Raw genomic sequence first — 144179 nt, forward strand, 5'->3', positions numbered from 1 at the left:
GAAGTCCAGATGATCCTTGAACTTCACACACTTAAAGAATTTCAAATAATTGGTTGTGAGTAAAAAAAAAATATGTAATCAATCATCAGGTAACCCAGAATCCCTTTGAGTGTTATTTTGGCATCATTTGAACCTACTGTTCTGCACATGACAGAAATTTGTCATGACAGAAGTTTGATTCAATAAAATGAAGAGTCTTCTTGTATTTATATTAAAACATAAATTTATATCTTTACAGAAGCTGAGAAATATGAAGGAATATTCATTTTTTAATAAATGCACAGGAGATCAGGCATGGTGGAACACTCCTGTAATCCCAGAGACTTTGGCAGCTGAGGCAGGATGATGGAATGTTTGAGGCCAGGCTCTGTAACTTAGATTCTGTCTCAAAATAATAAATAAATAGGATTGGGGATGTAGCACAGTGGTAAATCACCCCAGTATCAAAAATAAATATACTAAATGCATAGGAAGCTAGGGTTCAATCAGTGAACAATGAATACAGTGTCTCTTCTGCAGTCTTTTGCTGTAGATAGCCATTCATTAAATAACATAGTTGGGCTTTGAGATATAAAATAAAGCAAGGGAAAGGAATACAAAGAGGAGAACAGGAGGAAAATAAGGACAAAAAAGATGGGAAAGGAAATGGAGGAAGGAAATGAGAGAGGGAAGGAAAAGCAGGAAGCAAGGGAAGGGGAAAGGGAGAGGAGAGATGAGATGATAGCTTTCTGTCTAACATAAATTTGAGGCCAACACAAAAATAAAAAACTACCATTTGGAAGGGTTACCATATGACAAGAAAGATTTCTTCCCAAATAGCCTACACACAAAAAAAAAAAACAAAAAAAAAAAAACCAAAAAAACCTCCCTACCATCATTACCTCACAGAACCATCCCTCACTATTCTACACTCAGAGCATAAAGGTCTCTAGCTATTGGGCAGTGTATGACACAAATCAGTCCATATGTTTGGAGAGCCTCATATTTCCTAGAAGCTGGTCCTCTGTACCTACCAAATTACATCAGCTACTTTGCATACTTTTTGGAATGTCTGAAATAATTTAACAGCTGGATTCCGTGTGTGTGTGTGTGTGTGTGTGTGTGTGTGTGTGTGTGTTTAGGATTTAATATTAGTCCATGGAGAAGAAAGAGTTGGAAAGTGAAAAGAAAGATGAACTGGAGAGTAATAGACAAGGCTTTCTTATGATAACTGTATTCAAGTTGTCCCTGAAGACAAATGGGCATTTCCCCTGTCGCCCAGATCCTTTCAGAGATGACCAGCCAAGAGCTGTGAGATAAGACAAGTTATTCACCTTTACGAGCCCCAGGTCCTTTGTTTGTAGAATGAAGCAACTAAAACTAAATAGTCTACTTGAGATTTCTTCCAGGTCTATCCTTCTACGACTTTGATTCACCTTCCTGGGAACACTGTATTCCAACACCATGGGAATTGGCTTGACTTGCTCTGTGGAGGTCATCCAAACCTGATTTCCACTCAACTTGGTCTGTGGATTCTACTTTTAAATTGGCCTGGGAACTTTTCCTCTAAAATTTACAACTGGATGAAATAAATCCATCAAGGGCAGCTAATTAGCACAAGTATAGCTGCCAGCAGTAACTTATGAAGGAAGTTCTGTAAGGATAAAGGGAAATTATTCTCCCAGACCACAAGAAAATTTCCACTGATTTGGCACAGGATCAGGAATTGGGCACCAAAATAAAGGTCAGAGGGGTGATAACTGGGTCCTTTTCACTGAGAAAGGTATGCTTCTAAAATGGGAATGGACAAAAGTCCCCCTGTGCCCTTCATTCTATTTAGAACAAAGTTGGCTACCTCAGGCACAAGAGCTTCCATGGAACACATGACGACAGAACTATAGTCCAAGTTTTGTATTGGTCCCCATCAATGTTGCTGGCATATTATTGTTTGTAAGTTGACACCAAACTTGGTGAGCTGGGCAGAGCACATACACTGTCTTTAAGTTCTGACCTTCCCAGAGACAGTTCTGGAGTAGGAAGTAGGAAATTCAGGGAGAAGAAATGTCTAAGCCAGCTGACTTGCCAGAGTTTGTTGATAGAATCAACTTTGTTTGCTGCAATGGGGATTTCACATCACCACATTCCAGGCTGAAGTATAATTACTTTAAACACAGAGTGGCATTTAACGATGCCACTGTTTATATGCCCAAATCAGCCCTCAGAGAAAACTGCCTTTTAAGCCTTAACTTTTTGATGTAACCTCGACATTGCACATGACTTTGGCAGAGCAAAGAAGCCTGGTTATTTGTGCCTGATGGGATGACTCCAAGGTGCTGAGTGGTAGAGTTTCCAAGGGAGCTGTCTCAATGTCCTCTTGGGTCCAGCTTTCAATGGGGTGGAGGTTTTCTGCCTTACTGTCCTTTCAAAGTGATGTAGTAGTAATGAACTATTGTGACCCATTAAGGTCAAGTTATTGCCCACATAAACTTCCTTAGCTCCACCAACACATTCAGATGGCATGTTTCACCCAAAGGGGAAGGGCCTGGATGAGCTTTTTAACTGACCTGAATTTACTACTGCTCCACCCAATAGGTTGTTCAGGAAGATGGGTGGATCTTCATGAGAACATAACAGCAGGGACTAACTCTACTGGATTAGATGGTCCCATTTATAGATTCTTGGATTTCTAAATGAAAGAAGCTGTACATACCAATGACTGATTTGCTTATTTTCTTCTGGTTCTAGGAATTGAATGTAAGGCCTGATAAATATATCAGTAGGCAAGTTCTCTTCCATTGAGCTACATCCCCAACTCCCAGTGACTAATTTTTTAAAATTTATTTAATTCATATAATATCCAAACAACGCCTTTTAAGAAGATAGAAGAACACAAAAGAACCCTTTTCACAACCTATTATAAGTAGACAGTGTTTCCCCTACTTTAGGATTGGGAAACAGAGACTATTTCAGGCAAGCTGGGACAGAAAGCCAGTGAAAATACTAAAGTTAGAAGTGAGACCCTATCATCTGGGCCAAGCTTGTGTGGTCACAGAGGGGACCAACATAAATAAGCTGGCCATATCATTTCTCATGCAAAACAGGACTGTTTTTTAGATTGCAAAGGGAATTATTAAAATATAACCAAGAATTACAGGTTTAACCTGAGACTTTTATCCAAACCAGTCTCCTGCAGCCTTTACTAGTGGTACCACATCTGGGTGAACCCTGAAACCAATGAAGTGGAAGCTTCAGATTGCACAGGTTTCTGTGAATGCTGGGTGAGGCCAGCACTCCTAGAATGTTGTAGGTTTAGGACCAAAGCAATCAGGAAGTATTCCTTTGTAAAATTTTCTGGTACCTCATTTAAAGAGAGGTAAAGTCCCAAATCTCCAAGGCTTGTCATTTAGTTCCTTCTTCTAAATAATTATTCTGAATTGTCTTTATTTTACATACATATTTTTATTTTTCTCAAAGAGCACCCTCATATTCACTCCCTCACTGCCATCCAAATTGTATAAACTTCAAGCTTCACACCTGGTAGAAGGCCACCTGTTTAAATGGGATGGTCTGAGAGAGAAGTAGGAATCAGAGTCTGTCCAACAGGGTGCAAACCAGGCAATTTCTCACACTACCATATTTGATCAATGGAATCAGAATTAAAACCATCACTAAAAGTGTCTCTAGAGAAGCTAAAGCAAAGGGTCACAGGTGAAACAAAAAGGGTAGCAGTAGTCCTGATACCAATTCTCTGGGTGTAGAAAGAAATGTGAAATTAGTTCACTGAATGCTTATGAGCTTCAGAACCTTTTGTAGTGTCCTGTTTGAGTTACTTCCTTGTCCTAGAGCTTCACACCTAGGCAGTTCCTGACCACACCACAACTCCCCCACCTGGGAAAAACTCAATTGAGTTTCCACAGAATTTAATTATATTCACAGCACTACAAAGATACAGCCCAAATTAAGCTTTAGGAATCCTACAACTTAATTCCTTCTCTGCACAGACCATTTTGTGGTTTTGTAATTTGTCATCAGAAGATCCCATTTTCTTGAATGTGCAGTGAAAATAAATAATCCCTGATCCTCAAAAAAAAAAAAAAAGAGTTCCAATTTAAAAATCAACTGGTCTCTATTCTTATGAAGCAATGTCTTCAGTGTGGGGAATGTAAGATAGGAACATGTAGTTGTTAAAACAAAGCTAACAGCACAAAAAACCCAAACTAAAATAATCTTGGTGGTACTCATCATGTTTTAAAGAATAAATTGAGATTCTCACACTGCAGAATCTCTGCTTCAACAAGTTGTGCATTTTGAACCAATCCATCATCATTTTCCTGATCCTAAGGAATTGGCCTTTTAAATGGGCTCCTGGATTCTGCAGGTCCTAATGCTCAATTACAGTTGATGAAGAACATCAACCCCAGGTCAGTCACTCTGAATGCTGTAGTTCTGCACATCACTCAGTCCTCTCTCATCTCTGTGGCCTTTCAGATTTTTGCAAAGATCACACACATTTTCTCATGCTTCCCTACCTATTTACAGCTTTCAACATGGACTACTTCCCATCATTCTCCAGTTTTCCCACATACCACAGTTTCCTGGAAGACTGTCAGACCACTCACTGTTGCCCGCTTTCATCACTGGTAGCCTCTTGTTCCTGCTCACGCCCCAGCATGCTGAGCTGTGTTACGAGGTTTTGTTGACTAACCCATCTCCTTCACTAGATAAAGGCAATCTGAGTGTGAAGACTGTTTTGGCTATAGTTGTAGACATTCAAGGAGTGCTGGGTAAAGGACCCAAATGAATGAAAGCAAGAAGACATTGTATGGCACTGACATGGCAAGAGTTGTAGTTTGGTGGCTTTGGAGATAGATGTAGAGAATTTCTTATGAAACTTACTCTGCTGTTTCTCAACTTAGAATCTGCAGCATTTACTGGAAATATCATGTGGGTAATACTATTCAAAGACATATAAAAAGAAAATTCCAAGGTCTGAAAGATTCTGAATGATATATTAAAGGATAAATTAGACTCTCCAGTCTAGTTTCTGGACTTTCTTTCTTTCCTAGCTTATTATATTGTGGCCTTCCTAAAATTGAGATAAATTTGTAGAGTGAGTGTGAACAAATATATATCATTCCATTGTGGAATACATCTATCTATCCTGTTGGTCTTTTTGAAAGGGTTTCTGGAAGGCTCTGCTTAGCCAGTGGACCAGAGCATCTTCTGGAGCTGCTTCAGTGCAGTTCCAGGGGCCCTTTAGGGATGTTTTTCACTTGACCTTATAAACTGCAGCACTGAGATAGCTAAACATCACCATCAAATCTTTTATGCTCCACAGGTTAGTAAAATGAATTTTTAAAGTCAAAATTGGAGCTGGGGGAGTTTGGAAAGATTTGTCTGGAAATCTAACTTGCTATCTCAAAACTTACTAAAATAATTGTTCATCCCCGTCTTGTACTCATTTAAAATTGCATAAAAACACTGGAAATTTTTCAAATTGTCCAGGTAGAAGAAAAATTGTAATGACAATATAAGATTATATTGTATTGTTGGAAAGCCATAAAGACAGTTAACATGATCTCTCCTGTTATATTAATGGGCCAACATTATCATAATTTTAAAACATTACTTACTGCTTATTCTGTCTCCAGCATAATATGAGTTGGAAGGGGGCAAAACAAGGTGGTTGGAGGGAAACTTTGTAAGCAAAATCTATATTTGAACATTTGGTATCTGACTTCCAGACATCTGCATATTTAGAATGAGATGAATTTTTGTGTGGGGGAAGTAGTAGTAGAAGGTTGTATGTATTCATCTCCTAAAAACTAATTCAGAAGAGGTTTAATAATTTCTACTATTGCATTTTCAGACAACAAATGAAACCAAAAAATCTAAATAGAACCCAGAAATTTTAAGATTTCTAAGCCTTTATTTGTCCTATTTTCCTTCTGGAGTTTCCCTTATCTTTTCTTCTTTTTAAATGATGGTTGAAAAATAGACACATTTCTATCCATGGCAGGAAGCAGTACCTGGATAACTCTTCCTTGCACCCTTATTGGAATGGAATTTATTTAGTGTCACAATGAGCTGCAACACACACACACACACACACACACACACATCCACCATGCGGCCAGCGCAATGGTTTCATTAATGAGGTTCTTGGCATAAAATTTAGCTAAGAGATCGAAATAAAACACACAGACTCAGTTACCTTTTTCTATGACCAGGTCCGAGACAGCTCCCCTCTCTGGCTCCCACCTCGAACCACCCATAGGGCAGCAAGGATTACTCAGGGCTAGCAGGAGGGAGAGAGAGCGAGCACGCCAGGGAGTAGCCTTTTATTGGGGAACAAGAAATTCAGGGGAGAATTCCATCCAATGAAGGTTGGGGGGGCCGCACTCCAAGGTCAGGGTCAGTGATTGGGTCCCCGGGGTCGGTGGTCAGTCACACCCCCACACGGACGGGTTCTCTCATCAGGAGAGGGCCGGGAAAGCTCTGACACAGCCAGAACGCCTCAGACCCAAACCAGGAGTCGCCCAGTCACATGTGAGAATGGCTCTCCACACACACACACACACACACACACATTGCTGTAGCCTTCAAATCTTGTTAGCTGCCAAGAACAAACCCTATCATTCCAACCAGGTGGTTGTCCTCCTTGTTCTTTGATATGACATTCTCATTCCTAGCTCTAGGTCTTTGCAGAATGTTCTTTCCTTTCTTCTCTGCTTATCCACACTTGCTTCTATCAGGTCACAATACCAATGTGTCCCCCATTCTCTTCAGCTACTGTTAACTGTGCCCTTTTCTAAATTTCCCTAGTACTTACTGTCCAAATCTTTCTTTTTTTTTTTAGAACTTAATCTTATTTTCTCTTTACCAAATTATGAGAACCTAAAGTACAAGGTCTATGTCTTTTTTTTTTTTGGGGGGGGGTTGTCATATGCTGGGTTCATGCTTAGCATTAAAGGTACAAGATAAATATTTATCTAAGCAGACTAAAAAATCATCTAGGCTTGGGGTGGCACTCCAAGGTCTGGAGAGCAAGATAGCATGATGGAGAAAACAGGCATATGGATTTTGAGTCAGACAGAATATTTTAACCTCGCTTGCCCTGGTTTTTGTTGTTGTTTTGTTCTCTTATCCTAAAAATAGGAATAAGAATACCTACTTTGCCAAGTTATCAGTATTAGAAATCATAAAGGGGAAGGGACAGGTATAGGGCCTTCTGTATAAAGACTTTCAATAAGTAGACTTTCAATAAGGTTGTTTATGTACCTGGTAAATAATTATCCTATTTTGTATTAGTTTGTAAGTGTATCATAATCATCTGTGATATAGTGCTCTTTCAATTTCTTGATAATCTTAACTTGAGATACTGGGACTGAATAAAGTTGAAAGGAAATGTTATTAAATTATCAAGTCTTAAATTAGCCAGATTTAATTAATCCTTGATATTTTTGGTCACATTTGTTTTTGTCCATAACATAAATTGCAGATTAATAATCTTGGCTTCTTAGGTATATCTTTGTGAATGAGACCTAGAAAGACACTTCATGAGTGACTGAAAAATAATGATTGAAAGATAGGGTTTTCCTTGATTGAAATGGGGCATAAAAGAATCAAAAGAAGGTAATAGCCAGATAGTACAACCTGGTGCACAGGAGACTGAGACCAGCAGATGGAGGAGCATAGTCCAAAGCTCAAAAATCAAGACAAATCAGGAGATGGTAGAGCACAGAGTGGCTGCTGGGCCAAGATAGGAAGTGGCAGATGGACATGTTGGGTGCTAGTTCTCAAAAAAGCAGGCCGTGTCATTTCCATTGCTAATGTTGGAGGATAGAAGAAGTTTCTGGCCTGCTCATCTTCTCCCTGCCTCTGTGGATTTTGTATTTAATGGAATCACACAATATAATCTTTTTTGCAATATATCTTTTGCTTAGTATAATATTTTTGACATTCATCCATGATGTAGTGTTTATTCTGAAATGGTCCATGTCCATGCATCAACTGCCATTATTAATAAGGCTGCTATAAATATTCACATGCATGTCTCTGTGTGGATATATGTTTTCATTTCTCTTGGATAATTGCTAAGAGCAAAATTGTTGAGTGATATCATAGGTGTAATTTTTAAAGAAATGGCCAATTGTTCTCTAGGATGAAAAATATCTTACATTCCCCACTAGCTCCACATCCTTTCCAACACTTCTTATTGTCTGTCTTTTTAATAGTACCCATTTAGTGGATGTAGGCATTCTACCATGACAAATCTACTTATCAACTTAAACAGGCTCTTTGATATCTGAATAAGCAGAAATGGGATGTTAGTTCAGGAAAAAAACAGAATCAAGGAAGTTATTTATTCTTCATTTTATTCTCAAAATAATGGGACTGGGTGAGAAGACACACATGCAGAGGAAAAAGGAAAGCAAAAACCCAATGTTTACTAACTATCCATGTGCTAGATATGATAGGAGCATTTCTGTTTTTTAAATGCAAAATTTATAATCCTTGAGTTTTATAATTGCCATTTCACAGATGAAGCAGAACAGGCACAGAGATGTTAAGAAAATTAAAAGAGGTCACACAGATAATGAGTGAAACTGGGATTCAAGCCCATAGCATCCAGTTCCAAACTTGATTTTATTTCACTATGCTAAGATAAACAAAGAAGGAAAAAGTTTAATGATCAGGAGAATTGTAACAGGAAATAAATGTACCTGTCAATTAATGAGAAACTATGAGATTTTGCAATTGCCAATTATTATACCTAAATTACACGGTCAACAATATCTTGTGATACAGAACTTCTACTCATTTCCACACTTTGGTGCTGTATGTATATGCAAAGTTCAAACCCTGTGGTCTAAGAGTCCTAACTGAAAGCTTCAGGAAGAATGTGGAGGAGTGGGAGTCCTGCTTATTGAAAAGGCATTTTGACTTTCTCCCAGCTGAGAAAAGATTGTTCATTCTGAGTACTTGCCCAGTCAGTGCAGAGAAAATCCACAGAGACATTTTTACCATCCAAGGTGAGAAACTGAGACGTTCCAGAATTAAACTGGTACATTTTTTGAGTAATAGTTTTGCTTCTCTCGGGGAAGAGGAATCTTTGCTGATGTCATTGCCACCCACCACCACCTGGCATCTCTGCATGGTGGCTCCAGAGCAGTATATAGAAGGAATGGTGAATTTAGAAGCAGTTGCAGGGCCCTTGGAAGACATGCCTCTCCAAGAGACACGTTTACAGATTCCACAGTGAGCATCTTCTTAACCTTTCTGTTTAGAACATTGGACTTGTGGTCTCACCCTGTTTTTCCCCCATAAATGTTTATTTGGTTTTCATGAGAGGAAAAAGTGGTATGTTATCTTTAGGATATCTAGTTTCCTTGATTCCCCTGTTACTTATAGAATCAACTAAGGGGTGGCTTGTGCTTAGGTTGGGAACAGCATAAGAGGAACAGGGATAGGAGATGGGCATATTAGTAAAATACTATGAAGTTGCTTTTTCTCTTTAAAACAGCCAACAAAACTCTGGTTATTGGGGATTATTTGGATTCTTACCAATTACATCTTCAAATTTTAGGGCTTTAAAGTAAATCCTAATTCTGTCAGTAGTTTGTTAACTAGGCCTGTCTGTGTACTTAACAGCAATTATCTTCTAATGGGAATAAAAACACCAGTTAACAAACACAGCATCAAAGAGTGAGAGAAAAAAAAACCAGCAACATGGGAGTGGGAAAGATGGTGGAATGAGATGGCCATCATTACCCTAAGTACATGTATGAAGACACCAATGATGTGAATATACTTTGTTTTGTGCTCTATATGTATAATATGAACTGCAATTTTCTGCTGTCATATATTACAAATTAGAATACAAAATAAAATTAAAAAACAAGAAAAGGGGAAAAAACAGCAAGAGTGACAAGGCATTTTTCCAGAACAAATTCTCATTGGTGTACTTATAAAAGCAGTGGTAATATAGCACACAGGTCAATGTACTTCCCAAAGTACATTGTTCTAAGAAGTTGTTTTTTTTTTTTTTTTTTTTAAGCAGTGCTGGGAATCGAACTTAGGGTATGAGGTAGGCTAAGCAAATGCTCTACCACTGAGCTACATTCCCAGCCCTGTCCTAAGAGATATTAACAGGTAATCTATTGGGGGTGGGGGACCCCAACTCCATAATCAAATAAGTCTGGGAAATACTAGGTAAATTTTTTATTGAACATCAGAGTCTTTATTACATTAAATGTTCATTATGAATTGTGTAAAAGAATGTTCTGTGGGTATTTTCTGGGTTTCTTGAAGAGAAAAACTTTTAATCTCAGAATCATATGATAAAACATTTGGGGGGAAAAGATGGCACAAAAATGTACAAGAATGTAGTTTCTTATCTATGTAAAGTTCTCATATCCAGGCAACCCTTTTCATCTCACTTCCATCCCGTCTTTCTAAGAGCTTCAAAGAGGGTCCACTCTGGTAAACCCATGGAGCTTGGGAATATATTGAAAGAGGAATGATGCTTATGGCTCCTTCTATATCTGAATTGTCTTCCAGGAACCTAGAAAGCCAGGCTGATTGAGATACTCATTAATGATGATTTCATATACAAGGGGAATTCATTGTAAGACAAAACTAACTTATACAAACAGAACTATTATTACTGTTTGAACTTGGATTTACAAGCTGACTGTAGGAAGACAAGTTTAAGATCATGGGAAATTTGAATGGTAAGGAATTATTATTAATTTTGTTAGATCTGATAATGGTAGTTGGTTATATTTAAAAAAACACCATTTTTAAGAGACATACTCAAGCATTTAGTGTGGAATATTATGATGTCTAACATTTGCTTAAAATGCCTCAAAAATACACGAAGCAAATAAGGCAAATATTAATAACTTCAAACCTAAGTAATTTGACATATGGGAGCTTTATATTTTTCTGTAGGTTTGGACTTTTTTCATCATGAAGTTTCTTAAATGTGGATTTATCAGCACCAAATCAACCAAATCAAACTGTCATTACTTGTTGGATCCTGGGTTGCAAGTGTGCAAGTTGTTTCCCTCTTTCTCTCATGTCACATTACCAATGTTTGGGGCGTGTGGGAAGCCAAGATGATGGCTGCCTCTGGCCTTTTAGGGTCTTTAAACCTTAGCCAGTCATTATGGCCTGGTTCTTTATTTTCAAGAGCCCACAAAGCAGTGCTATAGGTGTGTGAGCTTGTAATGTAACAAAAACCTTACTTATTGCCCAGATATATATGGTGACACTACAGATGCTAGCTCAAAGATCAACTATTTCATTAAACAAGTAAGTATAACACGTCTTGTTATTACTGATTAGTTCTGATGTTTGCTGTCTGTAATACAAACACAGCTGCACATCTTTGAATTAAAACAGAGAAAGTGAATAATCATTTATCATAATTATAAGGTAACTATAAATTAAAATAAAAATCAATGATATGTTTTAAAAGGAAAAGAATTTAAATAATACAAATAACTCTAGTCAATTTATAAAATGTGTCTTAAAAATAAGTTCCTTGGGGACAAAAGAACTACTTAGGATTAGCATAACAAAGTTATGTATTATATTTCACATACTAAATGACTTATCAATCTTTAGAAGTTATATTTTAGTGTATCTTTCTAAATTTTATTTTTTCAAGTAGCTTTTAAATGAATGCTGCAATGGACAGAAAAATTAGATATGTGTAGAATCCATGCTATTAATCCATATCACCTGTACTTTGAATAATCCATATCATACTTTTTAAATGTTACTGCAGAAGGTTTACAGAACATGCTGAGTATCTGCCTGTAGTTTATATGGTCTACATAAAGTGGATTCCCAGAATGATCAGCCATGGCCTAAGGCATACAGCCATTAAATGTACATTTGTAAGCTGTTTTGGTTTTTCTACATTGAAACAAATATATAACTACATTTTCATGCACTGAAATAATATACAACTATTTTTTTTAAAGTGCTTGTCTGTTACCATCTAAAATCATGTGACACAACACAAAGAGTACTCTTAGTATACTTTGGAAGACATCAACCTAATTTAAGAGCAACATGAATAAATATATCAGAACCTTTGCTAGTAGAGAAGAAAGGGAGAATTATTCCTCAAAGGACAAACTATACTGTAATTATATTTGCATGACCTGTAGCTGGCAAAGTGTCTAAAACATCTTAAGCATGCAACAGATATCTGTTAGAATAACTGAATGAATGCTTATCATATCTCTGAATTATCTTTATCCCCTATTCCCAAAACCAATTAATTGTCAAGGTGAAGGATTTAATGAAAGCTCTTAGTCCATGAAAATTAAATTGCTGGGCTTGGCCCCTTTTGTAGAAAATGTAAAGCTCATAAGATGCAAATACTCTTGGGAAATCCAAACACATTTAATTTACAAATATCTATAAAAAATGCAAAAATATTTAGATAAATATTTAATAAAATACGTTGATATTAGCTTTTAACATTTTTTAAAACACAAGAATATGGAAGTTTCTCTCTCATGAATCTGGAAGCAGCGTAGTATAACTAAAAGAATGCAGTCAGAAAGACTAGGCTTGTATCCTGGCTCTGACACTAGTTAGCTATAGGTAATCTGGTAAACACACTTAATTGCTCTGAGCTTTGGCTTTTTCATCTATGAAATAAAAATGGTAAATTAACTATAAGTTACCTTCCAGCTCTAAAACAGAGTCCATTTTCTGATTATCCTTCTCCCACAGGATACTGAGTAGTGCTTGGTGTTAAGTTTTAACTTCTTTACTAGTATTGAGCAAGAGAGTCTGGCATGGCACTGTTCATGGACCCAATAAATTATCATTCTGAATTATGAACCTAACTCCTGGCAAACAAAAATCCTGGGCATATCAGTAAAGGGTCTTGGTTGTCCAGTTTTTTAAAAAGTTTATTTAGAAAAATTTAAAATGCTCTCATTTCCTTTAATATTTTAAATAAGTTTACTATGAAGCAGAACATTTTAGCTTTCAAGAACATATTCTCTGCAGTCAAACTGTGTTTGAATCTGGTTTTAAAACCTAGGACATGGAATTTTTTTGTGCCTCAGTCACTTCACCTTTTTTTTTTAAGTGATTATTAATTTGAAAAAATACTCTGCTTCTTGCATTTGTTGGGAGGCATAAGAATTAAATGAAAACATACATTGCACTTGGGTGTCTGATACGTAATAATCACTCAGTAAAACTGATACAAACTTTGTTGTATATCCTTTATCTAGAACAACAACAACAACAAAAACAACCTTTTTTCTGCTTAAACAAGTCTCTTGTGGGTGTGCCACTCTGACCTGTTTATGTTCTTGTTCTCAGAATAAAAGATGAGGCAAGTGAAGACCATCACCTGAGTGGTCCTTCCCATTCCTATCCTGGAGTCCTAGTCCTCTCTTCCATTGATAGAACTGCTTTGGTCAACTCAACTTTGCCCTCAGTTGGCTTTTTTTCTGTTTGGCTTTGTGCTGTTGCCCATGTGGAATACTATGTTGAAGATGGCTCAGGAAGTCCTTGTATTAGCTAGTATCCTTCTGTTTTTATGAGCCACATGAGATAACGTCTGTGGTTTAAGAACTATAAAATGCTACTTACTCTATGTAAGGTCCAATTTGAGGATAAAATCTACGGGGAAAAGGCTAGAATGTGCGCTATGACCCCTAGAAGGTCTCATTGTTACAAGGTAAAGTGCTCATGCAGCTGTTTATATGTTCCCATTTGTGTACCCTGAGAGGGATGATCTAAAGGAAAGTAGAAAGCCCTTTTCCAAGAGGTCTGAGAAACAAGCTAAGAAAATAAGCAACTACTGAGAAGAAAAAAAAATTCACTCATAAATATCATCTCACATTCACAAACATTTTAATAATATTTCACATTTAAAATTCTTCATTTTTAATTAAAATAATTGGTCATAAATTCTATTTGTTTGTCTATGTCCCATATTTAAGGGAAAGAATAAACATCTTAAATAAAAACTATTACATCAAATCCTTTAAGAGCTGATTGTACTTTGATGTTAATGAATATACTTCCTTTATTTTAGGAACAATTTTGTTTTATATATTTTTTAATTAAAAACCAATTTATATATATATATATATTTTTATTATTATTATTATTATTATTTTCTTTTTTTGAAGAGTAACAAGAGTGATACCATTGGCTAGAAATAGTGACTGAGGGGAAAAAAACTGACCTAAAGCAAATGGCATGTTATCAGCACAGAACAGTACAATTAGTAATAACGTGTTGCTGCTTTCACATACTTCCAATGCAATGTATCTAAAAGCAAATTAAAGGGAATGAAGAATAAGGAAAATATCCCCCCCTATTAATTACCATAAGTCACAAAATTAAAGGGATTGCATTTTGAAGGAGGAATTACAAGTAGTAAGAATAAAGTTTAAATTCGGAAGTTTATTTCTTTATATTCTCATGAATGTAATCCATAAATCTAAGTTTTTTTCAAATCCATTTCAATTTAGGTCATCTTTCCTCAAATCTCCCAAAAGATTTTAATGGTTGTCTTCTCTTGAAATTAGGATATATATTTATGAGTTCTCCAAAATGCTGAGTAATAACAATCTTTGATTTAAGGAAGTTTGCCAGTTTTTTTCTATAGGTAGTGAGTAGAGTGAGACAGGATAGCTTGGTGCCCAGTCCCCAAGAACAAGGGAACGGCAACTCATCCTTACTGTGTTGAAAATGGCTCAGGAAGTCCTTGTATTGGATCAGTCCTTATATTACCACTCCACTCAGACTGAGAGCTTCCAGCTAGGGGTGGTTCTGCATTGTTCACATTCCTACTGAAGAGTCTCACTGCTGTGCCACTTTGCTGAGAGTCACAGCTGACATAGGAGGTTCTAGTGACATGCTAGATTTTACAACCTGGCTTCAACAATGATCCACAAAAGCATAGGAACTAAAGACCAAGATGATTCCAGGGACTGCCAATTTCCCATTTGCAAGCTAAACTGTCAAACTTTCTCCTTTATACTATGTTGTATGGCTCAAATGAAGTAACTGGAAACTTGGAAGAGAAAAAGCTGAGTTGCAAATAGAATGCAGAGGGGTGTAGCAAATTACCTGAGAGCTTTGATAATTTTTGCTTGAAACTTATCAGTTTAAGACATGGGCAAGCTGAAGCTGTTGTAATGGAAGCAGTGTCACCAAGCACAGCCATATTGATTCTTTCTTGGCAAATGACTTCACATAATTCTTTATAATTATTTTAAAATAGTTCTACCCACTGGAAATGGGCTGAGAATTTTGTTCCTAGCCCTTTTTGTTCTATATACATATCTGGGTTTGAATCAATTTGAGTGGGCACATATCTTGAGTACCTCTTCCAGTTTGCTGAAACAGTTTGTTGTCTTAAAACCTGGTACACTATCAAAAAATTGTACACTCCAATTTCAGATTCTTTTTTTTTTTAAAAACACTTAAAACCAGGTCTGTCCTTCCTTCCTTCCTTCCTTCCTCCCTTCCTTCCTTCCTTCCTTCCTTCCTTCCTTCCCTCCCCCCGCCCCCCACAGGGCTTTTTTGCTTTTTAAAAATGATTTAGAAACTCAACTACTGATGAGTTATTTAACTTTGGGTAATTGTCTGTGCCCTGGCTTCCTTATTTATAAATAGGAATTATGGTGTTAACCTATCTCATAGGATTGCTTTTATGATAAAATGAGATAATAAACTTGGCACAGTACCTAAACACAGTAAATGATCAATAAATAATAAGCTATCATTTTTATTTTAAATGAATTACATTTCTGGAAACTACCCTTAAACTTTTCATTGCAAAATAGTTTGTATCCATGCCATCTTACATTTACCTATGGAGTGTCCCCTTCCTGAATGGACCAGCACAATGAGGATGAATTACATCTCTCTATATATCTAGATATACACACATTATATTATGTTTGTATGTGTGTGTGTGTGTGTGTGTGTATATATATATATATATACATATATACATACATACATATGAAATATTTAAATATTCATTAGACAGCATCAAAAGAACAAAATATGAAATGGGAAGTAGAAATTGGTTTTTGCAGTGCTGGGGATTGAACCCAAGGCCTCATGCATGCTGGGCAAGCACTCTACCACTGAGCCATGTCCCCACCCTGGGAAGTAGAAATTGGGATGCTTATAAATCTCAGTTTATATTCTATTTCCTCAACTCTGCCCTTTAGCATATTTATGGAAATGTTAATTAAGACTATGCTTCATTCATACACAATTAGTTTGATGTGGCAGTTTATGGTGACTAGATGCAATTATGTTATTCAAAAACTTCATCTTTAGTTGAATGGCTTCTTATTGACCAAATTAATAACCAGCTTTAGTTATTCCATTTACATCACAGGAAATTAAAAATAGACAACCTTTTCCCAATTTAAATTAGATGTTCTGACGTCAATGTCCTCACTGTGATAAAAAAGATTACTAATTGCGTCTTAACACATTCCCCCTCTTCACGTTTGCATTCATTGGAAGAGGGTGATACAGTATCTAAAACACTTGGAGCTGCAAATCAAACATTTCAAAATATGACCTCTTCATTTAAAACTTGCTTTAGCAACAGGGTGACTGCTCATATGGTCATGAATGGGTGTCAAAATCATTTGGAGTTTGTTGCTGTTATTTTAATTCAAGACCCTATCACCAGTTCTTAAATGGTATCCTCAAAATCACCCCATACTAGAAACAAAGACCATAAGGAAGACATAAAATGTGTATTGGCTGTTTCGGGGCTAAGGGAAAATCCAAATAATGTTAGAGGAAGGGTAGATGTAGACTCTAAGTCCAGATGCCTCACTCTATAAGTTCCAAAGACATGATCCTTCAGCTCCAGCTGCTTTTCAGCAGGCCCTTGGCATGTTCATCCAGTATCCCAAATGGAATCAATCCACTGACCACCTAACACACAGGGCACCTAAATGTTCCGGTCAAGTTTGTCTTTTAGATCAGCAGTTCTCAAGCAGAGGCAATAATCCTTCATTGTGGGGCTGTTCTCTGCCCAGAAGGCTGTTTAGCAGTATCCTAGCCTCTACCTACTAGGTGCCAGGAAGATTTCCCTTCTCCCATCCCCATGAGGTATTTGGATACCAAAATACCTCATCACTCTCTGCTTGAGCAGCACTGAAGTGGCAAAATATGGGTTGAAGATTCCTTTGCCTCACAAATACCTCCTGTCTTCAGATGCCACAATACCCTTAATAAAGTCATGTACTTTTCTTTCTACAACCATAGATTAAAAATCTTCAACTATAGGTACCAGTTTAAGGTAACTTTGGTGAGAATACATTTCAATTAATGCTTAACTAGTCAGTGCATAATGGAAAAGGGTTGGTTCTCAGTACCTACTCAGAATGGAAATAATAAGTGCTAGAGGTTTCTGGACACATGAAATGAGCAATTTTTAATTAAAAAGCCATTAATAAAGAAGAAACTTCTAAATCTTGACTGTGTTACCTGGAATTATTCCATCCATTTGTCAAACATGTACCAAGTGCCTTGTCAGGTGAGGTGCTAGGCATAGTATGAAATATATAGAGATCAGCATCTCTATAGGTGAGAAGGGTCTAAATGGTGGGATGTTGAGTATTTAAGAGAAATAATTTTTAATGTAAAGCTCCAGGACAGGAGGTTAGTTTATGTTTACTTCTGCATCCCTAACACCTAGTACAAAATGGTACTTAACAAGTATCTGCTAAATGAATCAATAACTGAATGATGGGAGAAGGCCTTGGAAGAAATAGAGGAGCTTAGGACACAGAGTTTGGGGAGGGGACTGAGGAATCAGGATAGAAAGGTACAGAGAGAGGTCTATAAACTATTTCAAAAGGAGGTAGAAGGGACTAAAATCCAGTAAGGAAACACATGACTAGTTCTGTAATGAGAGCATGACACTTTGGGTCAGGGTAAGAAATTAGCATAGAATTTCTTGGGTTCAGACTCAGGCACCACTATGTATTTTCTGTAAGACGTTGGGCCAGAAGTGGTATCTCCCTTAAAAAGCTGTTGTGAGGACTCAATAAAGTCATACTTATACATCTTATATGAGTGACCAGTAAGGATTGGTTGACTGATTAGAATGGTAGGATTTGGGATGAGAGACTTGAAGAGAGCCATGGGCATCTGAACAGTCATTGAAATAAGAAAGTCAGGCAAACAGGGATGAATAAAAAGGTGATGAAGCATCTGTGGCAACACTAATGGACTGTGGTCTTGGTGCTGTGCTTGACTAATCAGCTCGTTTATTCAGTTTTTGTTAGGCTTCCTTCATGATTTTAAAGCAAACTGCAAGAAAAGGGATGACTGAGTTGACCTGATTTTTGAGATTGTTAAGAAATTTGGATTAGAAGGTCAAGGGGATTGGGACACAAGACAACCCCAGGGATTAAACTGAAAAGAAAAGAAGCAAAACAAACAAAAGCAGCTAATAAATTGAGGGGCTTGGGGACAGTAAGACTGAAAGTCTGGAGAGACAGGTGGAAGGGCAGGATGTGGTGAACAGAGCAGCTTCCAGGAAGGGTTCAGAGGTACAGCCACTCCTGCTGACATGGAGTCCAGTCAAATTTCTAAGGAGAGTGGGCAGTAGAAGCAAGGCCACTCATTTACTCTTGTGGAACTTGAGCCACTCTGTTCCCAAGGCTATCTCATCAAAATTATTTGATGGCAAGGAATTAAATAATAAGTAATCACTCCAGAAAAAATCCTTTTAATGAACTTCTTATTATTGGAAAGATTGTAGGATAAACAGTTTTAAAAGCAGAAGTGAATGTGAAAACAAAAGCTACCATAAGGAACAGGGATTAATATAGAATGTTTATCATATAATTATATCTACTTGAAAAAAATAAACATTAATGAACTGGCTTATATAAGTAGTCCCATTCAAATCATCCAGAAGTCTTCTCAAGAGATAGATCCTTTCTCATAAGTCCCTGGGATATCTGCCAAGAAGCATCTCAAAAAATGTTAATCCTTTCCTGTTCTCATCTCAGTATGTCTCTCTTCTCTCCCTGCAAACCTTAACACACAAATGCACACATACACACATTCTTTCTCCCTCTCTACATATAATTTATGAAATTCACTCATTTAAAAATATGTGCCAGACACTGTTCTAGATACAAGGTCACAGAATGTAGAAATCAGCTCTGTGCTCATATGAGGCTTAACCTCTAAAAGAAGAGAGAATGGATAAATAAGTGAACACATTCATAAAAAATTTCAGAGTGAAGTGCTATAAAAAATAAGCACATGATAATACTTTATACTGATTTGTATATTGAGTCTGTATTATACATAAAATTAGCATAGATTAGGTATATATCTCCATTATTTTTTAAGAAACTGGGACAAAAGTAACAAAAATTATTGTCTAATATAGACTATCAGCAGAGTAGAAAACTACTAATTTGCTGATTGCTTTTCTGCTCAAGAAACCACACAGAATGTTTGGCTTCATTATGAATCACAAACATATACAAAGTTTTAACAAGGGAACATATTTAAGGAGTATCTACCCCACTAGAGTCTTCCCTTCAAAGCTACATCTAGTTTAGAGTGCTATTGCCCAGCACTTTTTTTTCTCTCCATGCTTATCAAAACTAAACATCTAGATCAGAGGTATTTTGAGAATAGTTTCCCAATCCATGGTTTCTAGTTCAAACTCCCTGGTCTAATTACCAGTAGTCTTTCCTTGAAGAACTAGAATATAAGAAGTCAGTCTAGGCTAAGAAAATGCTTGATTAGGTCACCTTGAAAAAGAAAAATCTAACCATTCCTTACCTGTAGAAGACTCGCCCCCACCCCCACTTCACATTTGGATTTATAGCCAAGCCAAAGAAGACTAAGGGAAGATTTTGTTTCTTAGACGAGAGGAAAATAGGAATCTAATTTAGGTATCTAATAACATTTTGTTGCTTTCATCCAACAAGCTAGTATAACAAGCAGATAAGAGCTTTATTTTATACCCTGTTTTATAACCAAAATATCAAAGGCAAAGATGTTTCTTGGAAGTCCCATCAACAGAATCCTTCAGTGTTAGTGAACTTCCTATGAAATTCCAGAGCAAGGGTATTTATCTATACTTTTATTCATCATTCATTTATAAGCAATGAAAAAAAATAGGGCATATATGTTATGCTTACAATTTCCTTAACGTAATTAAGTTAAAACAGAATGGTCAGATTTCAGAAACCCTCTTCAATTGGGCTACTGTTGATATTTTCTATAAAGCCAATACTGGCCAAGCTGGAAATGCATTTCTAAAAGATGGATGTTCCATATCCCACTGCTTTTGCTCAATAGGTCTTGGGCACAAATTGAGAAAATGTCATAAAAATACCAAAGAACCTTGCAGGGACCTATGACATCCATAATGTTATCATTTGTGTTTGAAAGTTAACTCCTCCAAGAATATTATCTCAGACACAGCCAGAGCATGCCTGAGGCATAGTTCAGAGTGACCAGGGTGTACCCAGATTCCTGCTTCCTTTTGTCTCACATCTATATCTCTCAGTGGGAGTAGAGGGAGTTGCCTCCCGACAGTGGAGTAGGTATGTTTTATTTTAGCTTCTCAGAGAGTAATCAAGAAACCAGAGCTAAAAAAGTACCCTGGAGGTTTGAAGACCCACTGTATAAACACACAAGTGATACATAGTACATTTTTATACCATAGGGAATCTACCCTTTTTCTCATACTTCTAGACATTTTTCTATACTAGAGCCCTTCTACTTGCCCTCAGTCTTAACCCTCATGCCTAAAGCAGCAGTCCTACTTTTTGCATGGAACTCCTCAACTCTATTTAAGTTTAGCAGCATCTCCCTTCAGCTAGTCCTGCCTCTGCTGCTATGCCTTTCAACCCTAAGCCTTCAATACAGTTCTCTATGCTACCTTGTACAACCAACAACTTCATAAGAACGAAGGACTGGGTCTGGCCTTCTTAGCCCTATCAAACTTTCCTTTTCCATCTGGAGTATTCAAGTGTTCAAGCCCTCTATGAATTGGAATGTGATTTAATGGTCAAACTGAAACTATAACAGAATAAAAACAACATAGCTCCTCAGCTCTGTTGTATATGTCTACTATATACTTTCATATGCGAAAACAAACCAAACTTTGTCCCTATGTATCAACTTATCCTTCTTTTAAATATTTTCTCAAAAGTTGATGAGCAAGAAAGCAGAGTTTAATGAATATAATTTTTTCAACTTTCTATCTCTAAATTGGGGAAGATAAATCATTCTGAGTTATCTTGCTATATAATATCAATCCCTATGCTGTTGTACCATTGTAAAACAATGACAAATGCACCTCATGGGGAAACAACCCCTAAACCCATTGCAACATGAAAATATTGTAAACTGAAAATGCATTTAATACACCTAACCTACTAAAAATCATAGCTGAGCCTACTTAGCCCACCTCAAATGTTCTCAGAACACTTACGTTAGCCTATAGTTAGGCCAAAAAAAAAAAAAATCTAACATGGATCCTATAATAAAGTGTTGAATATATAATTGATTGAATCAACTACATTGCAGAGTGTTGGTTGTTTACCTTTGTGTGGCTGATATCACAAGACAGTATTTACTGCATAATCACTAGACGAGGAAAAGATAAAAATTCAAAGTGTGCTTTCTACTGAATGTTTACCAATTTTGTACCATCATGTAATTAAGGAAAAAAAATCCAAATACAAACCATCATTAGTTAGGGACCATAAGTTGGGTACCATCTGTATTTGTATTCTTGGTTAGATGCTCCTGGAATATGATAATTAGATAGTTGGATTAAATGATGTCAATAAATTTTCCTGATTTGAGCACTAAAATCTTTTTTGCTGTTTTTACTTTACTGAACACAGTAAAATTTCAGCTGAGAATAGTAAGAAGGGCATTTTAAATGTTAGGCAATGGAAACCAGAACTATAGCACTACACTATTTAAGTTTCTATGTGTAATTATTCTATCTTTTATCAGCTACAGGGACTTTAAAACCCTACAAGAGGACTTAATTTTGTTTTTAAAGTGAATCTCCATAATTACAAATAAGAAAAATGAAACTAGTTTCTTTATTATGACCTTCAGTCAGAATGATGAGTAGTATTTAATTTCGGAAAAGTATTTTTTAAAAACCAGTATGTCAAATTACTGACTTCTCTTCTCAGATTAGAACTTATATTTCAGCATTAAAATATACTCTGAGGGGCTAGGGTTGTGGCTCAGTGGTAGAGCACTTGCGTAGCACATGTGAGGTGCTGGGTTAAATCCTCGGCATCACAAATAAATAAAGAATAAAGGTATTGTATCCACCTACAACTAAAAAAATATTTTTTAAAAAAACTTGTTCACAAATTTTAAAAAATATACACTCTGAATCCCAAAATCCTTGAATTAATTATATGAGATGAAAAATAATTTTTTCTCCTAATGCACTGAACTAAATTGCCAATATATTACCCTGGTATATAGAAAGTACTTGTAAAGAAATATAAATTACATGTATGAAGATGTGAGGAAAAAAAAGAACAGCATCATCTTAGATTGGGTAAAGAGAAGTGAGGGGAAGGGAGGGGAAGGGATGAGGGAAAGGGATGGGGGAAAGGAAGAATAATGGAATGAAACAGACATTATTATTGCTGTGTGTATATATGTGACTGCATGACCAATGTGATTCTGCAACCTGTACACTCAGAAAAATGAGAAAATTATATCCCATCTGATTCAAATGTAAAAAAAGAAGAAATGTAAATTATAAATTATATAAAAATTATAAATTATAGCAGTTACTATCTATTCATTTTCTACATAACTATGTTCCTTACACCAAAAAGTTTAAATATCACCTACCAAAGCTTAAGTCTTTTTAATTACAATGGTAGGCTATAAGGTCATTGTGCTTTAAAAGCATGCCTCTGTGCTTGCTAATTCTGTGACTTCTACCTATCTAAACTTAAAATAATCTGGGGATATTTAAAACAATCATGTCATATTCTGGAAAAATTAAATGGTGTGCCTGGGACACACACATTCATAGTTTTTGAAAATTCTCATATGATTCCAACATGCTGACCAGCTTGAGAGGCGCTGCATCAATGGACCTGTTTCCAAGCAAACTTCTGTTCATCTTTACTATCTCAAGAGATGTTTGATGCTGTCCCTGCAGGTCCTAGGCTTTCGTCTATTCCTCTTGCATCTCTCTACATTAGCAAGCTTTAAGGATGCTTTAACTATTCATGTGCATGCTAATTTCTCCAATCTGCTATAAGATTCCAGAATATTTTTGTTTTTGAACTCTGGGTCTAGCACTGTGCCTGTTTTATAGGTATACTCAATATACCCATGGGATGAATAACTTTTCCCTAAGAAAAACAAAAGATAAAATATAGAGTTGTGTTGATATTTAAGTGTGTCTCCTGTAAACTTTTACATGCTATATAGAACAAATTTTGTCCCTGGATAATCAAGTTGTGCTATTTTTAAATACATTTTTTGGAAAAAGTAATAATTTCAGATGTTCAGGATGATGTTTCACTGGTAGGCAATGTCCCATATTTAGGAAAACATTTAATTATATCAGTGAAAATCAGTGAAAATAAAACTATCTCCCAACATTAAAAAGAGTAATATAGCTGAATTATCCACAAAATTGAATTCATTCTTATGATAAGCACAAAAGAATACTTCCTGAGATAAGAAGTATCTAAAACCATCCATTCTTTCTTTGCTATTTTTCTATTATTAGTGGACTGTGTATTGCTTTCAGATTAATGCTTTCAAAATTATTTGATGTTGCACAGGCTTATGAAACTTATCTGAAAAGTATGTATGTATATATATGTATGTGTGTATTTATTTATTTAATTGCGGATTGAACCCAGGGATGCTCTACCATGAGCTACATTCTCCAGCCCATTTTTTTATTTTGAAACATGCTCTTGCTAAATTTCCCAGGCTGGCCTCCAACTTGTGATTCTCTTGCTTCAGCCTCTGGAGTCACTGGGATTACAGGACTGTGCCACCATGCATGGCCTGATTTAAAAGTTTAAAGTACATAGTTTACAAATGTATTATATAAGAGTCTATACTTATTGCGGCATTCAACACTGTTAAAATGATCATTACAATTCAAAAAATATTCATGTAGTAAATTTTGTTACAACCTAATCCTAGACAATAAACCCAATCTTAAACACATGTTTTTTAAAAAGCTGTTTAAAATATTTTGCTCTTTGGTTTGCCTAATTATTTTATATTAGCAGCAATGTTTCACAACCTAACAATATGTTGTTTTTTATCTACTAGGTTTCCATGCATGAAGCTTGAAAATAAATTAGATTTAGGAACTGTTCTCCAAAATAGTAATATATTTCTCATTTACCTCATTTATCATATACATAAAGTGCTGGATTATCTCATTAGACATCAAATTAAAGACCTTACCAAGTAGGTATTCAATATGCACATATTCTGAAGGCATATAAAAATAAAATTGAGAGAAAAAGTTTAATCTTCCACTTTAAGTGACTATATTGTGATCTACCACTGTTAACCAGTATTTTATTTTAGTATACTAATTAAGTACAACTAATTTTAAAAGGCAGGGATTGAAAACATACTTATTCTCCTTTCCATAAAGTTGTGACTTTACACCATAAATACAATCTCTCTAGAAACTGTCCAGTTTTACAAGAAATGAGTTCTGAAGATATTATCAATTGTGAAAAACTCGAAAGATCACAGCTCCTAATATGCAGTTTTAGTGTCAAGTTCTCAGAGCTGTGAATAAGACAACTATTCCAAGTGAGCTCCAGTTGTAAAGAACACAAAGATGAATTTCTTTTGCTATGCAAACAAGGCACAAGGGACAGGCACATTTTGAATCAATAATAGCTAGCTTTACACATTTGTTTGGATCAAAAGCAGAGGACAATTTTAAAGTTGGCTTTTGTCAGCCATCTATCAGATGTTGGCTGGTGTCCTTTCTCAAGTTCTCCTCTGCTTTCTGGTCAAAAACAGACACGTAGAACCCTCTGAATCATTCCTTTTGTGAAGGACCACTGGGGTATTTCTGCCACCACAGGCCAGGGGTCACAGGGTAAGCAAAGTCAAATGAAGACCTAGGTGATTGGAGTTTCTAGGGGCCAGGAGTTTGGGCCTCTTCCTCTGTCCCTAGAAACTCGCTCCTCCCTTAGACCTAACAACTAAAGGTGACAAAGAAACCCCCAAATCCTGGCTCCGTTCTTAGTGCTATAAAAGCATTGTCCACGGTCCCTTTCTATCACTCGCCACCCAGCCAGCCACCAAAGAGAGGGGGCAAGAATAACTTCTAGGGGTAACATACGCCCCCAAATAGCAGAAGCTGTGTCTACCTGGAAAACAGGAGAAGCAGAGAGAGCGGGGGAGGCCTGGCTTCCTTGGCAGAGCCCCCTCCATCCAGTATAAAACCTGAGGGCATGGTATCCCAAGAGGTGGGTGGGCAGGTGGGTGCGGGACTGAAAGGTTGGAGGGGAATCGAGGAGTCACGAAGCCTCCTCCGGTAGGGACCGCCTCCTTTCCGAGTGGCCTCCCCTCCGTTTGTTCTGAATTAGTAAGACGAAGCTCAGGCCAAACAGCCGCCCCCGCCAGCCGACTCTGCTTGGGAGGGAGCATCCCGGGGGAGCGGGGGGCTGAGCCGCGGAGAAGGCCATTTGGCCAGAAGGGGGAGTTCCGACAGTGTTCCCTCGCGCCTCGGTCTGCCTCGCACTAGGAAAAGCTTCCATCGCCATGGTCCACACCACGGCGTCCACCTGAGGTTCGTTTCGCTCCTCAGGGCCTGTGAGGGGCGGTTCCCACGGCTTTCTCCCCTTCCAGGCTCGCGGTACCCCTCCAGAGTACGCTTGGTTGGGTCCGAGGCGGGGCGGGCAGGGCGCTCCACGTGCGGTGGCGAGCCCTGCGCCGGGACTCCGGCGGCTTCTCAGCCTCCGCCACCACCTCGGGCGGGCTAGGGACTGAGCCTCGGGGGCGGGACGGGGCGGAGCCATGGGGGGCGGGCCGGGAGGCGAGGTGGGGCGGGGCGGGGCGGGCGCGCAGCGCTCGTCTAGCAGCCCGAGCCTAGGGGCCGAAAGGAGCGGGCAGGCTCGGCGCCGGCAGGAAGAAACCGAGAGCTGAGGAGGGTCCGACGCCTGGCGCTCGGGACTTTCTAGAGGTAAGAGTAGGAACCCAGAGCCTGGGGCCTCCTAGTCCAACCCCTCGCCTGGTCACCGCGCCCCGGCCGCCGGCTGAGTCCCGTGTCGGCCGGACCGTGGCCGCCGCGACTGGACGGGTTTCGGGAGGGTTTCTCGAAGTCACCAGTCCCGGCGAAGGCAGTGTCCCCCTCTCCGCGTCTTTCTTCTTCCTCTAGCTCCCTCGGGTCTAGGCGTCGGGCACCGGGCGAGCAGGTCGCGTCGGCGAGTCGGAGCTCGCCCACGCCGGGGCGGGAGGACGGGGCCCCGGGGCAGCAGAGCCTGGCAGCGGGGGAGGCGCGGAGCTCCCGGGCCGCCTCTGCGGAGGGCGGGAGGCCGGTCGCCACTGCGGGCTGCGTTCCTGGGCTCCGGGCTCCGTGCGCCGTGCCTCGTCCCCCGGATCACTGGGCTCCGGAGGTTGCAGGGCTCGGTGGTGTCTCCGACGCTCTGTTCTAGGGCTCTCTCCGTCGCTGTGAAGGGGACCAGCATCTGAGCCCGCATTCCTGGGGGCTGTGCGGTGCCGCCTGTTGTGTGCGCTTGGAGGCCGGGCAGCCCGGCTTCGGGAAAGGACCGGGGCGCAGCGTCTGCTCCGTTGACCCTGAAAGTGCCTAATTGGGGAAACCCAATTCCGGGATGGAGCTCTTGGGCGCCTGGAGGGGATCTCGGGGATATACGAGTTGGGGGCGCGGCCTGCAGAATTTGGGTTTCTGGGGGAGTTTGCGGCCCATAGGCCGGGCGTCAGGCAAAGAAGACCACCAGTTTACCCTCCGGGCTGGCCGGTCAGGCACTGTCAGGTATGGACACCCGGGGCCACCCGTGGGAGGTCCACAAGGATTAAAACAACACCTCGAGTCCCGGGATGGCATAGCCTAATAGTGGGGCATTTTCTAAGATGTGAATAGATGGAAAACTGTCAAACTAATATATTTTAAAGTTGAAATGAAAGCTTGCAAAATTTGGGGGCCGTACAGTTGTGTAGCTAGTGCCTAAAGAAATATTAGGTCATTGACTCCTTTCTACCCTTTTTTTTTTTTTTTTTTTTTTTTTTTTAGCAAAGAATCTGTTTTGCCAGTATTTTCCTCAGGAGTTGTGCATTACTCATAGCAGGGTAGAAAAACTTAATTCTCGGGTTGCTTTTGACTGAAAGTCTGTGCTCTCGCACTTCTAGATGTAGAGGAAAAAGTATTTCTTGCTGTATTTTCTATGCATGATTCCTTCTCTTCTCAAGGACCCGGTGATATTTGTTAATTGGTTTTATAAGCATCTATTTAAATGTAGTTTTTGTACGAAATACTCCCATTTGCCACAGGGTGTAGTTTGGGGATTAGAAAATGCTGTTGGAGAAAGCTGCTAGTGGCTTCATTTTCCAAGAATGTAAGTCATTTCCTTTCTGTGATTTCAGGGAGTTGATATTTCACAGCATCAGAACTTTGTGGGGAAAATTTTCCGTAATACATCTGTCATTAAAAAGGCTTTTGGGTTTCCTTCCTAAGAGCAGAGCATAAATTTAAGCCAAGCAATGTTAAAATATAAGAAGTTTTTCAGCATCTAGAGCATTATAAGACTACTGTAGAAATAAATTTTAACAACGGAGACCTACAAATGGTCTGCAGGATGTAGAGTGGGGGAGGGGAGAAGACCAGAAAAAGGCAGGAAAACAGATGCCTTTGCTTTTGTCCTCTGTAGTATAAAACTTGTAGCACCTAATCATTTTCCTTGTAGTTTTGGGAAATAAAAGGTTTATGTTAAAAAAGAAAATACTTCACAATATGAGACAACTGACATTTGAATGCCTTTTCAGTATGTTTGTAAACATATTGGATTCATATTTCATATTAAAGTGGACCTTTAGTAGGATTATTAGATATATAGGGTCCCTGAGGGGATATCTCATATCAGGTTATCTGCAGGATATCTTCTTCAGAAAGCAGACTGGCTGTAATATGAACTTACCCCACACCCCCCATATCCCCCTTTGAATTGCTTGTAAGAATCCCTGAGATCTGACATTAATGGGCCACAGTAATCAGCAGTTCTTGCAGTGCTCAAAACATTTTGGGGGACAGGAAATCTTTCTCTATATACCCTCCTTTTGGTGGGTATCAGGGGTAAGTACACAATTTGAACTTGCAGATTTAAGATGCCCCTGGTTCTACAGAAAAAAAGCCTGAAAATGACATGGGCTAGGATACAGACACTGCTTTTAAAAACAAATGCCACTGTGCCAGGTAACAGTTTTTAGCTACAAGTTCCTTAAAAACTATCATTAGACTGGGCTAGCTGAATTAGGGGTGTTATAGAGCTTTTTCTAGATTCTGGATCCTGTTTCCACCTTTAACTATGTTTATAAAGCTTTTGGATTTCAGAACTTATGACATAATAGACTGTGTACCCTTTTGTGGCAGATACTTGGAATGAGAGTTTCAAACAGAATTGTTTTTGACTGAGCTGTCAGTTTTAGAGTTTAGTGCAAATGAATCCTGTCTCACAACTAACTTTTTTTTGATAAAGGAATTCTTTGTAGTTTTCAACTTGGATATTGCACATTTTGATTTCTAAAGATGTGTTTTTTTAATAAAACCTGCAAACAATTATTTTATTACATGAAAGCCAGTACCAAGAAAAGATTAATTCAACCCAGATGTAAAAATGTATGTGAATTTTAAATTTGGATGATCTCAACAAGTTTTCTTTTTGTTGATGAGGCTGCCTGGATCCCAGATGGCATTCACAAATTATCCCTTAGGTTGTATTCTGAATTGAGTACAAATTTCATGGGCATTCTCTAAAAATAATTTTATCATGGTTTTAAGTCTTTAAAAGGTAGAAAGTGGAGATGCATTTTTTTTATTATTCTTTAATACGTACTTCATAATGCTCTAGTTTGGTATATGAAGCCTATTTCTCAAGTGGGAAAATGAGTTATTTGGTATTTTGTATCCTTATGGGCAAAGTATAGTGACTTTCTTTTTTATTTGTGCAATTTCAACTTTTTCCTTTTACAGGACAAAAAAAGTCTTAGTCTTCAATGGAATTCTGCTGCAGTATAGTTTGTGATTTCAGGTGAAGCAATTAGTTCTTGTATGAAGATCCTCAATCCTCTGTGGCCTTCTTACCTCTGACAACAAACAACAAACACAACTTATAAGGAAACTTCAGTGTATTTTTTAATCTGTATCCCTAACACTGGAATTTTAAATGGTATTTGTGCCATACTTACAATTATATATTTTTAGGAAGTCTTTGTATGATTATATATATAATTACACATTTTGAGAGTTTGCTACGTTGTGATTGTGTGTAAAACAGAAGGAGGAATAGGAAAAATTTAGGGAAGGAATTTATGATAAGTGAACTTTTAGTTAAAATATATCCTTCCTAAACCTAAGCAAGGAAAATGGTATTGTTGGCCTCTGTGGTTAAACTTCAATGTAGGGGGTAGTCTTTTTGAATTGTGCCTTATCCTGGGGTAGAGACTTTGTTGGGGGCTATAAAAATAAGTAAAAACAAAGCTAACAAGATAATTTGAGAGGAAGGAGGAAGTAGAATACTGGGCATTGAGTTGCAAGGAAAATTTAAACTTAGAAGGATAAGTATTTAAAACAAGGCTGAGGTAGGAAGAACTTTTAATTTAGATGTGGGAATTAAAGATTGAGATCTTTAGTTGAGGAAAAAGGACTAAATGATTGGAATTGAGCTGCCTATAAGCATGGAATAGGTCTTCTGGTTGATATTTGCCTTGGAAGCCTTGTCTCCCTTAGTGTTGTGTTGAATCACTAGTTTGATGTTAAATAATGTGCGGACTCTGGGTGCTTATTACTGTCCCCTACCTCCACCAAAAGCCAGTTCCTGTTTCAAAGATTGGGAACATATTTTGTCTAAGAGCTAATGATGAAACAAATACAAATATTTAATTAGTCCCCCAGCATTTGGGGAAGCTACCAATGCCTCCCTCCTATGCTGTGGGATCAAAGGGACTCTATAAGCAGTAATAGCTGAAGTTATTATAAAGTTTTGAGATTAGCAATCTGTATTTCTCATTATCTTATGTAATTTAGTGTATAATTACTTCTGATACAAGTTTGTATACTATCACTTTTTATATGAATCATATTGAGCAATCATGCAGTATACCATATTGATCAAAGAGGGATTACAGAATACTGAGAATGGCAAAGAATTCATTGATCTGAGAATTGGTCATATTACCTCATCAAGATAAAAATCTCATAAAAAAAATTCCCAGATGAACCCACTGTAGTCCTAAGGAGAAGGCAGTGCTTTTCTGAACGTTCTTTTGAGTTGTATAGCATTTTCTTGAATGTCTTTCCCCACCTGTGGCCTTATCAGGATAGTTCAATCTCTACAGCAGGACACTTGGTAGAGATTGGGTCATTACTGAGGTCCTTGCATTAATGTGGTGATAGTTTGGATGATTTTTAGACCCTTAGTATTCCAGGTATTTTCAGATGTTTTCCTGTTTTTTTTTTATTTTATATAAAGCAACACCTTATATTAATTGATAGCCATAGTTTTATGTGAGAGAAGAATTCATTGTAAGAATGAATTCTGGAAGAAGATTTTAGGAAATGCATTGAAGATGCACACTGAGCTTTCTAGGTGGTTCTCTTTCTGGTCACATTAAATGATACACTTGTGGTATATCATTTCAGTAGATGTTGTCGTTGTCGTCGTCGTCTTCTTCTTCTTCTTCTGTGGGGGTGGGTACTCCTTGTTTTATTTCTTAAAATTTGTTCTTGAATTATTACATATAGCCAGAAAAATACACAAATCAGAAGCATACAGCACAAAGTGATCACATTTGGGTAGCTAGCATCCAAGTCAAGGAACAAAAAACCTCACTGTATGGTCATAGTCCTTGTCCCAAGGTTAACTACTATTCTGACTGCTAATGTCATAGGTTAATCTGTTCTTGGACTGAATTTAAATTCAATCAAACATAAGATGTTGTTTTTTGTATCTTCTTTAGCTCAATATAATGCCATGTAATATGTCCAAATTGATAAAAATAGCAACAATTCTTTTTTTTATTTCTGTGGATGAATATACCCAATTTATTTATCCATTCAGCTGATGAACATTTGGGTAGTTTGGGGCTAATATTGTTGGGTAACCTTTTGATGGCTCTTAGGTTGGAAGGAGAGCACAGTCTTAAGATTAACAAAGTAACTTCCAAAATTTTTTTCAGAATAGTCTGTTCTTTAAAAAAAGAAAAAAGCTGCAAAGAAGATTCATTTTTTTGCATTCCTCCTGTGTTTATGCTTCTCCCCTCTACAAAGTTCTTTGCTTACTCTACACCACCCCCTCCCAATGAAGTTATCTTTTCTTAAATACTCATGGAAACATCCAGTCTTTACCCAAAATAGCAGTGAAATTCTGATGTTAAAGTCTGTGGTAGTCCCCAGAAAGCACTTAATATAAAACATAGGATTATGATTTCACTAAGAGATCTAATAGAGAAAACAAAGTGCTTGCAAAGGATGACTATTTGTACAGATATTTTATTTCATGTTTACCTAAAGAATAAAGGAGATTTCATTATTCAAGAAAAGGGTCAGCCTTTTAGCTTAGGATCGTTAAAAGGTGAAAAAAGTATAAAATTATAGATGTTTTATAAGTTTGTTGTAAATATATCCTGCTTGGATGAGATACTGCTTACAGCAGCAGAATTTAACATGTATAATGTTAGATTTTTTTTTCTTTTTTTTAAAAGAGAGAGATAATTTTTTAATATTTATTTTTCAGTTTTCGGTGGACACAACATCTTTATTTTATTTTTATGTGGTGCTGAGGATCAAACCCAGCGCCCCGCGCATGCCAGGTGAGCGCATTACTGCTTGAGCCACATCCCCAGCCCAGATTTTTTTCTTTTAAACATGCTGATCATAGATCCACTTGGATAGGTTGCTCAGTGAAGTATAAAGGTATATTACATCTTGAACATAGAAGAGAGGCAAGAAAGTAAAGAGATCTTTGAGATCAGTCTTCTGGGGTCTAAATCCAGTTCTTTTATTCTCCATTATTATATAACTTTGGGAAAGTTACTTCAACTCTCTGAACCTCTTTCTTAATCTGTAAAACCATGGGTAATAATAGTAACTACGCTACAGAGTTGTTTCGATTATTAACTGAAATGGTACACATAAAACAACTGGCCTGGTCTTTGCCACATAGTAAAAAGTCAATAAATATTGGCTATTATTATATAAGACAAAAAGAAATTATATATAGAAAGATTTGTGTATTTTTAGAAGTCTCTGAGCCTTTGTTTATCGGAAATTCATGGGGGTGTGTGTGTGTATGTGTGTGTGTATGTGTATGTGTTTGTGTGTGTATTTATTTATTCATGACATTAAGCAGAGGAAAAAACCCTAGTATTTCTCAGTTACATATGTTGGAAATCATTATATTGCTGTATAAGGAACATCTGGCCTGTCCCTCATCACTAATTGATCGAGTTATTTTTTTCCTAATTCCCAGCCATCTTGGTCCCCCTGGCTTCTGCCTGCTAGATAATTGTTTTTTTGCAGATGCCAACAAGCAAATCCAGAGATTTAAATTCTCTTTGTGGTGATTAATGTTGTGTAAAGTACTTTTAAACTTAAAGAGTACAGGTGACCCAGGTCTTCTGCTCATGTACTCTGTAGTTTCATGTGAGTCCTTTTAAAGAAAGCAGCTATGGGTGTGGGGCAGTTGTTTATTCCTCCCACTTCCCTGCCAATATTGACAGTTTATATAATGTGAGTCAGATCCTTTATGATTTTTGTTATGAGGCTCAGAGTTTAAGATTTTAAACCATTCATTCAAAGAAAATTAATAGTCGAAAGTTTCAAAGGGAGCATTTAAGAAAAAGGAACTTAAGCATGTTAGAAAGACACACATCTAAATAGCATAATTACAAGCTCAGCCAAATAGACATAGGATCCTCTAGATGAATCATGCTTTATCATTCTACTCTGTTCATTAAAGAGGGGACCGTCCCCATATAACCCTTTTCCACATCTGCATTGTTTGTGTAAAATCTTGAACTTAGTACTAACTTAACACTTTAAAAAGGTTCACTAAGTCCATCAAAACATAGGTTTTGTCTTTTTCAAGTATTCAAGACTATAATGAATACTTTCAGCAATGCCTGCCAAAGTATTTTATGTCTGGAGTTAGGGAACAAAATGTATGGAAAGGTATTAGACATTTCCAGGTAAGTGTTAAATTGACTCCTGGATTTTAGGTAACAAAGTCAATGATGGCCAAGCATAAAATGTCCCCAGCTTCCTTAGGGTTCTGGGTTTATTTAGGGTCATGAAGTCTGACTGAGATCTATCTTCAGGGAATTTTCTAGGAGCAACAAGAAAACCAAGAAATTGAAATTATTAAATGTTTAAATTACTTTGTTTATTTATTCAACATAACATATGCTCAGGATACGCCAGTCTATGTTCTAGGACCCAGAGACAGGGCAGTGAGTGAAAAAAAAGAAAAAAAAAACTGTGCCTCTGTGGATCTTATATTCTGAGACAGATAACAAACATAACAAAGTAAATTTTATTGTGTTTTAGAAGGTAATGCCTATGTATGGGGTGGAGTAGGCTAAGGGGCATTAACTGGCCTGGGGTAGGGGAGGTCTTTGCAATTTGGATTTCAGGTGCTCCTTTACTTAAGATGAGATTTTTGTCCCAATAATTTTGAGAATATTGTGAGTTTAAAATGCATTCAATACACTTAGTCTACTGAATATCATAGGTTAGCAACATAGTAGACTAACGATTATCAATTGTTTGCCCCAGTGATCAAGTGCTGGCTGGAAGCTGTGATTCATTGCCAGTACTCAGCATCATGCGAGAATATCATACTGCCCATTCACTATACTGAGAAATATTAAATTTCAAAATTCACAGCACAGTTTCTGTTGAGTACATATCAATTTCATACCGTGGTAAAGTTGAAAAATCATAATAGAACCATCCTAAGTCAGGGATTTTCTGTAATGTGGTCAAGGTAGTCCTCACTGAGAAGATAACTTGAATGAGGACAGGAGCCACCCAGAGATCCCTGAGTGAAGAGCGTTCAGCAGAGGGACTAGTGAAGGCCTTGGGAGGACTGTGCCTGGTGTGAGAAGGCCACAGCTGTGGTTCACAGAGAGCCAGGAGCATAGGAGTAGATGACATCAGAGAACTTTGGAGACTTCATGGGGTAGGGCCTGCCTGGATCATTTTAAGGACTTTGTCTTTTACTTTGATTAAAATGGGGAGCCATTGGAGGGTTTTAAGCAGAGGAGTGAAATGATATGATTTGCATTTCATAGAATCACTGGCTGCTATGTTGAGAATAGAAAAATGGAAGGGTGGTCAAGGGTAGAAACAGGGATACGAATTAGTATCTATTGCCAAAATCCATTTGAAAGATACCAATAGTAGAGGAGGAAATGTTGAGAGATGGCCAAAAAGAAGAGCCAGCAGAATTTCTTGACCAGTTGTTTGAGGAGTGTGAGAGAGATCATGAGAGAGATCAGACTATAAAGATAACATAAAAGTATTTTGCGTAATTTTGGAGTTGCTGGTAACTGGGATGGAGAAGATAACCAAGACCTGTTTTGAATATTTTGTGTTTGACTTCCAAGTAGAGAAGTTGGAGAGGTTGTTGGCTATAGAATCTGGAGTTTACTGGAGAGGCCCAGTTTGGAGATACAAGTTTGGAAGTTGCCAACAGAATTTGGTTGGGGTAATTTGAGGAATATATGTAGACAGAGAAGGAGGCCCATAGACCAAGCCTTGGAGCAAATCAAGTATCTGCAGTTTGTAGAGAAGAGAAGAAATACCACAAATAATATAAGAATTTATTTTAAGCCTACGGAATTATGCACGTATTTCAACATCGTGGATCCAGTTAAATGTCTCTATTCCTTGAGTAACAGTGTTTAATTATTGGAATATATTGATAATTCCATTGACCTACACCATAGAACAGATAGACTAAGAGATATTTTTCTATCATAATGATGTACTGGGTTAAACCTAGATGCTTTGTCTAGATGGTGAGTTTGGAAGGAGAAATGAGAGAGATAGGAAGGAAATTAGAAGAATGACCCCAAAGACAAGAAAAGAACATGTCTCCAGGAGAAGAGAGTGAATCAGTGGTATCACATGGTGCTAAGAGGTTCAGTACTGGATGAGGATTGTGAGTTGCTTGTTGGATTTAGCAACCTGGAGGTAATTCCAGTTGTTGATGGAGGGATAAGGACAGAGACCCATTTTGAGTGGGCTCAAAAGAAATGGAAAAACTTTTAAAAGATAACAATTATTTGCAATTTGGTTTCTTATCAATATTTAACACTGGACGTGAGTATTTTTCATATGTCTGATAGGATATGGGGTAGGACTCCAGAAATGGGAATGTTGGAGGCAATAAGGGCTTTCATCAGACTGTGATAGGGATGGGGAGCCTCTGAGTTTCTCCCTAGTTTTTATTGATAAGACTCTAGTATGAAAATTATAGTCTCTTGATTTTGAACAGTTCCCATGCAGTTCAAAAATTCTTTATAGAAAGTCTTTGGACTGTTTCCTGGGCTTGGAATGTAGCTCAGTGGTAGACTGACTGTGTTGCCTAGTATGTGTGAGGCTCTGGAGTTCCATCTCCAGCATCCTCTGAAATACACACACACAAAAAAAAAAAAAAAAAAAGAAAGAAAAAGAAAGAAGTATATACTGAATGCACTCACACTTTGTGTTAACACATTTTTAAATAAAGATGAGTTATTTAATTTAATTTAACTATCAATTATTTTCTATGAAAAGTGAGCCGTGCTTTGAATTGGTTTCTTAGTCAGCTTTGCTGATAGGTTTGAGGTGTCCAAGTCACATAGCATAGTGCCCCACCAGCCTGGAGGCCACAGAGGAGATGGTTCAGGTTAGGGATCCCCAAGAGCCAGAGCAAATTAAGTAATAGAAAAGTTGCTTTTTTCTTATTTCTTTTCTACTTCACTGATGACATTCATCAAGGATATTATTCCAGAGTATGTGATTAAGCAGTCTTTATAGTTCTGTATTTTATGTCATAATTATGTACCAAGAATTTTCCAGGAATTACCTTTGAATTATAATGCTAACTGTCTATAATACTATCAAAACAAATCAACAAGTCTCTGATACTAATTATCTTTGCTTTCTCTAAGCTTATTAAAACACTCACACTTAGGCTTTTAATGCATAACTATTGTTTTTGGAGAGTTAAAGGCTTACAGTGATTGGTAGAAGTAGCACTTTGTTATATGTATTTTGAGTGTTGTTTGGTAATGAAAGAAAGTATAGTATTAGCCTTTGGAAAGTTGATAATTATGGAAAAATCTTAAAAAGGGCAAGAACTTCTCATTTTTATTAGATTATGGCACATATGTTAAGATGTAGAGTCCACTGATTATATATGTGTTTCTAGTGAATTGTGTCATAGACACATAATGTCAGCATTCTCTTAGGTACTGCTTTCTCAACACTATTTTATTAGTATCATTTTTGAATGTTTTTTCAGCTGAAACTTGTAAGTCACTCTACAGTTAAATGAATGTAATTGGCTTGTAAGAGAAATAATCAAGGCTAATGTGAAATTATTTGGCAGTGTGCAGAGTGTTTTACATGTTACATAGTAGAGTGTTCAGAGGTTTTAAAGCTAAGAAAAAATTGAAATTAATGTTAACTCTTTAAGTCAGTGACCACAGGATAAAACTCAGATCTCTCATCATGGAATTCATCTTGCCAAATAAGAATTGCAAGTCTGAGGTCCACACAAGATTGGCTGTAAATATGTTTTAGCTCTCAGTGTGGTGTTAAAAACATTTATCTGCCAACATTTAAAAACCAAAAAATCTGACATTTTAAAACATATTGAATTTTATACTTTTTTCTGAAATATTGGAAGGCCTGTCAGTGATTTCTTGAAGCAATATAACTTTCCACTTTGTACAGTATGGCCTCTGCAGTCCTCACAGTTCCCAGAAGAGATTTTCTTGCCCCCAACATCAAGACCAAGTGGCTTTGAACATTCTGTTGTTGCCTGCACCTGTGAGTTTGCTATGCTTGTGTTATAGTTACTTATTTTCCCATTATCATTTCAGAGTCCCTCAATTCTAGTCAAAATGTTCTGCCTGTTATGTGAGATATACATACATGCTTAGTATATATCATATTTCCTCTTCTGGATTCTCCTAGTGAACCCCGCTACATATTGCTGTATCACATTATTGAAACCTGGTATGCAACACTTTAGTCATTTCTATATGTATATATATTTCCCCCTAACTTTCCAGTTGTACGGTAAGTTTCTTGAAAGAACCATATAAATTACTAGTGCCTAGCAAATTTATTTTATATTTTACTGGATTAACTATTGTTTAGATTTCGCTTCCAAGGCATGGTAGTCTATGATTGTAATGACATTGTAGAAGAACTAGAAAATGCCAAAATGTCGTTTAAAAATCTACTTCTTCAAATAGTGCTTTCTTAATTTACTCTGCCCATTCCTTTGTAGTAGCATGTACACGATCTATTTGAGTATTAATTCACTAAACACTTCATTAATTACCTATTCCTTGGTTCTGTTATATAGATGAATGAAGTTTCCAGATAAATGGGCCTTTACTGCTTATCATTTTCTTTATTTTTAAAAATTCTTTTTAGATATACATGACGTAGAGTGTATTTTGACATATATACATGGAGTATAACTTATTCTGATTAGGATCCCATTCTTGTGGTTGTACATGTTGTGGATTTTACTGGTGGTGTATTCATATTATATGAACTAGGAAAGTTATGGGTGATTTATTCTACTGTCTTTCCTATACCCATCCCCCATTTCCCTCCATTCCCCTCTATCTAATCCCCTCTGTCTAATCTAACTTCTCTTCTTCCCTCTCTCCCCCTTATTGTGTGTTAGCATTTATATATCAGATTCATTTTATTTTCAATATGCTTCTAATGACTAATACTATTAAATGTCTTATTTTTTCATTCATTTGGCAGATAATGTGTCCAGTATGATATATCCTCCTGAAACTTTTTTTAAGCTATAAAGGTAGATTTTAAATAATGGAGTACTAATGATTTAATTTTGTTAAATATTACTGAGAAATAGGTAACTTTCTCATCTATTCCATGGCAGTTTATAAAATAATCAGAATATAAAAATATAACCTTCAAAATGTAAGAAATTTCTATAGCAAAATAATAGAAGTGTGCTTTTTTAATAGGATACCAGTATTCAGGGAAAAGAAAAAAATTGCCATTAGCCATAATCATTGCATTAATAATAAAGAATGATAATTTATAGCTTTAGAACTTATTTTATGATATGTAAGTTGAATTCTGTTTTTAAAAGTAAATAAAAGACAAAGGGAAACTGCTAGAAATTTAAACTTAGCTAACTTGGAAAACAACTTTTGTTTTATGAAATTATAATAATTCAAAAAGTATTTTCAGTAAGTATTTTTATCATAACTTTCAAAATAAATAATTAAAAAATAAATATATTTGCCTACAACTTGTTAGAAGATGGTCCCTTTGTATAATATTTCTGAGCTAATGATGGAAACACATTAATTATTGGTCAGTCTAATATTAAAGTCATATGGTATCATAAAAAAAACTTAGTAGTTAAGTGGAGTCATGCATGAACCAAAAAATAGAGTGGGTTTTTATGTGGCTGCATGTATTTTATCACAACATCAGAAACACTTTACATACTTTTTCCAAAGAAAATCAAATTCTATACTTAACTAAACCCATCTAAATATAGTGGTGAAGTTAATTTTTCACATAGCTCAGTGTCACACTGAAACAAAGGTCAGCTGCCATGGTGCCATTTCTGAAGTCTGTTGAGGAACTCATGTTACTTATAATTATAGAAAGAGATTCAGAAATAATTAACCTACATAAGGAAGTTTTATTTCAAATATAAGCCAATGTGATATTAAAAATATTTAAGGAAATCATTAGGAAACAGTTTTTAAGAAATGTCAAGTGTCATCTATAACTTCAATTCTAATTAAGTATTTTTAAAATAAAATATTTTTAACCTCAAATATTTATTTTCTGGTCCTGCATTCATTTTAAATCTGTAAAAAAAAAAAAAAGTCATTGAGCTAATGATTTGTAACTGACAAATTATTTGCTCTTACAATTGTGTTAAGAAATTAAAAAGAAATTTTCATATATTTCCCTTCACATAATAAAACCTAGCAGGAAAAACTAATGAAAATTATTTAATTTATCACACAAAATATCCTTTAAAAACTGCTTTATGTATTTTTGATCTAGGCCAGTGTTTCTGACTAGAAAGTTTTCAGGAAATTTATAATCAGCATATTATAGACAAAGATCTAAATGCATTTTAATCTATAGTCTATTTTCTGTCAAGGAAACTTGAAATATATTTTAAATTGCCTAGGAAATTGAAAAGGCTGTGAAGTTTTGTTTGATGTCTTGGGTGGGCTGGGTAGTGGTCAAATTGCATTTCTAAATGCTTAAGTCCTTACCAGACAAGCTGTCATGGTGACTCCAATAGGTGTATATTTTTCTGGTGGAATGACACTGTGTTCTCAAGGTAGTCATGTCTGCACAGGTAGACAGTGAGCTGCTTGAGGACAAAAGGAAGCTATGTGTCTACCTCTCTTGAGCACCTAGCACACTGCTGGCCCTTGACATAAGCCCACTACATCATAACTTTATTCTTTCTGATCCATGTAAGGGAGAAAATTGCCATCTGGATTTAAACTAGCAAATCAAGTGTGACCTGATGACCCATGGGGAAAAAAGAAAAACTAAAAGAATATGTTTATCAAAATCCATGTGCCTCTTTTTCAAGTCTGGCATATGAGCAAAATATAACCCTCCTCATATTGCCAGTATGTTGGCATTGAAAAATATACATTTTATTACTGAAATTTTCAAAATAGGCAAAATACATATTTTCTTAAGTAGTCAAAAGACCCCAAGTAAAGTTTTCCTTTTTCAATTGCCAGTGTAATGCAGCAATAGAAATTATCTCTGATTTCTCAATAAAAGAAGGCAAGGAATCTTTTGAAATGCCTTAGTTTAGGGTTTATTCTCAGTCTTCTCTTATATATGCCATGTTTTCTGTGAGCCTAATGAAAATATAGTATTAACCCGTTTTCCCTGCTTTCCTGGGGTTGACCAAGGCATAAGATTAATCCATTGGAAATTCTCATTTAAACATGACTGCAGTTTTCCCTCCTGCTGTCCACTCTTGGGGTGATTCAGTTGTCCACAATGAGATGGTCTTAATTTGGCCTGGATCTTGCTCATTTGAGTTGGTGTTCTTGGCCCTGTAGCCTAGGATTTAGGTGATAATGGATGTCATATTTTCTTATATAAGAGTGTTGTATTGTCTACCTTTCAGATTGGGGAGGGGGTGAGACAAGTTTGGATTGTTTCTAAATAAAAATTTTATGCTGCTGTGCCAGCCACCTTCTGTGCTGTTACCTTGACCCTCTTGGAGATCTATGAATTTCAGCTTCCTCTGACTTCTATTCTTCAACTCTCCTCTCTTTTCTGTTTCTGCTATATCTAACCACCTATGTTCTCTATTATTACAAGAAAAAAAACCTCTGCATATGATATGTCCTATATTGGGATCAAAGGGCTAGTGGAGAGGAAAGTAACTAAAATCATATTTAGAGATTTTATCTCCTAAAAGTTTATAGGTAATACAGTTAATTTTACTCCTGTGTGCGTATTTGTACATTTTTCCTCTTGAAAATAGTCATAAAATTACCATGTAGGTGGTCTTGTGAATTTAAGCCTTCAGAAACTCAGGGAGAAGTTTGAGCTATACAAAAACTAAACAAAAAGTTAAACAACAAAAAAACTAATAACCCAATCAACAAATGGGCCAAGGACTTGAACAGACACTTCTCAGAAGAGGATATACAATCAACCAACAAATACATGAAAAAATGCTCACCATCTCTAGCAATCAGAAAAATGCAAATTAAAACTACTCTAAGATACCATCTCACTGCAATAAGAATGGCAGCCATTATGAAGTCAAACAATAATAAGTGCTGGCGAGGATGTGGGGGAAAAAGGTACACTCATACATTGCTGGTGGGACTGCAAATTGGTACAGCCAATTTGGAAAGCAGAATGGAGATTCCTTGGAAAGCTGGGAATGGAACCAACATTTGACCCAGCTATTCCCCTTCTCGGACTATACCCCAAAGACCTAAAAACAGCATACTACAGGGACACAGCCACATCAATGTTTATAGCAGCACAATTCACAATAGCTAGAATGTGGAACCAACCTAGATGCCCTTCAATAGATGAATGGATTTTTAAAAATGTGGCAATTATACACAATGGAATATTACTCAGCACTAAAAAATAACAAGATCATGGCATTTGCAGGGAAATGGATGGCATTAGAGCAGATTATGCTAAGTGAAGCTAGCCAATCCCTAAAATACAAATGCCGAATGTCTTCTCTGATATAAGGGGGATGACTCAAAATGGGATAGGGAGGAAGAGCATGAGAAGAAGACTACCACTAAATAGGGAAGAGAGGTGGGAGGGAAAAAGAGGGAGAAGGGGAAGATAGGAGACCCTTGTCATTATACAGAATACATGTATGATGTTGTGATGAGAAAAAGAAAAAAAAAGTGTGTCACATTAGATTGGATAGAGAGAAATGATGGGAGGGAAGGGGAGGAGTAGGGGGGATAGGAAGGGCAGCAGAATAGAATAGACATTATGATTGCTGTATGTATATAGGTGACTCTATGACCAGTGTGATTCTGCAATCTGTACAGTTAGAAAAATGAGAAATTGTACCCCAATGATTCAAATGTATGAATTGCCAAGATCATTGTAATGTCATGTGTAGCTAATAAAAAAAATAAAATTAGAAAAAAAAATACTAAACAATGTGTTTAAGAAAAATCCACATTTATCTTATAAGTCTGACATAAGCAGAATACAACTCTTTTAAGAGTACTTAGATTTAACATTGGCATTGAAAAAATATAAATTTTGTTGTTTGATTATTTGAAAGGATATAGAGATTGCATTTGAAGATTAGTAATAGCATGTAACTATAAAACAAACCATTTCCTTGAAAAAACAAACCGGTGTGTCATTGATTAGGTCACATGGAAAACAATTTTAACCACATATATATTTTTAAATGTTTGATTATAAGAATCATTCCAAATGGTGTACTTTAAATTCTTGCAACTCAGCAAGACTCTGACTCTAAATAAAATATAAAAAAGGACTGGGGATGTGGCTCAGTGGTTAAGTGCCCCTGGATTCAATCCCTGGTACCCCCCACCCCCAAAAGAATTCTATTAGAATTTTGTATTACAATAAACTGTAGTTCAGAAGTTGAATTATATCCAGTATTTGAGAAGATGTATTTGGAAGATACTACTAGGATGGAATAACATATTTGAAAATGCCTTATAAGTGTGGTACAGACAAATTTTAAGTTTGAATCACAAGTTAGCTGAATGTGCATTTACCTCTGATAGGTGTCAGCAGAAGAAACAAGAGAAGAGAATTTGTTATAGTGTGTATGTGCCAGCCTAGAGAATGTTGCTTAACCTAGGCTGCAAGTAATAGAAGGGAGATTCTGAAACCTAAAATACTATTTATTTATGGATGCATATTTGTAGGGCAAGGATGTACAACATTTATCACATTATTCTAGGGGTCTAGAACCCAATATGATTAAGAATCATGATTTGTTTATGTTATCTCTTTCTTAAAAATTAAAGTAATGTGGGCATCTATTTCATTTCATTAGCTTTTCTAGTTTTGTGATAATAGTTTATACGTATATGACATTTTGTAGTTTTAGAAAGAATATTTACTTTGATTATTTTACTGGATTCTCAAAGTGGTAGTCTGTTTTACAGATGAAGAGACTTTAATGATTACATGTTTTGTGATGCATTTTGTGGCAAAAACATATTCCACCAGAACATGGAACTCATCTAACATGGACATCTGTGCTTTTTTTTTTAATTTAAGACATTTCTAGAGTGTTTGCAAAATATTCTGTAGTATTTTTATTTCTTTTTTTGATACCTTTTAAAGTCAATTTTAGTTTCTGCCAGACACTAAATATCGTATGTTCTTTAGCTTACATTGATTTTGCGGTAAGAAAATTTTATGTCAGTCTGAGCTAGAGATCTTTTCATTTTCTACTTTCTATGATAATGCATTTAACTTGATATAGAATTTTAGATCATTGGATTTTATATGTAGAAAGCAAGGTACATATCAAGCTTCACATTATCGATCCTTTCTTCAGGGCACTTGTTATCTTCAAAAATCCTCTACTAATTTATGGAACTGGTTGGAAAAGGGAAATTAAAAACTGTTTTGAAATGATTTCACATTACCCATTTAAGGTTAGACGGTAAAGATAACTGCTTGATCTACTCTTTAGTATTTCATTATCTTTAAATTGGAATAAAGAAGGCTGCAAAGTTCAAGTGGAACAAGGCTAGTATTTAGTGGAAGCATTTGCATATATATGTAGCTCCTTTTTATTAATGGGTAGTATTCAGTAGTCACAATTTATACATTTATTTTCTGTTAATGGATATTTGACTTGTTTTCAGTTTGTTATTATTAATGAAGTTACTATGAACATTCGTGTATAGGTCTTGTGTGTATACGTTTTTAGTTCTTAGCTGCATGATAAATGAATGCTTAAATATAAAAAAAAAACATAAAAATTCTTTTCAAAGTGGTTAAGTCATTTAACATTTCTAACACCAGATTATCAACAAGACTTGCATTGTCAGTCTTTTTAATTTTAACTCTTCTGGCAAATGTTCAGCAGTATTACAGTGTAGTTTTTATTTGCATTTTAATAATGATTAATAACATTGAGTATCATTTTCATGCTTATTTGTCATTTGTATATCTTGTCTGGTAAAGTGGCTTTAAAAATTTTGGCCATTTTTTTGTCTTCTTTTTGAGTTGTAAGAGCTATTTATGTTATTCTGGACTTAAGTCTTTAGCCAGATGTTTTTAAAATCTTTATTTGTTCTTTTTAGTTACACATGACAGTAGAATCTATTTTGATATATTTATACAAGCCTGAAGTCAGATATGTTTTAAAGTGTTTTTCCCAGTTTGAGAATTTCTCTGTCATTTTTAAAAATTTTTAATTTTATTTTTTTAAAGATAGAATATTTATTTTGAAAAATAAATTTTACTATGACAAAATTTAAACTTAAATTTAAAGAATTAGACAGTGAACTCATGTACCCCCATGTATTTTATACATTAAAAAAAATTGTAGTTGTAGTTGGACAGTATGCCTTTATTTTGTTTATTTTTTGTGGTGCTGAGGATTGAACCCAGTGCTTCACACATGCTTGGCAAGTGCTCTACCACTGAGCTACATACAGCCCCAGCCCGATTTCTCTGTCATTTTTAAAGTGATTTTCAAAAGGCAGAGTTCTTACATTTTTTTTTATAGTTCATTTTTTTTGTACCCTAAAAATCTAAGGTCATAAAGACTTCCTAGAAGTTTTCTGCAAGTTTTAGGAGTTTAGCTTTTAAATTTGAATCTGTAATTCATCTCAAGTTAGTTTTTGTGTAAGAGTTATAATTTTTTTCCATGTAGATATCAAATTGTTTCAGCACCATTTGAATTGTCCCCCATTGAATTATCTTGCTGCCTTTGTCAAAAATCAAATGACTTTCTACATGTGACTTTATTTACAGGCTTTTTATTCTATTGGATATTTCTGGTTTCTGTTCCGTTAACCTATATGTCTGTCCTTAGCCCAATATTATACTGTCTTGATTCCTATATCCTTTATAGGAAGTCTGCAAACCAGGAAATAAGTTCGCCCACTTTATTCCTTTTCCAGATTGTTTTGGCTAATTTGGAATCCCCTTGTTGATTTTTACAGAAAAAAAAGAAAAAAAGCTCATTGGAGTTTTTTAGAACTTTGTTTGAAATTATTTGCGACTTACATGAAGTTGCAAAAATAGTAGTTCCCATATTCCCTTTGTTAGTTTTTCTCAATGATAATCTCATAATTATGTTTATAGAACCAGGAAATTGACATTGGTACAATACTCTTAACTATGCTATACACATTATTTCAGTTTCTCCAGTTTTTTCATGCAATATTTTAATGCTTTGGCATTTTGGTCCAGACTGCATTGAATATGTAGATCAATTTTGGAAAAATTGACATATTTTAATAATATTGGATCTTCATTCATATACATTGTATCTCTATATTTAGTTAGTTTCTTTACTGTCTTGAAGAATTTTTTCTTCAATGGATAAGTCATATATTTTGTTAAATTTATCTTTAAATACTTCATATTTTTGATGGTATTATAAGTGACAGTTTAAATTTCAGTTTTCAGTTAGCATTCAACATAAAACAGATTTTTTTTGGTATGTTAACCTGTTGTTTTGAACTTTGCTAAACTCAATGATAGTATTTTTGTACATGTTTCAAGATTTTCTACATTGACAATCATGTCTGCAAACAAAGACATTTTTACCTCTTCCTTCTTCTTCCTTACTTATCTGGATGCTTTTTCTTAATACACTGGCTGGGATCTCAATATCATGTTGAATTGAGTAGTGAGGCTGACATCCTTGCCTTGTTCCCAGTCTTAGGGGAAGAAAGCATTCAATCTTTCAGCATTAAGTAGAATTAATATTAGCTGTAAATTTTTCATAGATGTGTTTGATCTGGTTGAAGAAGTTCCTCTTTATTATTAGTTTGCTAAGGATCTGTATGTTTTACCATGAACATGCGTTGAATTTTGTCAAATGTTTTCTCTGTATTTTTTTGAAATTGATTTTGTAGTTTTTCTTTTATCATCTATTTTTATAGTGAATAACACCAATTGTTAAAATTTTTTTTTACTAGTACATTATAGTTATAAATACTACTGACATAATCATACATGCATGTAATACAGTTTACTCCATTTCAGTCCTTTCTCTTTTAGTCCTTTCAATATTTTCTCTTTTCCTTTCTCCTCACTCCTCCTTCCCCCTGTTCCCTTTCTTTGCTCTACTGGTCTTCCTTCTATTTATTTATTGTTTTATTAAAATTGGTGCTTTATAGATACACATAAAACTGGAATTCAGCCAGGCACAGTGGCATACACCTGTAATCCCAGTGACTCAAGAAGCTGAGGCAGGAGGATCACAAGTTCACAGCCAGCCTCAGCAACAGCAAGGTGCTGAACAACTCAGTAAGACCCTGTCTCTAAATAAAATACAAAATAGGGTTGGGGATGTGGCTCAGTAGTCCAGTGGCCCTGAGTTATTCTCCAGTATCAAAAAAAAAAAAAAAAAAAGTGAAATTCACTACGGTATATTCATAGGTATATTCATAGGTCTACATAGCATAATTTGTTCAAAAACCCAATTTAGTCATTATATTTATTCTTTATATGTTACTGGATTCAATATAGCAAATTTTGTAGGATTTTTGTGTCTGTGTTCATGAGGGATATTGATTTTTTTTCTTTCTTTGATCCTTACATCACCTCATTTGGTGAATTGCTGGACTCAGAATTAGGAAATATTTTTTTCTCTTCAAATTTCTAGGGGACAAAATGAATAAAATTGGTATTATTTTTTCCTTTAAACATTGATTGAGTTTACCGGTGAAGCTATCTGTCAGGAGAGTTTTCAAAAAAATTTTAATTTAATACATATAGGGATGTTCAGGTAATCTATTTCTTCTTGAACAAGCTTTGCTAGTTTGTCTTTTAAGAGACTTGCCCATTTCATGTGTATTATAGAATTTATCAACTTAAATTTTTTTATAATATTTTCATTACTGGGTACTGGATTTGGAGAGTTTGGACTGTGTTCTGACATGTAGGTATATTACCATTTGATTCTTTCATGTACTCCTTTTATGCTTTAAAAATATAGGTCCAGGGCTGGGGATGTGGCTCAAGCGGTAGCGCGCTCGCCTGGCATGCATGTGGCCCGGGTTCGATCCTCAGCACCACATACCAACAAAGATGATGTGTCCACCGAAAACTAAAATAAATAAATAAATATTTTAAAAAATATATATAGGTCCAGAGCAGCCTTCAGATTAGAACTACTTCACCTGCTCTAAGGTAATATCTTTTTAAAGCAAGCTGTCTGATGCCTTAAGTATTGAAGGCCTCTCCTGTCTGCCTAGTGAGAGTGAGAACCATTCCCAGATCTGTGTGAGCTCCAGGAATTGTATGCACTCTTGCTTTCTGAAGATTCTTTCCCTGACCTTGTGAAAAACATTTTTTTTTTTTCCTCATAGGTTTAGATCAGTACTTTGCCAGTGATTTGAGGGAATCTTTGTAGATCTTTGGACCTTGCTCTGGTGCCACTGCTCCCTCTTTGGTAATCTATGCTGCCTACAAGTTCTGACTGCCTTTGTCGCCCAGACTTTAATTTCACCTTTTCAACTCAGTGAGATTGAGTTGATGGGCAAGAACTGGGAGTTCTTGATTCTAACAGGTAATTTTTTTTAACTCCTCAAAGTGGGAGAAATACTGTGTAGAATATAGTGTTTATCTTGATTTTTAAGGTAGAGTCCCCTAGAATAATCACTTGTGAATTGAAAATGGTTTATAGGTTGTTTTGAGTATGTGGTGCAATTGACATGGTAAGACTGAATTGGACTACTTTTATAATATCAATTTATTAACCAAAGTGGATCACTTAAAGCTCATTTGTCATTTCCAGTTCTGTAAATGGCAGCTTAAGAAACTGTCCTATCTTATACTCTTGGCGCAAATAATTTCTAAACTCTAGACAGATCCCATTCACTTGGAAGATGCTTTTGAAGGAAAGACTATGCAGAGGGAATTTCAAGATTTGATTTCCTGAATATTGGAGACCTAAAGGTTTGTTTGTTTCAGTACTGGGGATTGAATCCAGGGTTTCACACATGTAGACAAGCACTCTACAATTCAGCTACATCTTCAGCCCTTGAGACCCAAATTGAAGGTGAAAAGCAACTAGATAATTCACAGTTTTGTGAATCTTATATCTGTTAAAAAGAATCCTCACCCATCTTTCCCTAGTACAAAATCCATTACCCAACCTTTTCTTAATTGGTTCTTCTAAATGTGAGGGTCACTGAAGGAAAATAGACATTCCTCTTTGATTAATTAATTTTATGATGCTGAGAATCAAACCCAGGACTTCACACATACTAGGCAAGTGCTCTACCTTTGATCTACATCTCCAGCCCCAGACACTCCTCTTAATGAGTACTTAAAAAGACAAAAAAAAAAAAAAAAAAGTCCCACTTGATTGTTTTTGTCTTTGGGACAGAGATGAGATGATTCCAAGGCAGCTCTTGGTAATAGACAGTTTTTCTTTGGGTAAAGTTAAGAGAGTAAGAAAGTTATAATGTGCTACTGGTGTTGAGTGGTGGTCTTTCCATGAGTGATGGCTAACCTTGGAGTAGGCTGCCCATCCAGTTTTTCCAGGATAAAAGTTTATGGGTCAGTTTCAGGAGTAAGTCACCTTTCTGGTGTGATTAAAGCCTTATGGGGCTGGGGGGGGGGTGGAGAATGCCAAGCAGAGGTAGGGTGGTTTCTGTTTTTTGTTTGTTTGGCTGTTTTGTTTTTTTTTTTTAAAACTCTGTCCTTCAGAGTTGATGTATGGTTCTATTTTTCATGGAAGATTAACCTTGTTAGTGTAAGGTAACATATAATTCTATTTTCCTTCCTCCACACCCTTTAAAAAGCAGACTTTAAGTCTCTTACAGCATCACAGGATGACTACCATAAGAAGGAATGCTCTCTTTGGGCAATATGGAGGGGGATGCACATCATACAACCAGAAAATCCACTGAGTTGGTTTGTCAAAAGGAGGTGACTTTACTAGGCTATTCAGTGATGAACTATGGAGTTTTGTCATCTTCACATACCAGAGAGTCTAGAGGTTCACCGTGTGGTTTTATGTCTTTTTTTTTTTTTTTTTTTTAGAAAAATGGATAATAGTTGACTTAGTCTGTAGCTTATTTCAAAACCCCAGTTGAGAAGAGTTTTACAAATAAAACCTGCAAATTGGCATATGGGAAATAGAATATTATTCCACAGTAAAGTACCATTGGAAAATGATAGCCACATATCATAGCCATTTGGTGGAACTGGCAAATCTGTGGTAGTCATCTTTCAGAAGCAGGGTAAGGCAATTAACTGAGCAGTGGATGACAGGTAAGAGAGACAGTTTCTGATTAAAGCTGAGGTAAGGTGGTTTTTCTTTGGGAAAAACATAAGGGGTGCAGCCCTGATTTTCTGTGATGCTCCCTCCAGCCACCAATAGTCTCCAGAACAACACAAGACACCTCTGTCTCCTCCGAGTAGATTTGCCTATTATATGATGACACCCTAGGGAAATGGGTTGCTTTTAAAGATTGGATTGTTGGTCTCAAGTTAATGAAGGCTGTGTTAAGATAGAAGTGTCTTTTAATGAGTTGGAGATTGAATCCCTACATGACAATGACAATGGGAAGTATTTTGGGAAGCTATAATAAAGAAGCTATATATAAGATAAACACTTTTATCATTGTATCTTAAGTGCTTTTAAAACTATCAATCAGAATTCTGAATGGATGTGACAACTTTGTCTGCAACCTATGTATTCATAGCAAAACCCCAAAGTGGGTGTTAAATAAGGACTTTTGTAGTAGTAGAAAGCCTTGTTGGAATTGTTCAGAGGGATTTTTTTTTTTTACTTTGAAGTCTATAGATTGTGCTTTTGATCTTTTACTGTAAAGAATGACTTGCCCCATGAGTCTCACTTTGCACCATTCTGCTTGTGTACTGTGTGAGTGAGGGCATGGCCTATGGCCAGTGCTACTACTTTGGGTGTGTCTCAGGAATAACATAATCTCAGCCCTGAAATTTGTGTTGTATAAGGGTAAAACTTGGATTCCTGGCATTTCAAAGTCTTTCAGGCTACATAAAATTTTTCTTTAATAAAAGGTGAAAGATTTATATGATCTGAAGAGATTTTTTTCTCTAGTTTTCAGGGTAAAAGGCATGTTTTATTAACACTTGGTATATTTGACTTTCTGAGTCATTTTAGCACATTTCTTAACTTTTCATTTAAATATATAAATCATTAACTTTATGAAAGAGACTAAATTATTTTCTAACCATTAGAGTGTTTTAATAGAACTGAAAAAGATCCTGTAAGAAAAAGCATACATTAGGCCCCCAAATGACTCAGATAATATTGGCCAGGGTGTTCTCTCAAGATGTTGAATTTTTTTTAACCCATAAAATTAAGGAGCTGGATGAGGTCATCTCTCAGATATGATACAATATATAGTTTTCATTTAATTACACTTCCTTGAAAGTTTTCCATGAAGTAATGGGTAGAAACTCAGAAATTAATCCATATATGTGTCAACTAATTGTCTCATAAAAAATTAATTAATGACACTAAAAGCTCTAAGCTTGTTTACAGTTTCAGAGCCATGAAAACAATCATGTAGTAGGTGAAATAATATTTTATAATGATCACATTAGTACATGGTACACTCTGTGAAGGAACTCAATGGATTCCTCTTATGTGAAACATTATAGCAGTTACAGGCAGCTATAGGCAGTTACAGCAGAATCTCATACTTGTTCTACATTATGTATCATTTAAAAAATTTAACTACCAGTATGTGATTATTTGCAGCATTATCAACATCAATACCTCTGATTTATTTTACTTACTGAGATTGTGAAATATACAAATAAAAATGTTTTTAATGTTTATGTGCATTTCAAGAAATAATAATGATAAAAGACACCATTGGATTTACTACCAAATTTAAGAAGAATGTTTCTCTAGAGTCTTCGAAGCTCCCTGTCCCTTTCTGAATACTTCTCCTATCCCCATCCAGCACCACTGTTATAATTTTGAGGTTAATCATACCTTTGCTTTTCTTTAGAGTCTTATCACATTTATAATGCCTCCAAATGAATTGTTCTTTTGTTTTTGCTTATTTTTGAAATTTCTGTTCACAGAAATAGAATTATATCATATATATACTTCTGATACTTGCTTTTTTAACTCAACATTGTTTTTGAGATTCATACTTAATGTGTAGCTGTAGATCATTAGTTGTCACTACTGAATGTTTTTAATGTACTTTTTATTGTATTGTCAATGGACTTCTTTGTTTCCAGCTTATATATTTTATTGTTGTTCATAGGAGATTTTTCATGATATAGAATATTCTTATACAATGTTCTAAGAATGCTAGAAACTTTCTAAATGTTTTGTTTAATCTTCGTTAAAGGAATTATACGCTCTTTGGGGCGAGTATTTCAGAGGGAAAATAAGTAAAGATAATGTTAAGATTCCATATATTGCTACCAGATAATGAGAACTTTACAGCAAAATCATTATCTACAAAACTATAATTCCTGTGTCAGAGAGAATTGTGTGCAAGTCCCATGAATGAAGGAATCAAAGATTTCATTGTGGAAATTAGAAGCAGATGCTTCTAAGTCAGAGGATTTTCCCTGAGAACAGCACTTTTTGTTGGCGATGTCATGCTAGAAATTCATCTTGGTTGAAAGGAATTTTTGTGCCTGGTTGCTAAACCTGATATGACTTTTGAATACAGATGGCTGTGAAAATAAGATTTCTTTGGTTTAAAATTCATGAATTTTACATTGCCTTCGTACTTCTTGTTGGTTCCCTGTCTGGTATCTCTCCTCATTCCTCAAGTTGTCAAAGGTACCCAGGTTTCCATTTTGCTATTCATGTACTTCAGGGGAAGTTGATCCCACTTCCAGATCCAGAGATAGGCTTGTTCCTACCCAGTTATGAAAGCTGTGTGACCCAAGATATTCAATAAGAGTGAGTGTCAACATTATTTACTTGCTTGCTTCTATATTCTGCTGGTTTGGCAACTCTGAGAAATGTTAGCTTTAAGATGGAGCTGATTTCAAGGTGCAGGAAGAAACCAGTCCTATATGACATTGTAAGCTATCACATCAAACCACCTATGGGCCCATTTATTCTACTTCTAGGCTCCAAGTTACTTTATCTTTTAAACTTCCTTAATATCATTTTATTAGTCCTATTTAACTACTAATAGTTAACATTTATGTAGTGCTTCCAAACTATTGTTATTTTCATTTTACATGTATAAAAACTGAGATAGATGAAGGGACTTGTCCAAGGTCATACAGCTAGTTGTACAAGGTTATTTGCTTAGTATATAACCAGCTGAGTAAGATCCAGGCATTTTGGCTGCCAAGTCCTAAGTTTGAATTTGGTATTTTGGGTACCTGTGACTTAGTGTATTCCAACCAATATGTCTTCTTGTATGTATACTTTCACATAAGTTGTCTTAACCTGACACAGAGACTTTTCTATAAACATGTGTCTTGATAGTGTTGGAGAATAGCATTTTCACTGTTTGTTCACTAAATTTTTGGGGAAATAATGCATCTTTTCTCCTATAACTAACTTGCAGAAAATATTCAAGAAACTGTGACCAGTAGTGATTCCCACTGCGTGGGAAAGTACATCTTAAAGAATTTTACTCTTAATTGCTAAGGAACTTACATTTATGATGCATAAGTCTAAACAATTTATTGAGCCAGTTCTACTGGGTACCTAATACAGAGCCAGTACAACCTTAGGCATTAGAGAGGCATAAAGATGCAGACAGAACCTGTCCTGGAAGAGGTTTAAGTCCTCCACAGGGCGCAGGGGAATTACCAGTCGTCTCCTCAGGATGTGGAAGCATGCTTCAGACCAGTGTCTTGCATTGTCCATGGAGAATGAAGATGTTTTGTTCTCTTGGACGTGGATGGGTTGATGGGACAATGCCCAAGGGAGGATATTCTAGGCAGAGGGAACAGTGTGGTCAAAAGCATGAGAAGTATGAGAGCAGGACTTGTTGAGAAAACCACAAGGAAATGAATTGTAGTAATTCAAAACATGAATTGGAAAATGGTTATGTTGAGGAGGAGTGGGACTGGTGGTGAAAGATTGCAATGCCTTGACATTTAGTTATCCTGTGAAAGTGCTGAACCATTAAAGAATGTAAGCAGGGCTGTGATATATAAGGTTAGATATACAATTTAAGAAGGTCCCATGGCAACTTTGTAGGATGGATTTAAGGAATGAGACAAGAAAACATTAAAACTCCAGGTGAGAACACAACAAGGATAAAGCAGGAGTTAGCCATTAAAAAGGTAGTCTAGAGGGAAGGAAAGGATTTTTTCTTACAAATATTATTTTTTAAATATATGTGTAGCAATTAAATCATCCTCAATCTTTCAGTCATTGAGGACCATTAATTTTTAAAATTCTTCTTCTCCCCTATCTTCTTCAGTCTTTGTGTCTGGAAAGATGGCTTATCAAAACAAGTCATTTGTTTTCATTTTTTTCACTCTGGCATGTGTTATCAAAATAAGCACTTAAAAATGTTATGAATGCTATTTAAGTGAATTATCTTTGAATTTCCATTGAGATATCACCATAGGTAAATATTCCATCAGGCTTTTTGAAATATTGAAAGATCCACAGGATTTCTATTATGGGCTTTAGGATGGAAGCCATTTAATAGTTGGTCAACAGAATTATGCTTATTAATCTTTAATATAAGAAAAAATTATTTCATTTTCCCAAATACTCCTATTATCATTACCCTTTGTGTTGCCTCTGTAATCAAGTAAATAAATGAGTATAGTCATACCAGAAAATAATGCCAAAGAAGGGAAAAAGTTGAGAGTAGGAGTCAGAAAAACTTTTGCCAAAGCTATGGAAGGTGATTGGTAGAGGTAACAGAACAAAACTTTGAAGTGTATGCTACTTGTGAACTGTCCTGATGAATCTCATCAGAAGCCTCTCCAGGTACTAAAGAAAGTGACTTACGTTTTGGGAGAACATCCCATAAATTGGTGTCTCAGCTGTCCAGTCTGTGAGTTCATACAGGAATCCCGCACAGGGCTGGGGCCTCCCTCCCGCCTCTCCGCCAGGCCCTTACCTCTGTTGCTTTCCACTCTTGGAGTTCTTTCTTCTTCTCCTCACAACATATGTTGTTTCCTCCCTTCGTGAAATCTTTTCTGAATGCTGCATTCCTGCCAGTTGCAGCCTTTTTCTCAAATCCCACAGCCTTCCTCTTACCACATCATTTAATATTTAATTTAAAGTAAAATTACATCACTTTCTATTGTTTCTACTGTGTTAATTTTGACTCTTTGAAGAGATTATGAACTCTCTAAGGGCCACAATTTAGAAATAGTATGAGAGTCTAAGAGAATTTTGCAATTTTAAAAAAATAATTCTCCTCACTTATTACTAAATTTAGAGGCTTTCTTTATATTTTACAATATATACTAAAATAGTATAATTTTTTTGCTATCATAGGTATCTGTGATTTGAAGGGAATGTACTCAAAAGTATTTTTAAATTTTTTATGTGACTTTTGATATACTATGATTTGCTTGTTGTTGGACTGTATAGATTGTTTTTTCCAGTTTTTACTTTGATGGAATACACTTCATTGAGTACTTTTGTTCAGAAGTGTAATGTGGTTTGTTTGAATTATTTTTTATACATTCCCCAGGAGTGGGATTATTGAGTCGAAAGGTATGAGCATCTTTATGACCTTTACTATAAACAAAGCCATATTGGTTGCAGTGATTTACAATGTTTCCCATAGCTTTTGAGAATATATAAATTTCACTAATTTTTCTCCTTATTGCAATATAAAGTTCTTGTCTTTCTTATTCTCCCTTTTCTATAGCCAAAGACTCACCACATAATTTTAGTTATTAGAGTGTGATGAATAGTACTTGGCATTAACTTAAATCTACTTAAATATGAAAATTCTTTTCAATTCTTAACCTCAAGGTATATAAAATCTTATTTATACAAGAATGAAATAATCTATTAGCTACCAACAGGAAAAAAAGATTTCTCAAGTTATGCTCGATGACAAAGTGGATAGATTACAACCACTACATATTACCAAAAGCAGAGCTTCTACTTGTTTTTCATGATATGAAGCCAGTTCTTTATCTTGATAGTATTTATCAAGGTCTATTCTAACTGGGTCACTTATGAGTAACCCATTTAATAATCTTCTTAACAATCTCATGTCAAAGGTAAGATAAATGGACTCAAAGAAGTAAAAAGACTTGCCTTGAGACACCCAGGTGATATCAAAGCTGGAATTCAAACCCAAGCAGTCTGATCTAGAGTCCAAGCTGTTAAGTAGCACATTATACTACTGATTGTTACATTTCCTCTTTCCAATCTCAACCTTTCCATTGATCCCACAACGAGCCTTCTTTTCAAACATGAACAACATAGCCACTTATAGTGCACTGTTATAGTCAGATTACAGTCTCTATTGGGTTACATTTGATAATTAGCTTAATGATTTTTCCCTTATCAAATATATAAATAGGCCCCAAATTAATGTATTTTTACCAAAATTACTATGAAAATACTATTAGCAGCTACATCCACAAATTATGTATCAATCTACCTTTTCAGATACTTTGTTCTCAGAAAAGGCATTTTTTTCATGGCTGCAATAATTTATTGCAGACAATGTAGTAAAAGTATATTCAGCACAAATCTGTACAAACACATCATAGTCTCTAATAAGACTGGATTAATATCCACACATTAATATTTAAGATGAGGAGGTATTCCTTTAATGCTGAAAGTTATAGTTATGAATTAACTGCCCAACATGATTTGTTTACCTTAAAAACATTTATGCATTATTCACATAAGTTACTTGTTGTATGTAGTGCTCTTAAAGAATGGTAGTGTCTGCACAGCAACTCTACCATCTAAATTTTTCAGTTACTTGGACTTTTTTCTACTTTTGTAGATCTTTTCTGCTTATGATGCATACTCATCATAGTGAATATTCTGCTTTGTTTTTAAAATGGAGAGAAACTTTAATACAGAGCAGTTTTTTTCAAGAAAAGTAAATATTGATATTGGTGTGCAGCCAGTGGGTGTAAATATTTTGTGAATAAATGAATGAATTATGAAGCAATCAGCTTCTTGTTGGGTGGACTATATTAGAGAGGACTTACTCAGTTGCAAGTGCCAGAATTAGTTTAGGAGCAAAGATAATTGATTGGCTCACCAAATGGGAATTACTATGGATGACTCCTGGCTTCGGACACAGCTAGAGGCAGTGGTTCGAATGATGTAATCAGCACTCATTCTGAGCTTTCCTTTCTTCTGTGATGGTATCCTTCTCAGGAAAGTTCTTATAATGTGTTATCAAAGATGATTACTTGAGGCTCTAGACTCATATCCTTCTCACCAAGAGCAATATAAAGAAAGAATTTGCCCTCTCCATCCCAATGTTTATACAAATTTCATGGAAAAATTCTGGTTTTGCTTAGGTTTTATTTTCATCTAGTAAATCGTCCTTTGTGGTTGGAGAATGGAGTACGCCATTTGGCCAACACAAGATCACATTCCTACCCTTTATTACTTTTCCACTTTTTCAGATTGGAGAACATACTATGATTGATAGTCCATTGGAAACTTCTAGGATGGTACTTCCAAATGGAAAGGTGGTGCCAAGCAGGTTAAAGCATATGTCCTCTATCTTCGATCCTTTGGTCAGCCAGCACACATTTGAACCCACATACCCACACATATCTTTTCTTTTTTCTATACATAAAATTTCAAAGGGGTAACCACCTAATATAATGTTACTGACCCATTTACAAACAATCATACACTTAACTTTGTCCCCAAATAGACCTCCCAAAGTTTAGCCCAATTGTTGTATCTGGCTCTAAGGTGTATATTTCTGATATGAATTGTTGTTACCTAGTTGTAGGCATTCCTTGTCTTTACCTGTAAACTCATGACTCGTATTTCAGTGAACAATGCCTTCCCCCAAACAACTCGATGTATGATACTCATTAAAAATACTCATTAAGTCTCATGTAATTCTTCCAATAATCTTAGGAGGCCATTAGTATGGATTTTATAGATGAAGAATCAGTCTCAGAGATTAGATGACTTGCTCAAGGCCATACAGTTAGCTTTGGGAAATCCACATTAGGGTCTAGGTTTTACTCTAGGGGGAGGTTGGTCTATCTTAATCTGTATTTTGTCCATATTGCCTCTAAACACCTGAGGATCACCATATGAATAATGGTCTTAGGCCTTGCACAGTGCTTCATTTATCTATCCACACAATGATTGGAAGATGGGAAAGAGAGGACACTAAAGAATCTGATGTTCTTGCCAAAACATTTGGCTCCACATAGTTGATAGATATCAGTGACTTTCTTCTTAGGTAAAACAATAACTGAAAAAATGGGCCATGACACAAAAGTGTTTAATTTTTTTATTATTCAAATTAAGTGACAAAAATAGTTCTGTGGTTCTCAAATGGCTCTTATGAGTAAATGAACCTTTCTTTTAAAATGGGAAAAAAATCCATATAACACAGAGCATACAGGCAAATTGAAAATGAGGTATCAGTTATTTACAGGTAACTTTTTATATTTTCATGTATTAGTATCAAGATATAGAACCTTCTAGAAACAAGTGTCTAGTAATAATGGAAGTATGTTTCTGTGAGAAGTATAGTCACACACTACACTAAAAAAATTAAGTTTCAAGAAGTCTAAACTTCAAAGATATTCCAAAGTCAGAGGCCATGCACATATAAGAAGCTGAAAGATTTTACTTTTAAGGTTCGTATTTGAGTTTTTAGAATTCAATTATTGATTTTAGTTAGAAAATATGTATTTAGGAAGAGCTATATTATTACTTAAAAAAAAAAAGAAACTCAGCTAGGTGGTTAAAAGAAGCCTGTAATGACTCTGGTGACTCTAGAAACTTAAAGAGCATTGGTTCCCAACTATGGGTAATTTAGCATCTAGGACAAATTTTGGCAATATCTACAGACATTGTGGGTTGTTAAAACTGGTAAGAGAAAGGCTGCTGGCATTTTGTGGGTATAAGCCAAAGATACTGCTGAACATCCCATTGCACAGGACAGCCCCTCACCACAAAGAATATTTGGCCCAAAATGACAGTAGTACTAAGGTCAAGAAAGCCTACTGTAGAATCTTTATTGGCCAAAGACATATGTAGTAAACCAGACAACCAGCATTTAGTGAGGATATGTGCATTGGGGATTAAAACACACACACACACACACACACACACTCTCTCTCTCTCTCTCTCTCTCTCTCTCTCTCTCTCTCTCTCTCCCTCCCTCCCTCCCTCCCTCCCTCTCCCCCCCTCCTCCCTTTCCCCCCCTCCTCCCTTCATCCCTCCCTCCCTTTCTCCCTCTCTCCCTGTTGTAAGATACCTTGTATATGATGTGTAGTAAATATTAGCCATCATAAGTACTATTATTTCATCTATTTTGAACAATAAGTGAGCCTTAGCATTTACCATTCTCACTGCCTGGAAAACTCTTTCTTGAAATTAACAAATGAATGGATGGATGAATGGATAGAAGGAAGGAAATGATAACCCCCTCAATTCAGGTGTCTGTTCAGATATTGATCCATCAGAAATGCTTCCTCTGATTACCCTATGTGATGTAGCATCCACACCACTCTCATATCTCCATCATCTCTCTCACCTATCCTGGACTTACTTTTCTTCATAGCATGTATTATCATTATGTATTGTCTGTATGAGAACAGGGTATTTATTTTGTTTAGTGCTGTGTGCTTAGTGCTTACAGCAGGTGTTTAATGCACGTATTTTGTATTAATAAATAAGTAACCAAAAAAAGCTGAGGCATTTGGATATCGTTTTTAGGATAGACTATCATACATTAGAGACAGTATACTATTTATTCCAAAATGATCTCACCCACAGTAATGTAGCACAATATTCACATACTTAATACTGTTATCCATTATAAATTCTCTTGAGATAGACATGAGTATACTCTTAGGTATCAAGGACAAAAAAGTTTTTTGGCAGCGATGTGTCCTTAGATGATTATTCCATAAGTGGTGGTGCAACATCTATTGCTTTTGTAGTCTTGCTTTTCAGCAAATAAACATTATATAAAATATATCACACAGATATGTAAGTGGTTTTATAAATGTGTGACAATTAAATTAGAAAATAGGGGTCTCTGCAATCCAATTTTCCAAACGAATTTTTTTGCTTTGTTTTTGTTAGGTATATTGATTCGATATGTCTTAACCAGGCTTACCTTATAATAATCTCTTATCAAATTATCATCTTTTTCCCCCTTTTTTAGGGAGATAACCCTAGAATTGAAAATCCTCTTTTGCCTCTATTCAAAACGAGACTATATTATATGGGTGGACATTCAAGATGGAGAATTTCATATTCAGTGTATTTTGTTTTTAAATTAATTGTTAATGAAATGGAAGGGTAAGACTTGATCACTGTTAAGGCTGTTTTTTTGTTGCCTAGAAATGACATTAAGACAACATGGTTTGTCCATAAACACACTGTCATAAGATGTCAGATGTGAGAGATTTGCCTTGGAATAGGAAGTGTGTCCTCCTGGCACTGAGTTGGGGTTCAGCTGAGGATGAAGTATAAGTAGCCATTTTCTGACAGGCTGCTGGGTACAATTCAAATTGATATAAATTTAGTCAGTTCTTTTCCCCGGCACTGCCCCATTTAAGATTAAATTTTTTACTGGTATATGTGGGAGAGATGGTGATTTTCCTATTTCAGTGGAACAATTTAATCAGTTTTAATGCTGTCCTGGGTAAAATAAAACTTAATCCTTTCTCTTTCAGATCTTTTTTCTACCTTCAAAGCAAAAAACAAAAAAACAAACAAACAAACAAAAAACAGCTGTAAAATAGCACTGTCTCTTCTAAACTCTGCTTTTATTAAATTTGCTTCAACAATCTTCCAGTCTTCTTCTGTGCTACATACTTAAACCATAAAATAAAAGTTGTACCCAAATGAAACTTTCAAGTTATTTTAATGAAGCTCTTGAAATATTCTAAACTTCAGAAGATTTTTTTTCTCAGTTTATCTTTTAAATCCTAGAAAGTAGGTCAGTAGGAAATACCCTGCTTTAATTGGTTTAATTAGAAATGGAAAATTATATGACTAACTCAATTTGAAGTATAGATTTAACTAAGAAGAATTATACTGGGGTTAATATCACTTAAAAGTTTGGCTTAAATAATAGGCATTTAGTCATAACTTATAATTTCTTTTGTTTTTTTTGAAAACATTTCATACAGTAAAGAGGAGGCCTAACTATTGAAATATACCAATGTACAGGGAATATTTTTTTCCATGAAACATAATATTTGACAAAAAATCATTTTAAAACTGCATTTCTCAAATGATATGCCTAAGAGTATCATTGTACAGGTCCTTAATAGATATGCCTTGGGGATATTCCTGTACTCAAGTAAGTTTAAGAGATACTGAAGTAAATTAGAAGTTGCCTGCACGATTTCTCAGAGGCTTTAATATTTTCTGAATTTCTAGTAAAGGGCTAAATAGAATACAGTAGTAAACAAATTTGTTTGCCCTAGATCACCATTTTTTAGGAAAATGTTCTGAGTACACAAATTTGATCTTCTTTAGGGTTTTATACCTTTGAAATTTAAGAATGTTACAGTAATGATATGATATCATTCACATGTTGCTTAATCCCATTTCTTTGTTTCCAAGATATTTTCTCAATGTATACCCTAAGATAATATATCTAACACTATGCTCTGTAGCTCCCATTAACTGAAGTGGTGGTTTTCAAACGTGGCTGCACATAAGAAATACCTGGCCTGGGACATTCTACGTCAGTAGCAATGTCACTGTGCTCAAGATTCTGCACCTATTACAAAGCACCCAGGTGACTCTTATACAATCAACACTGTACCCTGTCAACTGGTACTTTGGAACTGTTGTATGAAAAGCATGCATTTTTCTAGATGAGGGATTAGATTTTAGAATCAGTTAGATTGTGGTCCTAGAATACATGGCTGACCATCCATTCTGGAGAAAACCATAGCACTGACCTCCAGCGACCTAGTGAGGTGATATGATGGCACTGACCCAATGTGGAACAGTTGCACAAATCCTTTAAGAAGAGTAGAATTGGGGGCTGGGGATGTGGCTCAAGCGGTAGTGTGCTCACCTGGCATGCGTGGGGCTCTGGGTTTGATCCTCAGAACCACATAAAAATAAAATAAAGGTGTTGTGTCCACTGAAAACTAAAAATAAATATTAAAAAAATTAAAAAAAAGAAGAGTAGAATTTCTAAGCAGACTTCTGGTCCCTTTCCTAATGAGGAAATGCAGCATATGATTACCATTTGTTTTTATTTACTTTTGACTAATTCTTTTATAGATGCCATTTTATTTATAACTTAAAAGAATGCTAAATTATATTTACTTCTTATGCTAATATATTCACTTCCCTCTTGCTGATAGCAGATAGACATTTAACTTTAAAGAGCAAATAGGCCAAGATTTGATCTCATTTATGTTTGATTTGTGTTTCTTTGAAAACACCTTCCTAGAAATTCTCTGTTGCATCCTATTTAAAAAAGTTGGCAAGGAATAATCCCATATATAGAGGACAACTAATCTTAACATATCTTTTTTGAATAATGTTCTATTAGCAATATTATATGTAAGCCTCATTAAAAGTAGGAAACATTTGCCACTTTTAAAATTGCTCTATAACGTGTTACCAATGCAATAAGACATGAAACAGAATTGAGAGGTGATTATTGAAAGTTGGAGACTAAATTTTCACTACTTGTAAATAAAATTTTATGCATCAAAATCATATAATTTTTTTAGTGTGCTGTCATTTTAATTTTAATAAAATAGATAATTTCATATTACAGAGAGAGCAAGTCCATCCACTCATTGTTGATAAAATTTTAGAAATATTTTCTATAAAAAGTTTAGTATTTGATTGGGAATTAGTCCATTATAACATAACTTCTACAGGTACAGAGTTCCCATCCTCACTCCCATTCTTATTAACTTTGAGAAATTTTAAAAATACAGAAAAGTACAAAAAATAAGACAAGATATCCATATACCACAATCCAGAATTAGCCAGTATCTTCATATATTTACTTGCAGTTTTCAAGAGAAATGGATGTTTTATATAAAAAGCTGAAGCCCCCTCCCCACCCTACCTCCCATACTTATTCCCTACCCCTCTCACTCTTCACAGGCTACCACTATCAAAAGTTTGGCCTGTATTTCTCCATTTCAAAAACGTTAACATACACATATGTATTCATTACCAATATAAAGTACTAAATTTCATTAAGTTTTTATTCAAATTTACAGTGTCACTGTATGTATCATCCTGCAACTTCTTTTTCCCCCTCAATGCAATTTTTTTTAGATCCTTCTGTTAATAACATGTGGATCTCATAGTTGCATAATAACATGTGGATCTCATAGTTGCATTATTTTTAAAAAATCATATAATTTTTTAAAAATTAAAACAACCTGTTTTCAACTGATTAGAGATGGAGAGACAACCAAAATACATAGTGGTTTAATATATACAGTCTTATTATTTCTATGTATTAATTGATTGCTGAAATGAGAAAATTAAGTTTGAATTATCAAATTAGAGAATCATGAGAGAGCAACATCATAAAAACTGAACCAACAAAGTTGTAAGAAGGGCCTAAAACCCATGGTAAATTGGTAAAGTGAATCCTGTACTTTACTCCTGATGGTCTAAAGATGTCTGATTTCCTTAGCAGAGTGAGCTAGTAAGGTGAAGGAAGTGGAAGCCAGTCTATGGTCTTTGAAGAATGAATGTGATATAAGAGACAAGACATTTATTTTGCTAATAATGGAAGAGAGGTTTTGTTGTTGCTGCTATTTTTTGTCATTTGATTTCCCATCCCTTAGTTATCTTCCTGTGAGACTAGGAACTCCTCAAAGGAAAGATCTGTTTCCAAGAGCATTATAGTGCATAATACTACCTTGCATGTGTGAAGCGCTTGTTGGCTTTGAATTTAATAGATGACTGTGAATGAAAGTTTGAAAACTGCTAGTGGGCAAAATATAGAGGACATTTTGGTGACTTCTCATGTATTGAACAAGGCCCCCTGCCTGAGACATGCTGTTCCTGTACCCACATAGTACTTGTGCTCTGCTCACCTCCCTGTCTCTGTCTTCATCAACGCAATACCTTATTCACCGGCCTCCCTTTGGGCTTTTTTACAGCTATGAAACCTACGTAGTCAAACAGCATGATGCTTCTCCTGTCAGCTGTGTGATGAGGAGGAGAGTTTGGCTTTGGAGCGCTGGGAACCTGAGCGATTGCTGAGGACTCGGAGAGCTCAGCCCTGACCACTAGAGAGCTCACAACACAATGAACAAATTGAATTTCCATAACAACAGAGTCATGCAAGACCGCAGGAGTGTGTGTATTTTCCTTCCTGATGATGAATCTCTAAACATCATCATAAATGTGAGTAGATCCATTTTAAGCAGTGTTTAAATATTGTGTTCCTACCACATTCATGTTATGGCTTGGTTCAAGGTGTAATCAATGTAGAATGAGACCAGTAGTAATATGGCAGAACTGGGGTTTTAAATAATCTACACAGGAACAATCTTACATTATGACTTATGTGCAGATGTCTTCAAATTAGAGAATTTTCATAACTCTATTCAAAAACAAACACCATTTTAAAACTTTTATTGAAATATAATTTTTCTTGAAATATATAAAGTCTAACCAATTTTAAGGACTAGGTATATGGGCTGTGCCTTTGGACACTAAGTAATCGCTTATGACTTTGAGAGTTTGTGAGTTTGTGAGTCAGAGTCAACTTGTTTAGTTAACCTGGATTGAGGAATATAATACTATTTTTTTAACTCTAAAAATCTGAGTTATAATTTACATACTACAAAGTATAGAAATCTTAGCGTGCAGCTAAATGAATTTTTACTAGTGTATATAACCTTGTGACCACAACTCAGCTTGAGATATAAATTTTCAGCACCCTAGAAAGATCTTTTATGACCCTTCTAGTCAATAGCCTCTTTCTAAAGGGTAATAACTATTGCAGTCTCTATCACCAGAGAGTAGTTTTGCTTATTTCAACCTTCATGAAGTTGAAATTATGTGATATGTTTCACTTAACATTTGACCTGTAAAATTCACCCATGCCATTTCATGTGTTAGTAATTAAACTTTTCATTGTTGTATAATATTCCATAGTATGAGCATACCCAATTTATTTATCCATCTACTGTTGATGGATGTGGAGTTATTTTACATTTTAGACTATTACAAATAAAACTTCTGTTAACATTTGATGTGTATACACATACATACACATTTCCTGGTTTATACCCAAGTGGATATGTGAATCATAGGGTTTATCAACATATGTGACCTTGATAGAGACTGTCAAACAGTCTTATGGTCAGTAGCATACCTAGTATTTTTCAGTCCCTCTCCCTATTATCCACTTTCATATCTTTCATTTACTTAATTGCATTCTGATGGAATTAAGGGGAAAAATAGCCTTAATACAATGCCTTGAATTAGATTTTTCCATTTATACTACTTTATTTTTAACCCAATTGCTGTATAAAGGAATATTTCTAAATGTTATACTGAATATATATGGCATTTAAATAGCATCAATAAAAGGTTTAGATAGGACAAGTTCTGCTTTATAGGCACATTTCTGGATTGGAATTTATCCTAAAGAATCAACAGTTCCTATATTTATTCATGTAACCTCATTTCTGCTCATAGGAATTGTCTGAGCATTAAACCTGCCTATTGGATTTTTATCATCTGTTAGGCAAAGTTTTTAGTGATGAACTGCATTCCTGCTCAGGATACTTAAGGTTATTTTGGATATACAAAGTGTTAGGCTATTATTTTTGTAGCATTTGGTTTTTAAAATTTAGTAAAAATTGGCAACATTTCAGTGTAGGTACTGGCAAAATAAATTCAAAATTCATTATACGTGTGAATATGCTATTTGAGTTCTTTTATACAGTTATATGAAATATGTTCTTTAGATTTTTAAAATATACATATTCTAGGACGTGCAACATAAGTACTTACTAAACTTCTCTCACTTCCATGTCTGTCGTCTTATTCAATGGGATATATGTATGTGTGCTCATGTGTGTAAATCCACATACAGGATGTGGACTAATCTAACTAAAAATCCCATCAGGGGATTAATTAACTGATTGGGTTAAGACTCTCATACTAACTGCAATTAGGTGGAGAAGACCAATCTGACTTAGTGAGGAATACTAAGAGGAAAGTTTAATTTCTTCTCAAATTAATTAGTACTAGAATCTCAGCTGCAGGAGATAGTTTTGGAGAACACACTGGAAGATAGCCAATCCATATGTTCCTATAGATCTGTAGTTTTAAAACTTGAATATACATCAGAATTATTTGGGGAGCTTGCTAAATTTTTAAACTATAAAAATGCTGATGTAGAAAGTTTATATGGTCCTTAAATAGGGGCTGTGGATTCTCTGAAATCTTAAACAGACAGGCAAAGACTTGTATCCCAGTGTCACCTAGTTTCTTTCACTCTCCAGAATTCCATTTAGTAGATTATACTTGTAGCATTGTATCAGCGGCCTGACCCTTTTAACAGTATATTATGCACAATATATTAAGCACCAAGTAAATGGTTATTGTTAGTAATAATATCATCATCAACATCATTATTGGGAGAAATGTTATAAATTATTCATATTTTAACTCTAGTTTACTAGATTTTGAATTTTGTACAAGTTGCTTAAGCTTATGTCTTTGTTAGCTTTTTGCTATTGTGACTAAAATTCCTGACAAAAACAATTTAGGGGAGGAAGAGGGCTCATGGTTTCAGAGGTCTCAGTCCATAGAAGGCCAACTCCATGCTTTGGAGCTCCAGGAGAGGCAGAACATCATGGCAGAAGAGTGTGGTGGAGGTGACTTACATGGCAATCAGGAAGCAGAGAGAGAGACTCCAATTCACAGATACAAATGTACACCCGAAGGACCTACCTTCTCCAGCCACACCCTATCAGCCTTCAGCTCCCACTCAGTTAATCCCATCAGGGGATTAATTAACTGATTGAGTTAAGACTCTCATAGCCCAGCCATTTCACTTCTAAGCCTTCTTGCATTGTCCCACACATGGACTTTTGGGGGATATCTCACTTTCAAACCGTAACAACTTACTGTCTTACACATTTCCAAATTCAACTTGTCCAGTACCTGGCACATAGTAGGTACTCAGTTTGCATTGCCTTCCTTTCTGCCTGCCCTTTACAAAGAATAATTGAAGAGCAGTCTAATAGTGAAAAGAAGTGGATATGTTAAAACATCCAGACCTGAATTTAAAGCCCATATATGAATAACTTAGAAAGTTAATTGAGCCTCCTTCAGCCTTAACATCTTTACCTGTAAAATATGAATAATATCTGTGCTGTAGAGTAACTTAAGAATTTGGGGTTAACACATAGCATTGTTGCTGGTGCATAGAAAGCAGCTGCTATTGATATAGGTTGAGTATCCCTAATTCAAAAGTCCAAAATCTGAACCAGTAGTCTATGCAAATTTTCCAAAATCTTAAAAACTTTGAAATATGAAGCACTTCTAATCCCAAGTGCTTTGAATAAGGGTGACTCAACCTGTATTTTAATCACTATGCAGAAGCAAATTTTATGCTTCCTTAATTCCTCCTGTTTACAAAATTAGTATAATAATCTCTCTAAGGTGGTCAAAACTGTGATCATGGACTGGGTGGCCATGTATCATAATTAAGGTGGGTTTTAGAATCACAAGGACCTGTGTTGAAATCCCCACTCCACAACTCACTTTGCAATTTTTGAGCATGTTTCTTAGAGAATGTTTGTTTGTTTGTTGCTGCCTTCATTTATGAAATGGGGATAGTCTTATGCTCCTCACCAGGACATTGTAAGGATTTAAACATGTCACAAGCATAAAGTGCTTAGTGTAGTGCCTGGCACCATGGGATTGCTCAGTGAGTGCTTCATAGAGTAGCATTTTACTTGTTCCTGTCCTTGGAGCTGTTTGTTCCTTTCCTCAGGGTGTTGGGTAATTGAAAGGAAAATGAAGAGGCTGCACCCCTCCTGGGCTTATAAGGTCTTTCCCTCCAGGGGCATAAGACTCTTCTGCCTCACCCAAGCTCCCCTCTAGTACCTGGACCCACAGGAAAGGGTTAAGTAGCATAGAGCTTTGCCACTGTTAGAAAAATATTTCAACTCTACCAAGTGACCTTTTTTTTTTTTTCTTTCTACAAAGTATTATGTTTGGATTTAGAAAATAGCACTTTGTAGTTTGGATATAACAAATTAAGTAGCAAAAATAATTTCATCAGGAGTCTTGTGTTTTATTTCATCATTTGTAAATTTTTTTTAAACAGAAAGATTTTTTTTTCTCTGACAAGTATGGTTTATAGAATGTTGCCCTTCTGCATATGGAGTAAATTTCAATCATTTTGAATTTTTTAGGAACTATACTAGGGGCTATTTTTAATTATGTTAATCATCAAGCAGATATTAAGTATGGAAACAGAAAATTTTGGAAATCATGATAAATGTAAGAGCCATTAGTTTTTGTGATAGAAATTTTGGCTAAGAGCATATGTCTTTTATTCAGAGGTGCTTAACTACTGAACCACATCCTGCCCCTTTTAGTTTTTATTTTGCTTCAGGGTCTTGCTAAGTTGCCCAGGGCTCTCACTAAGTTGTTGAGGCTGGCTTTGAACTCTGAATCCTTCTGCCTCAACCTCCCACACCACAAGAGCATATGTCTTAACTAGGGCTAGAATGAACAACTTTTTCTAGAGAACATTTTAAACTTTCTTGTGCAACAGCAAACCATTGATATATTTAGAATCAAATTGGTGTTTTAACTTAAAAGTTCCATATAGAGTATTATTTTATAAAACTTTAACTCTTAATACCTCATACTGTGTAGCACTTTTTAAAGTTTTCATTGTTCCTGAAGATTAAATAAGTTGAAAATTTCACAATCAGATTAAATATGGCTTGAAAGACTCATACTATGTGAATACAGGAAACTCAAGCTTGTTTTCACAGCAGGTAAGACTTCATAGCCACATCCTTATTTAATTATAGTTTTTAAATAAAAACACTATACTTATTGATGGTTGTTAAAGAGCTTTATCAGTAGGCTACAAATATCTGATTTAAACTGGTGGGACAATAATAATTATAAGGGATAATGGAGACATGTGCAGTATTGTTTGGTCAATAGTCACACAAAGTTACAACATAGTTTATTTTATGTACACTTAGTTCAGGGTTTGGAATTTTAACTGTTTGCTACATTTTGTCCAGACTACTTTATGTCCAGTTAGGTCAAACTGAGGATTAAGTACATCAAACTAAGTATTAAAGGTACTCTAGAATAATAAGGTCTCAAATTTGTAGTATTTAGTTCGACTTAAGAATTGTATATGACATTTGATATGTTCTCTTTTTATCATTGTTTATTTAAGCCTATTTATAAAGTGGAATTATGATAACATGGAACTCGAAATCCTGAGTGTTTTCAGTGAACATTGGAGATAATGTAGCCCCTGTAGGACACACATGAAGGTCTCTTATGGTTGAATCAAGCTAGTTGTATATAAGGGGATGATAGTGGTTTCCCATTGGTAGATGTGATCTCTGGGTTGTAATTGTGGGTTTACATTGATACATTTTTTCCTAAATTTCTAAGTACATTTATAAAATAGTTTTCTCAGTAAATTAGGAAGAAGTCAGTAGTCATGGAACACAACAAAGGTATAGAGGAGCCTTCAGGAATCAGATTTCTGGCTTTCATTCATCAAACATTAATTTGAGTGCCTACTACATATCCTGAATATTAAATAAGACACTGTCCTTGTTTCATTGAGTTCCTGATGCTGCTTAAACAACTGAACATGTGCTACTCTGGCCTTAGATGACTCTTCTTTCCAATGGGTAAAATGCTTTAGGTTGGTCGCCATGTAATAATGAATGTGCAAAAGAGCAATAAGTCCATCTTTCTCACTGTAATTAGAATTATCATTAGATAGTGTTGAATTGTTTGTGTTTCAGTTTTCTAGGCATATTTTTAATCAAGATATTGAGTCATTAAATTCAGAGTTAACTAATTTAAAACTTATAATTTAAAATAATTGGCATCATTATCACTGAAGAAATGATTAGAAAATTAATGCCTATGAGAGGGGATATGCTACATGTAATACATGTAGCTATATGCTACATGTAATATATGTAGCTATAATTATAAACTATCATGTTGCATATATTTGTGTATTATTTATTTATTTATTTATTTATTTTAATACACAAGTGATTTGTGAATTCTGCCTTTGATACTACTAGCTACATGACTTTAAGCTGAGATTTCTACTTCTACAAAATGAAGAGATTGAGCTCGATAGTCTTCTAAAGTTGATCCCAACTGTAATAAACTTTGGTAATTCGAATTCTGCAGATTCAGCAGAATTAATGCCCTCTCCCAACACTTCATTAACATTTGAGAAAGATCAAAACTATGTCTTAAATTTAGAATAGCTTACCCACAGAGTTCCAGATTAACATGATTTTAAAATGGAATTATACTAGACTCAGAAAAGGACAAAGATATTAGATTATAACAGTGATTGGCTGAAATAAATATAAGCTAGGCAGTCACTCATTGTTCAGCATATAAATAATTTACTTACAGTATTAAGAAGACTTTCCTTGGGGCTGGGGATGTGGCTCAAGCGGTAGCGCACTCGCCTGGCATGCGTGCGGCCCGGGTTCGATCCTCAGCACCACATACTAACAAAGATGTGTCCGCCGAGAACTAAAAAATAAATATTAAAAATTCTCTCTCTCTCTCTCTCTCTCTCTCCTCTCTCACTCTCTCTTTAAAAAAAAAAAAAAAGAAGAAGACTTTCCTTTAAAAGATACTTGCCCTGAACAGGCATTTATCAAAAGAAGATACACAAATCATCAGTAGATGTATGAAAAAAATGCTTAGCATCACTGAGCATCAGGGAATGTCAATTAAAGCTACAATGAAATATCACCTCACACCTGTTAGAATGGTGCTTATCAAAAAGAGTGAAGTTAATGAGTGTCAACTCATTAGGGAATGCTTGTAGTCTATTTCCATTGTGGAAAACAGTACAAGGCTCTTCAAAAAATTAAATATAGAACTACCATATGGTCCAGCAATCCCACTTTTGGATATATACAAAGGAAATGAAATCAGTAAGTCGAAGAGACATCTGTACTCTCATGTTCATTCATTGCAGCACTTTTCATAATAGGTAAGATAGGATCAACCACAATATCCATCAGTGGTTGAATGCATAAAGAAAGTCATACACACACACACATCACACAATGGAATACTGTTCAGCCATAAAAAGAAAGAAATTCTGTCATTCATAAGAACATTTATGAACCCAGAGAATATTATTATGTTGAGTAAAATAAGGCAGACTCTACAGAAATATAAGTACTACATAGTATTATTTATATGTGAGAACTAAGAAGTCTAACTCATAGAAGCAAAGAGAGAATAGTGGTTATCAGAGTAGGGGTGAGTGGGGATTGGAGAGATATTAGTCAAAGGATACAAAATTTCAGTTATACAGGAAGAATGAATTCAAAAGATCTATTATATAACATGGTGACTATTGTAAATGATAATGTATTATATACTCAAAAATGTGTAGATTTAAATGTTCTCACCACAAAAAATCCATATATTATTTCAGTATATCTATTCAATAATGTATACACATATCAAAACAACATATTGCATCCTGTAAATTTAAATGATGCCTTATTTTTCAAAAAGAAAGAAAAGATGCTTTTCAAATGAGTACTTTTTTTAGTAATCAGGTAGGCTGTCCTAGGCATCTTTTTTCATACCCATTTTTCATACACTGATCTGGGAGCCTTGCCCACTCATCATGAGATTTATGAGTCTTGTGCAATATTGTATTGATACTTAATTTTCGTGTTGTAAAAATGGATATTGTGATAATCAAGGAAACACAGCCATAGATTAAAGTGATTTCCACAAATTAACAGTTGTTTTGCTAATTGGACTAAGGACTGTGTCACTTAGTCCTATCAAGGTATATATTTATAGGGCATTAAATTGCCTGATTGTGGTTCACTGTGTGTACCTAGTTTGTTATTTCAAGTTGTGCTTTTTTTCCTTTATAGGTTAAAATTCTGTGTCACCAGTTGCTGGTCCAGGTATGTGACCTTCTCAGGCTAAAAGATTGTCACCTATTTGGACTCAGTGTTATACAAAGTAAGTCTTTTTTAATTATTTTTATTTGTTCTACTTAGTTGTACATGACCGCAGAATGCACTTCAGTTCATCATAAATCTTTTTTATTAATATTTATGTTTTAGTTGGTCACAATATCTTTATTTTATTTATTTATATTTATGTGGCGCTGAGGATTGAACCCAGGGCCTCAAATGTGCTAAGCGAGCGCTCTTCCACTGAGCCACAATCCCAGCCCCAGTTCATTAAGAATCTTAATCCTATCTCTGATAGATTTAGCCAAAGATACCTAAACTAATGTGTAACTTAAATCAGGCATATAATTATAAAATTGTGATTATCAGAATGTTTATAAACTTATCTTCACTCTTAGTCTAATATTTATTTATTTAGTTAGTTAGGTTCTGGGGGTTGAAACCCAGGGCCAGGCCCTTGTGCATGCAAGGTAGGCACTCTACCAACTGAGCTATATCTCCAGCCCTAATATTCATTTTTTTACCTCAACTACTAAGTATTTTTTTATAATCCAGATTTTATGCATTTATTTTCTTATGTTTAAAATTAAATATTTTTAGACTTTTTTTTTTTTTTTCTGTGTACTGGAGATTGAACCCAGGGGCACTTTACCACTGAGCTACATCCCTTTTTATTTTTTATTTTGGGGAAAGGTTTACTAAGTTGCTGAGGCAGGCTTCTGATTTGCAGTCTTCCTGTCTCAGCCTTGTGAATCACTGGGATTTTAGGCATGTGCAACCACATTTGGTTTACCAACTTATGTTTTAATGAACTAAGCTTCATCTTTATTTCCCTGAATTGTGGGAATAATTAGAGCTAGGAGAAAAGTATCCTAGATATTTTTGTAATCCATTTTATAATATTTGAGATTACAAAAATATTTCAATATATATAACAGTGATCTATTAATTGCATCTTATTTTCTGTCCTTCCCTCCCCACACATTTTTCCTAGTCAGACTATATGACTTGAAAACATAGGGTTGTTATTGTCCATATATTTTATGTGAGAAAAATTCAAATGAAGAATTCCATACAAGCTTTCCTCTCCCATAATATCTTAGAGTTAAATTCTCAGGACTTAGCCGCAGCCATTGTTTTTATAAGTTTTCTTCTTTCAAATCATATTTTGAATTTTCTGTGATTTAGTCTTCTACATACTCCAAAACCTTTCATATCTTTGCTCATTTTGACAAGAAGACTTTTTTCATGAAATTTATTTATATTTTATACTTGGGCATAGGTGTTGATTATTTTCTAATAGTAGGATTGGTATAAATTTTAAAGCTTAATATAGAACATGAAGAGAGAGCCTACAGAATGGAAGAAAAATTTTGTCACCTGCACCTCAGAGTATTAATCTCCAGGACATACAAAGAACTCAAAAAATTTAACACCAAAAAAAAAAAAAAAAAAAAAAACCCAAATAACCCAATCAATAAATGGGCAAAGGAACTGAACAGATACTTCACAGAAGAAATACAATCACTCAATAAATATATGAAAAATGTTTTACATCACTAGCAATTAGAGAAATGCAAATTAAAACTACATTGAGATTTCATCTCACTCCAATCAGAATGGCAATTATCAAGAATAAAAGCAATAATAAATGTTAGCAAAGATGTGGGGGAAAAGGTCCACTCATACATTGCTGATAGGACTACAAATTGGTGCAGCTACTCTGGAAAGCAATATAGAGATTCTTCAGAAAATTTGGAATGGGACCACCATTTGACCCAGTTATCGCTCTCCTTGGCATATACCTAAAAGACTCGAAATCAGTGTACTACAGTGATGCGGCTACATTGTCGTTTATAGCAGCTCAGTTGCTAAACTATGCAACCAACTTAGGTGCCCTTCAACAGATAAATGGGTAAAGAAAATGTACATATACACAATGGAATGTTACTCAGCCATAAAAAATGAAATTATGGCATTTGCAAAATGGATGGAATTGGAGACTATCATGCTAAATGAAATAAGCCAGTCCCAACAAACCAAAGGCCAGTGTTCTCTCTGATACGTAAATGCTGACTCACAATAGGCACAGGGGAAGAATTAGTTGGAAGCTCACTGGATTGGAGTGGGGGGCTGGGGAGGGTAGTGGGGGGAAGAGAGGGGGAGGGGTATGGGAGAGACAGTAGAATTCATTGGACATAATATTCCTATGTTCATATATAAATACACCACCAGTATAACTCCACATCATGTACAGCCACAAAATGGGAAGTTATAATCCATGTGTGTATAACATGTCAAAATACATTCTACTGTCATGTGTAATTCAAAAGAATAAATAATTTTTTTAAAAAAAGTTGTCTCTCTCTCTCTATACACACACACACAGTCAGTCTCTCTCTCTCTCTCTCTCTCTCTCTCTCTCTCTCTCTCTCTCTCATATTGGTGTGAGGAATTTAATCCAGGGCTGCTTAATCATTGAGCCACATTTCCAGACCTTCTGTTTTGAGGCAGGATCTCGCTAAGTTGCTGAAGTTGGCCTTAAACTTGTGATACTCCTGCCTCAGCTTCCCAAGTCACTGAGATTACTTGAGTGTGGCACCACACCCGGCATCAGTACATTTAAGTGTTTATATTTGCCAAGTTGGAAAGTGCATCATGATCAAGTGATAAACTAGGCCCTTGCTCTTCCAAAATGTGAACTGTGTTTAGTTGACTTTTTAGGAGATGCTAACCATGGTTCAGGGATCACATCAGGGCCCTGTGAATCAGCCATTTGCTCTTCCATTTCTGCCTGTGGTGGTCAGAGCAGTGAAAACACAAACACTAAGCTGTGTCCTTATGTTAGTACATACCTGTGTTGCCTTTCAAGGAAGAGTCTAAGATGCCCTATAGAGTCTAAGAATTTTTAATGTTATATACTCAAAAGTTAATTCTTCTCACTAAACTACAGCTACATTGTTGATATATGTTGTTCAGCAAGTCAGTCCAAGAAAGCCAGTTTATGGCTCCCTTCAGTTTCAAAATAAGCATTTTAAAGATGTCCTCTTAAAAGGTGAAGAAACAGTGGAATGGGTATCTGATGGCCCGGTTCTAATTCTGGTTCTGCCACTAACTAGCTGTGCAACTTTGGACATACCATTTGACTTCTATCATTGTCAGTTTTTCACATGTCAAATAGAACTTACTGCCCCACCAATTTTGCAGGATTGGTGTGTTCTTGAGTTTTTTTTTTTTTTTTTTTTTTTAATAAGCCTCATTTTGTAGAATACTTTTAGGTTCACAGCAAAGTGAAGCAGGAAGTATAGAGAGTTCCCTTGAACCCCCACCCCGACACACACAGAGCTTCCCCCACTGTCAACATCCTGCACCAGAATGACACATATTATAATCAGTGAACCTACATTGACACATTCTTAGCACTTGAAGTCCATAGTTAACATTTGGGTTCACCCCTGGTGTGTTATATTCTATGAGTTTGGACAAATGGATAATAGCATGAAACTACCATTCAGTATAGAGAATAGCTTTATTGCCCTAAATATTCTCACACATTCTTAGATTGGTATCTGAAGTTCTCCTTATAAGTCAAATAACAAAAGATATATTTTCTGGAGTACTTCAAACATTAACATTTTAAAATACAACTATTATTAACATTCTAGTGCCCTCTAAATACCAGGAATCTAAATACCATTCCAAGTATTGGATTTTTGTTTTGAAATAATTTCAGATTTACAGAAGTATTGCGTGAATACTACAAAGAGTTCCCATATCCCCTTCATTCATATTCCTCAAAGGTCAACATTTTATCTCATCTGTTTCTTCCATTCATGCATGTCTTTCCTCTATTCCTACATACTACAAACAAGGACATTCTCTTCTATAACTACAATGTAAGTATCATAATTAGAAAAGTTAACACTGGTTTGATACTAAATGGCCTTTAATTTTGTCTGTTGTCTTAGTAATAGTCATTATAGGCAAAGAGAATCTAGGACTGTCAAATTTTTCCACTCACAAATTTCTCCACATATTTTTCTTTACACTCATGAGTTCATATTAACACACATAATTTGAATCCATTTCCATGAGATTCATTCCAGTCCTTTCTTTTTTCATTATTTGTAACCTCTTCCTCCAACAGTGAGAAACCCAGCCTACTCATTCAGTCATTTACCAGTTTATTACAATGGATACAGATGAAGAGATGTATAGAGTGAGGTTGGGAGAAGGGGTACAGAGTTTCTATACCTTCTCTGGGAGCAAAATTCTCCAGGAACCTCCTTTCAGCTTTTCAGAAACTCTAGAATTCTTAAATTAAAAGCTCTGGTCAAACTGTAAGGGGGTGGAAATACAGTGGTAGGTTAAAAATATATATGTGCTCCCATGGTGAACAGTCTCAGTGCTGTTTATTATGTTGCTACTTCTTTCGGAAACTCACATCAAACGCAAATTAGATTTAACAGGAAGGCTGTCTGGTCTTGTCCACTTTGTGTTTGATCAGTATAAATGAGAGATGGGAGATAGTATTCCTAACCTGATAATTTGGTTTAAGTGGCATCCCTTTGTTGACTCTGGGACCACTACTTCATCCTTTTCATTCAAATTAGATGATATAATATTCCATTTGTAGCCAGAGTAGCTTTACTCTTCCTATTCTCCTCTGACATTTTTCCAGTTGAACCTCACTATTCAGCCAGGAAACAGCAGTGTAATCAAGCTTGTTTATTCTTGGAGCAAAGAGACCGCTTCCCTTCCAACATGAGTATTTTTATGCAGAACATTTCAAGAGGATGCCCCCAGTTAGTGACAGAGAAAAAGGAATTGGTTTGTAAAATAAATAAAACTTGGTACAAAACAAGAGTGCTTAAGACTTGTCTGGTGGAACATATTTCACTTTTAAAGATTATTTTTAGGAAAAATGGAGAATTTATAATCAGCTTTTTTTTCACATATGTATTCATTTTTACATAGCTTTAGCAGTCTTATTTTCTATTCACCTTATAAACAAGAACCCCTTGAAGAAATAGTTTGGCATTCATACTTGTTTTTCATAAGATTCTTCTCTTTCCACAAAATGAGTCCCAAAGGCAATCAAGAAAACACAGTATGACAAGTTTATCATTTTGTTTTGATGCAGGAAATACAGAGAATTATTCTTAAAGACTATTCTTGACAAAATGGCTTCAGAATTCTCACTTGGAAATGGGCTGTCATTAATAATTTATAATTTCTTACATAGCAATTAAATGGTGTTTCTGTCCTCTTTCATTATTTTGCACCTACAGGAACAGTTTTCTGTGAGCTAAACAAAAACATGTTTTTCCAAGACTAAGTGACACCCACAGTGTTGGAAATTATATGAAGTTATAATGACCCTAGAAACTAAGCAAAGCAGAAATTCAAAACCGGTTTTTTCTTAATTAATCTTACATATTACAACTACATTTTATGAGTTTTTGTATTGTAGAAGTGAAATAATTTATAATCTCATTAATGCGTAGCCCATAGTACCTTTAATATTTTAGTATCTCGTTGAGTTTTCTTGGTAGTATATAAATTCAGACTACATTCACAAATCTCAAGGCTTCTTTTAAAAAGTTGTTTCTTTGAATATTATTCTCTTTTAAATATCTCTTTTTTAACATCTTATCTTTTTTATTTTTATACTGTGCAGATAATGAACATGTATATATGGAGTTGTCACAAAAGCTTTATAAATACTGTCCAAAAGAATGGAAGAAGGAGGCCAGCAAGGTACGACAATACGAAGTCACTTGGGTGAGATTATATTTATGAGCAAATTTTTTTTTGATTTTTTTTTAAAACTTGTTTATTTGGCTGTTAAATATTATTAAAAAATCATGAATAATAATTTATTCTATAGAGAATAGAAAAAGGGAATGAATTATACATTCTAAAATATCACATTAATCAAGTATGAATAACGTATAGTATAATGATAGTTCTGAATGTTGTTTAATGTTGGATAATAATGTTTTAGTAATCTGTGATAATGCTTTGAAGTAAAAAGCATGGAAAAATTATATGCTTCTTTTCCATAGTTACGTTGTCAAAACGTGTTCTTAAATTTACTATTAACTATTTATTCTACTTTTACTATACTTGCATTTGATCTTTAGTTATCTTATCATACTGTTGCCTTTATTTAGTAAACATTCCATTTATATGGGAGAACATTCACAGGAAATTCATATTGAGTTTCCAGAATCACCCTAGTAAGTCACGAATAAAATCACAGTGTCTAATCCCAGATGCTCCAATTTATAGTTAAGAATTCTTGGGATAAACTGGAGGGTTACTTCAAAGCCAGCTACAGACTAAAGAAGATGAATGTCTAAATAAACAAATAGCTTATTAGAATTTGGTATGTGGAATGTCAAGGGAATAAGAGAACATTTGTAATAAGGAGCAAATGGTCACCACAGGGGACAGAGCTGAGCCAGGAGCTGAATCTCAGCTAGAAATTTCTATGACATTTATTTTTATCTTCCCTTATGTTGTCATTGGCATTACTGTGAATGAGAATTAGATAAAGAGATAGTGTCCTGTTTTGCTTTGTAATTTCCTAGTTTTTCAGGGACCTGGTATTCCTGCAGAACCCACTTCAAGCCCCCACTCATTACTACTAAATAAAGCCCTTCAGTGTTTAAAAAGTATCTTGCAAATAATGGTTTTGTACTTGCTTTTGAAACCCATTTTTGAAGCAGCCAAAAATAGCTTGTTTTCTATGTGTGTCTTTGTTTTAGGGTATTGACCAGTTTGGGCCTCCTATGATTATACACTTCCGTGTGCAGTACTATGTGGAAAATGGCAGATTGATCAGGTATGAGGACAAGGAAGAATTCTGAACCTTTGTTTTCTCATTGCTCTTCTTCTAACGTACCAAATAAGTTACTTGTGTTTACTGTTTCTTTCCACCTGTTAGAATATAAAGTCTATAACAGCAATTTTTTTCTTTTTCATCTTTTTACATCCTCATGTATCTTCAATCTATAAAACAAAGGTACAATCAGTAATAAATATTTATTGAATATTTAGTGATAGTAGTAGACTATGAATGAAAATGTTGACATCACTGGCTCACATATTTTTTACTCCACATTTTCACTAAAATACTAGCCAAGAAGAAGGAATTAACACTTCCATGAAGAGGTTGATTAAAGGATTATATTCTTTTCTAGGAGTGGGATGGGGTGCAGCAGGGGCAAGAGCTTACTTGTAAAAGTGCCTACATCTTTGCCTGGTATTCCTTTTACACTTGAGGGTCTTGTTTCTATTCCTACCAATGCTTCAGAATTAAGATTAAGCCCAGTGGAGCTATCCTGTGGGACACTGAGGTGCAGTTTGATGAGGGCTGGTAATCGAGACTTCCTTCTAGGGGTGGGTTTGTGAAGAGTACTATGCCCATGATGCAAATTCAGAACTCAGCCCTTTGAAAGCTCTGTTAATCTTTTGTATAGAAGGATTTGGTGCTTTAAAATTTTCAAAGGTGATTTTTCTTAGCTGATAGAAAACACAAGAAATGTGAACTCTGTGTTTTACTTTATTATTAAACTCTGAAAAGTTCCATGTAAAAGAGAAAAAAATACATTGCCTGGTGAATTATTTAGCAAATTAGTTCTTGATATTTTATGTTATTGCTAGGTGCAAGTTAAAGAGTAAAACACATCATCCCATGAGGAATATTTCTTAAAAGACGTAAGAAACTTTACTAGTTATTCTCAGTTTATAGTTTTATTTTATTCAATTTACCTGATAAGGGTGCAATGCCTTGGAAAGAAGGAAAATATATTATTTAGCCACTAATTAACCCCATGGAGGTAACCTATACTTCTGCCTTTTCTCCCAGTCCAAACAATGCGTGGTCAGTATTATAAAAAGAAGTGCTCTGAAAAGTTCTATGTCCCAAGGGGAAAGAATTATATAAATGCTTTATTTTTAAGCTCCTCATATTTAAAAATTGCCTCAGTTAAAGTAAACCAGTATGTTTTTATTATCATCTACTAATGAGCTATATATCTTAGGTAAACAGTCAACCTAAAATGGTAAGGAGGCAGTTAGCTCATTAAAATACATACATATGCACACATTTTTTTCTTGCATATGTACTTTGATTGCAAAGCATCCTATTTGCCCATGAACAATTTTTTTTTTTGAGCTTTGACCAGGTTTTCCATAATCCACCTTTAATGGAGACTGTATTTATTTCTGACCTCAGTGGACTGTCATGAGTGCACTAGTAGCTCTTCATTTTGTGGGCAGCATATGGTTGTCATGACCCTGTCTATGAAATATAAAGTAATATCTACTTAATAGAAAAAATAACAGATTTAAGGGAAGCTTTTAGTTCACTCTCAGAGAATTACAAAAACAAAAAACACTATAGTTAAGCAGATTTTTGTTTTCTAGAAGGGTATATAAACAAACATTTTTAAAAGGGCCTCTGATATTTGTAAGGGCTCAGCTAGGAAACAAAAAAGAACAGCAAAACATTAAATCCAGGATTACTCCTATATTTGTACTTATTTGTGTCATGTGTAAAGCATCATCGTGGTAGTAAACTATCTTAAATACATCAGATGCCTTGGCTTCTAATAGGTCCTTTCAGTGCATTCAGTGATATTTTTCCTGTATTGGAGTAAATATCTCTACCCTTCTGTGATGGATCAAAAGCTGTGAGCCTTATCTTAGCTGTGGTAGTCTGACTTGGAGTCCTCCCCTCCCCTCACTCCCATGAGCAGCCCTCACCCCCTTTTCAGTGAAGTGGTGGGAGGAGAAGAAACAAAAGGGCTCCTGTCACCAGATGGAGAACAGGATTGGGTTCTGTTTACATGCCATTGCATTGTTCACCAAAATGTGATTTCTGTTTTCTTTTATTGTCCTAGTGACAGAGCAGCAAGATACTATTATTACTGGCACCTGAGAAAACAAGTCCTCCATTCTCAGTGTGTGCTCCGAGAGGAGGCCTACTTCCTGCTGGCAGCCTTTGCCCTGCAGGCTGATCTTGGGAACTTCAAAAGGAATAAGCACTGTGGAAAATACTTTGAGCCAGAGGCTTACTTTCCATCTTGGGTAGGCACTGTTTTCAAATTCTCATGAGTGTTTTCTTGAGTACTTTTCTAATTTGCTGTTTCTTATACTGTTTTAAGAGATGGGAACCACATGGCTATGGGGCCATTAAAACCACCCATGATGCCCCAACATACACTTAACACTTGAGAGCATGATGCACGTGTCTTGATGTGTTTCTCAGCATGTAGCTAATGGGGGAGAGTCTATTCTTCACCACCAGTATGATGGAACTTGAATTTGCCATTCTCCTTCACCATGTACTGTCTGTGTCTTATTCACTCTTAGTAGAGCAGTATTTTCCCCCATTGAGTAGGAAAACATTACTCCTTAAAAGATGAGATCATTCACAGTTTTCTTGGGCTGAGAAAACAAATCTAAATCAACTTCTCACTCTGACCTCCACGTCCTTTCCTCCTGGGAGAGGAGCCACCCTTTACTTTAGAAAGAAAATTTAGGTTGTTCCAGTGTGAACTGTCACTCCCTTTCTGTACCCTAATTCATTTATCTTCCCATCCTTCCTACAGATCTTGATCTTTTCTCTCTTCTGTGTCATCAGCCTCTCCTCAGACTCACACTCCTTTAGTCAGGACACTCAGAATGTGAGTGTTTGTCCATACAACCCAGAGAAAGAAGAGCCAACTCCGTTGCCTTCCTTCTCAGGAAGTTGCTTGAAAAAGCAGTGTGTAGTATAAAGTTACATGGCATAATGGTTAGCACTGTGGACTCTGAGAATATAGTGTGTATTTAATTTTCTAGCTTCTTCCTTCCCAAGTGAACCCAGTGCCCCACACATGCTAGGCCAGCGCTCTACCACTAAGCCACAACCCCAACCCTTTAACCAGCTTTAACAACCTCCTATATGCAGGTAACTCCCAAATCTATTTCTTTCCCCTATGTCTGTGAGGTAGCTATTCATCCTTAAGTACCCAAACTCAAGATTTCCTAAATCAAATTCATCTTCTTCCCACCTCACTTCTGTGTAATCCTATCTCTCTTTTTGTCAGGGGCATGTCATCTGCCCATGTGCTCAGAAACTGGAGTCAGATGGAACTCTGTCTTATAACCATGCCTTCTCCTTGTCCTGTCCAGCCATCCTCCACAGCATCCTCTGATAGAACACTTCAATACCTGTCACCCTGCTTAAGAAATAACATCCTTTTGTGTTCATGATTTCCCTCCCTCTCATGGTCCCTACCATTTTCCAGGCTCCAGTTCTCAGCAGCACTGTCACTTCCTTGCTTATTCCATAGCTTGAGATGATTTTGGAGCTTCCCTGTCAACTGTGGTGTGAAATCCAGAGCTCCTAAGTATGATCTAGAAACTCCGCAGGATGTGGTCTCTGCTGGCCTCTTTAGCTCTCTCGTGTTCTCTCGCCCCCACCCCGCCCACTCTCTCTCTGGTTGTCCAGCACCTTGAACTTCTGTTCTAGCAATATTCTGCAATTGATATGTATTCACACTTACTGTGGTGTTTCACACTTCTGGGCCTTTCTTGTAGTTCTTTAACCAGTTGAGCACACTCCCTTTTTTTCCCCACATGTTATGGTTTTATTATTATTATTTTTATTTGTTTTAATTAGTTATACATGACAGTAGAATGCATTTATGAACTTTGATATATCATACATAGATGGGATATAATTTCTCATTTTTCTGAGTGTACATGTTGTAGAATCATACTGGTCACGCAGTCACATATATACATAAAGTAATAATGTCTGTTTCTTTCTACTATCTTTCCTATCCCAAATGCCCTCCCCTTTTAAGTCTGCTGACTCCTTTGGGTCCTCCAAGACTCAGTTCTGGTGTAGCTTCCAACTCAGTTCTGGGCAATCCAGCTAGGCCCTATTCTGGCTGAAGAAGACCTTGAACATAAGTGTTGCCCATCTATTTTCAAATGATCTGTCCATCTCTTCTCCCCAGTAAATTCAGCATTTCTTAGTATATTCCAAGGACCAGACATAAACAGAACCTTTATTATCTTCAGTTCACACTGAAATGCTCAATAAGTTTCTGATTGACATTGCTTTACTCATTGAAGAGAAACCACAGTGTGTGTCAAGCTATCACTGTGGACTGCATTGCTTTCTTGCTTCCTCTAGTTGCAATCAGACACTAAATTTATAGTTATATCAGAGATCCCCAAAGAGTGTGCTATGGTACCAGTTTCCTCTACTCTAGAGATGACCCCAATTATCCATTCTGTTACTCTTACAAATATTATTTTCTGTGGTTTTTGAACTGAAAAAAGAAATATTGACACATACTGATTTAGGTGATTCCCATTTAAAAAAAAAAAAGTCTAGAAAAACCTATAATTTGAGTTCTCAGCAAAATTGGATAATCACTCAATAACTTATAAAGTTTAATTCTTTATAAATTATTCAATAGGAAGAAACAAAATATCAATATCTATAAAGTCATTTTTAGGCTAAAAAATCGCTAATTTTTTATTTTGATTATTTTCAGCACTTTTTGCTCATGCATAATTCTTTACATATTGTATAATACTTGTGGAATCAACTAAGTCTTTAATCAACACCTTTCTCTTAGCCTGCAGCTTCTGGATACTATATATTTTTGATATCTAAAATGTTACACTAATGAAAATCTAAGCTACAGGGAATTATAATGCATGTTCGAATGAGTTTGTTTTCTCGCAAGTATTCAAATAGATTGTTCATAGCCTCTTAGGCAAGAACCAAAAATGTTTTGGAGAATTCTTCCCAGTCCCTGGCCTTCTTCTGATGAACATTTATACTCTTCCATTCCGTGGCTGTAATTTAGAAGTTAAGTAGGATCAAGAACTTGCAGATATGCTGACAGTAAATGTATTTCATTGTGCCAATTATTTTGCAAGTATAAACTGTGACGTTACAAAATTATGCAAGTTTGCATGTCATTTTTTTTTCTTGGTGACTTTAAAGCCAACAGAACCTATTTTTTCCACCTCCTGTGACTTTTCTTCTTAGATATGCAGTACTGCTGATAGTACTGCATATCTGGCTTATAGCATTAGCTGATTCAGCTTAGTCTCTTAACAGTTGATAAAAACAGAATAAAAGTGGGAATTTTCTAATGGAAATTAGCCAGTTTACATGGCCTGCTTTAGATTCTCTCCCTTTTATCATTTTGGCGATGGGGGTGGTACTTACATCCCTCAAACAAATGTTGCATTGCACATCCCTTGTATCCCAACAGGTTGTTTCCAAGAGGGGGAAGGACTACATCCTGAAGCACATTCCAAACATGCACAAAGATCAGTTTGCACTGACCGCTTCCGAGGCTTATCTTAAATATATCAAAGAGGCTGTTCGACTGGATGATGTTGCAGTTCATTACTACAGATTGTATAAGGTACAAAACTGAAATAAACTGTAACTTTTGAGAAAAATACCTTCTCAATTAGGATTTCAGTCCTCTTGAAAATTATGATTTCCTTTTTTAACTGACTTTTACAAGTTTTGATTGAACTGTACTTTGTTATCAGAGGTTAGCCTGGAAAGTGATGGTGTTTTCCCTCTGGCATGGAAGCAGGATGGAGTATTTTTTAACAGTTCTTATTTTTCAAAGTGAAACCTTGCGTACATCCTATGCATTAATTACTAGAATACCACAGCAATAGCTAATGTTTATGGAGTCCTGTGTTTATGGGGCACATTTTACATGTATTCTTTTTTTTTAATCCTTATAACTCTATAAGAAAGGAACTGTAATCCTCATTTTATAGACCAGGAAACTGAGGAGGTTAAGTAATTCACCTAAGGTCACAAAACTAAGTGATGAGCCTGGATTTAACCCAGGCCTCCTGATAACAAAGCCCATGTGCTTAAGCCACCACACTCACTCCTCACTCTTTGAAATCCTTTACTGTCTTTTGTGTCATGTGTGTCCCTAGTCTCACCCTGGGGCAGAGGTTACATACCCAAATAATGGAGGTGGGGGCATGTTCTGCCCAGAATCACTTACACTGCTGTTTCTCATCTTCTTGTCTTCTCTTCCCTCTTCCCTCTGTTTCTTTTCCCAATTCCACAAGTGCCACTTCCTTGGTAAGAACTCCTGAATTCCCACTTCATTATTCAAGATATGTTTGCAAACCTAATAGGATGAAGAGCATGGTCAGTTGGGCCTAATTGCATGGGATTGAATCCCAGCCTGCCTTCTTACTGTGTTACCTCAGACAACTTATTTACCTGTCTGTGCTTCAGTTGCCCCCTTAGTTAGATGGAAACAATTATATTTACCTGTTAGGATTGCAGTAGACTAAAAGAATTAGTGGATAAAGAGTGCTTGAAACAGAGCTCATAACCTGATAAGCACAGTGCTAAGCTTGCTACTTTTCATCATTAGCATTGTTATTACTGTGCTTGTTATCTCTGCCACACCCTCCTGGTAAAGTTAGCTTAACTAGACCATTGGAGACTGAATTGTATTTAGATGTATTTCTGTGTAATCTAGCTGGTTCTGAAAACTTAATCAGGGACCAACATATTCTCCCTTTTTCCCCTCTCTCCCTCTCCTTTTTCTTAAGATATTTTATGTGTGACACTTTACATGAGAAAATGCCAATAAATGATACTTTTGACAATCAGTTTATGTTTTGAAATGTGTTAGAAGTATGAATAATATGATAGAAAAACTTTGACTTTGGAATAAAATATCAGGTAGAAAGCATATGTCACTACTCATTACTGCTGGGTCCTCGGCTACTATAACTATAACCATAACCTCGGGCCATCTATTAAGTGAGAATGATGCTATATACTCCAAAAGGTTGAGAGGGTTTAAGGAGGTAACAAATCTGAAATAATAAGGTGGAATACCTGGCACATTAGTGAGTGCTCAATAACTATTAATCATTTCTTCCCTTATGTGCTAGGGAAGTTTGCTATTTTAAGAATTTTATGAAGAACTAAGATTCTTTCAGTGAGGAAATATGTAGGCCCAATGCATCTTTTTTTGTCAAAACCAGTTTTTCAAGTTTGCTTGATGTGTGGTTCTTCTATATTGCATAGAAAATTACTCTCTTGTCTGCTTGATTTAATAAAAATTTAACTGAATAAAATGAGTGAATAGATATTGTTACTTGATGAGCAGTTTTCATTCTTTGGAGAAATCAAGTCATAACCGTTTAATACACTTCGTTTACGTGTTGCTTATTAAATTGGAAAAAAGATAGGACAGGGAATATTCTGGAATAAAAAAGCTGTTTTATGATCCTTTCCCACCAATACACACCTCACACCTGAACAACCATCTTTTCTTGAGCACAATCTTATCTTAGAAGGTATCTCAAGTACAGCATGGAAAGGAAAATTAGTCAAAATTTGTCATGGATGTTTCTCCTGTTAAACCTTAGAAATACCTTTCATTACATAAAAATATATTAGTTGGAAAGAAACCAGTCCAAATAGGCTATGTCTTTATCTCAGATGACTATGCATTTTCTAAAAATATTTTTTTCCATGTTTCAGAAAATTGGCATCAAACTTAATAATGACCTACACATATTCATTGGTTTGAGAGTTAATGAAAATATTTTAGTTGTAACTTTATTTTATATTTTTAACTTAATACCTTATATATACTTATTACAGATGAGCACTTGAAAGAAGGGGCCAAATCTCAGAGTATGTTTTTAATTGTAGGATTATTTTTCCTTATGCGTGTTATAGTTTAAGTTTCACAGTTTATGGTTTAGTTGGTAGAATGCATATCATACTGGCAAGTGATAACTGAACTTCTTAAAAAGAAGTACTTCCAAACTAACTACTAACTGAATATAAAGCTTTTGTGGTTTTATTACCTGTGCTCATGAAATATCCTTTAAATGTTTAATCATTTATCTGTACTTTTGGCTTCAGGATTAGGAAGCTGGGAGATTTGCCCAATTTTAATGCATCTCAGTTTATAACCATGACATTACATTCAAGATTCTAACATCTGAGAAAAGAGTAAGCATAGATGGAAGGTGAAAAAAATTAAATGATGCAAAAGCAACAAAAAAGTCTTATCTATTAGAGTTCTCAATAACCAAGTATTTAGTATATTATAAGAAATGAAAGGATATTAATATACTGAAAACACTAAAACTTTGAAACCTAAGGACTTAAAATGTAGAATATGCCATTATTGATTTAATGTAGGTTCATTATTTTCTCAAATCTTGTAGAAAAGTTGGAATGTGGAAAGATGTGAACAAAGTTAATTCAAAAATTTTCCAATCCTGAAATTTCTCTCTCTTTTTTTTCCTTTGGTGCTAGATTATTTGTTATAGAGGAAAGAATATACATTTTCATAATATTTTGTTCCTGCAGGATAAAAGGGAAATTGAAGCCTCACTGACCCTTGGATTGACTATGCGGGGAATACAGATCTTTCAGGTTGGTACATGAGAATTAAGTGTCAAATGGTATTGACCATGTCTTACATTGAAAGTGTGCCTGTGAGATCCTGCCATAGGTGCAGTGGTTCATTTCCAGTTATTATTTCCTATTTGTCTAGCACAGATGTGGATGATGGTGACTGAGTGAAAGAAGTGACTCAGCCTGATCTGATAGTAGTAAGTCCTCTGTAACAGAAAACAACAAGCTGAAAGTTAGCCCAGGTTCATCATTAACAGATCACTAGCAATTGTTACTATCCAAACATTTCTGATTGTATGGCATTGATTTTCAATATTCTTTTTTATCCTCTAGAGAATTTAATAGCTGTGGAAATAAAAATGGCATTTTAATATGGAGCCTGTAATTTCTGTTACCCTTTTCTGATAAAATTTGTCCCCTTAATAAGTAGTGGCTATTACCCTTTTGCAGGTAGGATACTGTTATCCTACAGCCATCAACCAGGGAGAGAGAAAAATCTTCCTGCAAGATAGAGGACCATATAAGGATATTTTTGATGTAGGTAAAATACTCAATTATGAAAGTCTGAGTCCCTTATCACATCTTTTGAATGTCTGAGTCTTTTGGACTTTTTATTTAAATTTAGGGATAGGCCAGAAGGGAAAAGATTGCTTAAAAGGGCCAGTTAATGCAGTCATGAAGGAACTAAAAGCTACAGAATTTTATCAGTAATCTTTTAATTACTGTCTGCACTTTTCCAGAGAGAGTTGAGGAACTCTTTCATATTTTAATTACTAAATTTTAGTTTTCTAGGAGAAAAAAGCTGGAACCATCTTAGAGTATATGTTCTTTTTCCTACTAACTCTAATGCATCATTATTTTTTCCACAGAATCTAGATGAAGAGAAACAATTACTTTATGATTTTCCCTGGACAAATGTTGGAAAGTTAGTGTTTGTGGTAAGTTGAAAATAACTGATTAAAAAAAAAAGTAAGAAAAGTCTCACAAGTTGTTAGTTTTTGTGAATCTTTATTTTTTGTCTTATTTTGTTTTTAGAACATTTTGTCTTAGGCACAGAAGTTCTTGTTTTTAAAAAATTGAAGCTAGAAATAATTTGCTTTCTTACATCCTTATAATCCCTGTCAGTCATAAGAGTAGTGAACTTAAAGTCAGATAATATTATAACAAAAGAATTGACTGATTTTAATTTATGTGTTCCTACCATAGTACCCTAAGTTATTTTAGTTGCAGAAGAAATAGGGTAGGAAAAGCATGAGTCAAATTCATTAGATGGGATTACCATAGGAAAACCTATAGCAGAGGGCTGGAAACAGAAAGCCATAATCACAGGGTGAAGTATCTTGGTATGGAGACGGACTGGTGCTTTTGGAGGTTACTTCTTTTGAACAAAGAATAAAGAGTGATATGAAAAGATGTTTCTATTAATATCAGACTATTTAAAACTCATCATTATAAAAGAAGGTCTACAATGCTTAATGGGAAAATGCTTTTATTTTTAGAATCTTGAGAATGATACACTTTCTTTTGTTATGGCAAATTCTTGATTTTTCCCAGCTGTTTCTTTGCTTTGGCATCTATATCCATTTTTTTGGTAAGGTTCAAAGAATTCCACTTAATATTGTGTATACCTGGTGATCATTAAAATTCATAAGTCTGCTTTGTTCAGAAATTATTGGAAAATATACAAAGTAAGTATATAAGAATAAGGATTTAAAGACCTATGCTTCTCCCCTGTAAGGAAGATGGCCTATATAAATAAAGGGCTGCATTGTGCATGGAATGTGGACCTGACTCCATGCTGTCCTGTGAGTCAAGAGACCTATTTCTGATTTCACATTACTTTAATTACTTGGGCACCATTCAATCCAGGATTTCACTGTAGTCATACATTAAGTGAGGCCTGCCCTTCCTCCTCCTTACTGGCTCTATTGTGTTCAAGTTCTTTGCAAAAGGATCTGACCTATTTGAAAGTGAGCAAATCGTAGTTCTGCTTATTCCTTTCATGGCCCAAATTCAGTAATAATAAAATGTACTAGTCAAATTGAGATTTTGGGGGTCCTGCACTCATGGTTCCTGAATCTTATTGTGAATCAACCTTATCTGAAGAGTTTGCTGGCTACCTGGCTGTGTGACCCTGAGAAAGCCACTTAACTGCTACATTGGTCTCATTCTAAAATGGTGATAATTGAGCCTTCCTCAGAGACTTTTTTCGAGGATTAAGTGAGTTAATAGATGCTTAGTGCTTACTAAACATCAGTTAAAACTATCCCAGCATTGGGATCCACTAGTAGGTCCTTTAAAAAGCATAGAGGTTTGGGCTGGGGTTGTAGGTCAGTAGAACACTTGCCTCGAATATGTGAGGCACTGGATTTGATCCTCAGCACCATATAAAAATAAGTAAATGAAATAAAGATATTGTGTTTATCTATAACTAAAAACAAAAAGAAAGCCCAGAGGGTTTTTTTTTTTTTTAAAAAAAAGCCCATTTCTATCTGAGCCTCACAATCCCATGTTGCTTTCCAACTCTGAGGTGTGTAGATAGACTATACTATCTCCTTGCTCTGTCTTGGCCTTTCAGTGGAGAATCATTCTGTCCAAAATATTTTATATCTCTGTTGCCTAATTTGTTATTAGAAAAGTTTAAAGAATTCATAATATCCAAATACAGTAGGAATGTTGAGACTCACCCACAAACATACAATTTTTATATTAATAATCCAGACTTAAACAGTCAGGTTTTTGGAGAAGGTATACTGGGGCATGAACACAGGTGTGCTTTTAGCACTGAGTCATATCACCAGCCCTTTTATTTTGAGACAAGGTTTCCCTAAGTTGCTTAGGACCTTGCTAAATTGCTGAGGCTGGCCTTGAACTTGAGATCCTCCTGCCTTAGTCACCCAGGTTGGAGATTCCTTATATTACTACTAATAGTTATTCTTCTTTCTCTTTTTCCATCCTCCAAATACCAGCTGCCTCCTTTATCCAACTAGAGAAGTTTTCTATATTTTTTAAACCCTAAATAGGTGTCCTGTATTGTTCACTATCAAAACTGATTTATTGCATTTCCAGAATTTATCATAAACTATAATTATTTCATGTGTTTATTTACCTTCTTTCCCATTGTACTGTAGCTTCTTGAGATTAGGGACTTGTCTTATTCATTGTTTTGTTTTTTTTCAGTGCCCAGTCAGTGTTTTGTTAGTATTTGATAAATATATGGATGCTTTAATCTCTTTAGAATTTTATCTCTTATTTGTTGAGTTAGGGTGTTGGAATTGCATCTCAGGGTGCTTTTATGATGGGCCTTTCCCTTATCCATAATACAAATAGCCTGACCAACCAGAGAAACCAAACACATTCCCTAACTGTCCTGTGTAGAAATTGTTTCCTAGAGGACATTGGCTAGATACTTCCCTGAATTTTTTATAATCCTCTGTCCTGTGACATTTTTGAAAGGGAAAACAGTAATCTATCAATTAGGGAATTTTGAATGGAACTTTATACATCTATTTCTGAATATATAGTCTTTCTTACTAAATAAAAAATGAAGGAGGCCTTGGCAAATCAAATCAGACGTTTTTCTTCCTTAATTTGATTCATGCTTTTCCTCCACAGGGTAAGAAGTTTGAGATTTTGCCAGATGGCTTGCCCTCAGCCAGAAAGCTCATATACTACACAGGGTGCCCCATGCGCTCCAGACACCTCCTGCAGCTTCTCAGCAACAGCCACCGCCTTTACATGAACCTACAGCCTGTCCTGCGCCACATTCGGAAGCTGGAGGAAAATGAAGGTATCACAGGGTCTTGGGGTTGTAGCAGCAAATGTTGCCTCTACTACCCCTGGGCTCTTAACTCTACTGCTGCTGTGAACCAAATTTAAGCTCTGGAAGCCTGGACTTTAGAGACTGGGACTCTGAAGATTCAGAGCAGCAGTTCTGTTTACATCTCAACATGGTCCTGGAAGGCAAGAGGATGGGCTTGAGGCTCACCAACCATAGCACCTCTTCAAAATCTCTGAAGTTACCCCAATCCTTTAGCTTCATTCTCTTTAAATGAAGTTTCCCATACCTTGCCCAAAACCCCTCACAAAGAGCCATCATAGAGAGGCACAGGGCTAGGGTTTATCTGCAGCTTATATTTTATCTGCAGCTCAGAGCTCTGTATACACTGACCCACCTTGGGGCTGTTATCCACAGGCAGTCTGGAATTCCTCTCAATGTGATTATTCCTTAGGTTAAAGTGATAAAAGTGTCTCCAGCCTCTCAGATTGACAGCTGGGAGACCCCCAAGTTTGACCCAACAAGAATGACAAAGGAAAAAGAACTTTTTATCTGAGGACTCTGTGAGACAGTCCTATGGAGGCCTTACTAAGCTGCAGTTGGAATACAGTAGTCTATCTGGGGCCCTAGAGTACCAGACCCTGCAAATGGGGGAAAGTCAGAGTGAGGAAGGGAATCAGAAGTCAACTTTACAATATTAATCTAATGATTACCTTTTATCTTGAGTTGTGGCACATTGGTATTCCTCCATCTAACTCACCCAACTTCTAGTTCTCCAAAATGCTATCTTACACATTTACTTATTTTTTAATGTTTTCAATTTGTTTTTCAAAGTCATATTCCAGTTATTCTTATAGTAATTAGGCCTTATGATAATTTGATTATTAGAGTTAATGGACCTCAGTATACAGATTTTTATCTTAGATCCATTATCTAAATCAAGTTTTGACCCTGAGACCTTTTTACCTGCAAAAACAGGACAACAAAACCAATAAAATAACCTTAAGTTCATGCATTTATTTGAGTTCTCTCAAAAACTCTCAATCCATATAAGATCTTGTTTGGAGAGTCCCTGGTAATTTAGCAGCAATTAGGACATGAATCACTCCCACTGTCTGCCACTAGACTGCATCAGTCTAAAGAGAGAATTCATATAACTTTTCAGATGCATTGGCTTTTGCTGCTGCCAGACTGGCAGTTCTTCCCCACCATGACTCATCTGGCTGGGAAGTCCAAGATCAAGGGATTGGCACCAGGTGGGGTCCTTCTACTCCATCATCCAAAGGGCAAGGAACAGGAAATAGAAATAGTAAAAGGAGGCCAAGTTCCCCCTTTTACAGTGAACTCTCCCCCTGTATAACAGATACATCTCCCCTGTGCTAACATGAATATTAAGAGGAATTCAGTGGAGAGCAAAAGCAGGAGCCTTTGAGAACCGTTGACTTAATTAGGTGCAAATCCTATAATATGCCGAGTTTACCTCTTTCCTAAATGGTTACAATGGCACCTTGAGAAGTTCATTTATTCCATCATCTCTCACTTGTAGCATTTTAGTAAATTCTTGTGTAGATAATATTATGGTGAACCCTTTAGGTCCCAAAAGAATTAATGACCCTCCTCTGTAGTTTTTAAGATAAAATTCTAAAGGATTTTGATTTCTTGGAGGGACAGGGCTTTGTCCATTACAATGCTTCATGCCTAGTGTAATTGGGAGCATCAGTGATGCTCTAGTCTTAGTTCATTCTATGCTACGATAACAAAATGTCACAGACTGAAGCATTTTATAAAGAACAAAAATGTATTTCCTACCATTCTGGAGGCTGGGAAGTCCAAGATCAAGGATTGGCACCAGGTGGGTGCCTTCTACTCTATCATCCAAAGAGCAAGGAACAGGAAATAGATATAGTAAAAGAGGGCCTAGTTCCCCCTTTTATAGTGAACTCTCCCCCCCTAAGAATGGCATTAATCCACTAATGAAGGCAGAACCCTCATGGCCTAGTCACCTCTTAAAAGTCTCATATTTTAATACGGTTTTAGCAGCAGTTGGATTTCAATATGAGTTTGGCAGGAGACAAACAGGCAAACCATAATGTAGGGCACTGAAGGATGATAAAGGTGTAAGTTGGAACTTTTATTTGGATAACTGTAATAGATTCAGGGAAAACATCTTTTCTTTTTCTTCTTCCAAAGAAAATGTGCTCAATTTTTTCTGCTTAGAGGTACCTTCAGTGCAAAGAAGTCTTAAGCCAACTTTCTCTGGGCCAACTTTGGCCTAAATTCAGTTATCTTATCTACACCTAAGGGCTTATCATTTTAATAAGAAGCACCTCTTTCTTGACATTAGAAAGAAAGTAGTTTTCTTAATTAAATTTCATTTAGAATCGCCTTATCTGTGACACTGTTTTACCATTTTATGGTAGAAAATGATAATGAGAATTTCTTCATAGCATTTATAAGAGAAGGAAAAACATTGCCTTGTGTCATTAAAAATAAAGTTTTAAGTCCAACTTCATTCAGTAACTTGAATATATTATTAAGTGTAGGTTAAGAGGTATTATTTACTCTACTGTGCTCAAAAATTATGCATGAAAAACTGTTGTCTCTGAGCTTTTACAACAGAGGGAATAAAAAGAACACAGATTGATGATCTATGCTATTAATACCAATGATTATTACAGGGAGTAAAAGATTGCATTTTGCATTTCTTAGAATAAATTCCAGAATTATTTAAGCCTTTTCCTCATTTTGGAACTGGGTGAAGCTTTTTAAATGTTTGCAAAAGGCCTAAATGACACAAACTAGGAAGAGAATAGAGGCTAGTCCCTTAGACCAGCAAGGCTGCACTAATATGTTGACAGCAAATATGACTTACACTAGGCTCCTGTTACGTTTTCACATAAGTGAACTAGTGACTGTAGAGGAACTGTAATTGATTCTGAGCCTATCAGGAAGATGGAGTGAAAGGGCTTAAAAAAAAAAACTTATTGGCGCATTATAATTATATGTAATAGTGGACTTTGTTGCTACACATTAGTGTATGTACTTAACACAATTTAGTCAGTTTAATTTCCCATTACTTCCCCTTTTCCATACTTCTTCCCTCCCTCTAGTCCCCTTCCTTTACTCTGCTGGTCTCTCTTCTATTTTCATGAGATTTCCAAACCTGTCCCCCTTTTGTTTTCCTTCTTTTCTATCTAGCTTTCCACATATGAGAAAAAACAATTGGCTCTTGACTTTCTAGATAAAAGAACTATTTTTAAAGATGCAGGAAAACTTGAAATATTAGATTCACAGTTTCTAATTGTCTTAGACCTATAGAAATACAGCATCTTGTAGCAGTGTTTTATTTATTTATTTTTCTCTTTCCAACTTTTATTTGGATAACTGGGCCACATGGCTATTATTTTGAAACAACAGTGTATAGAAATTACATGAGAAATTTGTAAGCCCCTTTGATCCTGCATCTTCATCTCTGCCCATGTTGACTTCACAAGTCGGGAATCATCAGAGTCCATCTCATTGTGATGATGGGAAGGGATCTGCTACTGAGTTCCAGCTTGCCTTCTCTGTGGCTACACATACTTGCCTTTGTGTTTCAGCCTGATTCCTTAGAATAACATGAATGAGCTGTAGCCCAGAAATGTTTACATAGCCTTACCCAAGCATTTTTTGCATTTTGCATTCTGGAAAGTGCATCTTCTGTCTCCTGCCACTCGTTGCCTCCCTGGGGAGGCTATAGTGATTGTGCTTCAGAGCTGGATTCAGACCTGAGGAGTGCAAGTGTTTTCACTTAACCAAGAAATAAGACAATTAAATCCATTAGCAACCCCCTGAGACCTCAATTACCCTTCTAGTTAGCAGTTTGTAAAATAACATCAACTTAACATTCCCCAAGTGCACTCTTGTCTTTAATAGTGGTCTAATGTGTTATTTCTCATCAGTATTGAGAAAGCAAGGAGGCTAAACAGTTTTTTACATTTTCTGACCTGAAACAGAAAAATAATATTTTTATATCAGTGCATACCTGCAGTTCAGTTTTAACTTCATGCTTTAATAAAAGAGGCTCCCCGTTGTCTCTCATGTCTAAGTTTGACTACATTAAAGAACAGCACTGACATGTTAAATCAAAGAATAGTTTTACTAATCTGAGGCCACATGTTTATAAATCATCAGACCAGTAGTGATTACTGTGTTTTCTAAATAGATAATAAAGCCTCACTAAATGGAGAAAAGCACTCTCATATTCATGAAAATCTAAACTGTAGAATCTTTGAGAGAAATTTTCAGAATAATTTTTTCTTAAATTGTATACAGCAGCTAGACCTAACAGTGGACCAAATTTAACAAATGAATAAGCAAACAAATTAAATTGTCTTCTATAGCAGTGCTTCTGAAATTATCTGTGGAAAAAGGACCAAATTTTTTTAATATCTAATATGTTATGGACTGATACTTTTGCAAAATACAAAATCACACTAGTGACTGTCACATTGCTTTGGAAGTTTCTAAATGTTCTCATTTATTGTATTTATTTCACTATGGGACAGTAACAACTTGTAGAAAGAAGTGTTCTATGACTGCACTTTGAACAGCACTTCTCTCTAATGTGTGAAGCTTCAGAACGCTGAGTGGTTTAAATAGTTCCCTCAAGTCTATTATGTTGGTTTTCATTCATTCTGCATCCTCCTAAGTCAAACTTCTCTCTCAGTTGTCACCACTTATCAGTCACTAGATTCAGAATTTGAAATTGTACTTGTTCTTGGCCTGATGACTCGCGCAAGCCAGCCAGCCATTCCTTGTGTCTTAGTTGACATGATGTTGAGCTGTGTTCTCACCACACAGAGAAGAAGCAGTACCGGGAATCTTACATCAGCGACAACCTGGACCTTGACATGGATCAGCTGGAGAAACGGTCACGGGCCAGCGGGAGCAGCGCAGGCAGCGTGAAGCACAAGCGCCTGTCTCGTCATTCCACCGCCAGCCATAGCAGTTCCCACACCTCAGGCATTGAGGCAGATACCAAGCCCAGGGACACAGGGCCAGAGGACAGCTACTCCAGTAGCGCCATCCACCGCAAACTGAAGACCTGCAGCTCAATGACAAGCCACGGCAGCTCCCACACCTCAGGGATAGAGAGTGGTGGCAAAGACCGTCTAGAAGAGGATTCACAGGATGATGGTAACAGTACTGTCATCACCAGATCACTTTTTTTCCCTGTAGTTTTTTCAACTATTGCTTCTGTAGAATTGGTATCTAAGGAGCAGCTAGGTAGTGGTAATAGAGAAGTGGTATCATGTGGTCTTCCCCTGTGACTTGGTTGAGTTGCTTGTGTTTGGTTGTGAACAAGGCAGCCCTCTGGTCCAGATTCTTTGCAGCCAGAGGGTTGGCTGTTTAAGTGAAGTAGAGTGAAGTTTAGTCCTACAGCCCTTGCATCTATATTTCTGACTCCGAGATGAAATATTTAAAGGCAGTGGTTAGGACAGCAGAGTGGAGTGCAGTGATAGTGACAGAAACATCTTGAACTTCCACTCCCTCCCCTAAAGAAGATTTGAGTCCATGATGTTGATTGGATTGGTATGGTATTTTTTTAAGTGCTTCCTACATAAGCAGAACTATTGGGAGTATAAACAAAGTACAGCACCTGGCTGCTAGAAACTTAGTCTCTCTTAAGGAAATCAGATGAGATCTATGGCCTATGTCAGCCTATCTTAGCATCAGTTGCCGCTTTTTAAATATTTTTTTCTGTCTCAAATGAGTACCATAGCATTCTAGTTGGGTGAAAACATGTTGACTCTGTTAAGGGAAACTACAGAACATGTTTACTATAGAATTCATGTGGCTCTCAAAGCAAGTCTCTGAGTGCCTTCAGAGCAGCAGCTATGGGTGAGGGGGAGCTTCAGGAATGCCATTCTGCCTGTATCAGCAACCCTTGCTTTGGCATTCAGCAAATGGCTCATCAGCCTCAGTTTGCCCTTGGTCATCACAGCAAGGTCATGCAGTTTTCATTCTTAAAGAATAATTTATAATCAAATCATGTCATGAGAGGATACACAGATAACACAGAAGGCTTATGGAAAAGAGAACAAGTGACTCTTGAGGCTGAGAAACCCTAGAATTTCCTATTGAAGAGTCTCACTAGCAGATTTACTTTCAAATTTGAATAATTATATGACTACCTTCAAAATGTGGTCACCATTTTCCCTTCATGTTATTAAATGTCTTCTTTTTCTTCTGGTCAGAAATAGAGATGTTGGTTGATGACCCCAGGGACCTGGAGCCGATGAATGAGGAATCTCTGGAAGTCAGCCCAGACATGTGCATTTACATCACAGAGGACATGCTCATGTCAAGGAAGCTGAATGGACACTCTGGTGAGCTCTTATGGCCAGTTCTTTCCCTGAGGCAATAGATTATTTTAGACCAAAAAGCATATGTCTCAGAAAATAGAAGGGGCAGGTGGGAGCTCTACATCAGAGGCAGAACTGGAAAAGAGCTGCTTTGAGTCACTGTCCTCAACTTCAGGGCCAAGTGCCCTCTGAGGGAGAAAGGAGGAAATTAGCTTCTTTTATCCCATGATTTAGACAAAAGGTAGTTGTATAATGGGTTTTCTTTCTTTATTTTATTTTATTTTGCTTTTTTAAATTAGAGTCAGAGAATCATGTAATGCCTCTGGAATGGGCCTGGAGACCTTTCAGTCTGGCCTCCTACATTCTTACAGGTGAGAAAACCTGTAGATTTAGAGAGACAAGTGCTTCATGTCTAGACACAGAAGTCAGGCCTCTAGGTTTGCCTTGTCTTTTGTTCCCCACTGTATCATACAAGTATAGGAGTCTGGAGGAAAAACATACCAAACAGGGTTGACCTAAAAAGATACTCTTAAGTTTTATATTGGTATAAATTCTTCTAGAAGACATGCATTCACTGTCACCCTATTTTAGGATTACATAATAGTATATAAAATGTATGTTTCTACCATATGAAAGATACTATCTAAAAAAGGCAGCAGTGTGGCTTTCATTTTTAAAACCTCAGTTGCTTCTATTTGCTTTTGTCACATGTCGTGAATTAGTCTCTGTTCTTTCAGGATATCTGCCTTAGGAGCCAGCACTGTAGAAGTGGCCTGAGTAATTATTGTCCTTCCACTTCCAGCTTTGATGGAGTTTAAAGCCCTGTTAAAACTGGGGTGTGGCCTGTCATTGCCCTGTCAGGTCCTCAGCCCCAGGGCAATGCTTGAGCCTCTCATCAGTGTCAGGCACCAAAAATCAGAGGACAACAGACTGATGCATACAGCCCCATCATCCTGGCACTTGCTGGGCAAAAATATAGGGCACCTTTAATTACCTTTAATTTACTTACCAAGACAAACCATGCCCTGCAGATGCTCTGCAGGTCCATTCTCCCTTATCAACAGACATTTGATGCTGGTCCCTGTAGATGTGCTTATTAGTTCATATGCTAAACTTTGCTGCTTTTGCCCGTTTGCTGTACTATATTGAACTTTCTCTGCACAAATACATTCTAATCTATCTTAAGTATAAGCTCACAATTATAGGCAAAAGATAGGTTCATAGATAGCTCTACATATATTTATTTGTGAAATGAAATAGTTTAAAACAGTGTATACTGCAGGGCCTGTGGGAAGGAGGACAGGGGACAGCCTACTTGTACTTTGTGTATTTCTATGTTCAACTTTTATAAGGTTGTTAATTTTGTAATTTAAGTAGAAATAAAATTTAAATAGGATGGCTGTTTTAAAAAATTATACACAAAAAAGTTTGTTGAAATGTTATTTGTAATACCAAAAAAAGGAAAAGAACAATAAATGGTTAAATTATACTCTTAAAATATCATCCAGCCATTACATATGAGATTTTCAAAGAATATTTAATAACATAAGAAAGATAGGTAAGGAAAATAGTACAAATTGTATAAAAGTATGATCTAATTTTTAAAAAATGTTTATATAATAAAAGAAAATACATAAAAATATTTACCTTTTCTCTGTATGATAGGATTATGGTGACTTTTTTCCAAATTCTCTACAATATGAGCATGTAAACATTATTTTTAAAACACTGAGCTAAGGTTGAGTAGGAATGAAGGATACAACTCTGCCCTTCTTTTTTAAGAAGAGTAATGGTAGGTCAGAGTTTTGAGCATCTAGCTTGATTCTGACTTTTTTTTTTTTTTTTTTGTGGTGAGTGTGGATTTTGGAGAAGAGTATTTGCAGGCATGATATCCAAGGATACATTTAAATTCACAAGGAACCATACCATGTGCCAGCCCAAGTCAACACATTCCTGTAAGGATTTGTTTAAAGGTTTAGGGCTCTTTCCAAGATAAGTGTCTTTCTCAAGAAAGCCTCTACAAAAGCAATGTGTACCAACCCCTAGAACATGAGCCTCACCTGAGAGTTCTTAAACTGTCCACATGTTTGCCAGGAATGTTTTTACATTTCATATTTCAGTTGAACTGATTATTGAATCCTCACTGTACACAAGGCATCTGCTGAGTTCTGAATCATTGAGATATTTCTGAAACCTTAAGGAATAGAACACAAAGAGCCATTTCTATAGGCTACTGGCATTGGTTGAATAAAAATCCCATTTCTTGAGATTCTTTCTTTGTGAGGTTGGGTTTACTTTTCCTAAGCCATTTGGCCTTGTTGGAGGATCTAGGGCTTGACCTACTCATTTTCTTTACCTGTCTCACTGGTGTTCATTTACATCTCCAGTTCTTGTCAGTAATTTTAGCTTCTGAAACTTTTTTTTCCCCCTCAGGGTACTTTACTTACATGCCACAGTCATAAAGGGAAATGTCAGCCCTGGTTTCTGCTTCTGAAAATGTGTCAGATTTTCCCTGAGCACTGAGGTGATTAGGGTCTATGTTGATCCCAAAGACTGGCACAAAATCCTCACTATGGCCTCCCACCTTGGTCTCTTCCTGGTGGGATCTGTAGTAGGAGATTTGTGCCACAGTGGCCTCATCAGCCAAGAGGAGCTCCTTACCCTTGTCACACATTCACTGTCAGGCATCAAAACCAACACTAGTGAACAGATACTGTTATCAGCCCCAAGTTGTAAGAGGAGACTAAGACATGGGGAGACTCAGTCATTGGCCAAGATACACAGATACTTCATTATCTGGCCAGGTTTCAGCTCAGACCTGTCTGACTCTAAGACCAATCCCCACACCTAACGACCACCTTTCCAAGTGGAAGCAAACCTAGAAGGCCGCATCCTCTTCCCCAGGGGGTAGACTCAATGTTGGTGATATGTGGAGGAGGGAGAGGCTTCATGAGATTTCACAGAGACCACTTTATACCTGCATCTTTGTCTGTTTCTGCTGTTGTCATAAATAGCTTATTTAGAAGTTTGTTTTAGAAAATTCTAACTCTAAACTTCTTTCTCCACTCTAGCCTCACTTTTATGCACTACCCTCTTTTCCTGCAAAAGCATATGTGCCACCAAAGGGTCACAGCAAGGGTCCTCAGTAATGATTACTATTGGATTTTTCTTTCCTAGTAGTAGCATGTGTCAGAATAGAGTTGTGAATAATCTGAAATATTCATTGTTTTCTTTTCTGTATTTTACCTCAGGGTTGATTGTGAAAGAAATTGGTTCTTCCACATCCAGCTCTTCAGAAACAGTTGTCAAACTTCGTGGCCAGAGTACTGATTCTCTTCCACAGGTACAAAAGGAATTCAAAATTTTAAGTTAGCAACTGGAATTTGAGAAAATTTTAATCAGGAACTATTTATATTTACATAAATGAGCAAGAAATTAATCCAAGGAGATGATTCTTTTCAGATACATATGTTTTTGTTTTATTCTGAATTTATTTTCATCCTGTTAGTTCCACTTATTTTTAAGGTGGTTTTTATTTTCATAAATTGCATATTTTTAAGGTGGTTTTTATTTTCATAAATTGCATACTCTCTATAGGTGGAAGTCTATGGTCTTCAAGCCTCAGGTTAACAGTGTGTGTGTATGTGCACAGGCATGGTGCGTGTGTCTGTGTGAGCAGTAGGTCTCAGAAAACCTGAGGGAATAATATTCTTGTTGGGTGTTTTGTGGCAGAAATGTTTCCACACTCTGGTTATTGCATTAAGATTGAATTTTTAAAGTATACTGAACTAGAGCATTTGACAACCTGTGATCACTGTTAAACTATTAAAATGTAAAAAGATATAGTAAAAGTACTCTGAAACTTAGGGTTTCAGCATTTGGATTTAATCTGCCTGATACTGCTATTCTCTGAGCACTTGCTCCTCCTCCTATGCCTTTCTTGGGCTCTCTCTGTGTTGTGTATGTATGTATGTGTGTACTTTCTCTTTTTTTTTTTTTCTTTATCTCTTCCTTCTTTTTTCTTCCTTCCTTCCTTCTTTCTTTCTCTGGCATTTTGAGTCTCTTTATCCCCTGCTTCTTACCCCTTTCTTCTTTTTTTCTCATATTTCCTCTTATTTCCATCAAAGTATCCATAATATAAAAATGACATTTATTAAATATTTTTCTGAAAATTCCAAGTCATTTTTACTACCCTCTGCCAGCAATGATTAATTGGAGTTCAAACTCAAGTTAGACTGTGTGGTTTGCAGCTTCACCACCCAGTGTTAACTCTTTTGTACAGAAAACTGTCCATGAGACTCAGCTGAGAATCAGATATCACACCTACACATGTGAACATCACAGATACATGTGTGTGTGCCTGGAGGGCTCGTGGGGATGATCAAATGATCCTTTGTGTAAGATCCTGTTGGAGCCTGGGAAGACTGCATCATCACAGAGATCATCCTGCACGAGTGGTACCACTCAGATGTGACACTTGGTAGCAAAATGTCCTGCAACTTTTACAGCAAGCAAAAGTGATACCTTGTTCTAGCAAGGCTGTCCTTTTTAGTATGGAGCAACAACAGTTAAAGATATGATGCCTGGTTTTCTTAATCAGCCCATTAAGAATCTTCCATTCCCATAATTATCTGAACCATTTTTAAACATATTTATGGGATAATGAGTTCCAAAATCTGCTACCTGCAATAAAGCATTTGGCAAGACACAATTTCTGAGCATTCAGGAACAGCCTCTCAATCTTGGTACTGGCCTCTCAACCTTTTCAGCACCAAGAACACTCTATACTCTACCCAGGAATTTTGGCTTTTTAAAAACTCCTTCTTTGAATTGTGCTTCTTGATTGATAACTGTTTTGTTTTATTTTGTTTTGTTTTCTATTTACTATTAAACTGATAACAGACCTCAGCACAAGAGTGTAGTTGTACTGAATTGCCATATCCTGGTGAGAAAAGCAAATAGTATTGTTATCTTTACAGCCTTAGTTTATGATAATTGCTTGATTTCTGAAACGCTGGGGATAGTTGGATTCTGTTGAGTTTGCATTTCTTTGCTTTGGGTTATTTATCTGTTGATCTTTTAATGGAGAGAATAATAGCATTTGTCTTCTATAGCTATTAGGAAAATTAAATGGCTTAATACATGCTAAGTGTTTAAGTCAGACTTGACACATAGCAAGTGCCCAGTAAAAGTCGGCTGCTGTTGGTATCAGTGGTGGTGGTGGTAGTAACATGTTTCCCTCACAGAGTCTCAGAGGCCCCAAATCTACTGATTGGAAACCACTTTCTAACATATAAGGATTATTTAGCTTTTTATGTCTTTGTACCATCTCTCTTGCAGGGCAAACACGCTAACCTTTCATTTAGTCTAGACTCCTAAAGTAATCTCAACCTTCCCTTATTTTTCAGACTGTATGTCGAAAACCAAAGACTTCCACCGACAGACATAGCTTGAGTCTTGATGACATCAGACTTTACCAGAAAGACTTCTTGCGAATTGCGGGTCTGTGTCAGGACACTGCTCAGAGCTACACCTTTGGGTGTGGTCATGAACTGGACGAGGAAGGCCTCTACTGCAACAGCTGCTTGGCTCAGCAGTGCGTCAACATCCAAGATGCTTTTCCAGTCAAGAGAACCAGCAAATATTTCTCTCTGGATCTTACTCATGATGAAATTCCAGAGTTTGTTGTGTAAAGGACACCTATGTGCAGCCAGGTGGGCAGCCTGCTGTTTACCAGCGGCTGTGGAAGTCATGGGTTCTTTACATATTGTGCCATATTTCTTCACCCCAACCATAGCTCTTTCTTTATAATATTTGTGATGGAAACAAAAGCCTTGGGACAATTGCACTTTAAGTATTATGCAGAGGTTAAGGAACTACAGAGAATGTACAGCAAGACAAGTGCCCAGAAGTTTATTGATCCTTTGGAAGGAAATGTGCTTTACAGGTTACCAGGCCTTCAAACTGTTGGACTGTGGTGTGTTTGTTTATCTGTTGTTTTTTACTTCAGTAAATGTAACATTACAGTTTTTATTACATGAAAGATGTTAGGCTTATATGTTTGCTTGTAAAAATTTTTTTTAACCTCTCCCTCATAAAGTGCTCATGGTTTAAAGGAGGAGAGGGAGGGTTCTCTCTTCTTGTAATGGAGAGTCCATTGCTTGGTATATAGCCATTGCTGCCTCACTGAGGATGTCCCAACGTGAACACTAATGAAGTGGTCACAGTCGCATGGTTCTAGCAAGCCAAAGATATGTCCATAACAGAGGCACCCACACTGATAGTCAAGAAGACGTGAACTAAGCAATAACCAGAAGAGTGTGCACACAGGGATGCCTGTGACTCCTTCACACGTGATAAGTTTCACGTCCTCCTCTGTGCTCTTCCAGAAAGCTCTGGGATTCAGTTGAGTTCCTCCTTGGATTAACAGATGAGTTGTACTCATGACATAATACATTTTGTGGCATTTACAAAGCTGGTGTCTGTTGAAACAATGGGAATGTCTCAGAAAACGTACCTGGTGGTGTTCTGTTTGTTTTCACTTTTCAATTATCAAGAACAAGTGATGGTAATGCTAGTTTCTGCTTAACCAAAATACCCTAACTATATGTATATATTATACATATATAAATACATGGGATTATGTGTGTTTATATGTGTTTAAAGCTTACTAACTCTTCATTTTGGCTTCCATAACTATCTTGCATATATAAACTTCCTTGTTCAGTACTGAGGATACATCACTGAATGAATAGTACCTACAGACAATCAGATGATATATGTAGAGTTAAGAAGACTTTTTCCTCATGTGCCTTTGGCCATGATTCTCAACCCTGACTGCATAATAGAATAATTTGGGAAACTTTTAAAAGAACTAACAATGTCTGGGTCCTAACCCAGACCAATTAAATCAGTCTCACATGGGTGGGACCCAGGTAGAATTTCCTTTAGGTTTTCCAGATGGAACTAATATGAAACGGGGTTGAAAGCCACTGATCTGGAGGGTGTTTTTTGTTAATTTTGAAGTAAAGGTGTACAGAAGAAGTTAGTAAACAAGAAAGGGCCATTTTTAAGACAGTGACTGTGTGCTGCTGTTATGAAAATGAAACCAAGTCAGAAGGATAAATCTATCCACCTTTTGATGTACAATAAAAATGTTGTTGCTTGTGCTTCAGGAGAGAACTTCATAGCACAATGTCTTTCTATAGGATGTTTTTTAATGATTTAGTATTTTACAACATTTGTTTACCATATTTTGATAAACCATTTTTGCTATTTGCCAGGTTTTATTAAAAGAAAACTATATATTATTTTCTAAAGAAAGTCATATTTTTGTACAAAATTATGTTTTCAGGTAACAAAGAAATAGATTTAGGGGGACAATAGAATATAGCAGTGTTACTGTCGATGGGAGTCAGTATTAAAACTCGTGACTGCAAACATGCCCCACCCATGCTGCCCTTCATGTAGGGCACAGCAGCAAAAGAGCTCATCCAGTTAGTTTCACCTGACACTTTAAGAGGAAAACAAAAGTCCTGTATAGTCCTATGGTCATGAGATTATTTTGTTTTCATCAAATGCTTTCAAAGAACCAAAGTTTCAGATATCAGAATGTATAAAAGTATCTCAGTCTATGTATAAAGAATAAAAGAATGAAGAGATTGTTTAATGATTTTTATTTACAAGTCATTAAATAATCCACCATATCTTGTAGATGTTTAAAAGTCAAATCCTGGTCAAGTTTGTACTCTGAAGAACCCAGATCATAATGCGGTGCATTTCCTTAGCCCTTAATGTTTCTTGCAGATATTTTTTTTTAAGTATTTAATTGAACAGGTAGCACCTTATACTTTTTTTCCTCTGCTTCAGCTAGAGTCAGACCTTCAGGGTTTTGCCATCACTGTTGGTGGTTTTGCACACCCTCTTTCTAATTGGATTTGTGAATAGTCTTGTGGGTTTTCAAAAATTAGACATGCTAGGGAACATTTTTGCTTTTCGATCCACTGTTTGCAGCAGAATTATATATGTGTGTGTATATGAAAATCCACTTTGAATAATCTACATTTTTGTATTTGGAAAATGTTTTAAAAAATAAAAATGGAAAAGTATAAAGCTGTTATTTATTCTGCATTTGTTACATATCCATTGCTAGTAAATATACCAGTTTGGTATATACTGCCTCTATACATCATCTACATTTGTATTTGCAACAATGAGCTTTATATCTACATAAACTGTAAATAATCCTTTCTGTGAAAGGATCATCATATCAGGATGATACCAAAAGTATGTAAAGAAACTGCATTATTTTGTAATTATTTCTTATAGGTGTTTCATGGTAAGATTAGTAGTCAATAAAGTTACTTTTTTGCCTTTAAAATGTCTTTTCTTATTAGAATTTCTCGAGCAAGAAGCATGAAGAAGTGCATGTTTTCTTTCTGTCTTTCTGTCCTATGATGGAACATATTAAAGGACAATCTAAAGGACCCTTGTGATAAAATTCCAAGCAACACAGTCCTGTTAGTGATGATGGTGGTAGCTGTCACTGGGCACCACCATGGCCAGGCTCTGTTTGCATGTTCTATAACTGCATGTATTAACTCATTTAATCCTCATATTCCCACAAGACAGGTGCTATTTTCATTGTCAAATTAGAGGGGAGGGAACCAAGGAGACTTTTCACAGTTTCTACCAAACAATGTGTAATAGAGCCCTCTGGCCAAACATGGAATCCAAGAAAAACTTTTTAGTGGGAAATTACTCAAGAATTTTGCAGAATAACTGATAAATTTAAGGAAATTGAAGCCAATGGAAGAAAATACCTGTTTAGCCACTCTGCGTCTGCTGCTACACACATCATGTCAAATCCTCCTTCCCAGGAGTTGTCACCCTCCTCCTCATTTCACAGTGGAGGAAACAGTTAAACTGCCCAAGATCCTGCACCTGGTACAGCAGTTTTTCTACCAAAAGCTTTTTCCTTTATATATACCATGTTATGTGGTGCCCTTAGAGAAAGTCAGATCTGAATAGAGATGACAGACTCACTTTGGTAGTGTTAATAAGTAAAATTTGTTTACTGATTTGGTGACTTTTTTTTTTTTGGTTAAGCACCCATTATGTGCCAAACGGAGAAGAGACTGATAGAGGCATTGCTTTGACACAGAGAAGCAGTAAGGAGCTGACAATGAGGAATGGAAGCCTGGAAGATATGGAGGTTTTACTGGAAAGGCCATCCTTGAATGGGGAGTACTGGCAGGATGGGGTGAGATGTGCACCATTCAGGCAAAGGCTTAGAAGCAAGAGAACAATGGTCATTGGAGGACCTCATGGGACCTCTTGCTTGAGTCATCACTCTAGCCTAGTCACGGAAGGCCCTGGATGTCTAGAGAAGGGCAGCAAGTTGTTTTGTTTTTCCTAGATAGCAAGGAGCCACTGAAGGGAGTTGCAAAAGAAAAAGAACTGGGCTGGCAATGTAGCTCAGTGACACAGGGCTCACCTGGCATGCAGGAGGCCCTGGGTTCCATCTCCAGTATCTCAAAAATAAATAAATGAAAAGGAGAAAGATTTGTGTTTGAGGTTTGAGAGAGAATGGGAGCAGTGCTTGTAGAAAATTGGGAGGGGGCAATGAGAATAGAGATGGCCAGGGTCTGAAATAAGGGTGTGGTGACAAGGAAGCAGAAGCCAAAGACTGATACACAAAAGTTGTCCTTTCCTAAAATGCTTGACAAATAGGCAGTTTTCCTGTGCTTGGGAAGACTAGAGTTAGCTACTGCTTTAGATTATGAACTGAATACTCTGTGTGAATACTTTGAATGTTAGAAATTGGCACAATGGCCACATCCACTTTAGTCCACAGCTACACTAGAATGACCTAGAAGGCATTAAACAGCAATACTTAGAGCATCCTAGCTCAGAGATTCTGACTGATTTGATCTGGGGTGTTTCTGCAGATGACACATGTACATCAGGGTTGCAGCCTATTGGTCCATATCTGAACCCGAACGTGGTAGGACAGCCAGGCTCTCTGCCTCCAAAATAGTGTGGGACATGTTTGGGTGGGTCTCCAGGCTGTCCAAATACACGCCATTTTGTGAGAATGGCATTGTTTTATCAAGCTGTCAGAGAGTGAAACAAAAAAGTTCAAGTGAGACACTGAACTCACCATTTCAGAAAATCTCAACACCCCCACATTCTAGAGAAGAAGGTCTTACATGCATATGACTATTGGGCTAAATATAAGGGAGGAGGCTATGTAAGTAGAATAAAATATTTTAAAATCTCCCTGTCATTGTTTTATTTGCCTCATCATTTCTCAGATGTTTTGGACAAGTTGATCCCCACAGAAAGGTATAATGAAAATAAGCTAAATCCAAACGGCCCTTTGATTCTGAACACTTGCATTTAGAGCTTAATGGAGGAGCCTGACCTCTGGAAAATCCTGCTCAAATGCACTGAGCCATTGTAGGTGACGAAGTAATATACTCTCAAGAGATGAATCGAAGTCTATAAACATGGAACAGCTATAATTAACTAATTTGGTACTTAGGGTGGGTGTTTACCCATCTGGTGTCAACTTTAGTCAGCTGAGGTCTCCTCAATTCATTATTGTCATTACTTAAAGAGATGGATTTCATAAGAACAAACAGTTCCCAACTTAGGGAGGAATTATGTTCCAAGTTTGCTTCTAAATTGGTTGTTTGACATTTAGAACACACATCTTCAAATTCCCTAAGTAGCCCACAAATGCCTATTTAACCTAGAGATTATTAGAGCTAATTTTTTTCCTGTGCATTAGTGACATATCTGTCAAAGAAAAGGCCCATGACATAAATGAGGTAGGTGGAGTAACCCAACAACCAGCTACAAGTATATCAGTAGCTCCATCTTCAGGTTTTACTTCTCATGGTTCCACCATGCCAAACTATAATAAAAGTAGAGAAAGCATCAGGCGGGCCATGCCACGATGAAGCAGCCCCAAGTCATCGTCCTCATCAACAAGGATTGCTTCTGCTGCTTCTCATCCACATCCCAGACCCCAGTCTATGGCTACTCAAGGCTGCTGTGCCATCGTCAGAAAGTCAGCTAGACAAGACCTTCAACTTCTGATCCACAGTGGTGGGAGGAAGAGAGTAGGTCCAGCTTTAAGAAACTGAAGCTCCAGAATATTCTTAAACCTCTATCCCTGAAATGCACAGTAAGAGTAAGATATTGCAGAGGGAAGTCAAGGACCCCAATTGGAACCTTAAAATGCAATAATATGAACATGTAAGACCCTAATGTCCACTGGAGGATTTGAAAAAAAAAAGCCTAAATAAATCAATAGACCATGTTCCTCAAAAGAAAGACACAATTGTGTAAATGTCAAATTTTCCCATCAGTTCCAACTAAAATTCCAAGTGAACTATTTCAGCCACGATGAAGCAATAAGACTAGCTTTATCATCCAACCTTAAATAACTTTAAAAAAACAAAACAAAGAAAATATGTATAAAAATGTTTTTAACCCAGGCTCTGGTTAGCCTCTTCTTCCCAGTGGGACTGTGAAATTTGCTCTTCCACAATAGGGTTCTGCATGGCTGGTTTAGGATGGGGTGGGATTTTCAGAATCTCCTGGAAGCCTCAGTTTAGCTCCTCCCCAGCCGTCTTCCTAGTGCCTCTCTTTCCTGGGCAAGGGCTCCTGTCGAAAGTGGCCCCGACTCAGTTGTGGACTGTAAATGGTCCTCAGTTCTTCCTGGTGCTCTCATTATCTTCGACTTCCACTTCCTCCCCACTGAACGGGGATGGTACTGGGTTTCCTGAAGGCGCACGGGCTCCAGCCAGGAGAGGCTCCCCTGCCAGCTGCTGGCTGGCCTGCCCGTCACTGCTGCAGCCTACAGAGTTGTCATACACATAGTGCTTGCTTTGGGTGTGCATTCTGGGTTTCATTCCTCATCCCAGCTTCTACTGAAACTCATTGTTATTGCTGTTATTACCAGAGCAGTCGACTCAGCCCCTGCCTGTCCCTCTGGCTGGGAATTGGAAAGGTCCTGGAGCTCAGCTGCCTCCTCTTTCACCTGGTCCTGCAGTCTGAGATCCCCAAAGCCCCAGTGCTCTGCCCTCTTTCCTCTGTCTCTCAGGTGTCCCCTCTACTTCACCAGAGTGAGATGGCAGGGAGGAAGAACAGGAGGACCTAGGCCCTCTCCTATGCTTGGGTGCTCGGCATCTCTCATCACTGAGGAGTTCCCTGTTTTCTCAGCCAACCTTTCCATCCAGTGGCTTGATTCCAGCAGTCCACCGATTCTCTTGATGTACCTCATTTAGGACTTCTCTCTTTTTGTTTTGTTTTGGTTTTTTTTTTAACCACATTTTTAATGCCCAGGCGGAGATCAACAGGATTATGCTTGTATTTTCCCTCTGCCTGGTAGCCAGGTTCACCAGGTCTTTTCATTCATCATGAACCAAACCATGTTTTCGGAATGCACTGAGGACACGTCTGTCCTCCTGTCTTGAACTTTGCTGAGTCCTGCTCACTTCTTCTCTTTAGGTGCTTAATAAAGCATTCATGCAGTGTCACTCCAGAGGACCCACAGTGATGCTCTTTGACACTGTGAACAATGGTCACTGTCTGCTGGGCAAACAATTCTGCAGGGCTACACTGAAATTGAGAGCTGACTATGTGGTTGGAAAATGGAATGAAATTCCCTTTCCTTTTTAATGCCATGAACTAGGTCCTGACAAAGCTTATGTTCCTGAGCCAATAAGCCACTGGATGGTAGGAGGCCCTCATCAAGAGAGCACCCAGGCATTGACCTGGCCCTCTCCAGTAACAGGAGATGAACACTTTCCTGTGGAAAAGTCTCCTTTGGATCACAACCATTTGGAAGTTTCCACCAAAAATTTGAAGGAAGTTAGTTTGCACAAACTCAGCAATTTCATTTTTAGGTTTTTACCCTTTAGAAATAAATACCTACTTTTAAAAAAAAGATTTGACAGTATTTATTTGAAAAGAGAAACATGTTGTATGATCTGAGTGTCAAGTTAAATCGGCACAATCTTATTTGTGACATAATATGCAGCAGTTAAAAATAATAAACAGTTTAGATGTACAAATGTTAACTGTTGTTGGCCTGTGTATAAAAAGAAAAATGAAGTGCCGTACACTAGTATAGTAGGAAAGCACATGATTACCTATGTGTGTTTAAATGTAAGTGCATGACAAAGGACTTTGAAGGAGATCTAACTAAAGTATGGCTAACTCTGAAGAGCAGAGTGACTGAAGACATGGGAGGAAAAAGATGGCACAACGTCCAACCCAGTATAGCTTATGGCTCAGGAACACAAGCTTTGTTGGCATTTGGTCCATAGCAAGGAAAAGGAGCAGAGATTGTGTTCCACCTTCCAGCACATTGTGCAGTCACTCAGTCTTTTTTTAAAAAAATTCTCTTATATTACATATCTTCTCAGGAAACTAATTTCAAAAAATGCAGAGAATGAAAACTTTTTTAGAAGAAAAAACTATGATTAATATTTTCAGAGACAAACTATTATGCTCAGAAAATTGGAGAAGACTGACATGCAGATAAAGGAATAAAAATAGAATTGTAAGAGCTCTTCCAAAATGATAATCAATAAAAATGAAGAAAAAATGTGATAAACAAAATAGATATTTCAAAAGAAGAGGTGGAAGATAAAGGGAATCTCTTTAAAAGCAGAACAAGGAGACAAAGAGAAGGACAACAGAAAAAAACAAGAAAATGAGAGAATTGTAACAACCAATGGTAGGTATTAAAAGACATATCCATAAGATAGACAGCTTCTATACATAGGTAACGTGGAGGGGGGATTATACAGGAAAATTTCTCAGAATTGAAAGATGCATTTCCAAATTGGAAAAAAACTGCAAAGAATACCCAGAAAAGTGAGTATCATAAAGACCAACCTAGAATGCATCCTCATGCAACTTGGAAAACATCCTAAAAGTTCTGGGAAGAATGTGGGGGAAATTTGATAATGCATGCATAGAACAACTAAGCAAAGAGAAAGTGACTAACTCTGAGAACAAAATGTTGAAAGAAGACATGTCATCATGGTACACCACATGGCTCAGCAGTTAACCTTTGCACAATCCTTATGTAAACACAATATCAATTTAACAAAAAATATGGTATAAGTATTCGAAGGGAAGAAAATTCTATGTGGAGGGGGAAGAGAGGGGAAAGGTATGTCAAGGTGCTGTTTTCTCATTTTTCACACTGTGCAGTTGATACTGTCCCGCATTGAAAAAAAAAAAAAAAGATTTGTAAATGTTCTAAGACCTGCACTTAGACACATGGAGGTAAATATTTCTCTTGTAAAACAACTTCAAATGTTGAAAGCATGGGTGTTGGGGAAGGAAGAGAAGCTGCTCTTTTTTGTTAGACTTTGTAGTACCTTGACATTTAAATTATATGAATATACTACTTTGATAAAAGTAAAAAATAATTTAAAAATTATTTCAGTAGCCGTGTATGGTGTTAACAACACGAGTCTCCTGAGAGCCATTAGGTGAAAAAGAAAATGGAAATAAATAGGGGTGGTAGTCGTTCAGTTTCTGTTGTGGGAAGTGGACTGTTGGGAGTGAACAAAGCACGTGGTGCCCAGCCCAGGAGGGGCAGCTCAGGAGGCAGGCTCTTCCTGGCATGCGGGTTCTTCTGGGAGGTGTTGGGCTATTAATAAAAAGGGCCTTGGGAGCCACATGAGAGACGTTTGTAGTGAAGATGCTAGAAGGTGAGACGGGTCACCTTCTCCATGCACACTGGGAAGGGTGGCATGGATGCCCAGTGAGAGCGATCTGGCTCCGGTTTCCTTGGAGACAGCAGCCAGCAGATGGGCGTCTGGTAACCCAAAGCCCTTGTTGAAAGGGCCCAAGTCAGTTGCTCCACCTGGCACTGGGGCTAAGGCTGACTCGGGTTTCAGCCACAGGCCTCTGGGGGCTTATGACAAAAAGTGGGGCTGAAAGAAGCTGGAACCTGAGACCTGGTATTCAGAGGGAGGGGCTGGAGACACAGAGGTGAGGATCCTTGTGTGGGGTTGGGAGAAGAGGCTAGCTAGGAGACTGTGCATCAGTTTTGCCCCTAGGTCAAGGGTTCACAAATTTGAAGGATTTTCAGAATCTCTAAAGGAGGTTTTTCAATGTATAGATTTATTTCCAGGCCTCCTGCTGATCAGAGCCAGGTAGGGCCCCTGGTTCTGATGTTCCCATACATACTTCTGACCACCCTTGGAAACGGCTGTGTCTGTTGTAGACAGTTCTTGACCTTACCGTCTCTATCTGAGCCCTTACTTTCCTAGAATTTCAGTTGCTAAAGTTGCTTCCCAAATGCCAGGGATCTAAGAGAACATTGTTTAAAAATATGCCTTTTACTAGGGACTTGATATCATCTCTATCACAAATTCACTCTATAGGAGAAGCAGGTGTTCTCCTGTAGATTGTTGTCAGTTTTCATTCTCATCCTCCATCTTCCATGAGAACCTCTGAAAGGTGATTAAGAGATTTACAAATAGTTCTTTCTCCTCGAAGGTCTCAAAAGGGTGTGGTGAAGGTCAGGTCATCACTGGTGGGAAGGCTGCTGGACTTTTGCTCAGCCCCCAAGAGGCACAACCCCAAATGAAGACATCCAAATGGGCTGATTTCAGCTGTAGAAGACAAGAGCTCAACTTTAGGAACCTAGATTCCTTTCCCACTCAGTTCACATGGTACTGGGATAGTGGATGGTGGAGAGCTATGAGAAGCTTTTCCTGCTAAAGATGAATGGAAGGTTGCAGCTGGATCGTTTTATCTGAGTCACTGTGCTGATACTGTATTCAGCTGCCTGGAAACTGCACAGCTGATTTCCCAGGTGGGTTTAGGTATTCACTAAAGATCAAGACCATCCTAATCCAAAATCCAAAATAGATTTTTTTTATGATGAAGAAGATACATGGTAAACTTAGATATTGAGAGATAATAGAGCTTTAGCGTTAAAAATTGTACCAGGTTGTAAATTGGGCAGAGCCCATGCCTCCCTTGTTCATAGCATCACCCTCAAGACCGAGGACAGTGCCTGACATAGAAAGAGTGCCCAATAAATGTTGGATTAAGCAATGGGTGAAAGTCCTATAGCAGTGTGCCAAGGTGCCAGATGGGCCCAGTAGAAACCAAAAATAAGTTCTCTCTACCTGGGACACTCTTCCTGGTACTTCATTCTAATCTTAGCTGCATGACCACCCTTCACCCCACCCCCACTTCTGAAACTGCCCTCTTCATTGCATCTCTACTTCAACCCCATTCATTTATTAATAGCACCTGCCACAATCTCCAACTCTCTCACTTACCTATTTTATTTCTTATTTTTTGATTGCCTGCTGGAAGGCACCTGGAAGCCAGAACCTTCTCCATCTTGTTAGTTCCCCCCAGTGCCTAGCATCTAGAATAGACCCTAAGTACAGCAGGAGTTCCAGGCCTTGGGTTGAAGGAAGACAGTAACACTAGATTATAAGAAGAGAGAAAACTTTTCTCAATTCTGAAACGTATTTTAAGTGGTTCTGAAAGAATATGGTCTTATGGTGGATTTTGCATATCTACTATCATCTTTCCCTCCTAACCCTCCCCCAAAAACTGCTAGAGTGGGGTGTTCATGTAGTAGATTGTGTCTCAGCACCAAGGAAGGACAACCAATGGGGAGTATCTTGAGCAGTGAGTTTAGCGGCCTCTAAATCCAAGATGATTTTACTAAGTAACGAGGAGGATGGAAACATATCAAAGGGAATAAAATAAGGAAACCAATGCTCAGAAATGACTAGAAGGAACTTGAAGCATTAAAAGCATCCAGAGTAGGCAGGGCCAGCTTGGAAAGTCTTGGCTTGGAGACTGCCCCAGTTTTGGGCCACTGCTTACAACATTGTTTAGAGTGCTCCCGCACCACCCAGAACCATCAGAACCACTCAAAGAGTTGGCATGAAATGCAGATTCTTGGACTCAACCCCCATGCTTTGAATGGGCCTCCACAGGCAGGGCAGGTAATCTCCTTTTCTAATAAGCACCCCCAACACACACACACACATACACACACACACACACACACACACACACACACACACCCTACCACAAGACTATTAAGCAAGTGGTTCTCAGACATGACAGGTGGAAATGGGAGATTTCCCTTGGGACCTAACCTGACTCCAGACAGCTTCTGGAGTGTCTGCCCCATGTCTATTACAAAGGCAAAGGGAATCCCACAAGCCACTGCTGGACACTGGAGGAGCTGGATGAGTCTGAGTGAGCCCTCATCCCCACCCCAGGCTGCCCTGCATGTGGGGCCTGGGAGAAACCAGGTCTGAGCTCTTCTTTGGAAGATCTACTGCCTCTTCCTAACTGCAGCCTGACCTCTGGTGGTCAGAAGAGGTTTGATGGGAGAGACCCAGAGTGGCCTTGTGTGGTTCCAGGGGAAACTTGGAAACTCTTAGAAACTTAAGAAACTCTGCCTGTACTCTCCTCAGAGACGTTCTCCCCCAGACAGGGAGTAACTGAGGAGGTGCTCATGCGCATTTCATGGATTCTCCAAACTCCTTGCTCCGCCTCTGTTGCTCACTCATTTCCTTGGCTCCTCTTCACCTGGACATCTGCAGGTGGCATTTTAATTTTAGTTCTGCATTTCTTCCAAGGGAGCAGAAGAGAGAAAAAAGAACAAGGAGTGACTGGGACTTTTTCATAAAGCATTAATATTTTTCAGGGTTGTGTGTTTTCTTGAGGGAGGAGAGTGGCCACAGTGACAAACTGGCAATCCAACCCACCTATGGAAGAGGTGCGTGTGGCTTCCATTATTCATGTGAATGTCTTTCTTCTCATTGGCCTTGATCACGCTCTGGCACTCACCTGGCTGCAGGACCTGAAACCACCAAGGATGGAGCCAGCTGGCTGCACTGCTGCCACAGCCCCATCCCTGTCCCCCTGGGTCCTAGTGTGGCCAACCTTGCATCCAGATCCATAACTTGCTCAACTTGCATGAAAATGTTCATAAAAACACTTAATTTAGGGGCTCACATTGTGGCTCAGTGGTAGTGCACTTGCCTGGCATGTGTGAGGCACTGGGTTCAATTCTCAGCACCACCTATAAATAAATAAATGAAATAAAGGTCCATCAACAGCTAAAAAATTTATTTTAAAAAAACCATTTAATTTAAAGAAGTTTTTTAGGATTTGATAGCCGGTACACCTGGATCACCTGAATTTCATGATAAATAGTTGAGTACTTTTGCATTTCTAGAATTGAAATACAGAGTCCAATTCAAGGAATTATTATTCTTTTGACCACTGATCAGTAAGGTAAGAAAGGTGAGTGTAATGATGGTGGTAAGGCAGAGACGTCACATGTGGAGGAATGGAGTAGCACATAGCCTCAGCCTGAGAGTGCAGTTACAAGCGAACTGTGTGGAGTTCATATTTTCACCATTTAACATGCTCTACAGGACACCCTCTATAAGACATCTGTTGAATTGGATGCTAGGAAGACAAAAAAAAAAAAAAAACCACATAATTTTTTAAGTAAGATTTGTCTTACTGAAGCAGTGGAAAGAGCGTAAAAATTATCAATCATGAACTTCTGTGGCATATTTAGCTCTTTGAATTGCTGCATGATTAGTATCATTGTTGATCTCATTCATAGAACCCATAGACTCTTATTTGTTTCTCAGAATAATTCTATGTAGGGGTCCTACTGTAATTCTCATTTTGTAAATGAAGAAACTGAGTCTTGAGAAAGATCAGATAAGTGTGCCCAAAGCCAAATCACTAATAGATGGTGGAACCGGTGCTGGAATCCAGATCAGCCTGGCTTCAGCACCCATGCTTATCCACCAGACAGTCAGGACCTCCAAAGTCTTTGACATGGTTTAGATACGAAGTGTCCTCCAAAAGCTCATGTGCAAGACAATGCAAGAATGTTCAGAGGTGAAATTATTAGGTTATAAGGTGAAGCATGGTCAGGGTGCTAATACACTGATAGAAATTAACTGAGGGGTAACTGTAGGCAGGTAGGGTGTGGCTGGGGGAGGTGGGTCATAGGGAAAACCTTTGGGGTTGACGTTTTGCCCCTGCTGAGTAAAGCGAGCTCTCTGCCATCTGGTTGCCATGTCCTAAGCTTCTTTCCTCTGCCCCTCTTTTCTGCCACGATGTTCTGCCTCATCTCAGACCCAGAGCTATGGAGTGGGCTGGCCGTGGGCTGAACCTCTAAAACTATGATCCCAAAATAAGCCTCTCCTCCTCTACATTGTTCTTGTCAGGTCTTTTGGTCATAGTGACAAAAAAAAAAGCTTATCTAATACAGGCTTCCACTTCTAATCTTGTTTTTTCTGCTCTCAGGCTTAGCATCAACTTCTCACCCTCTCACTTGAAGAGCTGTCTCTACCCACTACCTGTCCCGACGTCCTTTCCTCCAATATCAGAAGATACAGTACACTTCCTCCTGTCAAGCCTCATTCAGCACCACACCTCTCCTCCTGCCCTCCGAGAATTACAGCCCCTATTTCATTCCTCTTGGACCTTCAAGCCATCACCCTTGTTTCTTCCCTGCAGGTTCATACATATGCCCAAATCACTCCTTTTCTAAACAAGCGTGCAAAACAACAACAACAACAACAACAACAAAATAAAAGCCTCTTTGCTCTGTACCCAGCTCAGCTCTGCCCAGGTCCTGCCCCACCAACCCCATCCATCACCCACCTCCCTCCACCCCTTTTCCTCCAGAACCTCCCAAAGGGTAATTTCTCTCCACCTTTTCCACTTTCTCAGCTTCATTTACAATTCCTTTCACTACATTCTGATTTCTGAAACTTCCTCATCATCAAATACCATAGAGGTTCCAGTCTTCATCTTGCTGGGTCTCTGCTGTATTTGAAACCATGAAGGTCTCTGATCTTTTGGTAATGGCATCTCCCCTGGTTCTCTTTATACTCAGAAGGCCATTCCTCTTTGTCCTTATGGACTTCTTTTTTGCTGCTTATCTTTTATTATTATTATTATTATTAGTAGTAGTAGTAGTAGTATTTTAATTGTAGTTGGAAACAATACCTTTATTTTATTCATTTATTTTTAAGTGGTGCTGAGGATCAAACCCAGTGCCTAGCATGTGCTAGGCGAGCGCTCTACCACTGAGCTACAACCCCAGCCCTCTTTTGCTGCTTATCTTTTAGGTGGTATGTTCCCAGAGTTCCCTCCTTACCCATTACTTTTCTTCCTCTTAGCTTCCTTCCAGGACAATCTCATCCACTCTCCTGGTTTGAACTACACCTACCTGTTGCCTTCTCCCAAATCAGTATCTGCAGTCTACATCTCCCTTAAGCTCCTGCTGCCGGCTGGTCATCTCCACCTGGATGTCCTCTGAGCACAGCAGACTCAACTGTACAAAACCAAATTCACCACAAGACTCCTTTCTAAATCAGCACTTCCTAAATGTCTGTTTCATCTGGTGATGTCACCATCTAAGCTAGAAATCACTCTTAATACCTGACATTCAATTGTCTGATAGGGTCCTCTTGGTGAATCTTCTAGATGCCTCTCTCTCGGTTTTGTTGTTGTTGCTGGTGGTGGTTCCCCCCTCCCCACCCAGTATCCTAGTTCTGGAACAATTGTCTCATTCCTGAATCATGCAGTAGCGTCCTAACCAGTTCCCCTATGGACAGGAATATCTTTCCTAAATCTCTTCTCCACCTAAGGGAAGAGCAATCTATATAAAATATGAACCATCTTCATCAAACTCTCAGTGGCTATCTACCATTTAGAGTCAGAGCTCCAGTTCTTTTGTGAGATGCACAAGGAGCCCTATGATCTTGCCACGGCCTATGATAGGAGCATCTTCTTCAATGACTCCTCATTGCCCTGTCTACAGGACAGAACATTCTGTGGTCACTTGCATTCTGCAGTTCCTCATTTCCACCCCTCAGGTGTGGTTCTCCAAGGAGAAGTTCTTTTTTGCACCCTAGCCCCACTCCTCACCCACCCAGTTAGCTTCTATCATTCATTCCTTAAAAGCCACTTCTTACCAACCCTCCTCTCCCCCTCAGGTTTCTGTTCGCACGATTTGTCTTGTGTCAGTGCCACATTTCATCAAGCTTTCATGGGCATGTGATAATGCCTGTTTTGAGTGCAGGACTTCTAATTAACCTTAAGTGATCCAAATATTCTCTTGCTTGCTAAGTGAGATTCGTGAGCTATCAAGGAAGCATTACAAATACTTGGGGTGCCATAAACTGCCTTTCAAAAGCTATTTAGATTCTAAAATGAGAAGGAAAGATGTGGAAAGAAAATGAGTGCCCCTTCACTAGAGGGCTACATGGAGGCATGGCTCTGAGGACCGACAGGATCACTTTAGCCCAGGCCTGAGTATAAATGAGAAGGGGTGGGAATTGAAATCCACACCCATTTCCTAACACATAACCACAACCGTCAATGCTGTCTGAAGTGGACATGCAGCAGCAGGGAACACGGGGGAGATTTAAAAGCCACGCCACTGAGGTTACAGGAAAAAGATAAGGAATGCATTCACATCTTTATGGGACAAGAGGAATGAAAGAATTTTAGAGCCTAATCAGGACTCAATTCCCCGACCAAGGGCAGGATACTTTAGAGTTAGGAGGTCTGACTCTAGACATAGAACCAAGGGCAGCACCAAGGCACGCAAGTCCTGCGGCTTCCAAGCAGCTCTACAGGGTCTCCCTCCTTCGTCTCCCCTCCATCCGTCAGTTGTCATCCGTAGCAGAATCTCCTTTTCTGTCCTTTGGTTTATCCCCACCATTTTAGGAGTGAGGGAGGCGATTTTTTAAAAAAATAAATACATTTTCATTTGATTTAAAACAGGCTGGGTTTCAAGTTTCCCTGCTTCACTAGCTTTTGCCTTCTGAAAGAAGAGAGTCGTGTGCCATCTTGTGGCCGAGGGCAGCCATAACAACGGTTTTGTACCCACTATTCCGCCTGGGTTCCTTGGAGCAAAGCTCTGGAAAGAGATCTGGTTGGGGGCAAGAGCAGTCCGAGTTTACACAGTGGAGAGACGGATGTCACTGGGAGCTGAACTGGCCAGTAGTAATATTGCAACAGGTCCAAAGGGACTTTTTCTTGTCTCTCAACTGCTAAGATTTCATCTTTAGCTGCCATTTCCCCCCTAGGTAATAAATGGATTTTGATTGCTAATGGCCTAAAAATAACAACCTTGCACTGTGGCCAGAACACCAGACTGAGAGCGAAGACACCTGGCACCTAATTTCCCCTGTACCACAGCTTCCCAGGTGATTTAGCAATAGAGGATAATAGAAAAGGCACTGATCTGGGGCCAGGAGGTTCCAATTCTGGCATGATCCCAATCTGGTGTGTTACTTTAGGAAACTGTTCTGCTGAGCGCCATCCCGCTCTCAGTTTCTTCTTCATAGCTGCCCTTCATGATAGTGTCCTACAAGTGGGGAAACTGAGGCTCAGCGAGACCCCAGGAGTTGTCCAAGGTCCCACAGAGCCAGTGAGTAACGACTCAGGCGGGACTTGATCCAAAGTCTGAAACTCAAGTTTATAGATCTATTTAAATTTGTTTTCTGTTTTGTCATTTTTTTAACGTGTGAATTAATACGTTGTGGGGATCAGACCTAGGCCAGGTGACTTGGGTTTTTTGTGTCTCTTGGTGATAGGACAAGCCCAAATTCTGTGAGTGCTCAACAAAGCTGCAGACACGGTTGCCTATTAATTCCCCGTGTGTTCTCACTGCCCCCCCAATCTAACATTGTTTGTAGGCATTTAAGAGATCCAACTCTTGAGCTTCAAAAACCATGTCCTTTGATTTCTGAGATAAAAGGTACAACCTAGAGAGAGAACACTGTCATTCTGCTGAGGGATTAAAAGGAAAATTAAATCCTTTATAGGGAAGACAAGATGTTGTGTGCCTCTGATGTAGCTAGCACTGCTCCCAGGACCGTGCCCAAAGGACAAAGTGCATGTTTTATCATCTCCAATTTCCCCACTGAGAGAACTCAGGCACAGAGAGGTCCAAAAACTGGTTTGAGATCATGCAACCATGACTTCCACACAGGCCTTTTTTCTTAAAGAACTTTATGTAGGTATAATTGGCATTCAATAGACTGCATATGTTTAAAGTATAAAATTGGATAAGTTTTGATTGTATAAACCTGTGAAGCCATCGCCACACCCAAGATAACGAACATATCCATTATCCCAACACTTTCCTCATTTCCCTCAGAAATCCCTGCACTGCCATCCCCAGCCAACCATCCATCTGCTCTGTCAGTGTAGTTTCCATTTTATACAATTTTATACAAATGGAAACATACGGTATGCCCTCTTTTTTGTCTGGCTCTGTTCATTCAGCATAGTTATTTCAAGATTCATTCATGTTGAATGCATACGCATATATATATATATATGATTATATTATATATAATATGTATATATAATATTATATTAGTATGGATACTTCATTCCTTTTTATTATTCGTATTTCTTTCTATAGATATACCATAATTTGTTTATCCATTCTCTTGGCAGTATATTTTTGGATTACATTCTGCTCACTGAGTCTGCAGGTTCTGCATCCTCAGATTCAAGCAACCACAAATAGGAAATGTTTGTAGGCCTTTAATGGTTGCATCTGTACTAAATATGTACAGACTTTTTTCTTGTTATTATTCCCTAGATGATACAGCACAACAACTTTTTATATAGCATTTCCATTGTATTAGGTATTGTAAGTCATCTAGAGATGATTTAAAGTACACAGGAGGATATGCATAGATGGTAAGCAAATACTATTCCATTTTATATAGGGGATTTTATATAGAGGACTTAATATTTTTGGCATCCGCAGATTTTGGTATTCTTAGGGGGTGCTGGAATCAATCTCCTGACATTACCAAGGGATAATTGTATTTCCATTTGGGGGTTACTATCAATAAAGCTTCCATGAACACTGATGGGCAAGTCTTTGTATTAGATATAAGCTTTCATTTATTTGGGGTAAAATCCTTGAAATGGAATGCTTGGGTTATTAATCAGCATATGTTTAATTTTTTAAAAACAGCTAAATATTTCCAAAGAGGCTATACCATTTACATACCAGCAGCATACGAGAGTTCTTTAGAAATCATGTTATGTGCATTATAAATATACCACAGGGACTTTCACCTTCATGCATAGGTAGAAAGAACCAATCAATTATAAATTAATAGAGGAGTGGAAGGGAATTAGAGGAAGGAGAAGGGGAGAGGGGAGGGAGAACCAGAGGGAAAGCAGGAGGGTCATGAACTGATATCAAATCCCATGCATGTGTGAGTTTGTTGGATGATCCCGACTACCATGTATAACTATAAAGCTCTAATCAAAATCAATAAGTAAAACCAGGGAGGCTGAGCTTTACTGTTCTTCTTCAGAGTTGTTTTAATTATTCTTGACACTTTTCACACAAATTGTAGAATCACCTTGGTAGTTTCTAACCCCCACCCCCCCACCATCCCCTGATTAAAAAAGAAAGAAAAGCAAAGAAGAAAATGTTCTGAGATTTTACTCAGGACCACGTTGACTATATAGATAAGGTTTGTCTCATTTTTTACCATCTCTCTAGATTCACAGGCTGTTTCCTAACGTCTGTATTTTGATAGCCATTGTTTCATTTTTTCAAAGTGTGCTTTGATCTTGGTTTTGGAGTTTTTGTTGGTACTGGTGGTGGTGCTGGGAATTGAACCCAGGGCCTTGCGTATGCTAAGCATCCTCTCCATCACTAAGCCACATCCCCTCTCTCCAAACTTATTTCACTTTTTTTTTTCTTCTCATGTTTTTTTTTTTTTTTTTCAGTCAGGGATTTTAAATGCAGTAACTGTTCTCCACCTTGACTAGAAATAGCAGGCTAAACAAACTAAGGATTTTTAATTCCGAATCCCATGTTGTTTCTATAAGAAACATAAAAGAGAATGGAAATAATGTTACCTTTTAAAAAATATATCTTACAAAAAAATAAGTTTTACTCCTGTTACTACTTTCCATAAACGCTTAAAATGCTGTCCCCCAACTCCTGACACAGTTGGATTACCACAATTCAACTTTAAAATTCTCAAGTTTTTGTTCTCATAGATCAAATCTCTTACTTTTGTTCAGCTCTTTATCATGGAAAATCACACACACACAAAAAAAAAAAAAACTGATCTCATATCAAAATTATTTATTTACGGGAGATGGATAGAGAGCTGTTTCTTCTGTAATTCTGATAGTTGTCAAATGATTTCCTAGGACAGATGACATAGCCATTTGGCAGGAAAAGCACTAGTTCTTCTGATAAATCCCACCTTGTGCCCAAACAGAAGGGAACTGTGGGTTATTGGTGGTTGTAGGCAAGCACTCAGCTTCTGAGCTACATCACTAGCAGGAATATTGGTGGTTCTAAGCAGAAACCCTAAATAATCAACTATATATACTTAACTTGACTTCATTAACTTTTTGGAAACAAACCTGTTGGGAAAGCTAACCTAATGTCATCCATTGAATAAGAAAAATAGAAATTAGATAATTAAAGTGAATATGGCTGATTTGAATAAAACAAAGTAAAAAAAATGCTTTATTACTCTTGCTGACTTCAAAGCAACCCTTTAATGAAGATTTTTTTTTTCCACCAGCAAAACTAATTTGACAAGTTCACACAGCCAGCACATCTCAATTTACACTTTCAGTAAGTGGCTTTTTTCTAATACAGAGAATGGATGTGTAATATCCCAGAATGAAACAGGACCTAAGACAAAAGGAGACACCTCACAGTGGTGGTTGGGATGGTTATTCCTATCTAGTTTGGACCAGAATAGTGAACAGTAACATTTTCAATTTTTTTTAAACTAGATTTAGTCTTTCTCTTTTCTTCATTGATAGCTTGCCTTAGAAATGTTATTGGAGGTATCAGGTTAGTTCTAGAATTTATTCCTCCTTGGATATGTTGATAGAAGTAGGAATTTGAATACCAGTAACATTTCCAATTGCCAGTTCCCATGAAGAGGGAGCAACATAAGACGGTAACTTCTCAGAAAATCAATTTCAGTTTCAACCTTGTAGCAAATGATCACTAGAACATATAGTACTGACCCAGCTGCTCGGCTTTCTTAGAAATGACTTAATTACACAGTGGGAACAGCTGCTGGAACCAACCAAAGACACAGGGGAAAAAAAAATCCAAAACAGAGGAGAAACAAGGCAGGATTAATTTGTGGTCTAACTCATTAAGCCCTCCTGCTGTCATCTTTTGCCAAACCACTGAGCCTTCATGTTTGAGAAAATGTTCTCAGACCTCCAGCCACTCTTATTAGTTCTCTTGATTTTGCAGAAACCATAACAGCCCCCAGGAGTCATTAAAAGCACCCAGAGCATGTAATTTATTCAAACTGAGTGAACTCTGCCCAAAGAGACAAGGTGGCCGCCAGTTCATAGGGGTTTTGCCTGCCCTTCACGATGGTGGTGGTAAATCTCCCAGTGGAAGTGGCTACCAACTGCCCAGAGAATCTCTCACATGCCTTCCATTTGTCCTTCCTCCTTCCTCCATCTTCTTTCTTCTCTCCTCTTTCCATCTTTCTCTCTGTCCTTGTTACCTCTGGCTGCTGGTCTGAGGTTGAAGGTGGGCTGTCGGGGACACATGCATACAGCTGCTGTCCGTGTACTTATTTGACAGCTTTTGTCATTATCTCACCTAAGCTTTAGGATACCTCAGCATCTCAGAGGAGGTATTTCTCCCCATTATACAGACACAGGATGGAGGCTTAAGGAGGTTATGTAACTGACCTAAGGTCATTGTACTGGTTGTTAAGCAATGTTCTTTCTCTTTCAAAACTGCCCTATTATGCATTGTTTTGTGATGCTGAAGCTGGAACTCTGCAAACCGCATTTCTGCCTTGGCAGCTGGCTCTTTGTTAACAGGCTTGCAAGAGACTCTGAGGGCAGATGAGAGAGAAGGGACCGGTTTCTTCCTATTTCCTTACTGTTCTGTCAGCATCATCCCCATAATTGGGTTTGTCACCCCAGCAGCAGTAATTTTCCACACACCCAGAACCAGCACCTCACAAATACCCACACCTGTCAGCCATCTCCCCTTTCCTAGAGATCTGTATCCCAGCCAAAAAGGGCCCCTGCTTCAGACTTCTGGGTTCTAATACCTCATCCCCACTCCACCCCCTGGTAGTCTTGGGGGCTAGGATCTGCTTCCTGAAGTTACTATCTCTCTGGTGACCCAGTGTTTCCTTTTTATTTCATCTAATTCCATTGAACCAATTCCTTCCTGTCAATCCTTTTCTGTGCAAATTACTGGTTTGGTTTCCATGTTTCTGACTAATACACACAGAAGTAATAGGATTAAAACACAACTGTGTCTGACTCCAAAGCCAGGCCTGTAACTCCTATTCTGTGCTACTTCTCACCCCCATCTCCATTTGCAACACTTTGAGTTGAGTATAATTGGGAACTCAAGTCATGTTCTTGTGGTGCATTCCTTGGGGAAAGTTCTAGACAGTCTTACTGATGATTGAGGATTTCATTCACTGTCAAATGATTTAGAAAAACCCTGGAAATGGCATAAATGACTATAGAAGCCTTTGCTAAGTAAAACAGAGCTCTGATTAATGTATTACTAAAAACATCACAGAATTGACACATTTACAAGTCATCAAAGTAATGGGAACTCATCAACCATCTATAATTCTCCTGGAAATCTCATTTTCCTAAAAGCAGAACATATATTTTTGACTTTGTCTTGATGATAACTTCATTTTGCAGAAGGAAGAGGAAGAAACAAAAGGAACTCTCCTAGATTAATTCTTACCCAACCAGGAAGGACTGGTTATTGAAGCAGAAGTGTGTAGTCAAATCATCTTTCACATGGGGGATAAAACCCCCAAGAAAAACCAATCTCAAAAGCCTCTAACATGGGCCCTAAGTAGGTACATAGTTCTCAGGAGGCCAGAGGAAATTGCTGTCTAATCTGGTAAGCAAATAATCTGAAAGAAAAGATGGTGTAAGAGATGAGAAGATCTCATAAATGAAATTCTAAGGGTACAAAGATATGGATCTTGATAAGGAGTGAAAATGACTAGCCTTCAAGAATATCAGTGTGACTGCACAGAAAGCAATTTAATGAATTTAATGAATCAAAATGGAAAAGGCAAAAAATGGAAGACCACACAGCAGATGACCTATGAATGCCTCTTTGTTCCAGGCACCCTTGGGGGTGAACAATCTCTGTCGCTGCCTCAATAATGTAGTTATTTATTTACTCAATAAGTGTAGTTTGACAGGTAGTATTAAATACAAAAACACTGAATATGTGTGTTGAGCCAATTGAAATTGGCAATATTCTATCATTTCCTACCTATAAAAATGACAATTTCACATGGTACAACCAGGTAAGTGGTTGGGAGGGTGAGATTTTTCCTAAAGTTGTACGAAAAGGTCCCTCACAGAAGGCAGCAGAGGAACAGAGTCCTGGATGTAGTGGGAGAATGAGCCATGAGAAAACTAAGAAGAGTATTCCAGACTTAGGGGAAGCAAGTTTCAAGAATTTGAAGCTGAGATTGTGGATGTGAGGAACATCTCTAAGTCCAGCTAGACACAGGAGAAGGGTAGGAACAATGAACAATCACAGGTGACATGAGGGTGGCAGCCAGAGACAGATCACATGGGGCCTTACAAAACTTGCAGGGCGTGACAAAGACTTTGAATTATATCCTGGGAATAAAACGAAAGTACTTAGAGGTGCGAGAAGAGGGGGAGATATGATCTGATGAGTATTTTTGGAAGGTTCACCTTGGGAATTTTGGAGACCAGACTAGAGAGAGCCAAGTATGGAAGCAGGGTGACAAGAGGCCTTACAGGAATCCAGGAAAGAGCCAAGGGTGGCACAGGAAAGTTTTGAGCAGTGAAGGAGTTGGGAAATGGTAGGCTTTAGGATATATTTTGAAGCTCAAAGTGACAGGAATTGCAAATTGAATTAGATAAAAACAATGGAGAATAATGAGTCGAAGATGAAAAGAATTTGGGTATGAGTTACTGGAGAAATGGTGGAGCCATTTATTGAGCTAGAAAAGAAGGGAAAATGTGAAGATTCACTTGGATAGAAAAACGTGAGGAGTTTGATGTTAGATGTGTTCAACTTAACTTTCTTCTCTGGCATCAATCTGAGATACCATGTCAGCAATTGGATGAACAAATTCAGAGTTCAGGAAGAAGACAGAGAAGAGATGTACATTTGGGTGTTGTTAGCAGACATATTTACTTAGTGCATGGGACTGATAGAGATCATCTCAGGAATGAATGCATATCAGAGTTCTAGAGCACCCCAACATTTAGAGTCTGTGGGGAAGGGAACACGGTACAGGAGCTCAGGAGGAGCTGGCAGTGAGGACAAAGGAAAAGTGAAACAATTATGACCCCAAGTCACAGTTCTTACCACAGCCTTATTCGGAAGAGGGACCATATTCAGAAGAATATGGGGCTGTACTCCAGAGAGCCACTTCCTCCAGTGACAGTGAACTGCTGCACTCCCCCCACCCCCCGCACTTACTTCCTCTTCCCCACCCTGAGTGACCAAAGTCAGGCCTATAAACCAAACAGAAGCAACTCTGTAGGCCCAGGTATTTGAGGTATTAAAAAAAACCTCTCCCCTTTCAACTGGCCATAATAATTATAATCAACAAATCTTAATAAAAAATGCTCATCACCTCTGAATGTCCCTCAGGAAGTGATTTCCTTCCCAGGGTGTGTAAAGTTCTGCTATAAGGAAAGTCAGAGATCAAATTCCTGGACAAGTGTTGGCAAATACTAGAAGATTATGGGCTAAGTTAATTAGAAGACTGAAGGAGGGAGTAACAGGAGAATCCATCTAGATTATCAAAGATGGGATCAATTACAAATAAAGGACCATTCTACATTCTGAGCAGTTCTGTTTGGGGACTACCTCTGGAGTACAGTGACAAACTCCCAGAAAAGGCTTCAAGAAGAGACCAGGTTTCTGTTGCTCTGACATTGGGATATAACACCAGGATTTGCTGGGCGATGCTTATATATGCTTCCAGATAGATGCTTCCCAGCTGTGTGTGGGAAGATAACTGCCCACATCCCCACCTCCCATAAATGCTCAAAAGAATAGGAGACTCACAGAGAAGAGGGGCCGGTAAGGAACGTGCCAATTAAGACTGCCTCCTGATTCAGGGTATTTCATTTTCATTCTACACATCTCTGTAAATGGATGGATGGGAAGATAGACAGATGGACAGACGAACAGAAAAATGCAAGTCTTGAGGTCCTGAGATTTGTATAAACATTATTCAGAGTTGGTGGGTTTAACAGTATCCACCTGGTGCATTGCCAATGGCAATGCAAAATGGTACATTCATTGAGGAAAACAGTATGGCAGGTCCTCAAGAAATTAGCTATAGAATTACCACAAGATTCAGCTCTAGCATTTCTGGGTGTAGTAAAAGCAGAACCTCAAGCAGATATTTGTATACCCGAGTTTATAGCAGCACTGTTCACCATAGCGAAAATACAGAAATAATCCACATGCTTATCAGCCAATGAATGGATAAATAAAGTACAGTGTACACAGGGAACAAAATATTGTTTAGCCTTAAAAAGAAAAGAAATTCTGATACATGCTACAACATGGATGAATCATTTAGACATCATGCTAAAAGAATTGAGCTATAAACAAAAGGACAAATACTGTAGGATTCCATTTAATTTAATATGTGGCACTTAGAGTAGATAAATTTATAGAGATAGAAAGTAGAATGTTGGTTGCCAGGAGTGGAGGGGAGGGAGAATGGGAAGGTATTATTATTGGATAGGAAGATGAAGCTCTGGAGATAGATGGTAATGATAGTTGTACAACAAAATGAATGTATTTCACATTAAAGTGTTCACTTAAAAATGGATAAAATGGTTTAAAAAAAGTTGATCAAAGACAAAGTTAATCTATTAGTCCTTTCTCCATTGCTATCATAAAATGTCTGAGGCTGGATAACTTGTAAAGACGTTTATTTATCTTATAATTTGGCGGGGGTTAAAGAGCACTGCTCAGCTCTGGTGATGGTCCCCTCAGCTGTATCACAGTACAGCTGATGACATCACAGCTGGAATATATGAGAGAGGGTGAGGTCACGAAGTGAGACCAGTAGGCAGAGAGTGGAAGGGGCTGATCTTGCTGTTTTAGGACAACTGGCTCACTAGAGAACAACTAATTCACTAGGAGAGACCAGAATCAAACCCTTCTGAAGTCTGTAACTCCAGTGACATAATTGCTTTGCACTAGGCCCAACCTTTTAAAGGTTCCACCACCTACCAACAATACCACACTGGAGAACAAGCTTTCAACCCATGAACCCCAGGAGATACACTCCAACCATATGCACACCATTGAAGATTAAAAAGAATGTTCATCTAACTAATGGTGTCTCTTTAAAAAATTATTAAAATTACTTCACTGGAAAGAAAAATCACATTGTTAATATTAAAGATATTGTCTTTTTTAAAAAGCACAGTGGTGTATATATGCAAAAGCAGGTGTATGTGTTGGCACATAATTTTTATAATTTTTGTGTGGTTTATCTTTGAGATTATTTCTGTTTCCTTTATATGAGAGCTATAAACTCATCAGTGGAATAATTACAGTTTTCAGCATAAATCTAATAGCTGGGGGAAAGTATTTTCAGATTGCTGAAGGAAAAAACTGGACTTTAAATAATTAAGCCAAAATAATTGAATTAATTAACTTATATCCTTAATCACTAATTTCATTTTTCAATTTCCCTAGACTTTTGGGGAAGGAATAGTCTTTGTCTCAAAAGCAGGCTTTGGTGACCTATGGGTTAGAAAAGCAACCAGAGATAACGAGGCAAAGATATTTAAATGGCAACTTTCCAGTAATTATTAATTGAAAGTATGATTTTGGCTGAGGCTACTACCTTTCCCCTCTGCTGGGCTAGGATCTTGGTAAAGAAGAGTCCCAGCTGTGTCCCTTCCTTTATTATTTTTTTTTCATGAAAATACTAAGTAATATTGAAATTTTTATAAATTTAAAAGATAGTAAAAATAAATATTCTAACAGTTCAAAACCTGCCATATTTCAATTGAAGGATTTTTTTCTAAGCTAAGTTGATGTGAAACCAGGAAGAAATTTCTATTGGTAAAGTTTGTTGGTTGTGGTAATAGAATTCTCAGAGAATATAAAATGAGGGTTATGGGTATAGCACATTATCATGGTGCGCAAACATGCATCTGTGCATCAAAATGATGGCAGCCAGGAATGCCTGTAATCCCAGCGGCTCAGGAGGCTGACAGGAGGATCCCAAGGTCAAAGCCAGCCTCAACAAAAGTGAGGCGCTAAGCAACTCAGTGAGACCCTGATTCTAAATAAAATACAAATAGGGCTGGGGATGTGGCTCACTGGTAGAGTGCTCCCAAGTTCAATCCCCAGTACCCCACCCCACCCCCCCAGAAAACAAAGACAACCTGACTTTTTCAGGATAGGGAACAGGAAGATATGAATGGTGGGAACAAAAGGTTAAGAGAATAATTCTATAAAATGGGCCCACTGTGCTGAACCCACATGCTCTGTTTTCCAAGAAGTGATTTATCTGTAGCCCTGCCTGGCTTCAGTGGACAGGATATGTCACATTCCTCAGCAAACTACCTGAAGAAAGGCAAGCCCAAAATAAAGGTTGATAAGAGGAACCAAGTTACCCTGAAGGGGGTGACTTTTGTGACCCTTTTCACAGACCAGATTTTGAAACTCAGGGAGATAAGGCTAATTCTTTCTAACCATGAAATCTGCAAGAATTTATGGCTAAGAATCCAATTAAAACCCGTCAGCATGGGCCAAGGCAATGCAGAGTTGTCATGGCAGCAGAGGGGACTTGAAAGTCTGATGTCATCCAGCTGTCAGTCAAAAGTCAAGAGGTGGACCTGGTGGGACTCCCTGGAAACTTCTCTGGGATCCCCAATAAAACTGAAGTACAGGAAAGACACATTGTCCCTCCCCTCTCTGAGAGGACCCACTCTTTCCTTTGAGAGTGTCCCCTTTTTCTTTCCTATCCCTTCAATAAACTCATGCCCATTACTCTGAGTGACATATCTGAAATCCTTCTGACTTGATCACAAGAATCAAGGTTTGAGGGGTGGGGTGGCAGTTCTTTGTTCTGCCTCAGTTTCCCCAGAAGGCCCCAACCCTGTAACAGTGGAAAGTCACACAAAATATCTGAGACGCTTTAAAACTATGGGCGAAAATTTTACACAAAATATTTTAAAATATTGAGTAAATATAAAACACAAGTATGAAATTGTAGCTGAAATCTTCATTAATTTACCTATATGTATTTTTTTAATAATCAATAGTTATGAACTCTGGCCATCCTTTGACCAACAAATGTGGAAATCATACCCTGTAAACTTTCTGATATAAAGTAACGTGAGCTGTAATTCTGTGTGCATTTCACAAATATCTTGAAATGCATTGAAATCACATTTACAAGTGCCTTAAAGCAATTAAATTAAAGGTAAAGAGTTATCTGAGGCCCTTCAGTAGTTTGGGCTTCTTTGTCATCGGTTTGGTTTAAGCTGAAATATCTGCGAAAAGGCAAACCATGTGAACAGTTTGCTTTGCCTAGTAGGTTAGTATTCTATACTTTTAGAAAAATATTAGGTCCCTTATTTCATATATTTAGCACCTAACAACTGATTATTAAAAGAAAATACCCCTTAAGAAAAAAAAAAATTGGAAGAAGGGTGAATTAGCAGAGGCTCAAAAGCAAAGTGAAAGAACGTTACCCTAAGAATTCAAATGTTGCAAAGAGCCCTAGGGTATCCACAGAGGGAAAAAGGAAGTCTCCTCAGCAAGGGAACTAGAAAAGAATGTGTGTGGCTTGGGGGTGGGGACACTGTAGGATTGTAAAATAAAGAATATATAGTTAGGACTGAGGGTGTAACTCAGTTTTATATCACTTGCCTAGCATGTGTAGGCGCTGGGTTCTACCCCTGCATAGCAAGAACAAAACAAACAGAAAACAGATCATTGGTACTTTAGGAAAGATGATATCCAAATGGTCAAAAATATATGGGAAAAGAGTCATCTTTATTTTCCCTAAGGAAAATGCAAATTTAAAACACATTATAATATCACTCCCCATCTGGGCATGGTGGCTCATGCCTGTAATCTCAGAACTTTGGAAGGCTGAACCAAGAGGATTGCAAATTTGAGGCCAGCCTCAGCAATTTACATGACCCTGGTCTCAAAATAAAAAATGTAAAAGGGTTGGGGATATGACTCAGTGGAAAGCTTTCTCTACCTCAGATTGAACCCCTGAGTTCAATCCCCAGTACCAAAATTTTTTGAAAAGAAAAACTATCAAATGTGGGTGAAAACATGAAACAAAGAGAACTCTTTTATGGTAGTTATGAGAGTACAATTTGGCACAACCACTTTGGAAACTTGTTTGGCATTATATACTAATGTTGAACCTATGCATTATTTAGGACCCAGGAATTCCACTCCTGGGAACCAACAGCAATGTATGCCTGTGCTACCATGCTCACCAAAAGGCAAAAACATTTATAACAGCACAATTTAAAATAGTCCCCAAATAGAAACTGCACAAATGTTCAATCATGGTATATCACACAACATAATACTATACAGCATCAAAAATGAGGATCTACAAACTAATATGCAACAACATAAATGAATCTCACAAATACATTGGGCAGCAGAAATTGCAGTGGTGCCCCCTTCTCCATAGAAAATCTTAACTAAGCTTCTCCAGAAATCTTCACTATAATTGATTTTAGGACTATCAGCAAGAGTCTCTACAAAAGAGTTCAATGTAGGTAAACTTCCTGTTTTCCTGTTACTCTATTTTACTTGGTCAGTGGCCTGGAAGAAATCAGAACTCCAGGTGCTAAACACCCTTTTACTAGTTTTTCACAAATATTTATCCAGTATAGTAGTTTGTAAAAGTGTGTTTGCAAATGCAAAATGTGATAATACAAAAGACAAATCCTTTAACAAGGCCTCTGGCCTTGAGCTGGAACTTCACAGAGGTGCCTACATTTCTAAGATAAGTTACCAGTTGGGCTCCATGGTAACAGCTGGCAGGGGGAAGAAAGAAAGGGGAGAAGAAGCTCTCCCCTTCTCAGGGGTTGTCTTTGAAGGGTTAACTTGCCCAGAACAGTGAAAGAAAAAGCTGCTTTATGTGAAATTCTGCAGACTGGGAACTTCTGAGTCCCTCCCCTTACATGCTGGGTATAAAGTTCTGAAACTACTTGAACTTCCAGTTCAGGGGATTAATTGATTACAGAGAAAACTGTGACCTCTGAACCTGGCTGCAGCCAAATAAACTGTTTTCTGCTATTTTCAGTGCCTTGCCACTTCTGTCCCCTACAACAAACTAGACATAAATGAGTTTTTTGTATGATTCCATTTATTTAAATTACAAAAATTGTTAAAACTCATCTACGCTCTTAGAAGTAAAAAGAATGACTCTTGGTTGGGCTCTGGGGTCATAATGGGGAGGCAGTGTGAGGGGATTTCTAGTTGCTAGTAATGTTCAGTGTCTCATTCCAGGTGTTAATTACACAGGTGCAATCAGGTTTTTAAAACTTATCGGGTTGGACACTTCTGATAAATGCCTTTCTTAGATATATGTTATATTTAAATATAATGTTAGAAAAATAAGGAGGAAATGACCAAGGTAACACTACTAGCAGGAAAATATAAAAATGGATTCATCACAGAAGCCCTACGTTTCATGCTAGGGATCATATGCCCCTCAGATTCTGTGGTCACTTGGAGAGAAAGGGTCCTTTGGTTTTTCTTTTCTGGCAATTGGTGCTACCCTCTGAGAGGGCCAATCAGACACTATAGACTTCTGTGCAATTTGAATGCAATTCAAATTGAATTCCATTCTGGAACATTGGAACTAAGGATAGAGAGAGAAGGGAGGGAGGCTAGAGGGAGAAAAAGGAGAAAGCATGATTTCCAAACTTCCAGTGGAAGTTCTACTCAATGGATGTATTCCTTTTGTAAATCACACTTGTCACCCTAAAACCTAGAAGGCAGCCCTAACACACCACAGATGCTCTTCAATGGAGTGTGGGGATAATATTTTATTTCTGATTAGCATCATGATTCCAATACAGGGTTTGATGTGATAATGTGAAGTGTCCAATTTAACAGAGGTATATACATGTCATGAAAATTTATATGGAAGGGTTGGAAACTTACCTATATAATAAGACATTTAAAAAAAAACAAAGAGAAAAAAACAGAACAGGTAAATTGAAACCATCAACATGAGCTAATGCTTTATGGCAAGGTTTCTCTACCTCAGAATTAATGACATTGGGAGCTGGTTCATTCTTTGCAGTGGTGGCTGTCTGCATGTCTGTAGCATGTTTAGCAGCATCACCAGCCTCTACCCGCTGGATGCTAGTAGCACTCCCCCTCCAGTCATGACCAGGAGAAATGTCCCTGGACATTGCCAAATGCCCCCTGGAGACCTGGAGACCCGGTTGAGAATCATGCCCTATGGAACACCTTGCTTTGTTTCTGTCATTCCTGTAGGCAGTCATAGTCTGTCCCGAGTGAAGCCGTGACTTCAAAACCCAATGCAGCTCACTGTTTTCCAATCACTGGAGCCAGAGCTCCTTGGAAGATGTTGGAACTAGTCTTGGGGACAAGAAAAAGCATGATAGGCTGAACCCATTTTGATAACTCTCAGAAAACAAAAACAGTTCCCAAGAATTCTGGATTTGGTTTTATTGGATTTTTAAAGAAGATGCCCACTGTTAAGGTTGGAAAAGCTAGAGGGATTTATGACAACAATGAATAGTAATGATAGTGGTGACATTGATTAGAAGGAACCCATTTTTCGGACTGTGCTTAGAAAGCTCACAGCTGTGGAGTGGCTTCTAGGTGTGAAGTCCTGAGCACCAAGATGGATGTTGATCATTTAGAACCAAAGCATTTTTGCTCTGGTCAGTTTCATGATTCAGCCCAGCATCAATTTTGATAAAAGAGCCTTAGTTCTCCAAATTGATACCTTCAAGAAGAACAGATCCAAACAGAGGACAACTAAGAGGTTGTCTGGTTTCTAGGTGCTAAACAGGACTCCAGCCATCAACACCAGCTAACTCTTCTGCTAGCCCAGCCAGCACAAGCACCCTTAGTGGTCAGGGCCATGTAAGAGTATCTAGACCCAGCAGCTCCGGAGGCTGAGGCAGGAGGATCTCAAGTTCAAAGCCAACCTCAGCAACAGAGAAGCACTAAGCAACTCAGTGAGACCCTGTCTCTAAATAAAGTACAAAAATAGGGCTGGGGATGTGGTTCAGTGGTTGAGTATCCCAGAGTTCAATTCCTGGTAAGCGCCCTCCCCCCACCCTCCCAACAAAAAGAGTATCTAAAAAGGACAGCTGTTTAGGAAGCAAGCCCAGCACCACAGCCTCAGGAAATAGATGCCTATTAATCAGGAACGAAATGAATTTCAGCAAAATCATTTCTAGACTGGGCTATGAGGCATGAGAGTGGGACACAAAAGTCAGTGCTTATGTTTGAGGACATGCTCTACAGCCACCTCCTCCACCTCAAAAAGCCTGTGGCTCTTGCCCTCAAGAATATCCTGTATTCCCCTATGGTTAAAGGAGAAAATGACAATTAAAACCTAAACATCATGACACCATTTTGGGATTAAGCCCAGACTCCCTGGGAGAACCTCTTTTGAACAGAGGGCTGAACTTGCTTTCTGTAATGATTGTTGGTAAGTACAGAATGTGCTAATCATAGTAAATAGGTACTTTGGAGGAGATTGTTTCAGTGTTAGCCATTATTTCTCTCTGGTCAAGGTTCATTTGCTTTTCCTTTGGGAGCTTCACTCATATTTTTGATCTTATAAAATGACCCAGCTCTAGCAGATTGGCTTCAATCTATCATCATCTTCTATCTTCTCTGGCCACAGTGATCAGTTCAGGGAGGGCCATGTTGCCTAATTCAGACCAATGAGAGAGACAGCAAAGGCCAGCAATCGTTGAGAAGATGAGAACTGATCAGATGATGGCGGCATCCTGGGTGTTGAAGGGCAAGGTTCTGAGGTTGAGAACTGCTGCCGCCATTTTGTTACCAGGAGGGAAATGGACTTGACGATAAGAATGAGCCAAGAGCTGTAGAAAGCCAGAACTTAGTTTGGGATTTTTAGGATCAAACTGCCTGAAATCAGGGCTAAATCTAAATCAGTTATATAAACATTTTCATGTTTTATTTTTATTTTTTTAGTAGCTAACAACAGCAATATATTATCTAACCCAGTTTTCTTTAAAAAATTTAAGTAATTGTACAAAAAGTTTTCTATCACTTGCAACATATAGGATCATGACAAATATAATATGCTCAGAAAAAAATTTAGAAGGATTTGCATGAAGACAGTTGCCTTTATGGAGAGGCACTGGGAGTCTAGGTTAAGATGGAGACTTATTTATGTGTGTATATAAAATTAACCATTTTGAGGGTTTTTTGTTTGTTTGTTTGCTTTTTACTATGTGCAGGAATCGTTTTCAATTAAAAAGCAAGTAACTAATTTTTTAAAAAAATAAATTGGTTCTAAACAAATTTAGGACTATTGCATGCAGATCACCTCTAGGAACTAGCTAAAATTATAGGCTTTCCCTTAAAGCAACTATACAGTAAATCTGAAGGACTCAAGAACATGTATTTTTTAAAGCTCTCCAGATGATTTTTATAGCCAGCCATGTTAAGACTTTGTTCTACCATTGAGTTCTCCAAGCCAGCTGCATATTAGAATCACTTAGGAGAGCTCCCAAAGGTACCAGTGCACCAATCATGCACCAGAAGGATGACAGATCCTAAAAAGACAACCAGGAAATGCAAAAAGATTTCCTAGGGAGAGTCTCTTAGAGAAGCTCTGCAGGCTAAAACTTGGGATAACACCAAGTGTTGAAGAAGCTGTGTGAGAACAGCTGGGACTCTCACACACTACTGGTAGGAGCACACACTGACACAAGCCATTTTAGAAAATGTTTGATAGTATCTATTATAACCAAGCATATGCCTTCCTATGACCCAGGAATTCTACTCCTTGGTATAGCCCTAAAAGACTTGGGTGTATATGATACCAAAAGGCATGTACAAAGTTATTCATAGTAGCTTTATTCAAAATAGATGAAACTGGAAACAACCCAAATAAATGTCCAGCAATGGTAGAACAAACAGACTTGTACATGAATCATTGAAATCCTACATAACATATATAATATACATAGAATATATGAGTATAAACTATTGTACTTATATATACAATATTGACAAATCACAGAGACATTATACCTGGCAAAACAAACCTTATTTGAATGTATAAGAATGCATTTGTGTGATCTTTTTTATGTGAAGCTCAAGAGCAGGCAAAACTAGATTATGATGATAGAGGTTGGGAGAGGGGTCACTTCCAAGGAGGACTTCTGGGGTGTGGATAATGTTCTATATCTTGATCCCCTGGTGGGGAACCAGGTAGGTCCCATTGTAAAAACCTATGAAGCTGTACATTTCAGGTTAGTATACTTCACTGAATGTAAATCTCAGCAAAGAGTTAAAGTAAGTCAGGCATAATGGCACACACCTGTGATTCCAGTTCCTCAGGAGGGTAAGGCAGGAGTATTATAAGTTTGAGGCCAGCTTGAGTAATTTAGGGAGACATGTCCTACAATAAAATAAAGGGGGTTGGAGAAGTAGCTTAGTAGCTTGCCTGCATATGCAAGAAACTGGATTCAATCCTCAGTACTGAAAAAAAAAGTAAAATTTAAAAAAAAACAGGAAAAAAACTATTCTTATATGCATCCATGTTTGAGAACCAATATTCTGCAGCCTCTGGCCTCAGAAGGGCATCTGACAAGTAAATCACATTCTGCTTTGGTGATAGGATTTGTTTTGTCCCTCTTATCTCTCTGAAATCCTTCCTTCAGTTAACTCCTGTGGAAACTGGCCTTTCTGCATTATTAATCCCATTGGCCTGGGGAAGTGGGAAGGAATAAATTACATGCTATAAATGTTAAATTACTTCTAAACTTCTGTTTTTAATTTATAAGGATTTTTATGCAATGATGCCACTAGAATGGCTAGCATAAATCCAAAATGCATCTGTATATTTTTCTTTCTTGCAATATTTGCTAAGGTGCAATATGGATGATGAGTCACTTTTTCCATATTATACAGTTAAGAGGCTTCTCAGTAGCCTGGTGTTGGCACATGCCTGTCATACCAGTGATTTGAGAGGCTAAAGCAGGAGAATGGTGAGTTTGATACAGTCTCAGCAATTTAGCAAGACTCTAAGTAATTTAGTGAGACTGTCTCAAAATAAGAAGTAAAAAAGACTGGAGATGTAACTCAGTAGTCAAGTGCCCCTGGTTCAATACCTATCGCCCAAGGGGGACAAAAGTTCTTAGTGTCATATATGGAAATGCAATTCATGTAAAAATACCTATTTCTTATTACTCAGCAATAAAAGAGAATAAAATTATGGCATTTGTAGGTAAGTGGATGGAGTTAGAGAATAGCATGCTAAGTGAAGTAGGCCAATCCCCCAAAACCAAAGGCTGAATGTTTTCTCTGGTAAGTGGATGCTAACCCATGGGATGAGTGGAGAAACTTTGGATAGGGCAAAGGGGAGGGCAGGGGGCATGGGGGTAGGAAAGATAGTGGAATAAGATGGACATCATTACCCTAGGTACACATATGATTTCACAATTCGTGTGACCCTACTTTGGGTACAACCAGAGAAGTCAAAAATTGTGCTCCATTTGTGAAGAATGAATTGAAGAGCATTCTGCTGTCATGTATAACTCATTAGAACAGATAAATATATTATAAAAATAATATAATATAAAAACTATTCCTACTTTCAAATAGTTCATCACTCTAACAGCATAACAGGCCCAGCTCTGGCATTCTTAACAAAGGGCTATTCCTCAGTGGGAACCAGTGCTGGGCTGCCATGGCTTACTCAAAGTTTCCCCATCCTGCCCAGCACCAGATCTGAAATGAGTGTCCAGTCTCACCTTCCAATTGAAGATGTCTGTCCAGTTCCTGGAACGGACAGAAATCTCATTCAAGATAGAAATTATAAAATTCTTAATACTTCCACTATTTAAGGTTGGGACCATCTTTTCTAAGTAGTGTGATCCCAGAAAAATGTCCTTTTTGTTATTTTGACTCTTACAAACTGCTCTATGTAAAGCACCCTGGTGGGAATACAAAATAAGGCCCCGCTTTTACATTCATGGGTTGGTCAGGGGCACATGATATCTAGAAAGGGAAACAAAGAATGGAATAGACTATGTAAATGATTGAATAAAAAAATATGTGATTGGAACAAAGTGCCCCAAGGGTTCAGAGTGGTGGCTGAGATCACTTCAGAGTAGGAAGAAATAATTAGAAGAGCCCTTGCAGCCCCTGCCCATGACACATTTAGATAAAGAGCAGTTAGAGGCGAGGAATCATTGAAAAGCAAGTCAAACCCTACGGGAACCTCTGGAAGAATGTCCAAGAGAATACAAGAGACTGGCTACAGCAAATCCTGAATTCCCATTCCATTTTGGTCTCCCACATACTCAGGGGGAGAGTGGAACAGGCTGTGACAACCCTATGCTATTGACTCCTGTGCTGTAGCAGAGGACTTTACTGTGTTCTACTGTAGCATTTGATATCGTTGTCCCTTTTCTCTCCAATCATCAAAACTATAACATTCTCATATTTGGCGTTTAGATGACAGTGGGGTTTCTAAGTATGTTGTCTTCATTTACATTTTTCAACCACCCTACAAGCTGGATGTCATTCACATCCATTTTACAGATGAAGAAACCAACAAGCAAAGGAGTCCAGTAGCTTGCCAGATTCACATAGCCAGTGCTTGGTGGAGTCAGCTCCTGAGCCTGGCTCCCTGCCCAGGTGCCTGAACTCCTGTTGCCATAGAAACTGTTCTCAAGGTACAGAGCTCTGGACTATGATGCAAACCTCTAGACTGCTCTTGAAGAAAGGCTTCTGTGACAGCAGGAGCTTATGCTCACAATTGCATCCCATTTAGCCTCTTGAGTCTTTCTTAATGCCGTCACGTTGTTTTAGGTTTTCGTTTCTACCTCTCATGTCTGTGTGCCTGCGATCTCTGCACCTCCATGATAAGCTATCAGGAACAGAGTCTAAGACTTCCAGGGACCACTGGAAATCTGATATTGTTGAAGTCTGTTAACCACAGCATGGGCTCAGCAAGCATCGGCTTCTCTTTTCCTGTACTCTCTTTTGCCTAGCACAGCTTCAAAAATATGACTTGCAGACAGTAGGCATACAAAAACTCATTTCAGAATTTAGGCATAAACTCTATAGATGAACTGAAGCAGGCTAATAGCACTCTTGCTCCAAAATAATATCTGACCTAATGATTTAGTATTATTACTCTCAGTCTCTGGGTGAGTTTAAACCATTTTTTTTCCCTTCCTTTCTCTCAGAAAGAACAATTAACCTATTCATGAAATAAGATGGTTGAAAGTGAAAAAATAAGACTCACAAGGCTCAGAATATGATAAATGGTGTAGAGAGAGGCTGCAAAACCCAGTGGTCTACTCTCACTTAGCCATGGTCTGCACTCTGGGCTCTGGGTTTGGTCATATACAGCAGGAGCTGCTGGGTCTGCTGTCCAGACTCTGCTGCTGCAAATCGTTGCTGCTCAGGGCTGAATGCCAGGATTAGGACTTGCCAGGATTCACAATTCTATAAGCTTCAACTGTTGGCTTCTGCTTTGGATTTAAAATGTGCCATTGCACACACACACAAAAAAAGTTCTTAGGTATTGGGGATCCAAGATTGGAAAGGACGAAGAACTGAAATACAGTTAAGTCAGATAAACAGAACTTTAGATGATGATCAGCTTCCCTTCTAAAGTATAGGATATAGGGTTCCAGCCTGCCAGAAACTGAGGTCTGTCTTAGGAGAAGCACTTTCAAAAATTCCCCAAAGCATGTAGACACCCTGCCCTGAAACATTTTATGATGGATGTAATCAAGACATTTTCATGCAAGATGACTCCTCTTGTCCTGGAACCTAATTCTCAGGCTTTTCCTGACAACTTTGTGGTATTCACCACCTAGAAATTAGATTCACTAAATACAAACACTAAGTGATATTATGAACCACTTAACAAAAGCTAGTCAGTGTTTCGGCACTTTTTTATAAACTTATGTAATTCTAACAACAACTCTATAAAATAGAATTGACATTTTTCCTTTAATTTATTATGAACAAATCAAGGCACTGAGAGGTTTAGGTAAGTTGCTTCAGCTCATAGAGAGGCAAATGGAGTCGGGATTCACATCCAGAAAAGTCTAGTCCTGCAGTCCACACTTTAAACACAGTAAAATAACCAGGCAGTGGGAAGGATTATACAGAAATGGGGACAATAAGAGAAGAAGGCATGGATAAGAAGTGAGATGGCCACAGCTTCTTTGACACATTTCCCTTCAAGAGATGGAGTCTCTCCCTGGGCTGGCCCTGTGGCTTGCTTTGACCAAGAGAATGTGGCAGTAGTCAGATTGTATGTGTTACAAGCCTGAGTTTTAAGAGGTTTAGTATCTTCTGCTTTTCCCTGTTTGGAAGCCCAAGTGCAAGAAAGACCGGGTTGTTCTTCAGAAAGGAGAGGCCAGTGGGAAGCCCTAGAAATGAGACTCCTCCTGGAGGACAAGATCTTGTGGAAGAGCACACCACACCGAGGCTTCCACGAGGCTCCCACGAGGCCCCTAGGCATGTGAGTGAAGACCCAAGGAACTTCCAGCCTAGGCCAGTGGCAGCCAGATGGAGCCATGAGAGTAAGCTCAAGTGGGGACCACAGAAGAACCATCCAGACACCCAGAGAATGGTGAGAAATAATACATGATTCTTTGAAGGCACCAAGTTTTGAAGGGGGTTGTTGTGCAGCAAAAATAACTGATACAGAGGGTAACTGAATTACTTGACTTGAAAATTCCTTGTTACCCTGAAATTTTATGGCTCAGTGAAGCAGGATAAGCACATTTGGTTGAAGTAGATCACCATGTAAGGAAAGATCAGGAGGGAAGATTAAGGCCAGTTAAGGGGGCCTCAGTGCCCCAGTAAGGAATCTGGACTCAACTGGTAGGTTCTGAAGATGTTGTCTGAGGAGGGGAAGCAGCATGAGAAGATAGCTCTTTAGGAAGACTAACATAGCAGCAGCCTATAGACTAGACATGTGAACGTATAGAGCAGATGTGAGATAAAGGGACAGGAAGGCCTGATTGCTGAGCCTAAAAGATGTAGTTGGAAATTACTGAGCAACAAGCCAGTGAATGCAGAATCAAGCTTCCAGTCTTTAAAGAACAGATGTTTTCTGCCTAACTACAGCCTCTATCAACTTTCCATTTTTCCCAGCTATGAATGTTCTTATTTTCAAAGATCCATGGGTGATGCACAGTGTGTGGTTAAGAGCCTGGTGTTTGAGATTAGAGAAACCTGGCTCTAAATATGTTCTCTTCTACCTTCTGACTGTGCACCTTGGGGCAAGTTACTGAGATGAGTTGTATCTTAGCTTCCTCCTCTGTAAAGTGGACATAATGATATTTGCCATACTACACAGGAACTGCAAAGACAAAAAGAGATGATGTCTGGTATATGTTTTTGGCGAATGACCAAATACCCAAGTAATATAAATATTGGGATGATCATTTTTCTTTCATGTAGTAGTCAGGGTGGGGGGTTTCAGGTTGATTCTTCACACCTGCATGAAAAAACACATGGTAAGAGCTGTGCTCCATGCATACCTTCCAGGGTATTCCACTCCCCACCATTCCAAAAGGAAGCAGGGAAAAGAACAGGAAGGACCATGCCCAAGAATGATGGAGTGAGACCCCCCAATGCACCAACCTGTTTACATTCCATTGGCAAGAACTTAAGACACATGGCACATAGCTTGCAAAGGGACTAGGAAGTCCCCACCTAAAATTCCACTCAATGAAAACAGAAGGGAAGAGAAGAGCTGGATATTAGTTGGCATTGCTGAACTACAAAATCCACCTGAATATATCTGCCAACATCTTACAAACCTGCAGCTAAATCAGCATACTGCAGTTATATCCTGTGCATCGGGATTTTCTAAATCTCTTCAACATACTCTAATGTGCAGCTAAGTTTACAAACCACTAGGTTAAGATTCATCTCTGGCATGGCTCTCTGCCTCATGGATTAAGGCTGCACATTTCAAACTTTTGAGCATAAGAATCTCCCAGGGGGTCTTGTTAAAATGCAGACCCTGATTCAATAGACCTGGGGTGGGCCTGAGAATCTGCATGTCTAACTGCCAGATGAGGCTAGCCTACTGGCTCACAGGCAACACTTTCAGTAGTGAGGGCTTAAGCAATTATATTCAGTTCTAGAACTCCAAGTTACTGCCGTGCAGTCAGTTCCATGACTGAACATTTTTGGTAATCAGTGAAGATCAGTGTATGCTTTTCTATTCTAGCCTTCAAAGATACTATCATCTCATAAAAACAGGATGAATACTTCCCTACTTCAAACTTGCTAGAGAGCTGTTTCAAATTACCCTCTTGAGACTGCTCCCCGACACACACACAAAATATTAAATGGATATCCTCTCTTGGACTAATATTGACTTGACATTTTGTCCCAGGAAGTTAGAAAACTGGAAGAGAGAAGTCAGAGGGTTGTCTTTTATTTTAAAACTGAAATTTCCTACTTTCACAAATGTATCTGCCTTTAAAGATACATTTTAAGAAAACACTGACAATAAATAACATTGAGAAGAAAATTAGGAATGCTTTCATAAAGAGGACACAAAATGAGTTTTAATTGCAGGGCACTCAAACTTACCTGTTCCAAACTGCTAAGGAATGGGTAAGTTTGAGTGCCCTGCAATTAAAACTTTGGTACATCCAAATCCCAATAGAAACTGAAGACCTAAGCAATACCCATTTTCTTTTCTTTTTTTTTAATGAGTTTGACTTTTTAAAAAAATTACTTAATATGACAGCAGAATGCATTACAATTCTTATTACACATATAGAGCACCATTTTTCATATCTCTGGTTGTATACAAAGTATATTCACACCAATTCATGCCTTCATACATGTACTTTGGATAATTATGTCCATCACATTCTATAATCATTTCTAACCCCATGCCCCCCTCCCTGCCCCTTCCACCCCTCTGCCCTATCTTGAGTTCGCTATTCCTCCCATGACCCACCTCCCTACCCAACTATGAATCAGCCTCTTTGTATCAGAGAAAACATTTGGCATTGTTTTTTGGGGATTGGCTAACTTCACTTAGCATTATCTTCTCTAACTTCACCCATTTACCTGAAAATGCCATGATTTTATTCTCTTTTATTGCTGAGTAATATTCCATTGTGTATATGTGCCACATCTTTTTTATTCATTCATCTATTGAAGGGCATCTAGGTTGGTTCCACAGTTTAGCTATTGTGAATTGTGGCTGTGTCCCTATAGTATGCTGTTTTAAGTCCTTTGGGTATAGACCAAGGAGAGGGATAGCTGGGTCAAATGGTGGTTCCATTCCCAATTTTCCAAGAAATCTCCATACTGCAATACCAATTTTCTTTTCTCTCATTCTTTCTTGAATTTCCCCCATCTAGGCTTTCCCCTATATTACTCCTCAGTACCTGTGTTCGGAGAAACCCAATGTTCAGTACTCAGTTCTGAGCTAACTCAATCAAACCTTTAAAAACTTGTGTCCATACAATAACTTCCACTTGCTCTTTTTTCATTAACCATTTTAAAAGAAATATTATATGCACATACTTAAAAATTAATGTGTACCTATAGGCTTGGAAATAAGAAACCAGAGCCCATCATTCTACTCCTTACCTCTCCTGATGTCTATTTTCCTGTGGCAACTATTTTTGAATCTTTAGCTTTTCTTTCAATATTTAAGTAAATAATAT

At 37.4% G+C, this 144179-nt stretch overlaps 1 protein-coding gene across 1 annotated transcript; it reads left to right on the forward strand.

The window, feature by feature from the left end:
* Positions 1-26142: 26142 nt before the first annotated feature.
* Positions 26143-105464, forward strand: Frmd6 (FERM domain containing 6). Its single transcript, XM_026391083.2, has 14 exons — positions 26143-26230; positions 63485-63731; positions 71507-71597; positions 77232-77311; positions 78325-78401; positions 80464-80650; positions 83851-84006; positions 86967-87032; positions 87884-87952; positions 90630-90804; positions 95635-95970; positions 97032-97163; positions 100391-100482; positions 102548-105464. The coding sequence occupies exons 2-14, from the start codon at positions 63633-63635 to the stop codon at positions 102830-102832; spliced, it is 1845 nt and encodes a 614-aa protein (XP_026246868.1). The 5' UTR covers positions 26143-26230; positions 63485-63632; the 3' UTR covers positions 102833-105464.
* Positions 105465-144179: the final 38715 nt, after the last annotated feature.

Source organism: Urocitellus parryii, chromosome 6 (assembly GCF_045843805.1).
Source record: "Urocitellus parryii isolate mUroPar1 chromosome 6, mUroPar1.hap1, whole genome shotgun sequence".
NCBI lineage: Eukaryota > Metazoa > Chordata > Mammalia > Rodentia > Sciuridae > Urocitellus > Urocitellus parryii.

Coding starts and splice junctions, on each gene's coding strand:
- Frmd6 (XM_026391083.2), top strand. CDS start 63,633: ATGAACAAATTGAATTTCCATAACAACAGAGTCATGCAAGACCGCAGG. Junction 77,312..78,324: donor GGAAGAAGGAGGCCAGCAAG/GTACGACAATAC, acceptor TCTTTGTTTTAG/GGTATTGACCAGTTTGGGCC. Junction 97,164..100,390: donor GAAGCTGAATGGACACTCTG/GTGAGCTCTTAT, acceptor ATTTTACCTCAG/GGTTGATTGTGAAAGAAATT.